This window comes from Girardinichthys multiradiatus, chromosome 6 (genome assembly GCF_021462225.1).
Source record: "Girardinichthys multiradiatus isolate DD_20200921_A chromosome 6, DD_fGirMul_XY1, whole genome shotgun sequence".
NCBI classification, from domain to species: Eukaryota; Metazoa; Chordata; class Actinopteri; order Cyprinodontiformes; family Goodeidae; genus Girardinichthys; species Girardinichthys multiradiatus.
In genome coordinates, this window is record NC_061799.1 from 11,280,553 (window position 1) to 11,424,731 (window position 144,179).

At 40.9% G+C, this 144,179-nt stretch overlaps 5 protein-coding genes and 1 long non-coding RNA gene across 10 annotated transcripts; 3 read left to right on the forward strand and 3 right to left on the reverse strand.

Moving 5' to 3' along the window:
* Positions 1 to 592: 592 nt before the first annotated feature.
* LOC124870673 lies at positions 593 to 13,457 on the reverse strand. The gene is made up of 3 exons (XR_007038859.1): positions 13,328 to 13,457; positions 1,508 to 1,640; positions 593 to 999 (listed from the first exon to the last, which is right to left on the reverse strand). It is a non-coding gene; the product is annotated as an uncharacterized LOC124870673 (long non-coding RNA).
* Positions 4,820 to 15,776, forward strand: ednrba (endothelin receptor Ba). The gene is made up of 8 exons (XM_047369494.1): positions 4,820 to 5,063; positions 6,806 to 7,274; positions 8,020 to 8,132; positions 10,573 to 10,777; positions 11,302 to 11,451; positions 11,741 to 11,874; positions 11,987 to 12,095; positions 13,303 to 15,776. The coding sequence occupies exons 2-8, from the start codon at positions 6,870 to 6,872 to the stop codon at positions 13,435 to 13,437; spliced, it is 1,251 nt and encodes a 416-aa protein (XP_047225450.1). The 5' UTR covers positions 4,820 to 5,063; positions 6,806 to 6,869; the 3' UTR covers positions 13,438 to 15,776.
* Positions 15,777 to 23,881: 8,105 nt separating this feature from the next.
* LOC124869996 (ETS-related transcription factor Elf-1-like) lies at positions 23,882 to 44,223 on the forward strand. 3 transcript variants are annotated; one of them, XM_047368336.1, is made up of 8 exons: positions 23,882 to 24,055; positions 32,167 to 32,531; positions 32,622 to 32,742; positions 36,878 to 36,985; positions 37,106 to 37,261; positions 37,356 to 37,430; positions 40,386 to 40,581; positions 42,306 to 44,223. In XM_047368336.1, the coding sequence occupies exons 2-8, from the start codon at positions 32,472 to 32,474 to the stop codon at positions 42,922 to 42,924; spliced, it is 1,335 nt and encodes a 444-aa protein (XP_047224292.1). In that variant the 5' UTR covers positions 23,882 to 24,055; positions 32,167 to 32,471; the 3' UTR covers positions 42,925 to 44,223. The 3 variants fall into 3 exon arrangements, with proteins under 3 accessions (XP_047224292.1, XP_047224290.1, XP_047224293.1); XM_047368334.1 differs by having other exon boundaries at positions 32,407 to 32,531; XM_047368337.1 differs by lacking the exons at positions 23,882 to 24,055; positions 32,167 to 32,531; positions 32,622 to 32,742 and adding an exon at positions 34,106 to 34,274.
* An 8,518-nt stretch (positions 44,224 to 52,741) lies between these two features.
* Positions 52,742 to 97,103, forward strand: sugt1 (SGT1 homolog, MIS12 kinetochore complex assembly cochaperone). Of its 3 annotated transcripts, none has more exons than XM_047367852.1 (13): positions 52,742 to 52,885; positions 52,982 to 53,030; positions 54,394 to 54,484; positions 55,927 to 55,996; positions 58,239 to 58,309; positions 63,523 to 63,576; positions 64,572 to 64,600; positions 64,805 to 64,830; positions 66,462 to 66,558; positions 67,870 to 67,977; positions 87,326 to 87,416; positions 90,948 to 91,120; positions 96,385 to 97,103. In XM_047367852.1, the coding sequence occupies exons 1-13, from the start codon at positions 52,872 to 52,874 to the stop codon at positions 96,484 to 96,486; spliced, it is 975 nt and encodes a 324-aa protein (XP_047223808.1). In that variant the 5' UTR covers positions 52,742 to 52,871; the 3' UTR covers positions 96,487 to 97,103. The 3 variants fall into 3 exon arrangements, with proteins under 3 accessions (XP_047223808.1, XP_047223809.1, XP_047223810.1); XM_047367853.1 differs by having other exon boundaries at positions 52,743 to 52,885; positions 64,808 to 64,830; XM_047367854.1 differs by having other exon boundaries at positions 52,779 to 52,885; positions 52,985 to 53,030.
* A 920-nt stretch (positions 97,104 to 98,023) lies between these two features.
* LOC124869761 (leukocyte cell-derived chemotaxin 1-like) lies at positions 98,024 to 110,791 on the reverse strand. The gene is made up of 7 exons (XM_047367855.1): positions 110,664 to 110,791; positions 110,336 to 110,476; positions 107,553 to 107,693; positions 106,993 to 107,106; positions 100,698 to 100,848; positions 100,204 to 100,310; positions 98,024 to 99,657 (listed from the first exon to the last, which is right to left on the reverse strand). The coding sequence occupies exons 1-7, from the start codon at positions 110,733 to 110,735 to the stop codon at positions 99,433 to 99,435; spliced, it is 951 nt and encodes a 316-aa protein (XP_047223811.1). The 5' UTR covers positions 110,736 to 110,791; the 3' UTR covers positions 98,024 to 99,432.
* Positions 110,792 to 113,036: 2,245 nt separating this feature from the next.
* Positions 113,037 to 117,424, reverse strand: LOC124869292 (protocadherin-8-like). The gene is made up of 3 exons (XM_047367065.1): positions 114,714 to 117,424; positions 114,390 to 114,615; positions 113,037 to 114,302 (listed from the first exon to the last, which is right to left on the reverse strand). The coding sequence occupies exons 1-3, from the start codon at positions 117,186 to 117,188 to the stop codon at positions 113,950 to 113,952; spliced, it is 3,054 nt and encodes a 1,017-aa protein (XP_047223021.1). The 5' UTR covers positions 117,189 to 117,424; the 3' UTR covers positions 113,037 to 113,949.
* Between the last annotated feature and the right edge of the window lie 26,755 nt (positions 117,425 to 144,179).

Sequence of the window (144,179 nt, forward strand, 5' to 3'; positions counted from 1 at the left end):
ACATATTATATCATTACATCCTGTTTTTTTTTTTATATATGAATGAAAGGTTTCTTTGAGGGACAAAGCAGCAGATTGTTGTTCCATCCCCCTGGTGCATCATGACTAACCTCCTGGCCAAATCCTGTACCCTCTCCTGTAACTTTCATAAAACTTCTACTTTCCTGAAATTTAATGGAACATTTATGGAACTTCCCTTGTACTTATGTGAATCTCTCACCTGGTAACTTCAATGAAACTTTCAATAAAATAACCTCTAGGTTCCTAAAAAGTAAGCTCAGAGAAAGTCCAGGTGTACGTTTACTTCTTCTCATCCAAAATCACCTAATTGTTGTAATATATATATATATATATATTATGCTCAAGAACTGTACTTACAGAATCAGTTGTTGACAAACCTACCTTTTATCATATTTGTAATAAATTATGGATGAAGCAACCATCAAAAAACGCAGTGATGATTTGCAGATTTAAAGCTTTGACTTCTGCTTTTGCCTGTTGAAATATTTTTCTCCTTCCCTTTCTCATTTATTTACCCTTTTTCAGAGATGGAAGTTACTGTCTTTCGAAAGGAAGGACTGCAGGAAATGAAAGTAGCTGCTAAATGTTGTTGTTCTAGTGCAACAAAATTTATTGACTTAGTCTTTATGACAGTGCTTCAGGAAAATGAAAAGGGAGCCATGGACATTTTTCAAACTAACACCAAAAGACTGTATATAGCGCTGTAACAGCTCCAGGTCCAACACATAATTCTGTCAAATCAAGCTAAAACACAGACAAGTCATTACAGAAAATCAATAAAAATATTAAAATCCTGTTTTCTTTACCTCTTACTTGCAACAGATATTCATCTGAAAAGCTAGATTTTTACAGCTCCAGAATAATGCTGCTCTGTCAACAGAGAAACACATCTGGTGATCATCAACATCGACGAGTAATGCTTCTCAGAGACAGTGATCCTCCCAGGCAGGAGCAACAGCAGGCCAATACAGCCATGGTCTATAGAGACGAGAAGAGAGCAATACACTAAAGCTGTATACAGTGATTTAAAAAGTGTCAGCATACTGTCAACGGTCTAAAAGGTTAAAAAGGTAAAAGAGTGACAGAAAAAATATGCTCCTCCTTGTCAGGAAGTTCAAAGACAAATTTGCCTTGGGTGATACTGGGGTGAGGAGGGAGCTGGCTAGGTAAAATGACAGTTGACATGACGTTTGCGTCTCAATAAATGTGCTTTGAATTTGATCTTTAAAGAAGGAGCTACCACAAACACTCCAAGCGTGAAGCATCTTTATGGTTTTCTGTTTCAGTATAATAGAAATATCTTAAACATGTTTTCGCTCAGCGAAATACTAGGAAATACTAAAACAAAGTTGAAGAATTACACATTTGTTCTCCATTTTCACCAAAAAAAAAAATCAGAAATGTGTTACGTGCATATGTATTTATTTTCCTTTACTTTGACATCCCTAAATAAAACCTAGTGCAACCATCTGCCTTTAAAACTAACCTTATTAGTAGAAAGTGTCCTCTTGCGTGGGATCTAATGTTAGTATAAATCCAGCTGTTCTGTGAAGGGCTCAGAGGTCTGGTGGAGATTATTGGTAAACATGGACCAAGACCAAGGAACACAGCAGACAGGTCTGGAAGAAAATTAACTTTATACAATTTATTTGAAAAAAAATGTTCTGGTGAATAAATAAGGACAACCCCACATTTATTACCACTTAAAATGTCAAAAAGTACAAAGGTGCATATGATGACAACATAGTTATTCTGCATCTAAACCTTTAGTCTGGTGTGCCCCTGACTGTTGAATTAAGAGTGAACACCATGGTGAGATCCAAAGAGCAGTCTGAGGCCTTAAAAAAAAACATTACAGCAGCTTATGAATTTGGTAAGGGATTTAAAGAGGTCTTCACAGATCTGGAAACTAGCCATTTCACTGTGTAGAAAAAAGATCCACAAGTGGAGGGCATTTAACTGCCAACATGCCCAGGTCAAGCCGTCTAAGCAAGTTCACCATAAATGACAACCACAAGACAAAAGAAGTCTCCAAATACTGTACAGGAGGTTTTGCTGCTGTTATAAAAGTGCAGGTCAGTACAACCAGAAAGAGACTGCACAAGTTTAACTTTCATGGCGGTTATCAAAGGAAGAAACCTTTGTTATCTGAGAAAATTCTCTGTTTGCCACACAGAATATGGACAAACACAAGGACCAAGACTGGAGTAATGTTCTTCAGACAGATGAGTGAAAACTGAATTATTTAGACACCAAACCAGGGGACATGTATGCATCCACCTATGCATGATGGTGTATGTATTATGGTTTCGGGATGCATTGCTGCAGTAGGAACTGACCAGCTCACCATCATAGGATCCATCATAAATTCTACCATGTATCAGGGTGTGCTGGAGGAAAATGTGAGAAGAGTTCTGATGAGAATTAAAAAGCGAGATCATATTTCTCCTATTTTAGCTTCCCTTCATTGGCTTCAAAGTTTAAAATTCTCCTTCTCACACATAAAGCCCTTAATGATCGAGCTCCATCATACATCAGAGATCTGATTGTTCCATATATTCCTAACAGAGCACTTCCTTCTCAGACTGCAGGTTTACTGGAGGTTCCTATAGTCTCTAAAAGTAAAACCTTAAGTTATCAGGCTTCCCTCCTGTGGAACCAGCTCCTAGTTTTAGTTTGATGCAGACACCCTGTCTACTTTTAAGGCTAGGCTTAAAACTTTCCTTTTTCATAAAGCTTATAGTCAGAGTGGCTTAGGTTATCCTGATCTATCTCTGTAGTTATGCTGCTATAGGATATAATGAGGACATAATGACCATTTTTCCTCACTCTGCTACATTGTCTTGCTATTTTGAATTATTTGCCCTTATCTCAGCTTTCAACTTTATGTTCTCTCTGCTTTTTTTCTCTTCCTAGAAGCTACACCTAGCCTGGCTCTGTGTTTAGCTGTGACACCTTCCTGGAGGAGGGCATCGGCTGAGCTGCTGCTGCCAACGGCTTTATGTTCTCCTTCTATAGAGGATCCACTTGGCCCTGTCTTTCAGTGTTTAACCCCGTCTCTCCTAGACATAGCTACAGGCTGAGCTTCTACTGTGACTAACTGTATGTGCTCTCGTTCATCCTGTAGACTTGAAAACTGGCTCAGAGCTTATCTGCCTAGCTGTGTTTCTCTTCTAGATGAAGCCACTCAATGATCTGTTACTGCCATTACCTGTTTACTTTTCTTTCACATAGAAGGTACTCCTGGATCAGTGTTTCTGTATGTTCTCTCAAATCCCCAGTCAGTCTTGGCAGATGGCCGCTCACACTGAGCCTGGTTCTGCTGGAGGTTTCTTCCTGTTAAAAGGGAGTTTTTCCTCTCCACTGTCGCTACATGCATGCTCAGTATGAGGGATTGCTGCAAAGTCAACGCCAGTGACTGTCCACTGTCTCTGCAGTCTGCTGGGTTTCCTTAGATAGAAAACCTTTTAACCAACTTGAATACTACACTGAACTTGAATGCATTGTTTAATATATCGGAAAAAGTTGGAGTGTATGGACTTGACTTGAAATCTGTCTGTATGATTCGACAGATTTTTTTTTTAAATGCACTTGAGAAGACATGGTTTGAATTGACATAAATTGGCGATATAAATAAGCCGAATTGAATTGACTCAAAGCCTAGATCTTGATCTCACTGAGATGCAGTGCAGTGACTTGAAACATGCTGCACTCGCTAAAAACCCCTCAAACATCTGAGCTGAAAGTGAGAAATGGAGGAAACTTTCCTCAGGCTGATGTCAAAGACTAATAGATGTTGACAAGGAGAGTCTCACTAAAATTATTGCAACAGAAGGGTGTCACCCTAGCTGGGGTAGGATGTTTGGTGTTTACCTGTAACAACTGAATATTCAATAGGGTGTCCAGATTTTTTCACATGCCTGTATTAATCAGGCACTCCACAAATCTATAGTCTTTATTATGGGGTGCCAAATGTAAAAATTCAGTAAAAAAAAAATCACTGTCACATTTCTGTTATTTAGTGCACTTTCTTCACATTTAGCGAATTTTTCTCATGTTTATTGGGCAATGCTAAATCTAAATCTTAAATCTAAATCTAAATCTAAATCTTAAATCTAAATCTAAATCTAAATCTTAAATCTAAATCTAAATCTTAAATCTATATCAAAATCTTAAAATCTATATCTAAATATATATCTTAAATCTAAATCTTAACTAAATCTAAATGTAAATCTTAAATCTAAGTTTTAAATTTAAATCTTAAATCTATATCTAAATCTTAAATCTATATCTAAATATGTATCTTAAATCTATATCTAAATATGTATCTTAAATCTAAACCTTAAATCTAAATCTAAATATATATCCTAAATCTAAATCTTAAATCTAAATCTATTTCTAGATTTCTAGAAATAGATTTCTAGATATAGATTTTTAGATATAGATTTAAGATTTATATTTAGCATTTCCCAATAAATGTGAGAAAAATTCACTAAATGTGAAGAAAGTGCGCTAAATAAAAGAAATGTGACACAAAATTTGTTTTGCTGAATTTTTACATTCAGCACCCCATACTTTATGGACGAGTGGTTAGAACAAAGCCAGCGTTGAAAGAAGCCATAAAACACAACACAAAACCCTCACAGAAGAACTTTATTTAGGCCAATTTTTCATTAAAACGTGTTCAGTTTGTGAGAACATTGACTAACTCATGCCTCCATGGTCCTCCGCCCCTTCCTCTACATAAGAATAGGAGGGCAGGGATCAAGTCAGGCCCATAAGACTGTGCGTGCTCTGAGGCTCACCCACCAGAAGTAAAGGGGAGAGAGAAGGCAGAGGGTAACTTGTGCAACACGTAATTGGAGCTTGTTCTGTTGACACGGTTTGCATAGAGGACTACTTCTGTTAGAGATGAGTGGACTGACACTGCTGGAACCATGTCCCTTTGATTCAGGAATCTTTCTCAGTTCTGAGACATAGTTGGGAAATTTTGATTTGAGAGGAGGCGCTTTTGGAGAGCTCCTGCCTCTGTTTGAGGTTAGGTAAGTACAGTCTTGAAGAGCAATAACTGGAAAACATCAGGGAAGTAATATAGTGGCATTATACCATATCCAGTGTTTGAACTATAATTTACGTTTTTCTATTACAAAAACAGCATCTCTGTGCTCTTCTTTTTAAATCATGAAGATTTGGGTAATTTGTTCTGCCAAGATCATGATAAACTCATTTAAATCATAAATAATAAATACAAAAATGAACCAGAGTTAGGAATCAAAGTGATCACATGTTAAAACTCTTCTCTCTAGAGTTTTTATGCAAAAAGGCAACTCCTAGTGCAAACTGATTGACAGCTTTTTAAAATAAACACTACTTAGATACCCTACTGAGTGAACAAACAGAACAGCTTCAGATTTTTTAATAGATCAGTTTTTATCCATAGTGTTTATCATGTATTTAAAGATTTTCAGTGGCTAAGTGGGGGTTTTTTCATCATCCGTCACAAATATTTTTAATATATATTTTTAAATAAGTTTAAAATTAATTTTGCTGTTTGGGTTGGGGTTCGAGTCTTGGGGGTTGTCTGGTGCTGGTGTTGAATGGGATGTGGCTTCGCTTTGGTGGAGGGGCTGGGTGGCCTGTTTGGTGCGGCGGGGTGTATCGTGCCGGACTGTGGGTGGCCGGCATGCTGGGGCCCCTCCGAGGTTTGGGTGGGTTAGGGTTGTCTTGTGCCTGGGCGGCTGGCGGGTTGTGCTAGCTTTGTGTCGGGGCGGGGGGGGGGGAAACGCCAGCCCCGGGTGCTTGCCGCTGGCCCGGGGACCTCTTGCCGGGTGAGTTTGTCCCATCTTGGTGTGGGGTCAGTTCTCAGTGGTGCTCAGTGGTTGGGGTGTGCTGTGCGGTGGGGGGCAGGATGTACTTAAGAATATATATTTTTTTACAAATATATTATTCAATTAATTATTAGGGTTTATTTATTAATTTTATATATATTTTTAAATAAGTTTGAAAATAATTTTGCTGTTTTGTTTACATTTTATTAAAAAAATGTCAGAAATAATTTCTACCTTTCATAATAAACAATGGAAAATTATTTAATGGTTATGCAGCAATAAACCCTTCTTAGAATTTCTGTCTTGTGGAAGGCCTCCCTGCCATCACCCTAATCTTAGCTCCCTCCACAGATTCTCTAATAAAATCCAGAGTCCAGATTCTGGCGAGGCCAATCCTAAATGTTTAATATTACTTCCAGAAACATATCAGTAAAATTAAAAGATTACTTTATAACTAAATCTGACAGGGGTATGAATGATTTTGGACTAAACTGTATATTTATACACATTTGGCAACAAGCATTCACTAAAACAAGTTTTGCATTCAATGTGGAAGTGTTAGTAATAGCTGCAGCAGCTGATATCTTCATAATAGAATGAGATGTGTTAGAGAATATGAAATAAATGTTCAGGTTTCAAAATAAGACATTTGTTGTTTTATTCATTCTACTTAGTGTCCAAATTATTTTAACAATCCATAAACAGACTAAATAACTCAGAGTTTTGTTTATTTTTACACAGTAAGTTTGATTTAGCTTGTTTTGAGCGAGCTGAACTCAGTGCTCCTTGTTTCACAATTCTCAAGAAATTCCAGACTTGCCTCAAAATGTTCTACCTCTCCCCAACATTTTACAAAATGCAGATTGGTATTTCTTCTGGCAGGCACACGGTTCCCCTGCCTTCAAGATCATCTTGGCAAACACCCACACAACATTTTCTTCTACTCTGTGTTCCAGGAGCACTGAGGAGGACCATCAGTAGGAGTGTTTCCTGGATAAAAGCCATCTTTAAAACGGCAACATGACAACTCATCTCTGCCTTCTCCTGTTGGCTGTTCACATGCTTGTTGCGAACGGGCAGCCAGAGCCGAAGACCCAAATCCCTCAGTCTCCTCTGTCTGTGACCCAGAGACCCGGGCTGGTGCAGAGGAAAGTGCAGGATCCGGTGAGGCCCAACATCACCAAGCCCAGCCGCCACCTGCCACCCATGTGCACAGGACCCACGGAAATCCGGGACACTTTCAAGTACATCAACACGGTGGTGTCCTGCCTGGTGTTTGTGGTCGGCATTATCGGCAACTCCACCCTCCTGAGGATCATCTACAAGAACAAGTGCATGCGGAACGGGCCGAACATACTCATTGGCAGCCTGGCGCTTGGAGATCTGCTGCACATTATCATCGGCATCCCCATTAATGTCTACAAGGTAAGTCAAATCATCTTATTCACCAAATAGATTTAATGTCCATCTATCACACAGATAAATATTTTTGCTTCCCTCTAAACACCGAGGCCTTCAGCCACACCCCTCGTCCCAATGTTCACATAATCAAGCACACACCAGTGAAAGGGGAGATGGGGTGGGGTTAGGGGTCTCCCTAGTGCTTCTGAAATGTTATTTCTCTGGACTCTGAGCCTCTTCATATCCCTCTCACGTCTGCATGTTATTATGTCTTGGACTAATTTTGTGAGAGTGAGCGGCAGAGACAGCCAGAGTATCCGTATATTTGGGTAAGAGGGCAGGCGTGTTAAAACAACCGGTGGTTGCAGTTACATACCAGAGTGGAGACGAGGACCAGACAGGGTGGTACAAAAAGATGGAGGGTCACATATGATGTCAATTGATTTCCACTCACATTCTTGTCCCCCATCCAAGACAAGCTTGAAAGGCATCATGTTGTACACGATCTACTGGGTTTTCTTGGACTCCAGAAGTTCAAATATCTCATTTTGTTACAAGACCCAGGTGCGAACCTCACTGTGTTTTTTTGAAAGACTAGAGTGCACTGTTTTACCTGACCAAAAGAAAACTGTGAGTTCAGGTTCAAGCACTCCCATTCTTTGCTGAATTCCTGTAGCAGGGAGCGACGTTGTGAAGAAATACTTTTTGCATCACTCCTTGTCTCGGCTTAACTTGCTGACCTTCTCTTTGTGTTGCAATTTGTCTGCAGCTCCTGGCAGAGGACTGGCCATTTGGTGTGACTCTGTGCAAGCTTGTGCCGTTTGTCCAGAAAGCATGCGTTGGGATTACGGTGTTGAGCCTGTGCGCTTTGAGTATTGACAGGTATGCAGCCCAAAACACCATGCATTTCCAAAACACACACTTCCTTACATGTGTTTCTTTCTCTCCTTTTTCATTTTAGTTACTGAAAATTTCACCTTATTAAAACAGAGCTGGGGATTATTTTCGGACCCTTTGAATTTATTTTAATTGTGACACACTTTTGGATTGTATATGATAGACCAACACAAAGTAGTGTATAATTGTGAAATCGGTAATTGGTATTCAGCCCCTAGTCTGATACCTTTAAATAAAATTTACTGTAAAACAGCTGCTTTTAAAAGTTACCTAATTAGTAAATACTAGAATCCGTCTGTATGTAATTCAATCTCTGTAGAATTCCAGCGGTTCTGTAAAGGCAGCAGAGGTTTGTTAGACAACCAAACAGTTTCATGAACACAGCAGACAGGTCAGAGATAAAGTAGTTAAGATGTTTAAAGCTGGGTTAACATATCATCTATAATCTAAAAATGTTTCACACACCTGCAACCCTACCAAGACATGACTGTCCACCTAAACTTACAGGTCAGGGAATGAGAGCATTGTTGTAAATTTGATTATATTATTTAATACTCATATTTCTTTACATAAAAAGTCAGTCTGTTGAGTGTTGTCCTGTGATTACCAGCCCAACAAGGTGGTGGTATTAGGACAATAATGAAAAGTGTGAAACGAGCTCTAACATTACTTAACAGCAAAACTCTGTATACACATGGATTAAATTCAAACAATTTCTTAAAGAGAATTTATTAACAAAAATAAATCAACTCAAAGTCTAACATATTTCAATCAGACTTTTTTCTATACTAAAACAACCCAACTAAAACTACCAAAATGAAAGAATAAGGAAGACCAACCAAATACATTTTGAATGAATGAATCAAAGATGGTGAAAAACCATGACCAATAAAGTGATGCAACATTACCATTCAAGGTTATTTATGTTTGAGAACCAAGGATTATCTTGAATAATCTGGAAATTAATTTAAGTTAGACTTTGACCTAACTTAGGCAATAAATGGCATATCTTCAAACCACTATTTACAATGCAAGATCAGATAAAACATTGTTTTAATAAAATGATATTTTAAAGAATGATTTGCTGAGTAAAACCACTTCATTTAGAGGTGCTGTGGGGAGCTCTGGAGGGCACAAGTCGCTCCTGTAGACTTCAGAAGAGAATATCAAGCCTGTCTCAATTACCCTCTTTTTATGAATGAATGCCAGGTACTCGAACAGCAAAGCATTACTTAACTTTGTTGCATACTTTTGGTGTGATCGTAGTTACTTTTGGATTCAAGTATTCTTTACAGTAAAAGCCTTATTGGCCCACAAGTTTCAAGGCCTTCAGCTGAGGCGTGATCTTGTCCCTCCATTACACGCTGTCCGCAGCCGGAATGAAACGGGAATGTGCCCTTGGGTTAGAGATTCCAGCTCTGACTCCTTCTGTTTCTGGGCTGTATTAGGAAGGTTAGTATGATGGTGAAAGGTCCAGACGTTTATTCAGGTCTTTGTGTACAGTTCAGAATCCAGGTTCATCTATGTTTCACTTCATGGCTGGGGTCCCAACAGCATTAACAGGAGACGACTGATAGTAACTGTGGAGGAACTTTAGAAATTCACAGCTCAGGTGGGAAAATTTATTGAAATGAATTTGTTGACAGAACAGCTTTTAGTTGTGCACTCTACAAATATGTCCATTATAGATGAATGGCAAGAAGAAAGAAAATAGGTCCCATTTGCAGTTTGCCACAAGCCATGTGGAAGACACAGCCGACATGTGGAAGATAATGTCAGATGAGATCAAAATTGAACTTTTTAGCCTACATGCAAATGTCAGGTGGCAATCTAACAGTACACATCACTCTGACCACACTATCCCAACAGTGAAACATGGTGATGGCAGTGTCATGTTGTGAGGATGTGTTAGAGTTAGCAAGAGAGAGGCTGGCACAATGGAATGGTTTAGATCACCGCATCATTGGTTAGGATGGTGCAGTTAAACTTTAGACCTAACTCCAATTGAAATGTTTAAAAATGTTTGAAAAATGTATGTTCCCGGATGCACTCCATCTAGTCTGACCGAACTTAAACTATTTGGTAAAGAAGAATGGGTAAATCTTTCTGTGTCTAGATGTGCAAAACTGATAGAGATACACCCCAAAAGACTTGCAGCTGTAACCAAGTGTTCCTTTGTGTTCATGTATGACATAAAATCCTTACAGAATGCATTGAAATGTCTGGCTGTAACATGACAAAAGCAGAAAACGTTTAAAGAGTATAAACATGTTTGCAAAGGGCTGTACTGTAAGCAAACTGCATGCCTTTATTTGTTTTATCCAAACCAAACACTAGATCACATTGTGTATTTCTTTAAAGAATTAAACCATTTATTTGCCTGAATCTAGTTTGTTTAAGGATCGCATGCTGGTGTGTATTGCAGGTATCGTGCCGTGGCCTCCTGGAGTCGAATAAAAGGCATTGGAGTTCCAAAGTGGATGGCTATTGAGATTACTGTCATCTGGATATTATCCATCATCTTGGCCGTGCCAGAGGCAATAGCCTTCAACATGATCGCAATGGACTACAAAGGAGATCACCTGAGGATCTGTCTGCTGCACCCCATGCAGCAGACAGATTTTATGAGGGTGAGCTGAGACACGCTGACCCTCTGAGGCCTTTTTTGGTCTGAAAGAGAAATGGTTTGTGTTGACTCAGCTATGCACACTGCAAACATGCAAATAATACACAGAGAGACGAAGGTGCAGATGTGCATGCTGTGTGCAAATATGAAAGCTTTCTTAACATAACATAACAGCACACACACTTAGAGTCACAGCGTGACACCTAGATGAGGGTTAGAAAGAGTTCATAGATAATGAAAATATACATTACAGAAGTTAGATTGCTTTTTTTAGTTTGCAGAGGTTGTTCCACTTTCTTTCACGAATGCTAAAAAGTAACATCTTAACCTCCACCATGTACTGCTGATAAATCAGCATTTAATAAAAGAATGTCCTAAACAACTGGAAACACACCCTTGTGTTCCCCCACTCCAGCGAAGGTCAGGCAGCAGTAAATTTGCTTCACACATGCTTTATCTTCAACACAGAGCTCTCCTGCAAAGATGTCTGAGCATAATCCAATCTGGTTCATCTGTTCTTTTGTGCAGTTTTATAAATCAGCAAAGGATTGGTGGCTGTTCAGCGCATATTTCTGCTTGCCGTTGGCCTGCACGGCCATTTTCTACACACTGATGACCTGCGAGATGCTGAGGAAGAAGAACGGGGTGCAGATTGCTCTTAGCGACCACATTAAACAGGTCAGATAACTGCAATCCCAGTTTCAGATATATTAGTTAATGATAACCGATTAAGATGTTAACAAACCCATTAGTACTAAAATTAATCAAAGCCTTAAGAAGCTCCAGAATTATGCTTTGTAAGTAACAGCATTAAATCAGCCTAATTTTTTGTAAGAACTTTTTTGCAAGTAACTTGGTTTGAAAGAGCAAATCTTATTAAAACAATATGTTTTAAGTGATGTATAACTCCAAAGAGGCGTGGTTATGTCCATGCCAAATCATGATTTATGTGTGTTTTTGTAATCAGCGGAGGGAGGTGGCCAAGACGGTGTTTTGTTTGGTTCTGGTGTTTGCTCTGTGCTGGCTCCCTCTCCACCTCAGCCGTATCCTGAAGATCACCATCTACGATGAGAGGGATCCTAACCGCTGCGAGCTGCTCAGGTATGGAAAAGGGAAGACATGTGGCATCTCCTCATGTTAATTGTAATTTAGGAGCTTCCCTAAGAAAAAACATCGAAACAGTGATGTGTTGCTTTTTTAAAAACCTTTACAGTTTCTTTTTGGTGTTGGACTACATCGGCATCAACATGGCCTCTATCAACTCCTGCATTAACCCCATCGCCCTCTACATGGTCAGCAAGCGCTTCAAGAACTGCTTCAGGGTGAGGCGCGTCAGTCTTAACAGAACAGCTTATACATTATATTTTCTTGCCTTGTTGTAAATAATATGATAGATTTCATCTGGGATTTTACTTGTGATAGAACAACACAACATAGCAGTGTGTAGAACCACCTTTTTACTGCCGTTACAGCTGGATGTCATTGCTCCTTTGGACTGTGTCTCTACCAGCTTTGAACATATAAAGTCTAAAATTTGCCAATTCTTCTTAGAATGGGCAAAATAGCTCAAGCTCAGTCAGAGTGAATGGAGCACCAACTTTTCAAGTCTGGTAACAGATTCTCGGTTGGATAAGAACTGCTCTTTGACTAGCCCATTTTAACACAGAATTAGGATTTGATCTAATCTATTCCATCGTAGTTCTGGCTGTATGTTTATTGTACTTCTGGAAGATGAACCCAGGGTGTGGAGTAATGGTTTTTAGGGTTTCACATGTAGACTAAAAGTTTAACTTTGATCTCATTGACCAGACCTTCTTCCTTGTTTGCTATCTCTCCTACATAGATTCTGGGGAAATGCAAACATAACTTTTTATCACTTTCTTTTAACAATGGCTTTCATCTTGTCAGTCTTCCATATAAACCATGTCTGTGTGGTGCCAATTTTCAATCCACAGGTTTGGAGCCCCATAGCTCCTCCAGAGTTACCATGGTCCTCTTGGATGCTTCTCAGATTAATTTTCTCCATGTCTAGAGTGTCAAGTTATGGAGACAGCCATGTCTTGGTAGGTTTGTAGTTGGTCCATCCTCTTCCCATGTTCAGATGATGGATTGAACAGAGCACTGTGAGATGTTCAAAGCTTGGGGTATTGTTTGATTATCTAACCCTGCTTTAAACGTCTCCACAACTTTCACCATGACCTGTCTGCTATGTTCCACGGTCTTTATGGTGCTTTTTGTTCACTAATGTTTTCTAACAAACTTCTGAGGCGTATGCAAGCCACAATTCTCAGAATGTTTTTTTGTAAACAAACCATTATTTTCCTTCCACTTCAGAATTTAGCACTGCTTTGTGTTGGTGTGTAACATAAAACCAAAATGAAATACATTGAAGTTTGTCATTCAAACATGACAAAAACCTAACTACAGAAACATCTGTTGTTTAAAAACATAAGGTGTTTTTTTCAAAGAAGGTGATGAAAATGTGATAATTTTCTTTTAATTCATGAGTCTCCCCTTCTTCTGTTCTAGTCCTGTCTGTGCTGCTGGTGCCTACCTGCTGAAATGTTGATGGACGAAAAGCAGTCATGTATGAAGCTCAAAGTCACTGACAGAGCCTCTGAACAGAGCCACTCCCGCATCACCAACAAGTCCAGCACAGCCTGAAAAGGCTCACCCACCTAGAGGTGGAACAAGAGGCAGTATACAAGAACCTTAAAAAAAAGAAAGAGACAGAGACGGAGAGAGGGAAAAGAAAATAACTAATTTGATGTATGACTGAGTGAATGGGGCCACATACCTTTCTCATCGAAGATGTCATATAAGCTGTCCAGATGTGCCTTTTGGAAATCAACCTACACAGAAACTTACTTATGCACCTTCTTTATCCAAAGAGAGATTGGAGCATCCATGTACTCCAAAAACTAAAATGGAGCAAATCTAAAAAAAAGAGAGGGTAAAGTTGAGGAGTGTTGCTTACAAAGGGGTTAAGGGTCAGTCAGCTGAAACAGCAAATCAGATCCTCCAGAGAGAGGCTGCTCTTGTTCATGTAATGTATATTCAATTAAGTTAATGTATGTGTTATCTTCCATGTTTTGCATACTTGCCGCTAGGGGTACAACGAGATCACACCACGAGACCTTTGCTATAATAAAACACCTTAATATTTCTTGTCAAAGTGATGTCGGTCTTGCTCAGTCCATCTAGCTGCTGTTTATATCTGAATTTGTCTGATAAAATAAGGGTAAGCCATGAGCTTTAGATATAAAGGTGAGAGCTTTTAACCTGATTCCCTGTTTCTATGATTGACTCTCTTATTTAGAAATAGGAAAAGAAGTAGTTCTTAATTTGTGTTGACAGAATTGACTAATAAATACCGCTTGTTGGCATGGCTGATAACACTCGGTTACGTTAGGTTTGAAGAGGCCTGTACCACTTTTAAACCTTAATAATTCGATTTTATACAATCAGTTTACTCACCATATCTAAGCACTACCATGTCATGCTGACAATGACAATCTTCAGTATAGATGCTGTTAATGAGTAAAGAAGACTCAAATCTAGCTATTTTCACCATCAGTAACATCTTCAAAAGAGAAGGAAAAAGTAAAATGTATTTTTTTGACAACATGTCCAAATGTCTGTGGTTCATTCAGGCAGCGAGAGAGAGCAAGATTTTCAGCCAACACCAGGAAGGCTGGACATTCTGCTGGTCTGTATTTAGTAAGTCTCAGAGTTAAGGTAACGTATACACTCGGAGACTAATGTTTATGAAGTGCTACCTGCACTAACTGCGCCAGTTACTAATAAAACCCCGACAGTGAGTGTCTGCTTTAGAGTTTCCCATCATCACTAAACAAAAGGGCTTATTCACATTTCTAGATCTGAAACACTTTGGTCAAACCTGAACTGGATAATACTACCCTGAACAGGGATTTTTAAAACACAGTTTAAGATTCATTAAACGTTTAATTTAATATTTTCAATATTTTATTTTTGGCTTCAGGACCACCAAATATAAAAACACACACCGTACTATATATGGACATCAGTCAAACAAGACAGAATTATTTTATAAAGGTTTCCAGAGTCTGTGTTGCCAAAATGCCCCGAGACAGAATGGATCGCTGGATTCCAGATGTGGATAATTATATCGAAAGCGTCAATGTTTCAGAATCAAACAGGTTGGAAAAGGATCACTGAGCATCACGCCTTGAAGCGTGTGGTTTGTTCAAAACAAAATGATACGAACAAATGTATTTACATGTGTCTTGCAGCAGCAATATTTGGTGTCCCTTACTCTGAACTTAAACTAAGCTTTCTTAGTTATCCTAAGACTATGAAAAAATATAAATCAGAAAGGTTGGATGTAGATTGTAGCTTTGTTATTTTACAAAAGATTTATTCTTTTGGAGATTTTCTTCCTCATTTTCAAACTGAAAACATTACTTATTTTTATGATTTTCAAGCCAGTTTGAATGATGTGCCATGATTGTAGGATTTCCGCTGTCACTTCTTGGTTTTTTTTTTCCTGATTTTTAACCATGGCCACAAATGAGTTATTTACAAGTGGGAGCAGCCCATCAACATCTCAAAAGCTGAAATATTACTTAGATTGCCACCCAAAATTTTAAATCTAATTGCTTTTTAGAATAATATTGTATTTTTGAATATGAAAATTGCTAAAATCTCGTCTCTTTCTCATGGACAGGATATAGCATATTGGTTTCTGTCTAAAGCTGAATGTATCACTACACGTCTACTTGCTACATTAATGCTTTAAAGGTGTGTATTTTCTCACTAGTTCTTAAACTACTGATGTTATGTTATGTTATGTTATGTTATCCTGTACAGTTATTGGGCTGTTTGTGTGGCTTTAGTTGATCCATGACTGACCTTGCTCTCTACTATCTTAATCTGACTCATTATCTTGGCTGTTATGTAGTGATGTACAGTTTTTCCTTCAACACAGAAAATTAAAAAATAAAACACTGTTATGAAAAAGAGACTGTGTTGGTTTTTTTTATCCAATGTGTGATGACATATATGGTGATGATGACTCCCAGCATTACAGTGGAAGTTTGTCTGTCACTGTCCCTGACTGTACTGTGTAACGATGTTGGTGTGTATGAATGTGTGTGAGTGTGTGCTAATAGCTGAGGTTGTGTGCTTGTTGGCTTGACTAAAGTGTGACAGCAGGCAGCATCATGTGATGGTGGACGCCAGCACAGAACATTACTGTGATCTTTCTCATTTTTTTTACCCCACTTTTCATCTCCAAACACACACCCCCACACACACACAGACAAAGCGAGTTCTGACCTGGAATCTCGCTCTGAGCTAACCAGTGTCATGCATGTCACATTAACTGTCAAAGAAGCTCTCTGTCCTGTGATCTCGCACCACCCCTCATCTTATTTCTTCATCCACCCTCCTCGTCTTCACTCTGCCTTCTTTTTTTTGTCAGCTTTTTTCTCTCCTTTTTCTTTCTCATTGCATTCCTGCCTCAGCCCCTCCCTGTAACCTCTCTCTGTCTCAGCTGCTGTTCTTCCAACAAGCCTTCATTCCCTGCACTGTGTTCCTATGTTAAATCAAACCCACTGCTGCTCTAAGCAGGTCTAATTGAACCAAATCACATTCAGTACATTCCTCTCTGAATGTTCTGCTCCATGCAGAGGCTTAAATAATGTGTCTGGGTCTGGTTACAGTTGGCTCTCTAAAAATTTGATGGATCTTCTGCAAGAAAAAAAAAGACTGGCTCATAAAGTGAAAGCTAAAAGTCGTCCAGGTAGATGTCTGTTTAAAAGCCTTTGAATTGGGGTTCAACAGGGTGTGGGTGGAATGGTAATTGTATGTTTTATCAACAAAACTACAGCAGAATTGAAAATAGTTTTTATGTTTAAACAATTTGCAAAAGTATTTAACCTTTCTGCATTTTGTCGCATTCTAACTATGAATCACAGTGCATATTGCTTGGATTTCTTAGTGTAGAACAACACCAAGTTGTGCATAATCCTGAAGTGGAAGGAAAGTGATAGGTGGTTTCCATTTTTTTTTAATAAAGATCTGAAAAGTGTGTTTGGAATGTATTGGTGTTTCTATTCTGCCTCTTTTACTCTGTAAGCCCTAAATAAAATGTAGATCAACCAACTACCTTCATGTATGTAATTTTATTTTAGTATAATTTCAGTTCTGTGAAGCTCTCAGAGGCTTTAAGAGAACATTACAGAACCAACAGCATCATGAAGAACACAGAGCACAGCAGACAGGTCAGGGAGAATGATGTGAAGAAATCTAGAGCAGAATTAGGTCATAAAACAATATTCCAAACTTAGAAATATACAAAAGATCTCTGTTCAATCCACTGTCCGAAAATCGAGCATACAAGCATAGCACAAATGCAAGCCTTCCAAGGAATGGCCCTCTGCCTAAACTCTAGGCTGGGCAAAAGAGGATTAATCATAGAAGCAGCCAAGAGGCAATGAGTAAAACTGGAGAAGCTGCTGAGATCCGCAGCTCGGGTGGCAGAAGCTGCTAACACAGCAAATATTACTCCACAAATCTGGCCTTTATGAGAGTGGCAAAAAGAAAGCCACTGCTGAAATAAGTCCCATTAAAGATCTGCCACAGGCCATGTAGGGGACACAGCAAATGTGTGGAAGAGGTGCTCTGGTCAGATGAGACCACAACTAAACTTTTATGAAGCCTTCTGGTAGTCAACACTTCAGATCACCCTGAACACTATTCCAACTTTGAAACTTGGTGGTGGCAGGATCAAGCTCTGGGAATGCTTTTCTTCAGCAGACACAGGGAAGCTACGCAGAGTTTATAGGAAGATAGATGGAGCTAGTTTGTGGTACAGTAATACAGCTGGCAGTATTACAGAGTCACAGCATGACGCTACTACCACCATGCTTGACAGTTTACACAGTCTTCTGACTCCACTGTGACTCCTCCAAAGTCAAAATATCTCAATTTTGGTCTCCTCTGACCATAAAACATTTTTCTGGAGGGTATTTGGCATGCCCATGTGAGCAGCTGTTAATTTAATTGGAGCTCGTACCAGCGGCTTCTTTCTTTGTAGGTTGTAACTGGACAAAGTTTGGATTAGTTATGTCAGACACTGTAAGCAGTAAGAAGTTTTTTACTGATTCAGTTAAATAAAATTTCAGCTGAGGAAATAAAATGACTTTTTTGGAAAACATCTTTATTTACTCCCAGCTGCAGGCAATGAAAACACATTAAGTTTACAATTAAATATGACTAATTCTCACCTTTATTTTTAAATAATAACATCATATTGTTGCAGATATATCAAGGCAAAATGTCAAAACTAGACCAGAAAAAAAGTACTAAAAGGACTGGCATTGAGATGGTTCCATTACTACATTTTATTACATCTATTAACATTTTGTGACATAATCTTTAGTTATTCATTCAACACTTAAACAGAGAAAAACTCTGGAGATTATTCAAAGAGAAACATTTGCATTTGGAACCTGGTACTGTTACTCCACCGGTTTGAAGAGCTCTCAGCACAGGGAATCAGTCCATATGGGGGGCGAAATGGACTCAAGGACTTTTCAAATCAGCCCTTCAGAGTTTTCAAACCAACTATTTCTGTGGGTACACCATGTAGTGGGGAACTGCCAAAAGAAACTTTGGTCTTTATAAGCATTGCAAATCTGAAAACTGAACCAAACACAAACTAGATGGTGTTGAATAATTGAAAGTAACTGCTGTAGTGCATGTAGGCTCCTAAGGCTTCATCTTTGAAAATTACAACGTATTCTTTGTGTAGATTTCTACTTTATGCAATGTACCGGTTTCACTGACAGCATAACAGACCCTAGGCATGATGCTACCACCACCATGCTTAACAGTTGGTACAGTTTTCATGTGGTCATGTGCTCATTTCAGTTAATGTAAGTATTGATCACTTGGTTGGCTCCCTTCTGTGCTGATGACAATGGTGTCCCAACCTTGGTGGTTCCCAACCACTGTTTACTGTGCCGTAATTTAGAAACAGCTTCATGTGTCATTGTGTTTTACTTTTCCTTTTGAAACATTGAATACAGTAAGGAGCTGAATGGCTAACCCCATCCCCCTGAAAGCAAATGCAACAAAAAGAGCTGTAAATTTGGGATCAAAGGCAAGTTGTCATGCTCTGTCTCAGGGGTGTTTATTGAAGGTTTTCAAAAGGACCTTTGTAAACATGCCAATAAGGAAGCTATAAAAGAAATATCCCCCAAACTCTGCAACAAAGTAACAATTTTAAAAGCACTTCTGGGTTTACATGAGACTGTAGACATCCAGCTAGTTCAAAATGCCACAGCAGAAAAAGCAAACAGTGGATGCAGCACAATCCTGCATCAAATACACAAAAAACAGTTGGTAAACACACCGGTAAAAACAGCCTGTCCTCTCTTCTCCTTGGATGGGTCTGGAGGTTCAGAGTGGAAGTCAAGCCAATCTGACCCTTTTTTTTTCCTTTCTCCAAACTTTCCTTTCAAACCAATGCTTTGCGCCTTTGTGCTTAACAGCAGACTGTGCCAGCAAACTGCATTCAAAAAAAATATCTGCATTTGAACATAAAAGACATTGGTTTCTAAATGTGCAAGAGGCGACAGTTCTGGAATCAGCACTGCTTAGCGTGAACCCTTTTAGCTACTTAAATCGACATATTGATTCTGGACATTCACATATTTTCTTTAGATCATATATAAATCATAGCATCTGATAAACATAATAATTTAAGTTTAAGAATATATCTGTTGTGGATGGATAACAGAAGGAGAGGTTTCAGTTTGGCACAGCATGTGTTAACATTTGAAAAATATGCTTTTTTATTAGTGTGTGTGTTGCTTTGTGTAGATGGAGCCATGGAAATAACTTCAAGGGAAAAACCTTATGTGAACACACACACACACAAAGGTGTTAGGCTGCTGTTGAGTGTGCATGCACAGAAACCTGCTTTTTTCTTAAATATGATGTGCTGTGTATGATCACACACAACTGATTTTCACACGTAAAGTAATGCTTGATAAATGACACAAACTGCCCCTCATCACTTGCTTCCACAGATGCACAAATGGCGCTGACTTCAGGATGTGCAGTGAAAACACACTCTCACACACACGCATGCAGCAGCAGCAGAAGGTGAGCAGACGTGGCCAGCAGGAGTAATTCATCAGCTTGAAGTAGCATGGACTTTGGGGTTTTTCTTCCATCTATCCTCTCTTTAGATCTACATCAGGGGATGGTGAAATTTGTGTCTCAGTCCCTCTCTGTTAACACACTTGGCCTTTATTGCTTGTCTGAACAATAAGATGACAAATCCCTAGATGCAGGAATAAAAGATAAAGAGTCACTAAAAGGCCAGAAGCCTACATATGTGTTTAAAAGAAAATTCTGCAAAACAAGTGTGACAGTTCTCACAGAAAACAAACCATTTCTATCCCAAAGACATCAGATAACTGTAAACATTTAGCAAATAAACCTTCTAAAGCTCAGTTGGAGTGCCTTAAAAAAATATTTAATGGCCTTTTTGGCTCTACAAAACTACACATTTAAGTTTAGTTTATGGAGATTTAGAGCATTAGAAAGAGGTGCATAAGTTTGAACTGGAAGGAAAATGATTTCTGGTTTTCAGGGGGTTTTTTTCTGATAAAAATGTGTGAGAAGTACCACCTCAATAAAACACAAAAACCAGTTCTTATCCACTGACACTTCTTGATTGATTAAAAAAGGTGGTTTAATTATCCATCTATCCATTAGCTATACCCGGCAGATCCGTGTAGGGTCATGGGCCGACTGGTGTCTACCTCTAGAGGTCACTTGTCGAGAGGCAAGTTATACCCTGGACAGGTTGCCAGTCCATCACAGGGCAACACTGAGACACACAGAACAAACAATGACGCATGCACACCCTCATACCTAACATGCATGTTTCTGGACTCTAGGAGGAAGCTGGAGTACTTGAGGGAAACTCATGCTTGCACAGGGAGAACATGCAAACTCTGCAGATGGGCCTTCACTGTGCTGTTTTTTTTTTTTTTTTGCTCATTACTGATATGTGTCAACAATATTTGCATTGATAAAACCCTGAGGAGAAGGAGGAAGTAGGATTGGTATGCTCCTGCACACAGAAACAAGCAGCTTAATCAAACATGGCATGGATCATAGCTGATACAGCGATGGCTACACTGAAGCTGAAAAAGACATTACTTTGTTTTATTTCCCCATAGATCCATCCGCCCAAACACAAAATGTAATAACACCCCTATTTATTCCCTTTCCTGCGTCCTATTAACAGTTCACCTTCCCAGTGTGTATGCAGTCTCTTAAGCTTAGCAGCAGTCTTTCATGTTTCTTAATTTTGATTAGGAATATAAAACATTTTAGTTTTTTCTAAATGACGTGTTCTGCCCCTCATTGACAGAGAAGCAAATGCAAACCCATGTTGCAACAATCCAATCCTGCTTTCTACTGCTTTACGAGAAGGGGCGAAACCTTATGTTTTTTGGGTCAAACCAGCACATTCTTGAATCTGTTGCTGCTGCAGAGGCTTGATTGATTCTGATTCATCACCCTGACTCCAACCAACGATGAGGATATGGATCAAGTGAGAGGTGTAAAACAATATAAAACTGTAATGTTTTTACAATAGTTTTGGCAGAAACTATAATGCGAAACTTAATCCTGGAATAAATGATGTTCTTAAATTCAAGATGTGGCCAAAAACACAGTAGATATAAAAACCTCATCCAGGTTTTTGTGATGTAAAAATGAAAACATTATAAATTGCTACAAAACTTTTCCCTTTTATAATTTGCTATTTATCCTGCTCCATTCAACTGAAAAACAAACAGATGTTAGAGGGAAAAATATTAAGGTTGTGTAACTTTGTTGAGCCACCGTTTGATTCAGTTTCAGCATTCATTCTTCCTTGCTAGGAGTCTGCTAGCACCCTACTTCTTGACTTGATATTTGCCAGCTCTGCCTTGTAAAAGGCCTCAAAATCTGCCAGACTGTGAGGACAGTTCTTCTCCACAGGCCTTTTCAGGTGACCGTACAGATTCTCTCAGATTTAGTTTGGCACTCTGGCTAACCCATTCCAAAACTTTCCCTTCTGTCATTGCAAATCTATTGTTGAGTTTGACGTATGCTTGGACTCGCGTAATTTTGGGTCAAAACTGAGTAGAATTTAGAACTTCTCATGATTTTATCCTCCTATAAAAAGGGTTTAGTCCCATGCTGACACCAACATATTCCACCTTAGGTATAGTGTCGTTGTGGTGATGTCCACAGTTCTTTTAGTGCCATTCATACGTTTTGGAGCTGTGGCAAAGTCTTCATGTTTGGTTCCATCAGCCTATAACAGATTCTTCCGGAACGTTTGTGAAGATTTTAGCCAGGCCTGGATGTTTTCTTTGGAAGAAAAGACTTCTGTTTTGCAACCCTACTTCTTGGTCCAGACATATGGAGAATACATAATACTGTAGTATCAGTATAAGGGTGTGTGCACTTTGGAATTAGGTTGTTACAGATTTTATATTTGTTACATTTTTCCCTTTAACAGATTTATTTATTCACTGACTTGTAAAGGTGGAAAATGTTCTGAAAGGGCATTTTTTTTTGTATTATATCACACCTCATTAGCCATGACATGAGGTCAGTCATTTGAGAATATTTTGAGAATTGGTTTGTTTTTGGTCAGGACTACAACTTAGAATGATCAAGATGATTTTTTTAAATGCCTTTGATCAAGAAGCATAGAAAATAGATGATGTTTGAGACAAATGGTTTATCATTTGAGAGGTTTTCTTCTGACAAATGATGACATTTCTGGCGAATGTCAATATCAATACTTAACATTTTATTATTTATTCACTTTATTTTTTGTTAGAGGTATATAAAGCCTTTAGGCTACTTTTTTCACTATCAGGGTTTTTCAATATTATTTTTCATTCACTTTTCGGGGATCTGTTCTGACATTACCGTTCTGTTTCTAAAATGGGGATTTAAAGCAATATAAAACTTACATTTCTTTTATGCTTTTACAGTAGGGGAAATTCAAGGCCAATCTACAATGTTGACTGGAGGCAGTGATGTTTGCCACTGTGATGCGGCATGGGGGTGTAGGAACATGCGAGCAAAATAAGAAGAACGTGTACAGGTCTGGATTAGCTAAAGAGAGCTTGGACCCCCTATCATAACTGCAGTTCTAGGTCAAATCTCTGTAACCAATGCCATGGTCCAGTATAATAAAACTGAATTTCTATTGGTGTGCACAGCTGACACCCCTTTAAAAATTTTCTTATTAGAAATTTTCAGCAAGCCTACCCAAGGCTTTATTTCTAGGTGAAGGAGTTAAGAGGTCACACATATATCCTGTGATGTTCAGATTATGCAGTCATTGCCACAGTGAAGGTTTCAGAGAGATAGAGCCTGTTTACATGAAAAAGCTGATGAGTTGCAATTATAACAACCTGTAGACCTTTAAAGATCTCAAAACCCTACTCTGGGATGGATAGGTGTGTAGGGGTTTCTGCTCTGCTTCCTGCGCTTTGTGGAGAATGCTCAGATGGATTTCGTTTCTAAAGAGCAGATGCAAGATGTTGCCACTAGGGTGCGTCAGGGCCTAATGTAAAGTCCAATCTGCTCTGTGACTTTTTGGAGGCTTTTTATAAAAAAAAAACACATTTGACAGAATTTTCATTCATTCTCATTATGTTTGCATGAAAAACACTGTTGCATTTAAAATGTTTATTTTTTGTTAACTAAAATATTTAGGGAGTTCATCATTACCCTAATTAGCCTATTTTTATATAAACTCCACATGTGTTTGCAGAAGGCCTGCTTGCTGCTTTACATTGCAAATAAACCTGTGTTTACACTTGCCTCACAGTGACAATGGTCTCTAGGGTTTACCTTCGCTAACAACACAGGTAACCAATCAGACCTCACAAGACAGGGCAAAGGGGTTGGGCTGGCCTGGGGAAGAGGTGTGTGTGTGGGTGGAGGAGGAGGAGGAGGGGGGTGTTCACACATTAGTTCCCTGGAATTAAAAAAAGAGGAAGCAACAACTGACAACTGTGATCTTAACTTTGTGCGTCACTCCCTCTCTGGTTCCTGAGAATTCACAAAAAAGAAACTGATCCCAGGTCTGCTAGCAGAAGAGGGCTCTCAGTTTGTCAGATGTAATGAGAACTATTTCCACTCCTCTCTCAGATCCTCCAGGCAACTGGTGCTCGGTCACACAGAAACAAGCTGTATAGATAAGGTAAGCATGCTTCTTCCTCTGTCTTCTAGTCTTAAAGTGCTTTGTTCTGAAAAACTGAAAATAAGAAGTGTAAGAAAATAATTCATAGACTGAGTGTCTGTGCTGTGGGTGACATGTGCTGAAGAGAAAGTGAAACTACTTTCCAGTGAGTGAAGGTCTCCAAGCGTGGCGGTTTGTAGTATGTTTAAAGAGAATGTTTGTTTAAAACATGATTTTCCTTTCAGAAGCTGGTCACCCACTTACACAAGCACACAGACAGGGGCATACTTTAAAACCAGTGTTCCAAACACCTCCACTGTGCTCCAGTTCTCCATCTCCTGCAAACACACGGACACAATATTTCACTGTGCTCCCTTAACAAGGACGGTTACCCAAAGCAACAAGAGGGGCTTATCATCTGCACCCGCTCTTGCCATACAGTTATCAGACTGGCCTAGTTTACACACACACACACACACACACACACACACACACACACACACACACACACACACACACACACACACACGGCGGCACAAACTAGGGAATGAAAGTTATGTGTGTGTGTGTGTAGGGGGGGTGGGGGGGTGGGGTGGCTTATCAGTGTCCTTGGGGGCATGGCAGCCTTTTCACAGACTCAGATCCCAGCGCTGGGGCCACAGGGACAAACCTATGTGACCAGACTGCTGATGAACAAAGGACTCTACAGTTGGAGTGCCCTCTATAGAAGCAGCCAGCTGCAGGGTTCACTAACAATGAACATATATGAGCAGTGCACAGAGCTGAACAGCAGTAGATCATGTTCACAGGAGGAAAAATGACACTTTTCTACTGCTGGGTGACAGAATCACTACTTACTGTTGTTCTCCCATATATTAAATTGTTGATTCGCTCAACAAAAACCAATAGTGCTTTAACCTGAACTATGCTGTTCCCAAAAAGCACTGAGATGCAATGCAAACCTTTAGTCACAATACGAATAAAGCAATTAGCTATAAATCTAACAACTTTTTTTGATTAAAAAGACAACAGATCAAAGGTTTAACCTGACATTCATCCTTGTTTTAAATATGATGCCAGAGGTACGGTGCATTCCAGACGTATTCATACCACTCAAACATTTTTGTCCCATTTAAAAGTGCAAACTTTAATGTATTTTAGTGGGAATTCTTGTGTTAGAGCAACACAGAAATCTGAATGGTGAGGCTTTTGATCTGATACTCTTAAATAAAATCCAGTGCAACCAATTGCCTTAAGAAGTCATCTAAATAGGAAAGAGAGTCCATCGGGGTGTGATTTAAGCTCAGCATAAATTTAACTGGTAAATTTACTATTTACCATTTATATAACTGTTCTGAGAAGACTTCATAGGTTTCCTACAGAACATTAGTGAACAAGCAGCAATATGAAGACCAAGGAACCCAGCAGACAGGTCAGGGAGAAAGTTGATCAGAAGTTGGAAGCAGGGTTTGGTTATAAAATAATAGCTCAAAATTTAAACACCTGAATTTCAGCTGTTCTATACATAAATGGAAAACAGAAATCTACAACCCTACTGAGACATGACCTAAACTGACAGGCTGAACAATGAGACTATTAATATGCAGCCAGAAGGTCAAAAAGTCGAGCACTTCAGAAACTTGGCCGTTGTGGAAGAGTGGTAAGAAGAAACCTGTGAAAGAAGATCCGATGAGACCAAAATTTTACTTTTTGTTTCCACATTGCTAAAATTCTTCATTGCTTCAATGAGATGTCAAAGTATTAGAGTTACAGGAGTTTTCAAAATGCAATTTGTTGAAAAAAAAAATAAGCACTGCACATCATCCTGAACACACAATCGTCGCACAGGGTAGTGGCAGCATGATGCTGTGGGGATGCTTTTCTTTATCGGGGACAGTGAAGGTCATCGGTGTTTATGGTAAAACAATCTTGGAGACTCCAAAATATTTGAGTCTGGGTTGGAGGTTTAAAAACTTTTACAATCTGCTTTGAGTTGGTCCATGACAAAACCCCATAAGACATTGTAGTTTGTGGAAGCATTGTAACAAATGGTAAAATTGCTTTTGATAAGTGTGCATGTTTACTATGTCCTCTACAAAATCTTTTAACAATCATTTAATCATGTAATTGTTATGGAAAAAAAAAATATCTCAAACACATATTTTTTCACATTTTTGATTGTAGGCAGCATGGTTGTTACATGAATGGATTCCAGGTGAAAGTGGCTCTTTCTGGGGCCCCCACCCCAACAACCCCAAACCACATGCACACACTTCACTGACAAAGCCCTATATTTAAAAACCAGGCTCAACACATTTGCATCTCTAATGCCATCAGTCACTTTGCTTAAAAATATTTACAATTCTATAGAAAACCAATCTATAGACTCACACATGTGCAATCTATATTTGCACAGTCGGTTAATTACTTCTATAAAGTGCTGTTTTCAGCATTGATTCCACTGATCTACTCTTGTTAGAGTGAGCCGGTGTGTCACTTAAAGTGTAGATAGGCTACAGGGTGGAACCGTTGTTAGCGTTGGAGCTTTGGTTCTCACCAGGGGTCTTTCTGTGTGGAGACTGCATGTTCTTATGAAGTAGGTTTTTTTCACGTACTTCACAATCCAAAAACATGGACGTCATGGCTAACTAGGCACTTTGAACTGCCCTTGGATGTAAGAAGCCTTGGGTGGTTTTCTGTTCTCAAGGCATTTCATGTTTTTAAAAAGTTACCGTTTCAAAACCACTAAAACTTTCAATGATATTTATGCTTTTTTTTCATGTTAAGTGTTAAGCAGCAGATTGGGGGCTAGCTATTTAAATAGCCTGGCAAATTAACCAACTACTGCTAGCCTGTTAGGCACTCAGTGTAAAGAGCAGGATTGCAGGAAGTGACAACATTTAGCGTTATACATGTTTTTATTCAAAAACGTCTAGTAGCTGTAGAGTGCGCGACCCATATAAGGAAACATTAGACCACAATGCAACTGTCCCGGGTTCAAGTCCCGACCCTCGGAGAACTGAGCTGCATGTTCTCTACTTTCTATCTGTCTACTTACCAAACATTTATGAAAAAATAAAGGCCTAGTACCACAAAAAATATTTATAAAGATAGTTTGACATTAATTGGCCTATGCAGTTCTTTGCACCCAATAAAATATATCTTAAAAAACCACTCCAACACAAGTTTTACTTTTAATAACTGATTAAACAGCTTTATTTGCTTTAAACTGGCTTGATTTGTTTTATTAGTTATACTTTTGGATATAGTCCATTGAGACTTCTAAACTATCTGACATGGCTATAAAGAAGCAAAGCAACCTGCTGATGTAGTTTGTCACTTACCTAAATGGTTTGTGGCTGCCAGCTTGTGGTTTAAAGTATTTATCTGTATTTAAAATGTTATTGCATTTGAACATATATCAGCCCATCCAGTTCCCTCACAAATGTACAAAGGAGTATTTCAACAATACTCTTTGTAAAAAACAAACACAAAAATGACACACAAAAAAAGAAAAACACCATTACTGCTCCATTATGACAGTAAAAGTCTGGTCCAGATTGTTGACATGCAAGTTAATTGGTTGAAAAGCTCTTGCTCTTCAGTCCATCGCTCTAACTGGGGAAATAAAGTGTTGTATTTATATGTGGACAGATATTTTAACTTTTAAGGATAAAAATAGCTGTGGGGTATCTGTTATATTCCACACATTTCATACTTCAGGGTGAGTGGAATAATGGAGGCTTCAGCTTTTAGACAGAAACCGTTTCTCAGTCTGGTTGTCTTTTCTACGTTGAGACATCGGGTGGCCATGGTGTGTGGTGTCCTTGAGGGTGCTGTGGGCTTTCTTTTGAAGTCTATTGGTGTACAGAGTGTCCAGTACAGGAAGCTCCGACCTGTTGCTGCACTGTTGCGCCTTCACCACCAAACTGAGGCTGTAGCGTTCTGTGGCTGTGCAGCTGGCATAACAGAATGTGGAAGTGTTGGTCAGGATGGACTCTATGGTGCTTCTGTAGAAGTTCAGGAGTAGTTTTGGTGGTAGGTTGGTCCGTTTCAGTTTCCTCAGGAAAAAAAGGTCTTAGCTGGGCTTTCTTGACCAGTTGTTCTGTGTTGCTGGTCCAGGTCAGCTGGTTTGCCAAAGTAACTCCCAGAAATCTCAGGTTATCCACCTCTTCCATGATCTTCTCGAGAATGGGGGGTGACTCAACCTTAGTCCTTCAGAAGTTGATCCTCCTTAGTTTCAGAGGTGTTAAGGACATTGTTAGCACACCACTGGGTGACGTGACGCATTTCGCTTCTGTAGGCCATCTCATTTTCACCTGAAATCACACCGATGACTATATTATCATTTAATTGTGGTATTTGATGAGGGGTGGATGGGATGAAGTCATGTGTGAATAGTGTGAAAAGCATTGGACTCGGCATACAGCCCCGAGGAGTACTGGTCCCGAAAGTGAGGGTGAAGGAGATGCACTTTCTCACTCTCACCTGCTGTATGAAGTCTTTGAGGAAGTCCATGGTCCATGAACTCAGTGAAAACCTGAAACCCAGTCCGTGGATTTTGGAGACCAGTATGTGAGGGATGACGGTGTTAAATGCGAGGCTGAAGTCCACAAATAAGATCCTCACATAGGTGTTAAGTGTCTCTGTGTGTGTCAAGGTGAGATGAAGGGTTGTTGAGATAGCATCCTCTGTGGAGTGTTTGGTCTGGTAAGAAAACTGATGTTTATCCAGGTCAGGTGGGATGATGGTTTTCGTGTATGCAAGCACGAGCCTCTCAAAACATTTTGTCACACTTGGTACCAGAGCTACGGGGCTCACTAAATACTGACTGACCAGCTTAATTTTAGCTTTAATTGACTCAGTTTTGGCTTAAAATATAAAAGGTGTCTAAAATGGAAACATTTATCATGATCTTGCTATATCATGACATTCAAACATTGTGTAGACATTGTAAGTTGTTTATGCAATGTGCAAGCCGGATGGGCAATAGTTGAAAAAAAGACCAGAGAACTTGTAGCTCCACTGGACATTAACAAAGTCACACGTCCACACCTTAAGTTTGGCTTTAAACTGTGGGCTAAGAATTCAACAAACCAGTTGGACCCCCAACTTAAGATGGTAGTCCACGACAAAAATGCATCAGGGTGTCTGATTTCTGACACAAAAATTTGAATTTCTTAACTGTGAAATGAGCACAAAATGTTCCAATCATCTTCTCATTGCTGCGGTTTTAAATGACGTTTATGAGTGCAGTACAAAACTCTTTACTGACAAATGCATCCAATTAAATGCTGAATATGATATTAACTAATGTCTCCTGAGAGCCCTGAAGTCAAAAGTACACAAATGAATGGATTTTTGCTGTCCGTATACATTGCTTTTGTGATGTGTTGCTGATCTCTGCTCCAAAAATAAGGAAAAAAGCTTTTCAGAAATAAAATGCTTTATCTACACTTTACCAAAAAGTACAGATTGAGTCTTAGACCCTGAGTGGGACCTGCAGATTTAGGAAGTTTTAAAATTATATTGAACAACTGATTCAACAGAAAGAAAGAAATCTAAACATAAATGAACAGAGTTTTTTAAGATTTTCAATAATTTTGCCCATTTTTGTCATTTAAAATCAAATCTCTAATACTCAGCTGTGTTTTTATAGTCAGTTTACCTCTGTTAGTGAAATAAAAAAACTACACGGTATCTTTAAAGCTAATTTGAACAGTTTCCTCATATTGGCTGCATATGCTTTAGTCTCTTCTAAAATAAAGTTTTGAACCCAGTGTACGATCAGATAACAAATACAGCTTCACACTGACAGCAGTTATCTGTTCTTTACATTTCTCAGGTCGTATTAATATCACAGAGGCTCAACACAACATTAGAAACTGAGAAAGAAAATGCTGCTGCTGGCAGAGATATTGGCAGCGGTTTAGCCCAGAAACTCAGGAAGTGGTTCCTCCTAACTGAGCTGTGCTTCCTGTGTGATAACTGACCCAATCATGATGTGCTTCTGTCTCACACGCACACATAAAAAGACAAAAAAAAAAATTATTTTCACATTCCCTGGCAGTGTAAATAAGAAAAAAAAAACCCCTCAAATGAGGGTAGGTTTAAATTTTAGTTACAACTAAAGAAGATTTGAATTCAGTCCTTGGATGAAATGTGTTCACAGAGCAGGACCCAGTACAAACAAAATCTAAATGCAGGTGTAAGCAAAGGGGTTGATGGGAGGGGAATGTGTGGGAGGAATGTTTACAGCTTAAATTTGAAACTCCTGAGCTCGAGATGGCTAAACAGCGCCTGGCAACAGCATTTATTCCCCTTTGAACTTTCTCACATTTTGTCACATTAAGGGTTAAGGGTGCACATCTGAAGGGTTAAACGTTTGCCCATTCTTCTTTGCAAAACAGCTCAAGGTCTGTCAGATTGGACAGATAGAAAAACATTACCTTTTCAGGTTTTGTCACGGATTCTCGGTTGGACTCAGTTCTGGACTTTGACTGGGCCATTTTAATGCATGTATAAGCTTTGATATACACCAAGCCATTGAAGCTCTGGCTGTGTGTTTGGGGTCATTGTCCTGCTGGAAGGTGAAGCCCCACTGCAGTCTCAAGTCTTTTGCATCAACAGATTTTCTTCCATGGTTCCTCTTATTGTTGCTTCAATTATCTTCTAATCAACTCTAAGCATCTTTCCTGTTCCTGCAGAAGAAAAGCATCCCCACAGCTGCCACCACCAAGTGTCACCATGGGGATGATGTATTTAGGGTGATGTGCCGTGTGGTTTTTTTCCACCACAAAAGAGTGAAAACGTTTTGGTCTCATTTGACTTTAGCTCCTTCCCACTTACTCCCTGCATCCCCTACGAGGTTCCAAACTGCAAACTGCATACGGGACTGATTTTGACTTTCTTTCAACAACGGCTTTATTCTTGTCAATCGTTTTCATTAGGCCAAATTTGTGGAGTGCTCATTTTCATACCTGAGCAGAGAACTTCTGCAGCTCCTACAGAGTTACTTCAGACCTACTGGCTGCTTGTTAGCTTAACACCTTCCTGGCCTGTCAGTTTAGGTGGACAGCCATTTGGAGCTTTTACAATAGTTTTTCCATTTCTGAATGATGGATTGAACATTGTTCTGTGAGACATTCAAAGCTTAAATATGGTTTAAAAGGCTGACTCTGGTTTTAACAAAAAATCTGGCAAGAAAATGTATTCAAAATATTCCAATGATTCCTGGTTCCACAGTTGTTTATAGGTTTTATATCTAAAACATCTAAAGATTTAAAACACTCAACACATTTTTGTAGATTATTATAGAGGCTACAGAGTACAGACAGAACAACAGAATAACATTAGAAGCCCAAGAACAAGTAGAAGGCTTTGTGAACAGCTGGATTCATACTGAGGTTAAATTACGTAAATTAAACTTTGTGATTGTAAAGAGACAAAACATGAATAAGCTGAAGAGATGTAGATGTTTTCGGAGCATAGTGAGAATAATTTTCCCTCAGAACATAGAGAGCAGAGGATTGAAGCTGCTTGGTGGTAGGACATGTATCCTGCACAGAAGGCAAAAAGGGAGGAAAAGACAACAAGTAATGAAGAGTGAATAAGGAGTGACGAAGAGGAGCTGGGCTCCTTGTGTTTTTCTTAATGCTTCCTTCATGGCCATGTTGTGGGGAATGTGTACCAAGCGACCCTGAAACCATGAACATTGTGCAAAGATGTGATGTTACAAGTCCAACACCAGCTGCCTCCCCTCGACCCATAACACCCACCCTCCCCACAGATGCTGACGCACACACTCACACACACCCTGCAGTGCAAAAGCTTCCTTCCTGTTGCTGGTTTGGCCCAGTTTAGCTGGCTGATAAGAACGAAAGAATGAGATATGTAAAACAGAGAGACTTGAGCTCAGATGCACACGTTGTTTTCTCTTTTCACTTGAGGTAGAATACACTAATTTCTTTATCTGGTGCATATAAATATATATATTTGGCTATATCCTGAAGACAATTCTGTTTGCTCCCTTGGTGGCTTTCTGCAGGTGTAGTTGTGCTTCGTCTACTTCTAACGGTTCCCCTCACCTCACTTACATTTGTTCCCAGTGCCTCTTTGTTGTTCTGTGGCAGGTTCAGTCAGACCAGAGGACAGTTCAGCCGCAACCCCGCGGCTGAATCCCCCCCCCCCCATCACTTCCTCATCAAGAATCGAAGTGGAGCAACATGAGTTTCCTGTGACGCCACTCTGTCTCTGGTCAATTAGCGTAGCTGTTCGCATCACTCCTCCACACACAGGCTCCTGAATGCATCTGCTGTTCAGCGAAGAATTTCTCTGCAGGAAGATTAAAATAACACCTTCTGCTTGTTCAGATCCTGATTGGAGAGATCTGTGATGTTGTTTTCATGACACTGGAGTTGTTTCAGAACATACAGCCATGCTACAGCAGCCGGAGCTCATCTTTGACTTTGCCAGTGACCACTTCAGCTCATCACAGGTGAGATCTTCCTTCTTTTTTTTTTTTTTTAAGTTGTTTTTGATTTAATGAGAATCTCACAGACGGCAACCTTTACTTGTCTGAATTCAGATGGGGGTTTATCCAGAGTACCCTGCAGTGGTTGTGGAACAGGTTCCCCAACACCTGCTGACATACACCGGTCTGACGGGCGAACAGTCACAGACAGAGGATCACCACGAGCTGCTTAAAGGTCAGCACACACACACACACACACACACACACACACACACACACACACACACACACACGGGTTGGAGACTTTCTCCACCTGCCCAACCACATTCAGCTACTGAGAGAACCTTTACAGCTATCTGCCACTCAGCGTCTCAATTAATCTGAATGTCATCAAAAATATCATTTATTTCAGTAGTTCTATTCACAAACTGAAAAATTTTAATTATATGGATTCATCACCCACAGATTATTATATTTCAAGTGTTTACTTCTGTTAACTATGACTTACGGTAGTGAAAATTCAGTGTCTTAAAATTGTAGAATATTACATAAGATCAATTTTAAAAAAGGCCTGGGGCTCTGCTGAGGTGTTCAGGGAGACCCGGTTGCTTTAATAGAGGCCTTTAGCTCATCTGCATTAGGTCCAGTGTCATTCATCATCCTCTAGACAATAGTCCCCAGATTTTCTATAGATTTGTAGGATTTCCAGTCTGCTGGCCAATCAAGCACTGTGTTACCATGGCCATTAAAGCAGGTATTGGTACTTTTGACAGTTTGGGCAGAAGCAGAGTCCTTCTGGAGAATAAAATCAGCTTCTCAAATTCAATTCAAAACACTTTATTAATCCCAAAAAGCTTGTCAGCAGAGGAAAGGATAAAGTGCTTTTAAATTCCTGATAGACTGCTGAGCTGACTTTGGACTAGATAAACCACAGTGGACCAACACCAGCAGATGCCATGGCTCCTCCAATTATGACTGGCTATGGAAACTTTATACTGGACCTGAAGCAACTTGGATTCTGTCCCTCTCCACTTTCGCCCCAGACTCTGGGACCTTCATTTCCAAATGAAATGCAAACATTACTTTAATCTAAAAATGATTATGGACCACTGAGCATCAGTCCAGTCCTTTTTCTCCTTCACCCAGATTACCCATTTCTGATTTTGTCTCTTGGTCAGGAGTAGCTTAAAAACTTGTGGCAGTAATAGCCCATCTCCTGGACACTTTTGTGTGTGGTAGTCCTTGAAGCCCAGTCCTCGTGAATCTACCCCAAACTCTTGAAATAAATTTAATTCACAATGCTTGCAAGGATGAGGTTATCCCTGTTGCTTGTACTGCTTTATCTACCACTTTTGTCCTTCCACATAACTTTCCAGTTATGCTTGGGACCACCAGCTTCCTTACCAACTTTGTGCTAGAGTCAAGTCAGTAGTGTTTCCCATGATTGTGAAGATCATAACAAAGCACTTATGTTTTACAAATGTTTTTGGTTATTGGTCTTTTGTAATGGTCACATTTTTCAAAATAACTGAATTGTGTGTTTTCGCTGTAAACCACAATAAGAAAAACAACTTAGTATGCACATGCGCACTCGCGTTCACAGCACATGGACCACCCTCTGCAAAAAAAAAAAAAAAAAAAGTTCAGGAAGTGAAAGAAAACATTCCTAGCGTGCTCCTGTTAGACAGTTACGGAGTCCCGACAGGATGCGGTGGACGCCGTAAAACCAGCCTGCGGCTCTCATCATGCTATCATCGGAATGAAAAAGTAGGACATCCCACTGGGGTCGCGTTTATGTGTGGGAGCAGCAGCTGTTAAAGCTCGGAGAGGTTCGGCTGTGTTGGCCCACGGTTACAGCTGGTTTTCAAAAGAGCTCCTAGACAAATGTTGCCTTTAAAGTTCTAACAACATGGCGATCAGAACCGAACACCTTGTGTTTGTTTTTACCTGTTCGGTGGGTTTGGTCGAGTTGTCCCCGAAGCAGAAAGTGTTGGAGTTCAGACAGGTAGCGGCTAGCTAGCAGATGTCTGTTTAGCTACTTCTCAACCTCATCACGTCATGAATAAATGCGCGCAAAACAATAGATCCCGTTGTTGTTGACTTTTATCTCCAAGGGAGGTGAATATATATGTAAAATATGACATGACAGGCGTTACATGTAAAAAGGAAAGAAAGGACCGAGTTGTACAAGAACGTTTCTGTTGAGAGAACAGCAGATATACAGTTTAATGCAGTCTGGTATTTATTAACAGACTAAAAATACGTATTGTAAATGAAGCGTTAGGTATGAATCTGATTGGTTTTAAGTTAAAACAACCAATATGGCGCCAGATGGTTGAAAGAAAATTGTCTGATCATGTCAGTATACTCTTTAATATAAAGTAGCACGTGTTATGGCGAGAGATATTATGGAAGATAAAAAGATAGTTAAACTTATAATAATGGTCTCGAGTTGTCAATTTTTAGATATTTTGCCTCCAAGGAGATGGTCTTTCCTGTCCATATCTTCTTATATTTTAGAGTGTTTTGGGTCAATATTTTTCCAGAGACCTACCATGGTTCTTTTAAGATTGGTTACTTGTTATCATGTAATTTTTTTTTTTTGTAATTCAAGGCCTTTGAGACCATTTGTGTGAAGCCTTTAACTCCAACCTGTTAATGATGCTGGCCTTATTTTTGATCCTGGACATTTTGTTTCTAGCAGCCTGTGTCTAAAAAAAAAAGAATTCTCTTGTCATCTGTTAAATTTGAAATAATCGCCAGTACAATTAGCAGCAAGAAAGGCCCACAGCATGATACCCCCACCACCATGCTTGGCAATTAATATGGTATCGATGACATGAAGGCCTCATGTCAAATCCTCTAACATTTGGCTTATCCTTGTGGCCAAACAGCTCAGTCTCATCATAACACTTTTCACCAGAAGACACTTGGCTTTTACATGTGAGCAGCTGCAAGTTTCTGTCCAGCTTCAAGGTGTCCAATTCGGAGCAGGGTCTTTTTTGTTTTGGGTCAGCCCCCTCTCATTCCATACCAATGTAAAATTCACCTCCCTGAGGACAGTGACACTGGTGTTCCAGCATCTTCCAGTTTATTATAGGCTTGGGCTTCTGCAGTTTCATCAGGGTGACAGGTTGGGTCAGATGGTTGATAACTTGGACACAGTTGGATGTTCCGAGAGAACAATGATCCCTTCCGCTCCTCCAAACTGGTTTTGCAATGAAAAATGCTGGGTTACATTATGGCCCTCGACCTTCTATTAAAAATGTGTGGGCTGGGATTAAAAACCAGGTCCGTGGCTGGAAAGCAACTAATTAAAATGAGCTCCTCCATTTCTTGTTAGAAAAGTGGTCAAAAATCCAGTTCGAGTTATGACAGAACCTCAGTAATGGCTATAAATAAACTGTGTAGTTTATCTGCAACTTGCTAAGGGACATTTGTTCAAATATCAGTGAGGGTGTATGTAAATACCTAACCCTGTGTGTTTAGTTTGGATCTGGTGAATTAAAAATCAGTTTTGTGGAATCAATCCACCCTGGTAGAAAAGCAGTTAAATGCCATTAACGGATATGACATTTCTGCTCATGATGAGCGTATGTAAACGTCTGAGCTGTAGATGCATAGATTATCAACAGAAGGAGGATGCATCACGCTGGACTTTTGTTTTTCTTCAAGGTATGACTTTCAGACACTACTCATCTGCTGTAGATGCTTCTTTTTTTTTTTTTTTAGTTCTGACAATTACCCTTCACTAATTTATTTTTTTAAGCACAAAACAGCAAATTGTGCCGTCATAGTCAGATTTAAGAACCGGACAGAAAAAAAAACAAAAAAAAAACAGCCATTATCCAGAGAAAAAGTTCCAATAGATCTACAGAAAGCCAAGAGAAAAACCGATCAAAGGCACATTAAATGTGTACAAGAAAAGGCTTGTAAGCAAAATGAATGGAAATAAAGGTGGTTAAAAAAAAAAAAATTCACACTCGATGTTAAATATAGCAGCAGGCTTACAAGAACCTCTGGCTGAATGCAGCTGCAGTGTTTCCATTCTTGTTGTGCTACGAAAATAGACCAACAAAAACCATCTACATGAATAAAATCTCTCTAATCAGTTTGGCAGCTAAATCTGCCTTCGTAAAGTGACACTTTAACCTGTGTTGTTGTTGTCTGATTATAAGACTAGAGCAGACGAAGGAATCTAGTATTAAATTATTATGTGTCTGTGCCTGTATTAATATAACGGATGTCTTTTCTGACTTTGTGGTGGAGTCTAGATCACAAGAAGTGATCTGCTGTTCCTCTCCTACAGTGTGAATCCTCTCCTCACTTGTCTTAAAGTGTTTTTGCACTCACTCTTCTTTGGTTTGTAGTGGAGCCATGTGAGAGCGGAGAGGAGGAGACCATGGAGAACCTCATTGCTGCTGACTCGCTCCTTAACATGGACTGCGTTGACACTCTCTCGCTGGAACAGCATTACTGTAAGCCCACACACCCCGGCTTTCTGATATACAAGCGGTCTGGCTGTGAGACGTTATTTTTAGATATGATGTTCACCGTGCTGTTCTCTTTCATTAAATCTGTTTATGTCCCCCTTGCAGCCCAGGGTTTCTTACCGTCACTGAACGATGTCATCACTGCTCCCGTTACCCAGGTGACCGTGTCCGCCGAGGGGGTTATAGGAACTGTTGACCAGTCGCAGTGGCACTCGCTGCACAAAGAGAGGCCTGCAGCACAGTTGCAGTCTAAAAAGAGGGGTGAGTTGTTTTTTTCTGGACGGGGAAGAGTCCGTCTGGGAAGATGTGGCATTGTGGATTAGAAAGAAGATTTGATTTGTTTTTGTGTGAGCAGGTAAAAAGCCTCGACATCGGAGGGCAGAGTCTCCTACACCAGATATCAAAGTAAAGAAGGACAAATACAACAAAGGTATTGGAAAACATCATTAGTTTTCATTTACATATATCACTGGTGCAGCATAAGCTTTCCTCCCCTTTGTTCATTTTAATTTCTTATTAAAACCATTTCAAGTGAAATTGGAGTGATTTAAGACAGGGTTTAGAAAGCATAACTTCTTATTTTATCTTCCATTACAGGTAAGCTGTAGACAGTGACTAAAGTCTGAAATGGGTCTCCTCCTGTTTGATTCTTTGCCTGGCCTGATTTGTGTCTGTCTGTAGCTGTTCTTCGTTTTTGGCTCTTTGCCTTCAGCTTAAAAAAAATCATTAAATACATCATTAATTAAAATAAAAATTTGAATTAGCTTCTTCTCTGCTGTGGCAACTCATCAGTAGCAACTTACAGTTTCATGCACATTCTTGCCCCCTTCAAATGTCCTGTGTTGATCAACCAACACAGTGGAGGAAAAACTATACATAGTTCTCAGTTGTTCAAATAAATATCTGAAACTGACAGGTCTGGAAAGTAAAGCATTATTCAGAGAAGCAGTCCATGCCCATGGTAGCTCAGCTGTAAAAATTTACAGCTCAGGTGGAGGAATCTGTTGACAGGACAATTAGTCATGGACCCCACAAACCTGGATCTTATGGAAGAGTGGCAAAAGGGAAGCCATTGTTGAAAGGAGCCCCACTTGCAGTTTGCTTCATACCATGTAGGGGACACAGCAAACCTGTGGAAGAAAGTGTTCAAAAATGGATTTTTCTTTTTGGCTTGCGTGTTAAACGCTGTCTGTGGCAGAAAACAAACACTCCACATTACCCCGAGCATACCATCCCCACAGTGAAACATGGTGGTGGCAGCATCATGCTGTGGGGATGATTTTCCTCAAACAGGACAGGGCAGCTGCTCAGGGTTGATGGGGAGATGAATGAAAGAAAGTAATGCAAAACATTTGAGACTGGGGCAGGCCGACGAGCTTAAACATGCAGCCAGAGCGACAATACGACAGTTTTGATCAAAGCGTATCCAAGTGTTACAGTGGCTCAGTCAAGGTCTACACCTAAATTCATTTGAGAATCTGTGGCAAGACTTTCAAATAGCTGTTTTCCATCCAGTCTGACTGATGTTCCTTCTTTCCACTCCCCAATTAGGCACTACTATCACTCAACATTTTAATAAAAGACGCTGAAGCTTGTGGTTGGAACGTGACAAAATGTTTAAAGGTTGAGGGATCATAAATGCCCAACCATGCCGCTGTAACACTTCAAACCCTTGGAGGTACACCATTTCCTATACTATGTTGTTTTCATGTTGCTTTAGATCTTAAGCTGGTCCTATCTCCTCTGTCAGCGTTTTGGTACAGATTGGTCATTTTAATGGAGAGCTGTGCTTATTTTGGCGGTTATTGTGTCATCTGGTTTGTGTCTTTGAACCTTTTCCTGTCGTTAGGCCCTCTCCTGTTTTACATTTAATGCATAAATTTGGGGCGTGGCAGTGGTAAAATGCCCAACCCATGTTCAAAGGCCTTAGTCCTCATGCAAGCTGTCACGGGTTCGAGGCCTGGCCCGTTGACCTTTGCTGCATGTCTTGCCCCTTTCTCCAACCGTTTTCTGTCACCTCACTGCCAGAAAATGAGGAAATAAAGGCCAGTAGTGCCGCAAAACGTTTCCTCTTTTGCTAATTCTTACCTCCTTTAATACCCACACAGTTCTTCTTTCCATTTCCATTTCATACCCGTGTACTTATGTAGGTATAAATGTTTTGTTCTAATTAAGTATTTTCATGAATTATGGTGACATATTATCAAGAAAAATGGATCTTGATTTAAAGAAGTAAATCTCACTGAGACAGTGGTACCTGTAATCTCACATCTAATCCAATTCTGATTTGTCTAAAAATGTTGTATTACACTAGAGCCACATAATGTAATCGCAATCGTCATCACAATATCAGTGTTTGCAAGATCATAATTGCAAAAAAAGTCCTGGATGCAATATTTGGGTGAATTTCACATTTTCAAAACCATGCATTTACACTCTGCATACCAGTAATATATTTGGCCAGTTGGATGTTCTCTAACTGCTCTTGATGCACACCATATGCATATGTTCAGTGGCTAAGATGCCAAAGCTCACAGAAAATGAACTGGCTGTGAATTTCTAACAATGGAAAGAAAAGAGGTCGGGAAAATGTCTTAATTGTAATCAGTGAGTGGCTCTATATTACATCCTATTCCCATTTTTGTTCTGATCTTTATACATACTAGTTGGCTGTTTCAAAATATGACCCCTTATCATATCAAAATACCTCCAAGTCACTTCCTCTCAGCAGATATTTTTACTGCAGTCATTTAAGCACTTTTTCCTACGGCGGCTTGTCAGTCGTCAAAGCGGGTCCGAAACATCCAACTGGCAGGCGTGAATTGTTGCATGGCTGGTACCAAACGTCCTGCAGTAGACGACAACGTCACATACCTGAAAAAGTCAGGTATGAACCGGTCCAAAGTGATGAAGGGATGAAATAAACAGAACCAGAATGTATTAAAGTGTTTTGTTCGCTCATGATCTTCTACCTACAGTGACTCCAAAAAGTATTTATATGCCTGTAAACCTTTAGGCATTAAAACCACAAACCTCAGTGTATTTTATTGGGATCTTAGGAGATATATCAACATAAAGTCTTTTTTTAAACCAACAATCTATACTGTCACACCTTTTAATAAAATCTAGGAAATGTAAATCTCTTTTTCACCTAGATGCTGCCTATTGTTCAGAGTAACAGGTTCTAGTAGATCAGCAGATTTGAGCTACTTCTCTTTTTAAAGAACAAAGGAGTAGGAGCATTAGGGTCAGTTAACCATTTACATTTGAGCGAACTATAAATTATTTCCTTAGTACTTCTAAGTCCTCACCAGTTATTTCCCCTTAGGTTTTTTTTCTCTTTGTCTCTTCCGTTATAGTTATGTTTTCTGTGTTTTTCCTTCAGGAGGGAACACCCTCTACCTGTGGCAGTTTCTAATGGAGCTGCTGCAGGACAGACAAGTCTGTCCTCGTTACATCAAATGGACCGATCCGCAGGCGGGCATCTTCAAGCTGGTCAACTCCAAAGCAGTGGCCAGGCTGTGGGGCAAGCACAAGAACAAACCAGACATGAATTATGAGACCATGGGGAGAGCACTCAGGTATGGCTGGTTTAGAAAGGTTTCGGTGAAGTTTTGGACTTTGCTCCGGTTTTCTTGCATCTCAAGAGTGTTTGCATTGAGCATTTACTCCAGACTCCCAGGTTCTTGATGCTTTCACAACGCTGGACTCCATCACAAGTGGAGATAAATACTGTCTGATATTCTAAATATGAGTTTTGTCAAACTTATTTAGGATATTTACAGGATCTTGCAAAAGTAATAATTAGATTTATTTAAGTAAAAGCACAAAGTTGTGCATAATTGTGCAGCTGTACGTCTTTTTGGGTATGTCTCAATCAGCTCTGCACATCTAGTGACTGAAATGTATGCGGATTTTTCTTTACAAGACAATTTAGTCTCAGAATGTTTGTGGACAGAATTTTTCAAGTCTTACTACAGGTCCTCAATTGAATTTAGGTCTGGACTTTGACTAGGCCATTCTTACACATGAATGTGCTTTGATCTAAACTATTTTATTTCAGCCAGATGAACGTTACTTTATCTTCCCATCAGCTCTGCAGCTTCCCTTGACCTCCAGAAGGAAGGTATTGCAACAGCATGATGCTGCCACTTCCATGTTTCACAGTGGGGATGCTGCGTTCAGGTGCTCTGCGTGTTAAGGCCCTTCTGTGTTCATGTACACGAGCCGCGTGGACCCCTGATTATTCATGTCTATTTATACTATTTTCATCTAAGCTGAACCCTGTTCCACTCAGAGATGTAGTTTTCATGGCAGCCTCTTGAGGGCGATAATGCTTTGGTTATAAACTGGGGAGAAGAAGAAGAAACTAAGCAAAAGAAAGAACAAAGAGATTTCTCACCAGAATATCGATACTGTTTTTACATCCTTGTTGTCCTTGAGAGATAAATTATCCAAACTGGGAAAACGGCACATCTCTCCTCACTGTATTTCTTAAAAACATGCCTCATTTGTTTCTTCTGCTCTTGAGCTGACCTGTCGTTTTCTTTATCGACTGTTTGGTGGCGCCACCCTCTGGCTGAGTGTATTATTGTCCCTGTTGGTGTGCACAGCCAATGAGGTTCCAAAAATGTGGACTGGACATGAATGTCTGCAGATACCCTTAGCCATAGTGGTACCTAGTGGGTGGGTGCAGATGACCAGATTTATGTCACACAGGCTTCAGGGTCGAGGGAAGAGTAGAGCGGACTAGGAGGTATGAATCAGGTCTAGTGTGTTTGCTGTTCTGTGTGAGCACCATCTTTCACATTAAACAAGACTTCTTATGGCTTTCATTCAACAATAACTGTTTGCCCTGCTACTGTCTCATAAAATCTTGATTTTTGGAGAACCCAGTTATTAGTTACACTACCAACAGATTCTTCCACATGAGCAGCACATGTCAGCAGCTCCTCCAGAGTCCCATTGTCCCTCTCCAGCTTGTCAGATTAATGCTCGCCTTACTCAGCCTGGCAGCTTGCGCTGTACTCTTTACATTTCCAGATAACGGACTGAACACTTCTCCTTGATCTTCTTCCACTTTACAATTCTGCCCTACCTAAAATCCCTATAAAATAAATGCAAGTTTGTGACAAAAAATTAAATTCAGTGGAAAAATTTAATAATAAAAATTCTAAAGAATCAAAAAAAATCAGCATTCCCCTATGTTCAGCTTTAAGATGCATTTTGAAAACAGTGCCTCAGAATGTCCCCCTCCAGTTTTAAGTTGAGACTGATAGGATGTTTTTCACCTGTGTTTTTGAAGGTACTACTACCAGAGGGGCATCCTGAACAAGGTTGAGGGTCAGCGCCTTGTTTACCAGTTCACCTCCCTTCCCGAAAACATGGTTTACATCACAGATGGAGACTGCAGCAAAGAGGAAGAAGATGACGATCTTGACAAAAGTGGAAGCGATGAAGCCCTGAGTGACAGTACCGTCTCCAGCGAACAGTCTGCCGAGGAAGAAGCGGACGAGGAAGATGATGTGGAGGATTTCCAGCCGCCGCTGAAGAAAACGTTGTTAGTCTCTTCACAAGCAGTGGCCGCACAGCGGCCCAGATCAACTCCCACACAGTCAGCTCATCGCAGCACCGTCTTGCGGCCAGCCAGCACCAGCCTGATCCAGGAGCAACACCTGCCTATTGTGTCCGCCGAGATGCTGAGAACGCTGCAGAACCTGCAGAAGGTCCGCTCCCTGCAGCCTGCCGGGCAAGCATCCGTCTTCAAAACGGCTCAGCTGCTGGGGAGTCTGTGCGAGAGGCAGGCTGCTTCTGAGACGGCCGTGGGTGGTAAAGTGGTGCAGAACACACGCAGGGCAGAACGCTCCACACCTGGTGCCTCCTACAAGCTCCAACCAGTAAATACAGATACAACCTCTGCTTAATATTAAACACACGGACACCCGTTCACTCCACTGACTCAGGAACACTTCCACAGTCGTACTGTGCTGCAACACCTTAATGCCAGTTAAAATTAATTGCGTTTTTTCATTTAAACGAGGCAAGAATTGGATGTGTTGTAGCCTCTCTATTTGGACGATATTTGCAGAACCCACAATCGAACTCCAGATTTATTCCAAGTTAATACAGCCTTAGACGATGTCCATTAATTGGTATACTCTGTTGTATTTTGTATCTCCAAGTTACTCAAGACACCAAAGACAGACATGCACTGGAATCCCTAGTCTCTGCAGCTTCTGCAGATGCATTCTTTGCTTGCACTTCCACTTCAGGTTTTCTGGAGTCATTTATCATGCCATCACTCTTTGCCACCGCTTTTCTGCCTTTTTTAAATTTCTATTTAATGTACAATCACATCCTGAATCATTCCTTTGCCTTTAAAGCAGCTTGTTTGCACTATGATCTTCACTCTGCTGTATGTTTCTTCTCCAAGTGCCTAAAAGTCTAGACCCTAGCCCTGCTTTCTCTCTTTCTGATAATCATGAGAATTGTGAGGGAAAAACATTCCATATTATTATTATTATTATTAAGAATACTGTTGTTGTTTTTAAGATATCTGAATCTGTTTGTATTGTGGGATGTTAAAACAAGGGATGGCTTTTTGCTGCTGTTAAATGTTTGGCCTTTCTTTGAATTGTAACTGTAAAGCCTTTCTGTTTGGACACTGTGCATATATAAGCCTTGGTATCTACACAGGTTGTATATTATATACTGTATGTGTGAATGTGCTTCTGCTTTGTTGCCATATTCCCCCTCAGGTTCATTTATTTTTCTACTCTGCAGAGACCGTGTACTCTATGTAAAGAGTATAATGGCCGACTGTTAATAATGAAGTAATTAGTCCAGTGTTTCCTCCTGCCTTGGCTTTAATGTGGCCTCACAAAGCCAGCCTGCAGCATTCGCCTCACTTTGCATTTAAATTGTACTCTGCAGGAGCAAGGCTGGTGTTTGTCAGGTGAAACTTAGTTAGGAGATGCTTACGCAGTGACTGTGCCTTTGCCTGTAGGGAGCCGCTATGCAAAACTACTTCTCACTTTATTAAGTAATTTGTCTCAGAATCCCCTCACCTGTGCTGTCTCTGTGTTTCCTGATGCTGTTTATACAGTGTAGGATGAGCTTTAAGCAGACGACAAGGGAGAAATTCTGTTGCCTTATTTCTTTTGTACGTTTCCTTTCATGCTGTCCAAAGATGATGGATGAAATAAATAATAATTTGTGCGAAATCTGTGCTCTTGTCTATTTTCCTGTTGTTCAATAACACCAACTATGAAACGCTGCAGGTAATTAAGTTATAGTTCCTTTCAGAAGTTTACATCCACTCATCATTGGCATGAAAGCAAGAGCTCGGCATAGCCAGATGATGATTATTCTATTGGAACAGCCCATTTCTTCCAGGTTTCAACGATCAGACCCAAACTGCCACCCTCAGATTAACTGAAAATGGGTGATGATTTTTGGAAACAATTTAAGGTCAAAGCTTGTGAAACTGGTAGCTGTTGCGTCATTGTCCACAGTCAAGAGTGGTAGCCAACTAGGGAAGATCTTCCTACTCCAAAACTGACAAAGCTTAGTAGAAATCTGCATCTGCCTTCAGGGACAAACAAATCCCTTGTGGAGAAAGGCTTAAAGCAGGGGTCTCCAACTCCAGTACTCAGCTGCTTTCCTGGAACTTTTTTGGGTGTATTGGAGCAGGGATGCATCTAAAAGTTGCAGGGCAGTAGCTCTTGAAGACTAGAGTTCAAGACCCCTGGTTTAATGGTCAGATGACATAAGGTTTAGCTATTTGAACACAATGACAAGAAGTGTGTTTAGAGTTGTAAACATGAAGCCTAGAAATCAAATGACAATACATCAACTGTCCAGCATGGTGGTAGCAGCATCATGCTATGGGTCGGTTTTGCAGCCAGTGCATTACACAAAGTGAAGGACTAGTAAAGGAGTGGGACTACCTCTAACATAGTCAACTTCACCTTAGATAAGTAGCTAGATAACTGGGGGATTCAAACAGACCAATGATTACATCCATAAAGGTTTTGAAATGGATAAAGCAGCCCAACATTAAGTTTCTAGAATGTACCACAGAGTACAGGTCCTTCTCAAAATATTAGCATATTGTGATAAAGTTCATTATTTTCCATAATGTCATGATGAAAATTTAACATTTATATATTTTAGATTCATTGCACAATAACTGAAATATTTCAGGTCTTTTATTGTCTTAATACAGATGATTTTGGCATACAGCTCATGAAAACCCAAAATTCCTATCTCACAAAATTAGCATATTTCATCCGACCAATAAAAGAAAAGTGTTTTTAATACAAAAAACGTCAACCTTCAAATAATCATGTACAGTTATGCACTCAATACTTGGTCGGGAATCCTTTGGCAGAAATGACTGCTTCAATGCGGCGTGGCATGGAGGCAATCAGCCTGTGGCACTGCTGAGGTCTTATGGAGGCCCAGGATGCTTCGATAGCGGCCTTTAGCTCATCCAGAGTGTTGGGTCTTGAGTCTCTCAACGTTCTCTTCACAATATCCCACAGATTCTCTATGGGGTTCAGGTCATGAGAGTTGGCAGGCCAATTGAGTACAGTGATACCATGGTCAGTAAACCATTTACCAGTGGTTTTGGCACTGTGAGCAGGTGCCAGGTCGTGCTGAAAAATGAAATCTTCATCTCCATAAAGCTTTTCAGCAGATGGAAGCATGAAGTGCTCCAAAATCTCCTGATAGCTAGCTGCATTGACCCTGCCCTTGATAAAACACAGTGGACCAACACCAGCAGCTGACACGTCACCCCAGACCATCACTGACTGTGGGTACTTGACACTGGACTTCTGGCACTTTGGCATTTCCTTCTCCCCAGTCTTCCTCCAGACTCTGGCACCTTGATTTCCGAATGACATGCAGAATTTGCTTTCATCCGAAAAAAGTACTTTGGACCACTGAGCAACAGTCCAGTGCTGCTTCTCTGTAGCCCAGGTCAGGCGCTTCTGCCGCGGTTTCTGGTTCAAAAGTGGCTTGACCTGGGGAATGCGGCACCTGTAGCCCATTTCCTGCACACGCCTGTGCACGGTGGCTCTGGATGTTTCTACTCCAGACTCAGTCCACTGCTTCCGCAGGTCCCCCAAGGTCTGGAATCGGCCCTTCTCCACAATCTTCCTCAGGGTCCGGTCACCTCTTCTCGTTGTGCAGCGTTTTCTGCCACACCTTTTCCTTCCCACAGACTTCCCACTGAGGTGCCTTGATACAGCACTCTGGGAACAGCCTATTCGTACAGAAATTTCTTTCTGTGTCTTACCCTCTTGCTTGAGGGTGTCAATAGTGGCCTTCTGGACAGCAGTCAGGTCGGCAGTCTTACCCATGATTGGGGTTTTGAGTGATGAACCAGGCTGGGAGTTTTAAAGGCCTCAGGAATCTTTTGCAGGTGTTTAGAGTTAACTCGTTGATTCAGATGATTAGGTTCATAGCTCGTTTAGAGACCCTTTTAATGATATGCTAATTTTGTGAGATAGGCATTTTGGGTTTTCATGAGCTGTATGCCAAAATCATCCGTATTAAGACAATAAAAGACCTGAAATATTTCAGTTAGTGTGCAATGAATCTAAAATATATGAATGTTAAATTTTCATCATTACATTATGGAAAATAATGAATTTTATCACAATATGCTAATATTTTGAGAAGGACCTGTATTAGGATCACTTGGCGAAAAGGAAATCAGGAGGAAGTATTTTTGTTCCTTAATTGTTTTAAGATTGATGTTATAATGATGGAAAAAGTAAAAAAAAAAAAATCTGTAAAAATGATATCAAGAATTAAGTTGAAATGTTATTGTATCATTTTCCACCCAGAAAAACAAGTAATTCAAATAAATCAAAAAAGCCCAAAATTCTTACCTTGATGCTGATGGGTACATGCATAGTCCTGACCATAACTATGCTTATGTGCTTTGTTTTGTAATTGTAAAACACATCCCTATTAAGTATGCAAACTAAAGTATTTTTTTATTGATCTGCATTATTATTTAAAGAGAAATCCTTCTTTATGTCCACATATGAAACTCTAACCCATAGTACTTCCTGCACAGCTCATGCTAAAAACAGATCAGACACTTGCCCCCTTTTAGAAACAAATTACCCCAACCTTCATTGTGTTGACCACATACCCCTGTGAAGACACAGAGGAAAAGAAGCAGGTCCTGAAAGCATCAATTCCCTGGTCTACAAGTCTTGTTTGTCCCAGCTGTCCTGGAAGAGAACTAGGGTTTTGGAAAACATCCTGCCAAGTCCAAGCCCCCAGCCGCATCTGGCCCCTGACGTTTAGACCCCTGATGCTGCTTGTCATGAATGTTCCAAAGAACTAGTTCTGCCTAACTCAGTTCATAAGTGAAAACTGCTCTTGACCCTCTTCAGTTTGCCTACCAGCTGCATGTGGGGGTGGATGGTGCTGTCATCTATCTGCTGCAGCACGCTTACTGAATGTCACCTGAAAGGTAGTGGAGGCACAGTGAGGATCACGGATCATGGTGTGTGTGACAAGCTGCTCAGGATGGGTGACGGTGCTTCCACTGACTCCTGGGTTGCTGATTACCTGTCAGACAGGCCTGAGAGTGTTTGGCTGAGAAACACCATGTCTGATGCGGTGCTCAGTAACATGAGTGCCACGGGGAGCTGTTCTCTCCCTGTTTCTGTTCCGTCTTTACACCTCTAACTTTCTTTACAACTCTGAGTCATACCACCAGCAGCAGTTCTCTGTTGACTCTGCAAAAGTGGGTGCAATTAGTGATGGACTTGAGTCATTGTACAGATAGATGGGTGGACAAAACTATGGCCTGATTCTTCAGGAGTCTTCTGCTCTTCAATGTGGACAAAACTAAGGAGATGGTACTTGATTTGGGGAGGAAAACTAACTGACTAACTTAATCATTACCTCAATCAGAGAGGTCAGGATGGCAAACTGGAGGAAAAGCACTCATATTATTTACAAGAACAAAGTGAGCAGACTCTTTCTCCTGTAAAAGCACAGGTTTTTGACATGTTCAGCAAATATCTTCTATCAGTCTGTAGCATCGGCACTGATCTCCTATGTAGTGGTCTGCATGGTGGTAAGAGCAGAAGTGTCTGGTTTGCCAGCAGATGCAACAAACTCAAGCACTAAGTCTGGATAAATCATTGGACAGAACTTGGAGACATTTCAGTAAATCTGGGACAAGATGTCATAAGAGGACGTTGCTTAAAAAACTGCTCATAAAGAGTAATTCTGAGAAGCATTACTACGGACAGAAGTTATACTGGGTTCACTGCAGAGTTGGCTCTGGGAGCCCATTTAAATATTGGACCAACACCCACCACAGCACCACTAACATCTCTTCTAAATGGTCTAATGGTTCGATAAAATGTCCCAACTGACTGAAGTAAACAGCAATTTGGATTAAGTGTTAAAAACGAGATATGAAGTTCAATTGCCGTTGCCATCAAATACCACATAAAATCATGGATTACTTGTTAAGATTTATTAGCAGTAAATACAACATGACCCAGGCATAGAGATGAATAAGCTTAGATGAATAAATTATAGTCACCCTTACTTTGTTTGAACTCAGGTAGTACATTGGTCATCTATTTTAAATTGGTCATTTATTTTTTATAGGGTGAAATTCATTGGAGTTCTCCCGTTGAGTACCATGGCAAGTTCACGCCTTTGCTATGAGGGACCCGGGTTTGATTCCCAGTTGCGTAGGAAGGGCATTCAGTGTAAAAACTGTGCTAGCTCCACTGAATAAGAGAGCGGCCAAAAAGATTCCTCCTACAGAGTGAACTTGCTTGGACTAGTAGACCCATATTTATAGGCATGTTGGCATTTGATTTGATTGCTGCCCACTTATAGACTACTTTCCATACAGTGGAGAGGCTGATTTCAGATTCATCCGAGACCTTCTCTTTCTGTAGAACACAGACCGCTCCATATCCATATGTCCAAACACAAAGGGTGGTACCAACAGCTATAAGCATTATAAGATGATAACAAAGTTCTCTCCATTTTATGAGTTAAAACACTGATGGAACATATTCACAAATATAGGTTCTCCAGTACTATGTGTACTGCTGGTTTACAAAGTGTCAGAATCGATGATAAATAGGTTATTCCTGCAACCTTCACTATTCTTAGCTATAGTGCCTTGCGAAAGTACTCGGCCCCCTTGAGCTGGTCAGCCTCTTGCCACATTTCAGGCTTCAAACATAAAGATATAAAATTCTAATTTTTTGTGAAGAATCAACAACAAGTGGGACACAATCGTGAAGTGGAATGAAATTTATTGGATGTATCAAACTTTTTTAACAAATAAAAAACTAAAAAGTGGGTCGTGCAATATTATTTGGCCCCTTTGCGTTAATACTTTGTAGCGCCACCCTTTGCTGCAATTACAGCTGCAAGTCGCTTGGGGTATGTCTCTATCAGTTTTGCACACCGAGAGACTGAAATTCTTGCCCATTCTTCCTTGCAAAACAGCTCGAGCTCAGTGAGGTTGGATGGAGAGCGTTCGTGAACAGCAGTCTTCAGCTCTTTCCACAGATTCTCGATTGGATTCAGGTCTGGACTTTGACTTGGCCATTCCAACACCTGGATACGTTTATTTGTGAACCATTCCATTGTAGATTTGGCTTTATGTTTTGGATCATTGTCTTGTTGGAAGATAAATCTCCGTCCCAGTCTCAGGTCTCTTGCAGACTCCAACAGGTTTTCTTGCAGAATGGTCCTGTATTTGGACCCACCCATCTTCCCATCAATTTTGACCATCTTCCCTGTCCCTGCTGACGAAAAGCAGGCCCAAACCATGATGCTGCCACCACCATGTTTGACAGTGGGGATGGTGTGTTCAGGGTAATGAGCTGTGTTGCTTTTACGCCAAACATATCGTTTTGCATTGTGGCCAAACAGTTTGATTTTGGTTTCATCTGACCAGAGCACCTTCTACCACATGTTTGGTGCATCTCCCAAGTGGGTTGTGGCAAACTTTAAATGAGACTTTATGGATATCTTTGAGAAATGGCTTTCTTCTTGCCACTCTTCCATAAAGGCCAGATTTGTGCAGTGTACGACTGATTGTTGTCCTATGGACAGACTCTCCCACCTCAGCTGTAGATCTCTGCAGTTCATCCAGAGTGATCATGGGCCTCTTGCCTGCATCTCTGATCAGTCTTCTCCTTATTCGAGATGAAAGTTTAGAAGGACGGCCGGGTCTTGGTAGATTTGCAGTAGTCTGATACTCCTTCCATTTCAATATGATTGCTTGCACAGTGCTCCTTGGGATGTTTAAAGCTTGGGAAATCATTTTGTATCCAAATCCAGCTTTAAACGTCTCCACAACAGTATCTCGGACCTGCCTGGTGTGTTCCTTGGTCTTCATGATGTTCTCTGCGCTTTGAACAGAACCCTGAGACTATCACAGAGCAGGTGCATTTATACGGAGACTTGATTACACACAGGTGGATTCTATTTATCATCATCAGTCATTTGGGACAACATTGGATCATTCAGAGATCCTCACTGAACTTCTGGAGTGAGTTTGCTGCACTGAAAGTAAAGGGGCTGAATAATATTGCACGCCCCTCTTTTCAGTTTTTTATTTGTTAAAAACGTTTGACACATCCAATAAATGTCATTCCACTTCACGATTGTGTCCCACTTGTTGTTGATTCTTCACAAAAAATTAGAATTTTATATCTTTATGTTTGAAGCCTGAAATGTGGCAAGAGGTTGAAAAGTTCAAGGGGGCCGAATACTTTCGCAAGGCACTGTATATGTGTAGCTCCCATATTGGATACTGAACTCAGGGTTTATCGGCAGTGTTTTCCCAATCAGAATTCCGACGTCAGGGGTCATCCTTCTTTTTACTTCCAAGGAACAAGTTGGAAAATCCAACTTCCAAATGAAAAGAGAACGCTCTACAAGTAGCAACAAGTGAAGTAATTGGAATGCACCATATAATATGTGTGCGAACTAATGTTTCATCTAATTTGTCAGAACATGGATCTAGGAATGGCAGAATAACCAAGATTTTAGTTAAAAGCTGCAAAACACTTGGGTGATTTGTAAAATAGTATGTTGCGATTTTACGTGTTCAAACACTAAAGGAGCATGTTCAAAGAGACAGGTTGTTCAGTGTTATGTGGTCCTATAGTTTAATTACATACCATCCAAAGTGCTAAGAAATACTTCATAACTGCAACTTTCACTATATTTTATGTGTGTGGCAGCCATATTGGATATTGAACTCTGGGTTGCTTAGGGGACCTCTGACTATCCAAGCTCGATTTCTGACTTTAAGGGAGCAGTCTTGTTGTAGCTCCAACTGGGAACTCAGAAAATCTGACTTTTGAGTACAAATAGAACACATCATAGGCAGATGCCTAATGGTAAATGGCCTGCAGTCATATAGCGCTTTATTTAGCGCTTTATTACCCATTCATACACATATTGACATGGCTCAAAATCGTGGCCTCCACCTGTCAGTGGATCACCAGCTTCCTGAAGGACTGGCAGCAGGTGAGACTGGGGAGCATCTTCTCCTGCACAAGATCAATAAGCATTGGTGCCCTGCAGGGGTGTTTTCTCTCCTCACTCCTCCTGTACTCAAATGACTGCATCTCAGCGGACCCGTGTGTGAAATTACTAAGGTTTGCAGATTGGTCTGATGCAGGACAATGGTGAGTCTGCATACAGACAGGAGGTGGATCGGCTGGTTCACTGGTGTGGTCAGAACCACCTGGAGCTTAATCCAATCAAGACTGTGGAGATGATGGTGGACTTTGGGTGAACACCACCCTGACACCCCCCCTCACCATCCTCAACGACACAGTGTCTGCTGTAGACCACTTCCAGTTCCTAGGAACTACCATTTCTCGAGACCTGAGATGGTTCTCACAGATAGACAATGTTCGGAAGGAGGCCTAGCAGAGACTGTACTTCCTGAGGCAACTCAAAAAGATCAACCTTCCACAGGAGCTGCTGGTCATCTTCTACACTGCCATAATTCAGTCTGTCCTGTCTTCAACCATCTCAGTGTGGTTTGGCTCATCCACAAAACAGGACAGGTCCAGACTGCCAGATGCCCTGGGGCAGACTGACAGAAGTACAGAAGTACAATCGGTGCCACAAGTTCTCTGACCACCATCAGCAGCCAAGGTGGGTGAAGTGTCTTGCCCAAGGACACAACGACTGAGATGGAAAGAGGTTTGTACCGGCAACCCATCTGTTACAGGGCGAAAACCTATTTATACCTATATATACCTTATTGTTTCATGGTTATTCCACAATCTCTCATATCACTTATTAAAAGACCCTTAACTTAAGTTGTAGTATATGACATAATTTTAGTTTGAAAAACGTTGCCATTTGTGATCTGTGGAAGATGCTTCTTAACTTTTTTTCTCAAAAACATTTTACAAACAAATAAAGAACCTGTTGATGAAAATCTGACAGTTACGGAGCCAAAAACAACATGAATGGAGTCAAAATCAACAACAGGACCACCACCTTCCTCATAGCGTTTTACCATGTCATCCTTCGACAATATCGCTTTTTATGCCTCTATCTAACTATTATAAAATATTTTGGAAGAAATAAGACTTACTGAAACCTTTTGGGAACGTCAGATTTAAACACAGAAGCCAGCTATTTTTCTGTCATTCAATTGGGCGCTTTTAGATCGATGGGAGGAGCCACGGCGTCACCGCTCAACGTAACCGGATGTTGTCGAACGTTCTGTTGCGTTCACTGAGATTTGCCGCTATCACGTTTCTAGTACTCTCGACGTCTAGAACTTTCCTGTCATAAACACAGTCCACATCTGCTGGCAAAACCCATGGCAGCCGAACGGTAAGTTAAACTGACTTATTATTGTGCTTTAGGTTCGGTTTATGTATTAATTCCCATTTAGTTAATTTAAGTCCTGGTGTCTAATTTTTGCTTTAGCAGCTTCTCCGATAGCTTCATTGACGAAGATCCACAGAAAGCTCTAGAGGTAAACATTAACATTGCTTTCCATCTATAGTTTGATTAGCCTGGTGATAGTTGTTGGTTTAAATTGAGATCTGACTACCTAACTCATAACTGAGACACTGAATGTTTATGCATTTTATGTTAGCTTTGGTTTAAGTTTGCTAAGTTAGCTAATGTTTCCTGCTAGCACCACTTTAGAAAGTAGTATAGGGCGTTTTTGGTTGGATTTTAATTCGCCTCCAGTTCGTATAGTGACATTTGTTATCCATGAGACGTTGATAATACTTAAAGTTAGCATGTTAATTAGCTGTGCACTCGCATAGAGTTGAGTTTAACTGAAAGTGAAAGCCAAGAAACGTGTTTCTGGTTATTTCTGTAGCTATAGCGTTTACAGAACCTCTTTGAGCCTAATGCGACATACAGAAGGTACGCTGGAAACATTTCCAAAACAAACTGAAAGAGCAGTATTTCAGATGATATCAAAACATGTGTGGACGCAGATACATGGTTAGCTACAGTAAAACATTTATTACAAGTAATTAGCGTCCCTCAATTTAGAGTCAAACCTGTAAAATGTTGTTTTCAGACCACGAAACATTCAACAAATGATCTGCCTTTAAATGGTTCATAAAATGTCAGTTAAGGTTTTATTTAGATAACATGTCAGGTTTCGCCACAGTTAAATATGTTTTCACATGTAAAACAGCAACCGAGAATGTTCTGGCTTGATAAAAATACATTCCGCTCACAATATTTGTCATAGTGAACATTATAGTTAAATCATCATAACACGAGATCAGGATCCAGAACTCTCTAGGTCTAATTAAGAAAGTGTTCACATGTCATGTCAGTTGATTTGTGGTATGTTATGGCTTAAAAGCATTAACTAATACCCTATTTGATTCATAAAAAAACAAATCTTCTCATCTTTAGGTAATTCAAACTGTTTTGTTTTACCAAAACGTCAACATTGAGCCCTGTCTATGCTGCTAAAATAAAAACAAAACAAAACAAAACATAGATTTACAAATTATATTTTGGGTATGTTTACCTGCTTAGGATTATTAACGCAAATTCTACAAACCATTGCAACTAAAAATCTGTTTTTTAAAAAGTGTGTAGCGGAAGCAGGTAGTGCAAGTGCCAATTAAGATCAGAGCTAAAATGGCAGTTGCGGACTCTCTAATAAAGGTATACTTAGTCAAGACGACTTCATAGCATTAGGCAAATTGTTGCTTTGCTTTTAAAAGATATCAGAGGCTCAGTGATGCCCGCAGGAATCAAACATTTTTCTTGTCCAATATTGTTTTTCTATTTTTATTACCACGTCTCAAATAGAAAGCACAATAAAAGAAGTTGTCTAATTGCTGTGTTGTTCCTCTCAGGCTCTTAATGAGGCCCTGCAAGAAGGTTGTGACAACGTTGAGTGGTTGTGTCAGCGTGCCTATGCCCAGATACTTCTGAAAAACTACAGCAGTAAGTCAAGTTCATCTTTAACAAGAGCTAGTTAAGCTTCAGTTCACACAGGTTAAATCTTAATTTATTCATGCTCATAGTTCACCACATTTAAAACAAATCTCTTACATTTTTTATTCATCCCATTTGTCTATGAAATAAAATCTTTTAAAGGTAGGTCATGACGTCATGCTCCATTTAGTATGTTGACAATGTTAACATGTAGCTTTTGCAACATTGCAGAGTAGTTTAAGAGAAATAAAATCAGCTAAAACAGCTTCTCTAGACTAGCTGCCATCCATCTCTTCAGGGATTCCTTGACTTTTCTTCCAACTCTGATGTAAAATCTGCCTACTACAAGTAAGGAACTTCCCTTTAAAAAACAAAATACACATTGTCCCTTTAAGTCATAGCTAGTTTGGTATGCCCCTTAATGAAATCCACATTCTCATTAATCCCATAAATTAAAGACCATAACTTTGGCTATACTTATCTGTATGATGTTAAGATGGAAAAGTTTAAAGTGACAGAAAGTGCAGCTTAGTTCAAGTTTGTTATGTAATTTTTATTTGACCCAAACAATGCAGTTTGGGTCAAAGTTCTCCAGAAATGTTAATCTCACTCATGGTTGAGCTCATTTTAATGCATTGGACTCCATACTGAAACTTTGATCACAATAATCCTTTTTTTTTTTTCCTTTTTCTGCCTATCTAATAAATACTCACCGGCCACTTTGTTAGGTACAGCTTGCTAGGGTTGATCCCTCTTTTGCATTATCCTGCTGAAAGTAGGGATCAGAATATATATGGACATGTTCAGCAACAATAATCAGGTGGGCTGTTGTGTTGAAATGATGCTCCAGTTACACTAAGGGTCCCAAAGTGGCCCAAGAAAATGTCCCCCATATCATTACACCACCACCAGCAGCCTGATACAAGGCTGGGTTGATCCATGCTTTCATGTTGTTTACGACAGATTCCAACCATCCGAATGTTGCAGCTGAAAAATCCACTCTTATCAGAGCAGGCAATGATTTTTCAATCGATTCTAGTTTCAGTTTCCTTTACTCATTTGATAGAAATTGCACCAGCTGTGGTTTTCTGCTGCTGTTGCCTCATATTTGTCAATATTGAATGTGTTCTATGAACAGAGATGGTGTTCCGGGTACCTTGGTTGTAATAAGTGGGTATTTGAGCTACAGTCACCTTTCTTTCGTCTGAAACCAGTTAGCTCATTCTCCTCCAACATCATACAATATTCATTCAATATTTTCTCTCTTTTGGTAAACCCAAGAGATGGTTGTGCATTAAACTCAAATGCTGCCATGTGATTGGCTGATTCCCTGTTTATACACATTATTGAACAGGACTACCTACAAAACAAAAAAAACAAAAAAAAAGAAACGGTAATTTTGATCAATGTGTCTACCTTCCCTTGATGATACCTTTTTTTTCCCCTTTCAGATGCCGTTGATGATGCGAAGAAAGCCCAGCAGCTAAATCCCAGCCTACCTTTAGCCTTCATGCGAACAGGGTGCGTAGAGGAAAACAGTGGATCTGTGTGTGATTACTTAATGATACAAATTAAACTGGCACTTTGCAAAGCTGTAAAAGAAACAACAATGGTTAGTTCTTTGAGTAAAGTTTATATTTTCTATGCTTGAAATATTGACGTTAAGCATCAGTGTTAGCCTTCTTAAAAAACAACTCTTAAGGAACAAAACCTAAAAAGTGTTAGTTTATCATATTTTTGCATGTATGTTTTCTGTGCTCTGAATGCACTGTAGTTTGTTGATAATATCATGTAAACAAGTTCTCTGATAAATTTTGATCAAATTAAACCTCTGTAGCGTTTAGAGGTACATGTCAACAAATTAGAATGTTCTGAAAAAGTTCAATATTTTTATGTCACTCATTTCAAAAAGTTAAACTTGTATAGATTCATCACACATAGAGTGAAATATGTCAAGCCTTTATTTCTTGTCAATTTAATGATTATGGCTTACAGAAAATGAAAACTCAAAATTCAGTGTCTCAGAAAATTTAAATATTGTGATAAAGATAAATATTGGGAAGTCATGGTGTTAAACCCTAGTCAGATAATTGATTCAAAACAACTGCAGAGGTTTCCTGTGCCTCTAAATGGTCTCTCAGTCTGGGTCAGTAGGCCTCACAATCATGGGGAAGACTGCTGACTGGACACATGTCCACAAGACTGTCATAAGACACATGATGTCATTGCTAAAGAAGCTGGTTGTTGTATCCAATCATATTCATAGAACGTTGAGTGGAAGGAATTAGTATGGTAGGAACAGGTGCAACTGGGAGAACCACGACTTTGAGAGGGTAAATAGGCTGCATCCGTAAAGCTCTTTTTCAAGTTCCCAGAGACCCTAAAGTGCTTTACAGTACAATCAGTCATCCACCCATACAAACATAAAGAAGCGAGGCTGCCATACACAGGTGCCACAGATCCCTCTGACCACCATCGGGTAAAGTGTCTTGTTGTCTTGCCCAAGGACAGAACGACTGAGTCGGACAGTGCAGGGGTTTGAACCGGGAACCCACCGGTTACAGGACGAACTCCTACAACCTGAGCCACAGGGTTGTGAAACCAAATTTATGCAGAAATGGGTGCATCAAGAGGCACTACGCACAGATGAATACTAGACATGGGCAACAAATGGCGCATTCCTCGTGTCAAGCCACTTCTGAACCAGAGGTGATGCCAGAAGCGTCCTAAGCTAAGGAGAAAAGAAACTGGACTGTTGCTCAGTGGTCCAAAGTCTACCTTTCAAATCAAAGTAAAATTTGAATTTCTTCTGGAAATGAAAAACCCACAGCCTTGAGGAAGAGTAGACAGGCACAGAATCCATGTTGCTTGAAGTTCAGCGTGAAGTTTCCACAGCCAGTGAGGGTTTAGTGTGTCATGTCAACTGCTTGTGTTGGTCCACTGTGTTTTATGAAGTTCAAAGTCAACACATCCATACCAGAGCATTTGCACCTTGGCACCTGCCCACACTGCTAAAAGTACCAAAAGATGGTTCACTTACCAGGGTGTTACTGGGCTTGATTGGTCAGCAAACTGGCCTGACCTGAAACCCATAGAGAATCTGTGGGGTATTGTCAGGAATAAGATGAGACACCAAACCCAACAATGCAGATGACCTGAAGGTCGCCATCAAAGCAACCTGGGCTTCCTTCACACCTCAGCAGAACCACAGACTAATCCTCTTCATGCCGTGCTGCAGTGAAGCAGTAATTCCAGGGTTCTCACCGGGAATTTTTATGAGTGTGTCGGGAGTGGACGATACGATTTTCTGCTGCAGGCTCGTCATATACCCACACTTCGAAGCTGACATTGGCGCTTTACCGTTAGCGGTCGCACAGAATCATAGTGTGAAAGGAAGCGGGAACAGACTCAGCGCATGTGCTATAGCTGACATAAAAACAACACGGTGGGAGCTCAGATGTCAGTCAATACGCTCATATAAAATCAGCCTAATTTCAGCATAGTGGTGACAACTTTCAGCATAGCGGCCCGCTACACTGAAATGCGCTGGCGAGAACCCTGAATTCATGCAAAAGCAGCCCCAACCAGGTCCTGAGCGCATAGAAATGAACATACTTTTCAGAATCCTGAAATTTCTGTATAAAATGTTGTTTTTAATTGATCTCAATTTTTTTTTTTTTTTTTCCACCTGGCATTTGAACATGATAAAGAAGTCAACTCAAAGTTATGATGAAGTATTTATTTTTTTCTTATTCAAATCCAGAATTGCAGAGTACCACCTGAAAAACTACGAGTCAGCACATGCTGCTTTCGCTCAGGGACAGCAGCTGGATGGTGAGTTCGGTCCACGTCTGCTTCCTCCTTATATAGATTCCACCTAAAACCAAAAACTCTTTACTTTCCTCTGATAATTTATGGTTGTTTTGGATTGCTGAATATTTGTTGCTGTCAGGAAATAGAAATCACTCTGGCTTGTTGTTACTAAATTCTCTAGATTCTCTAAACGCATGTCATTGCAAATATTTGTTGATTAATGGTCCTTATCAGTCTGACAAGAACCATCTGTTGCTATGTATCAGACTGGCTCAGTGTCCTGCATTAACAGAAGATGTCACATATTGTTATTGCTCGGATAGCTGGACATCTCTAAGAAACACTTTTCCAGTTTTTGGACAAACTCATCATCTCATAACTTTAAATTACGACTATAAATATATTTATTTTATGGTTTTTGGGTATTTTCCACCAAATCAGCCTCAATGCTAATTCTGGGTCTGTGTTTTTGTAGCCCTTTTTATTTCCCGTGTTTCAATCAGAGATCAGTGGCCCTTTCACTGTAGAATGGGAGCGGGCTTTTTGCTTTACGAAAAGACGCTCAGTCTTTGTTTATTAGTTTGTTTACCCTTCCTGCGTCCCACAGTGCACCTCAAACCTGGCTATAGGAAAGTGTTTGGCTCAAGCTTGCAGCAAACACCTGGTCGCTGTGTCGGATCAAGGCTGGGTTTAACTGAAGCCTCTCGTTCTCACCGTAAACGAACCGCTCTAGAGTTCAGGTGAAACCTTCTCCATACAGTCTCGGTATGGTTGTTGTGGTCCACACCAAAACAGGGAGGGAAACGAACCAGAGTTCGTTTTAAATGCACCAAACACCTCAGGTGTGAAAACCCCCCTAATCAGCAACCGCTCTATGAACCCTAAGCAGTGGTTTGTAGAACTGTGCCCAAAATCTCCTAACATGGTGGATTTTATTTTATTATTAAGTCCTGCATTTCATTAGCACAGTTTCTAAGTACTTTTCAGATAGGGATGCAACAGTGGGAACATTTTGTCATGATTATTGGGTCTGGGTTCATCATGGTTAATGTTGATTGATGCTGTTTTATTCAAATGTGTTGAAATTGGTGAATAATATTACAGGCTGAAGTTATTGAACTAAGAGTGAAGAACACAACTTAAAAGCTATGATCCAAATCAGGACTAGAAGTAGTAATTTTATTATATAAATACAACTGCTCATTGCTAAGTGATGTAGCAGCGAGATTACAGTCTGAACACACTCAGCATTCCCACTGCCGTTTTAAGGAGAAGCTACTGTAAGCTGTTTTAATTGACTTTATGGATGTTTTTGCTTGAGGCACTTATTGTGAAGGATAATTAAAACTGTGTCAGTTCATCTGACTCTAACTATTTACATGCTTACCCAACAGCTTCAGGTAAAAAGCCTTGGGCTACTGTAGCTGTTTACAGTAAAGCAAACCTCCACATACAATGCAACCACTCTAAAAAAAATCTGAGTTGGCAACAGTTTGAACAGACAAACAAACCTTTATGGAAAACCACAAACTTCTTGCTAAAAGTCGCCTACTTTGGTTTGGCCACTAGACCGCTATCGGTAGTTGGGGAAGCAGAACCAACCCAGTAGTTTCCTTCTGAACGTAGTGAGAGTAAATACTTTAACTTCTCAGAAAACCTTCTATGGACAGTTTTAAAATCCAAAATACACCCATGTATATTTACTGTCTGTCTAATTGTTAAAAGCTGAATAACATCGTTTAACAAACATGCAAAAACCCACAATGGTTTTGTTTCAGAACAATAATACTCACCGGCAAGATGTTTTTAGGCTAATTATTAAAACCGCTTCCAACTGTGCTGTAAAAATAAACTGAATGCTTGTTGATTAGCAGAGTATTTATAAACTTTTCTGGACACACTGAGGTGTGTGTTGACAATCTGTCAAAGCAGAGAGGTTGAGGTATCATTGATTCGATTTATATTGATGCATCATTTTCCATTTGATTTAGCTTCATAAACTTCCTAAGTTGTTAAACCTATTACTATACTTTAATTTCTGAGGACTAAAGCACATCAGAGAAAAATGTGCTGCAGGTTCGTTTCATGGAGGCTGTTTTGACATCAAGGGACTTGCAGGATTTGCCCAGTTTATGCACTAAGACATACGGGGTTGGACAATGAAACTGAAACACCTGGTTTTAGACCACAATAATTTATTAGTATGGTGTAGGGCCTCCTTTTGCGGCCAATACAGCGTCAATTCGTCTTGGGAATGACATATACAAGTCCTGCACAGTGGTCAGAGGGATTTTAAGCCATTCTTCTTGCAGGATAGTGGCCAGGTTACTACGTGATACTGGTGGAGGAAAACGTTTCCTGACTCGCTCCTCCAAAACACCCCAAAGTGGCTCAATAATATTTAGATCTGGTGACTGTGCAGGCCATGGAAGATGTTCAACTTCACTTTCATGTTCATCAAACCAATCTTTCACCAGTCTTGCTGTGTGTATTGGTGCATTGTCATCCTGATACACGGCACCGCCTTCAGGATACAATGTTTGAACCATTGGATGCACATGGTCCTCAAGAATGGTTCGGTAGTCCTTGGCAGTGACGCGCCCATCTAGCACAAGTATTGGACCAAGGGAATGATATGGCAGCCCAAACCATCACTGATCCAAACCATCACTCTGGGCATGCAACAGTCTGGGTGGTACGCTTCTTTGGGGCTTCTCAACACCGTAACTCTCCTGGATGTGGGGAAAACAGTAAAGGTGGACTCATCAGAGAACAATACATGTTTCACCTTGTCCACAGCCCAAGATTTGCACTCCTTGCACCATTGAAACCGACGTTTGGCATTGGCATGAGTGACCAAAGGTTTGGCTATAGCAGCCCGGCCGTGTATATTGACCCTGTGGAGCTCCCGACGGACAGTTCTGGTGGAAACAGGAGAGTTGAGGTGCACATTTAATTCTGCTGTGATTTGGGCAGCCGTGGTTTTATGTTTTTAGGATACAATCCGAGTTAGCACCCGAACATCCCTTTCAGACAGCTTCCTCTTGCGTCCACAGTTAATCCTGTTGGACGTGGTTCGTCCTTCTTGGTGGTATGCTGACATTACCCTGGATACCGTGGCTCTTGATACATCACAAAGACTTGCTGTCTTGGTCACAGATGCGCCAGCAAGACGTGCACCAACAATTTGTGCTCTTTTGAACTCTGGTATGTCACCCATAATGTTGTGTGCATTTCAATATTAGAGCAAAACTGTGCTCTTATCCTGCTAATTGAACGTTCACACTCTGCTCTTACTGGTGCAATGTGCAATCAATGAAGACTGGCTACCAGGCTGGTCCAATTTAGCCATGAAACCTCCCACACTAAAATGACAGGCGTTTCAGTTTAATTGTCCAACCCCTGTACATATATATACAGGTCCTTCTCAAAATATTAGCATATTGTGATAAAGTTCATTATTTTCCATAATGTAATGATGAAAATTTAACATTCATATATTTTAGATTCATTGCACACTAACTGAAATATTTCAGGTCTTTTATTGTCTTAATACGGATGATTTTGGCATACAGCTCATGAAAACCCAAAATTCCTATCTCACAAAATTAGCATATCATTAAAAGGGTCTCTAAACGAGCTATGAACCTAATCATCTGAATCAACGAGTTAACTCTAAACACCTGCAAAAGATTCCTGAGGCCTTTAAAACTCCCAGCCTGGTTAATCACTCAAAACCCCAATCATGGGTAAGACTGCCGACCTGACTGCTGTCCAGAAGGCCACTATTGACACCCTCAAGCAAGAGGGTAAGACACAGAAAGACATTTCTGAACGAATAGGCTGTTCCCAGAGTGCTGTATCAAGGCACCTCAGTGGGATGTCTGTGGGAAGGAAAAAGTGTGGCAGAAAACGCTGCACAATGAGAAGAGGTGACCGGACCCTGAGGAAGATTGTGGAGAAGGGCCGATTCCAGACCTTGGGGGACCTGCGGAAGCAGTGGACTGAGTCTGGAGTAGAAACATCCAGAGCCACCGTGCACAGGCGTGTGCAGGAAATGGGCTACAGGTGCCGCATTCCCCAGGTCAAGCCACTTTTGAACCAGAAACAGCGGCAGAAGTGCCTGACCTGGGCTACAGAGAAGCAGCACTGGACTGTTGCTCAGTGGTCCAAAGTACTTTTTTCGGATGAAAGCAAATTCTGCATGTCATTCAGAAATCAAGGTGCCAGAGTCTGGAGGAAGACTGGGGAGAAAGAAATGCCAAAATGCCAGAAGTCCAGTGTCAAGTACCCACAGTCAGTGATGGTCTGGGGTGCCGTGTCAGCTGCTGGTGTTGGTCCACTGTGTTTTATCAAGGGCAGGGTCAATGCAGCTAGCTATCAGGAGATTTTGGAGCACTTCATGCTTCCATCTGCTGAAAAGATTTATGGAGATGAAGATTTCATTTTTCAGCACGACCTGGCACCTGCTCACAGTGCCAAAACCACTGGTAAATGGTTTACTGACCATGGTATCACTGTGCTCAATTGGCCTGCCAACTCTCCTGACCTGAACCCCATAGAGAATCTGTGGGATATTGTGAAGAGAACGTTGAGAGACTCAAGACCCAACACTCTGGATGAGCTAAAGGCCGCTATCGAAGCATCCTGGGCCTCCATAAGACCTCAGCAGTGCCACAGGCTGATTGCCTCCATGCCACGCCGCATTGAAGCAGTCATTTCTGCAAAAGGATTCCCGACCAAGTATTGAGTGCATAACTGTACATGATTATTTGAAGGTTGACGTTTTTTGTATTAAAAACACTTTTCTTTTATTGGTCGGATGAAATATGCTAATTTTGTGAGATAGGAATTTTGGGTTTTCATGAGCTGTATGCCAAAATCATCTGTATTAAGACAATAAAAGACCTGAAATATTTCAGTTAGTGTGCAATGAATCTAAAATATATGAATGTTAAATTTTCATCATGACATTATGGAAAATAATTAACTTTATCACAATATGCTAATATTTTGAGAAGGACCTGTATATGGTCCGCTATGGGACTTGTGAAACATTTTTATGTAAAAAGAAAAAAGTCCCCCTTCTCTGGAAACATTGGTAAAATCTTGTCTCACCTCATTCTTGGAAGCTCAGTGTCATGGATCATACTGTGGAGAATATTGAATGACTATATTATTTAAGAAATATAGAAAGGGGGAGATCATTTAGATCAATTTATGCTGTTTTGCAGATTCTGACAAATTGTTTGAGGTCTGGATAAAGCGCTGTGAAGAGATGATGGGGTGTAAGTAGCTCACACATTTATCTACATTTGATTCAACCTATATTAGGATTACATTTGACATGACATTAGCGTTGATTTTAATGTACGATATTGAACTGTACCGGGATGCATGGCTGACAGCAATAAAATGTAAAATGTTCTGCCATATCATGTATTTGTAAGCAGGATTCTACTGAGGCTTACTTATTGTAAATTCGGCCATGTTGTGTTCACTGCTGCAGTCAAACATGAAACTAAACAGTGTAGTCAGGAAGCAGATCAATGAAAGATGCATGGCTCGTCTGGGCTCTGCGCTTCTGTTTGCTGGTGATGCTGTGGCCCTGTGGATTGCCTCGAGTAAACAGGAGCATGAGTTTTGACAAACACGCTTCACACCAGCGTGCACACTTACCCCCGAGAGCGCTATGATTCATCACAGTTAACGTTACTGATGTTTGAAAGCCCAAGGTGATCCCCAATTCTTACGCACACACAGAGGCCAGCAGATCCACAGTTACTCATGCACACACCACAAGTAGTTATTTCTTCAAGTGACGGCGTGTTTACCACAAGCGAACACATAAGGCACATGGTTTTTCTGTCACATGTGGCACAGAGAGCGCCAGAGTTCACACAACTTTTCCACTGCTCCCCCTAACAGCGCCTCCACAGACCCGCTTATTTTTCATTTGAAGCTCGACCTCATTAAGACAACATTACCATGCCGCCTATCCTCGCGTCCCTCTCTGAGCGCGTGTTATGAGAAGAAGTGGGTGAATTATGCATGATAGCCTGCTGGTAAACGGTGCTCAGGCTTGCTTGGGCTCACGGGGCTTTTAATGGGCGTGGATGGACCAGTAAACAAACTGGTGGAAAGGATCTGCGAGTGTGGAGTCGTGTCTGTTTGGCATCACTGATCCATGGAGTCAGAACTCTTAGGAACATGTTTTAGATACTGTGTTGCATGGAAGTGGTTAAAGAGGATTTAGATGTTCCTATTGTTTTTCTCTCCACAGCTCAGACACAAAACAGCAGCGTTACCTCGGTGAGTTTCTGTGTTTAGCCACTTGGGGGCAGTGTTGCTCTCAGCATCAGATTTCAGTTTGGTTTAGCAGAAGGAATAAAGAAAGAAGCTTGTTTTTCTTCGTGCTTTCTTTGTTCTTACTTGTCAGTTTATTGTTTCATGTTTGTGTTTTTCCAATGTCTTTCTCTCTAATTATCATCCTGACTCCGGGGCTGATCGACCCAGCAGACACCAGCTGCTCCACCTATGAAGTAAGTGCAGTGTCAGTAAACCTTATCTAGGTATTGTTTGATGTGTTTTTACTGTTTATCTCTTATTTTGCAAACCTTCTGCTCTCCATTACATACTTATCATGTTATAATGATGTAGGCTTGTGGTGTGTCCTATTTTATAGATGTTGTTGAATGTTAAAGTAACAAAGATCAAATGATGAGAATCAAATAAGTCCCTACTTTGACAAATATGTTGATACTTCTTGTGAAGATTTGTAAAAATAATTAAAATAAATTGGTCTTTTATTGCAGAAGGATATCATCGCTCTTGAGGTTTTAGAAAAATCCAACCTTTGAGTACGTTTTTGTTATGAACTGACAACTTTTTCAACAAAACTCCTGGTGGGAGAATTATTGGCATCCCTGCTGGCGGTACACTGCACAACCCCGTTGTATCAGCAGGACAGTGCTTTGTCTTGATTCACAAAATGTCTAAGGTTGGAGCATACAGAGAGAACTGTAACTTCTTGTCCAACTTCCAACATGACTGCAATTAGATCTGACCAGATTTCATCAGCCTCCAATAATCTAGTCTCTTTTTATTTGTTTATTTAAGAAAATCTCAGTGATTTTGGCCATCGTTCTGGTCATCTCCCAGTAGTTTTCATTTGGTTTCTCTCTTGTTTTCATCTGAGCAACTGAGAAACAAATATTGGTCAGGTCTGCTTTTTTGCAGCTCACCTCACAGGCTTTCTTTTAGGTTCAGGGCTGGGGGTGACCATGGGCGATGGATGATTTTTGGATCAATGACAACCCAGTTTCAGTGTTCTGTCATAGTCCACCACATGTTTATTTAAAACCTCCTAGGATTTCAGTGGTCTTGATGCCATGCACCATAACAAGGTTAAAGGGCCTTTGGAAGAGAAACAGACCCACAACATGACAGGTCCTCCACCATACCTAATAGTGGGCAAGAGGTACTTTTCCCACACCCTTAGCCTTTGAATCATGCCAGACCCACCTGGAGAATTTCTTGCTGATCTGACTGTGTTCCACTTAAAGTCCCAACAGAGTTTTGCAAACCCCCCATGTTTATTTTTGTGATTGTAGGATAAAAAAAGGGTTTTCCTGGCATGCCTGCCAAACACCCAGTTGGCTTGTAGGTAATGTGTAATGGTTGCTATGGAAATGTGTTAACCACAACATGGCTGTTTTTGCTACAGTTCTCCAACAGTGAGCTTTGGAGATTCTGTACCATCCTGTGTGGTCTCGGCATTAATACGGGTCCTCCTATAGTCCAGTAGCAGCCAGAGGCTTAAAAATTGACTTCTTTGCCATGGATTATGTATTAAAAGTTTCTACAAATCTTAACAAATAAAAGTAAAATATAAATAAGCAATGCTTCTTTTGCATTTATTTTAAATTGATTGTTAGGGGTGTCAATAATTCTGCCAGTTGTCATTTTGTTGACATCCATTATTTCTTAAAGTAAGATTTTTACCTTCTCTGAATCAATGCGCTCAAATTAAAAGTTGGATTTTTCTAATATTTTCAGTTTAAGATAAACAAGGAGCTTATTTTAAGTTTTTTTTGCATGTTTGTGCCAGAGGTGCTAACAAAGTAGTCTTGGTGTGTAAATAAGGAGTTCGTGTGTCGTCCATCTCCTTCAGGCATGACTGGTACCAAACAGAATCACAAGTCATCGTCACGGTCATGGCCAAAAACGTTCCCAAGGACGGCGTGTGTGTCAACTTCACGGAAAGAGAGGTATGAAAACTCCCCAGAATGCTGGGAGGTGAAGACGGTCTGTTTTTTCTCTGTATGCGTGGAACAAAGACAGGTTAGCTCTCGAAGGCCCTCAAGGGGGCCCATTAGATGGGTCTCATACACACATATACACTCACATACACACAATCTCCTCCCCACAGGCCCAAACATGCATCCAGTGGTGCCTTGTTAACATTGCCCCCAAAGTACAGATCTAAGAACAATTTACCCTCCCTAGCTTCTCCAACCTCCTAATTGTCTGTAGATGGGAGGCATAACTGATCTAGGATCAGCTGCAGAGCCCTTCAGGGATGACGCTCCTTTCTCTGACTTTTTCTCTTTCCATTTGAGTCTTTCCACTTGCCTCTCTCTTTCTCTTCGAGGGGTATCTGCAGGGCACCCCAGGGAGCAGCTTTGTCTTTTATAATAGAATAACAAACTGAGTTTACCCCATTTCAAAAGAAATCGTTCACTTGCTCCGAATAACAGTCACCCGTTAAGCTCCCTTTGTGGTGCAGAGTAGAGATAAGTTCATATATTTTTTACTAGGTCAGTATATACAAAAGAAATGAAAGATGAAAGGAGGTGGTTCCACTTATTCTCCGCTTGCCACTAAGCATGCAGCAGCTGTGTACCTACAGACGGCCCAGAAATCCAACTAGAAATGAATATTAAAGCTGTGGTAGTTTTGTGGAATTGCCCAAAAGCAACTTTTATCTCACTTTCTAAGCTCTTATTTCCATTGAAGTGCTTCTTATGTTCTTTTGGTTTCAGATCAGAACAAGAGACTTTTGGGGAAACGTTAGTTATGGACTGAGAGTTGGGTACATAATGACACAATGTGGGTATTAATGCAGAAATGAAAAGTAGGTGCATTGTTAAGTGTGCACTATAGCTAAAGTCATGTCCCTCTGAACGGGCAGTAAACCCACAGTGTCAGTGAATGACAGGCTACACCCCCACCCCCCGCCCTCTGCCCACTCATTGGTCATCAGAGTGTGGCTGCAGGGGACAGGACGAGGTCTCCAGACGATCACAGCGGCCACATCACATGAAAATTCTCACAGTCCTGCCTGACGCCTTCTTTGTTGCTTTACATATTCTCTGAGAATTGCAGTCAAATCAAATCAAAGTATTTCTCCATAACAGTTTTTGCACAGAAAGTATTTATTAGCTGTTTCATTTCTCCTGTTGTTTTGGCATCACCTCAGATATTTTCACACTTGAGTGGTTTACTAATACTTTGTTGACAAATGCTCCCAGAGTTAACATTTAAAATCTGCTGGTTTTTTCTTTTCTTCTTTTCTCCAGCTTTCTGCAAAGATACAAATGGCTTCAGGTGAAGACTGCAACCTCCACTTTCACCTTCTGCATCCCATCGTCCCACAGCAGAGCAGCTTCAAGATCCTCACCACCAAGGTAGAGCTTTCAGGGTAGTAAAAGCGTGTGTGTATGTGCTGATTAAAGCTTAATGTAGAGAAAATACAGTACTTTGTGAAAATGGTTCTATCCTTTGGACTTTTTCATATTTTTTCACCTTAAACCACACATTTTAGTATGTTTTTGAGGATTTGCAGTAGAAGGAAAAGGGTGCATGGTTTACATGACTAAAATCTGAAAAAGTTGTTTGGGGACTGACTTTTTATTTTTTGGATGTTCTTCTTTGCAAAATACTCAGATGGGGAGCGTCTGTGAACATCAATTTTCAGTTCTTGCTACAGATTTATGATTGGATTTGAGTCTGGACTTTGACTGAGCCATTTTAACATGAATATGCTTTGATAAAAGCCATTGCACTGTATCTCTGGCTGTATATTTTAGGGCCATTGCTCTGCTGGAACGTGAACATCTGTCCCAGGCTTAGGTCTTTTGCAGCCTCAAACTGGCTTTCTTCCAGGAATGCCTGGGATTGTGCAATTAATCCGATATATTGTTCAATTTCGCTTTTCGCTCCAAACGATCACAAACAAAAGATCTTTTTTTCTTCTTCTTTGCATTGACCGACCCTTACACCTTATTTAAAGGCAGAGCTCATGAAGGGGGCAGGTGGAGCGTAATGTCTCACTGGCAGGTGTCAGTTTAGACATGGCTGGTACAGAACATCCCAAGGTAGACTGCACCATATTCCCTACCTGGAGAAAAAGAGATGACCAAAAACTGTAGATGTCCAAAATTACAAAGAGGCGAAGCGACATGAAGTCACAGCGTTTAGCGCACAAAAAAGATTGTGTGGGAAGACTTTGGCTTCTAACACACAGATGCAGATCAGAAACGCATGTTGTGCAAGACGTGCAGCTCTTTGGTGTCTGAACCACTCAGCAAAACAATAGCTCTGTGAAACCACCTGACCCAATTGGAAGTTATTACCAAAATGTACAATAAATGCTCAGTAGCTGCACTAAAAGTTCAACATATTTAGTTTTAGTTATGACAAATATTAATTGTCTTATTATCATTAATATCTATTATTATTTTGACATTTTAGTATCTTTTTCTTATTTGTTTACAATTTAGGATTTTGATTCCAGAGAGTGTGATTACTGTGATTACTGATTACTAAGTTTTGTGTTTTCTTTTCTTTACAATATCCTATATTTTCATAAATACTATGTTGGTTTTTTTAAGGGAAGCTTCAACAATAAGATAATAACTAAAAGTTTCATGTTGAAGGCTACAATAATAATATAATAATAAATGCATTTTTTTATCCCGTAATCGAGCAGCCTTAGGACTGTTCTGTATTTAGCTCCATCCATTTTCCCCATCAACTCTGACCAGCTTCTCTGTCCCTGCTCAAAAAAAGCACCCCCATAGCATAATGCTTCCACCACCATGTTTTACCTTGGAGATGGTCCGACGTTAAATTACACCCAGGTGAATTCTAATTAGACATCTGTAAGACCTGTTGGTTGCACTTCATTATATTTAGGAGTATCAAAGGTAAAGGGGGAGGAACAAACGTGCAGCAAACGTTAACATGTTTTATGCGTATATAGTTTAGAAGGTCATGTATACATTCCCTTCATAATTATGCAGTACCATGTGTTGGTTTGTCACATACAGTCCCAATGAAATGCATCCCAGTATACGGTTGAAATATGTCAAAGTTCAAGGGGTCTTAATACTTTTGCAAGGCGCTGTATATCTTCTGCATGTTCGACATTAGGATGCCGTTTTTTGAAGCGTGCATGACATGTGTAATTGAGAAAAATACCATGTTCATAAAACAGAAACAAAGCACTCACAGCAGAGCCGTATGCTGTTCTACTAAGCTGTTCACCCAACTCAAAGGCACATCCAGGTTTTGCAGTGTGCCGGAGCACAAAGAAGACAATAACAGCTCACCTTTGTCATTTGTTGGGTCAGAGTGACTACAGCTGGGCAACGGTCATGTTACTTGACGCGATGAAAAGGCATCAGACTGGGCAAAGTGCAAATTAAATATGTTATGGCTCAGAATAGTGGTTTCAAACCTGCAGTATTTAGAAAAGTGAGTTACTAAACAATGCTCGCTCATATCCATGCAATAAAGAGGATTTGTTTTCCAGATTAATGGGAGGTTTATGTTTTTGGGGCCTTTTATTTTATTTGCTGCGTCGTGCTTTAATTCCTTTGTTCATTAAAAAACATTAAAGCAAGAAAAGAGCATGCTGATTTGAGTTTAAGCAGCTTACTGCAGCCGTGGCTGATAATTACTGGGGCTACTGCACTGAGATCAACATCTTAATCTTGTCAATGAATTAAAGTAGAATAAAGTAGGCTCTTCCTACCTTCAATTCCTTAATGCCAGTAAAGCTTTCTGTGGAAATAGGAAAATCCACTCTTACTGTAAACAGTGCAGCTCCTGTGGAGACCTCTGCTCGATTCTTCAAACATTAGATAGAAATTCTTACTCCCTCACATCCATACACAAGTACAGAGACACACACTAGTATAATTTACCTGCTGAAAGTTCCTTTGCTCTATTTAAGGTGATTACTGACCTAATGAGTAGGACGGGTAGTTTTTCTTTAGCTGTGCATTCATTAGTGTGTGTTACAGATGTGGCTAATGAATGTGCAGGCTGAGAGTGTGCTGATTCAGGATTTATACCACTGTCAGGTTTTAGCCCACAGATCAAGAGGCAGATTTTATTAAACTTTTTCCTTTAATCATCAAGGCTGTGAATGTGGACTTTGTTCCCTCCTCTACCAGGGCATTGATCTGCCCAGCCTCGTTAATACCCAGCTGCATGAAGCTCTTCCCTCGTCTTCAGAATTTTTCTTAGCTGCATCTGTTTAAAGACATTATGAGTGAGGCAAAAATACCAGCACATTTGGCATGATAGTTTCTAAGCAATATACATTTATGTGTCAATGTATTTCCCCCTTCTTTGCTTCTTTGTTCATGTTTTTTAAATGGCAATATCAGTAAAAAATAACCCGAGTAAATACAAAAAGCAGTTTTCAATGACGATTTTATTTATTAAGTGGAAAACGCCAACCAATCGATATTACTGTCTCACACTTGCTAAATAATGAATTAACTGTAATGAACTACGTGTTTAGTTCAATTTCACCAGACACACCAAAACTGACTATTGCACGACATGTAGAGTCAAGCAATCACTAAAATATGACCTGTGTGGCAACATGAAGTAGGCTAAAATATCCCATAAAGCAACAAATCCTGCCCTGATCTAAAGAATTCAAGAACAGAAGACAGTCATTGACATCTATTTGCCTGAACAGGTTAAGAACCATTTCAAAGCGAGTCGCAGAAATAGACATTTCCCACATATAAATAAAGCAAAGCATGGGCCAGTATAGAACCTTCCAATGAATGACCAGCCTACCAAAACTACTTGAAGATGTCATCAGTGACTCATCCAGGAGGACACAAAAAATCTGAGTAACATCGAAAGCCCTTCTGGCATCACTTGCCTTAGTTAAGGTCAGTGTTTATGATTCAACAAGAAAGAGGCTGGGTGGAAATCTCATCCAAGGAGAAAACTACTGCTGACTTAAAAAAAAGACTCATCTCATATTTACTAAAAAATATCTCTAATACCCCCAAGACTTTAAGCAAAATATTCTTTGGTGTGAAGAGACTAAAAAATATTAGGAACGGTGTGTCCTGTTACATCTGGCAAAACTCAACTTTGATGGTGTGGGCTGCCTGTGCTGAGTTGCATCAATTCTGCAAAGAAGAGGGGGCCACAATTCCTCCGCAGAGATGTGAAAGACTGCCAGTTATCATAGCACAACCGCCTAATAACTTTATGGGGTAATTACTTTTATAGGGCACATATTGCGCTTTTAAATCCTTCCTTTTCACACTTAAATCCTCAGTTGTAGTCTATATAATGTGGAACTGCAGTGCTTTGGCCTGAATTCCTTGTTATTGTAGCTCCACAGGAGACGCTCCACCCCTGTTCCGAGGTGCGTCTGAGAGGAACTCGTTTTGTTGCGGTCTCTTTAAATGCTGTTGAGGCATTTCACACCCGCCCCCCTCGAAGTCAAAGAGCGTTCCACTCCACCACGTTCAACCAATTTTGTAGTTTGATAACAATTATCTAGTGGAGTAGAAACAAGACAAAAAATGCAAAATTATCAATGTAATAATACTACTCAAAACACGCAGCAAGGTTCTGTGCTCAAGGAGCTAAAAGCAGCACTAACATAAGCAGAAGATACAATGCTACTGCTATCAAAACAATGGCCTGGATGAATTGTGATGAATTGGCGACAGGGTTATTTTTTTTACAACTGGGAGCAGCAAATTAATATCAAAAGCTAAAATAATACTTCAACTACAACCCCAAATCCCTGATGAATTGAAAAGGAGACGCCGTGGATGCAGAGCAGGATCAAAGCGAAGAGAGAGGAGGAAGTTCAAACCGTCTCTTCCATCGATTATGATGGGCAGTTTGAGATCGTTGGGAAACAAGTTGGGATACAACCTGTATGAAGATGGTCACAGGAAGCTGAAGAAGCCCTGCGAGCTTGCTTTGCGGCTATAGACTGGGTCGCACTGTGCCAGCCGCATGGAGAGGACATCAATGCCATGACTGAGTGTGTAACCGACTATATAAACTTCTGTGTGGATAACATCATCCCCACCAGAACCGTGAGATGCTTCCCCAATATCAAAGCTTGGCTCACCAGTGACCTGAAGGACCTGCTTAACAAGAAAAAAGGAGTCTTCAGAGAGAGAGACGGAATTATTGAGGAGTTTACAGAAGCAACTTAAAGTCAAGATAAGAGACTACAAGGAGGTGTACAAGAAGAAGCTGGAGAGCGAGGTCCAGCAAAACAATATCAGAGATGTGTGGACAGGGATGAAGAAGATCACAGGTTTTGAGCAGAAAGAAGATCGGACCGATGGATGTCTGGACAGAGCCAATGAACTAAACACATTCTTCAATAGGTTCAGCTCAGTATCCTCTGCTCCTGCTCACACCCAAACAGACATCCCACTCTCCTTTGACCCACAGCTGTCTAGTAACACCTCAGATGTTTTATCGTCCACCTAAGCCATTCTGCTTCTGCATGTTTGCCTTCAACCAAATCAGAAGATGTTGATGCTCCCTTTACCTCTCCCTTCCACCTGAGTGTCTCTAGAAGTCAGGTGAAGAGACAACTGGAGAGACTGAATAGGAATAAGGCTGCAGGTCCAGATCGTGTCAGCCTTAGAGTCCTGAAGGCCTGTGCAGAGCAGTTCTGTGGGATTCTGCAGCATCTCTTCAACCTTAGCCTGGCCCAGAAGAAGGTTCCGGTGTTGTGGAAGACCTCCTGTCTTGTTCCGGTACCAAAGAAACTCACCCATTAATCTTCAATGACAATAGACCTGTTGCCCTGACATCTCACATCATGAAGGTCCTAGAGAGACTCCTGTTGGCCCACCTGAGTAAGCAAACAGTAAACCATCAGGACCCTCTTCAGTTTGCTTATCGCTGTGGAGTTGGAGTTGAAGATGCCATCATAAACCCACTGTCATCTGGCCAAAACCAGCAGCACTGTGAGGATCATGTTCTTTGATTTCTCCAGTGCATTTAACACAATCCAACCTGATTTGCTTTGTCAGAAACTCCAGAAGACTCAGGTGCAGGCCTCAACAATCTCCTGGATCAAAGACTACCTGACAAACAGACCACAGTTTGTGAGACTGAAGGGTTGTGAGTCTAACCAGGTAGTCAGCAGCACAAGAGCACCACAGGGGACTGTACTCTCACCATTCCTTTTCACTCTGTACACCTCAGACTTCCAGTACAAGACAGACTCCTGTCATCTGCAGAAATACTGTGACCTGCAGTCGTGGGGTGGATCAGAGATGGACAAGAAGCTGAGTACAGGAAGGTGGTGGACCGCTTTGTGGCATGGTGTGGAAACAATCATCTCATTTTGAACGTGACTAAAACACGATTTCCATCATTGAAGAAGAAGTGGAGGTGGTGAAGGAGTATAAATACCTCGGTGTTCACCTGGACAACAGCCTGGAGTGGAGATGCAACTTTGAAGTCAACAAGAAGGGACAGAGCAGACTGACCAAGCTTAGGTCCTTCACTGTTTGCAGCAAGATGCTGCACATCTTCTATAAGTCTGTTGTGGAGAGTGTGATCTCTTCTGCCATCATCTGATGGGGAAGTAGCTTCAGAGCCAGAGACTTAAAAAAGCTCAACAAGCTGATAAAGAAGGCTGGCTCTGTTCTGGGGACTCCTCTGGAACCTCTGGATATCATTGTGCAAACAAGGATGCTTCATAAAATGAAGAACATTATGGAGAACCCTGAGCATCCTCTTCATCAGACTGTCGTAGAACAATAGTGTCTTCACTCAGAGGCTTCTTCAGATCTGCTGTAAGACGGAGCGCTACAGGAGATCCTTCCTGCCCACAGCCATCAGCATCTACAACAGCTCTTTGAAGAAACCTGCATAATATGAGCTCTACAACAAGGTTTAATTTCTCTTTGGGGTTAATAAAGTATTTTTGAATTTTAATTTTAATTGAATGTCATATCAACACAATAAATTAATATCTAAAATAAAGTTTGTTGTCATTTCAGCATTATTAGCAGCTTTGCTGTGTCCGTCGTTTCCATAAACAAAGAGGACTGACCCCTTAATCTGGTGTTGGGGGACGGTGTAATAAATTGTGTAGGTTAATACACCCACCAACCGAACCGAATCTATCCTCTTTCAGCGTAGGCATATTGAGCTTGGACTATAACATTGCAACAAAAAATAAATATGGCGGATACGTGAATTGGCCAGCCGGAAGTCCATGACCTTGTTTAGCTGTTCCACAGCAAATACTGTGGCATTACACTTCAAAATATGTAATAGAGGATAGAGAAAACTGAACAAACTGAAAAATATGACCCAAAACAAGATGAAAAGGTATTTACGCAGCACCTGGAGGGACCTAATTTAACTTTTCTGCACTCCTACAGACTCCAAGTACACAACAAAATGTATTTAAGGGCTAGAAAAGTGGATTTTGCATATATATAACTGTTGTTGATGATCTGAAACATGTGACAGTGTAACAAAAAGCAAAAACTGAAAAATCCGGAAGGGCGCACATTTTTTTTGCAACAATGTATCTACTCTAAAATAAGCTCTTAGCAAGTTAAAAGTTCACTAAGTTGTTAAATAATATTGTAGTAATTTTGAACCTAACTAAAATCCCACAAGGAGTTACAAAGAGGAAGAAAAAGTTAATTCCTGATGAAATCAGAATGTTATGGGCTATATTAAGACAGGCAACCTTTATGAGAAATGAAAAAGGGATTTGTCTGAGATGCACAAGCCACCTACAGAAAGGCAGGAGAGCAGAACTTTTTTGAGATGCCTGAATGACAAAAATGGTAAATTAAATAATCTGTTTTAAATAATTGTCGAAGCACTGCTGGTGAAGGCTGGTGTGACTTTCCATGTCTAATGTCGTTATATATCCAAGCAATATAACCACCAGCTACAAAAACGTTTGCTTTGCAGATCACAACCCTGTAAGGCCCTTGTTTCACAGTGAATTTACAGCAAGTGAATGCACTTTATTACTGACACTAAAAGACAGAAAACATCAGTCCCAGTAGGTCCATAATATTTTTAGAGATCAAATTTATTCAAGTAATTTTTATTTATCAAGTCTCTTAATGGCTGAAATAAAATGAGTAAATGCCGTCTACTGTACCTTCAGCACTGCCTTGCTTTACATTATGAATTCAGATCATTTGCGGTTTTATCCCTGGGCCTAATTTAGCACATGAAGATCCAACTTGTCATTTTCAGAACATATAATTCAATATCTAATAAATGTCTATGGACTACTTTAAATAATTTAAAATAATGTGTGATATTTACTCCATTAGAAATAAATTTGCATTTATGTTCAAAGAGTAGTTGTGGTAATGGGTAAACATCATGTTATCACCTGCTTATGTGAAATTTCTGACTGTCAGACAGAAAATGCTTTTATTTTGAAGATCCAGATGTCTCATTTTAATAACATAATTAAAGCCTGTTAATCCCCCTATTCACAATGTCCATGCCCTTACAGTGCACGATGTTGGAGTTGAAGGATTAGCAAGATTAACAGTAAACATGTTCCAAGGGGCGATGTAGTTGAATTTAAGACTGACTGTAGTATAAGAGCTTTCATTTTGATTAACCAGAAGAGTATTTGTATGGATTCTTGTTTGACAATGAGAGAAGCAGATGCAAGTTTAAAAGCCATTTAATACAAAACCTAGTTTATATTAAATCTATGGTCATTATGACGTTACAGACAACAAGAACATATTGATTAAAACTAATAATAGCTTACTTTCCACAAATGTCCCTGGCGTATAAATCAAACACACCTTTGTCATAAGAATATGCACATGCCTGTGATCTATGGCTTGCATAGCAGTGTACCCTCGACTAATTCCACATTACAGATCACTTTGTCAGGGACCTTGTGTGGTTTCAGATCATGCAGCTGGGGTTTAGGAACCGAAGGGGCGTGGCCTATAAATCGCAGCATTCGCCTGCGTAAGACCTGTGTAGGAATGTTTCCTAGAGAACAAACAGCACTAAGCTTAGAGTCACAATGTGCAAACAGTAAGCCTCCCAAAAAGGTTGTGTGATTTAAATGCATAATTGTTTGCCATCTTCAGCATGGTAATAACTCCATCAGATTCTGATGACCAACATTCCTCTCGGATCAGAAGGACGCTGGACGATGGCATAATATCTCAGCTCTGCGTGCAATGGCAGATTAGTGCTGCTACAGCTGCAGCCCTTCTTGCTTTGCACTTCACATTTGGTCTGAAATCCTTGTTTTGCCCTTACAGTTCAAAGGAGTTAGGGGTTTACCTGAGGTGGATAAGGGGTGCAATATTGGTGGTTTGACTTCAACCCCACATTCCTTGTAGGGTGGTCACAAGGAATCAGAAACGTGTGTAGGTCACGGAACAAATGGATGATCTGAAGTGGCTTCGGACTGGATTCCCCCATCTCTGGTACAGGTCCATGTGAAAGAGGGCTGAATGCAGAAAAATAAGCCTGTCTAATGAGCGTTTTCATATGTATGCGTTAAAACAGACCAAGAGATTTTTCATAGAAACTATAGTGGGAAAAGAAAACATGTTTAGAAACTAAACGGGGTATTGGTAAAATGTTCGTATTTTCTGATGTAGAGTGAATCTTCATGTTAATAGAGGGCTTGAACTAATGTGATGCTTTATGTCGTTAAATGCACCGTCGGGAAGCCAGGTCTGCCTCTAACTTGTCTTTTGCTTGATTGGAGTGGTACTTACTGTGTTGCCCAGCAGACAGGAAACAGCGGCTGAGACTCTGTGAACGATGGGGCACACCACTGACCTGTAAACATCAAATCACTTGGCAGTGAATAGATCCTCCAATGTAAAGCCGTGGAGCAGTCATAAACTGCTCGCTGAAGGCAGACAGCTGTGGATGGTAGAACCGTCTGCAAATGTAAGGGCAAATCATAAATCATGCTCTGGATAAATCTATCAGAGAAAAGCAAAGGCTGATTATTTAGTGTTTTCTGAAGGTTCTCCGTATCAGAGAGAGCTTCACCTAATGTGTTCTTTTCAATTCAATTCAGTTTTATTTATATAGCGCCAATTCACAACACATGTTGTCTCAAGGCACTTCACAACAGTCAGGTACATACATTCCTATTAATCCTAACAATTGAACAGTGCAGTCGGAGTTAGCTTTTTATTCAAATTGGATAAAAAGTTTTTCTATCTAGAAAGAAGGAACAGATAAACTCTGAGCCAGTTTTCAAGGTTAGAGTCTGAAAGAGAGCACATATAATTAGTTACAGTAAAAGCTCAGTCAATTTCCATGTCTAGGAGAGAGAAAGTGTTAAACACTGAAAGACAGGGCTATGTGGATCATCGGTAGAGGGTGAGCATTAAGTTGTTGCCAGCAGAAGCTCGGACGATTCCCCTCTCCAGAAAGGTGTCACAGGTAGACACAGAGCCAGGCCAGGTGTAGCTTCTAGGAAGAGAAAAGAGAGAACAAGGTTAAAAACTGAAATAACAGCAAATAATGCAAAATTGGAGAGTAGTGTGAGAATGTAGCGAAGAGGGTGAAAGTGGTCATTATGTCCTCCAGCAGCCTAAGCCTATAGCAGCATAACTACACAGATAGTTTCAGTTCAGATTATTTAGTTAAACGGCGCTCATTTACAACAATGTCGTCTCAAGGCACCCCACAAAGGGTCCCACTGATGGTCATTGTTATACTAAAAACCACAAGGATTGGGATACCTCCCTCTGTCAGACTGATTATAACCATTGGAAAAGAGAAGGGATCACACAGGTAGCAGAAATGGAGGGTGTGTTTGCACTTCAACCATAACTGAGCTGGTTTAGGCTCAGTTATGGTTCAGTACAGGTTCTTGTCTTCATTTAAGCCAATGAACTCTGCCAAGGTTTACACTCTTGGTCTAAGAGTACTGTTCAAAATCTGTGATCTAATTAAGCGGTTTGCTTCCAAGTCACTAGATTTACGGAGTTCTCTAAGGTTTCTAATTTTTTCTCTCTTTATTTGGGTGGAGTTTCCATTCCACACACTTTCTTTCCAGTCCTAATAAAAAACAATCCCAACATGTAACACAGTTTAATAGCAAAGTGGATAACAAGAAAATGTTCTGCTCTGAAAAAATTATCAAGAGCAGTTGAGTTGTTAAGAAATAGGAAAGACTTTGCTGAGTCAAAATGAATATTCATCCTATTTTTTTATTTCAGGTATCTTTTTATCCCCAAATCTTTCAATTTGTTGGCCTAGATTCCCTTTTCTCTGCTTACATTTGAACAGACATACACACTTTTGTATCTAAAGCTGAAAACACACAATTTAAAAGTTGAATTCGAACAGCTTTTTGTATGACGACTGAAAGATTGCGCAGAGGAGACAAGGAAATCGCACCCCTGCAGAATTTCACACATGGGTGACAGTTTTAACGATAAGAACAGGAAGAAAAAGAAGCTTGTCACTGAACAGGCGAACAGTGTACAGAAGCACAATAAAATTGGGACACCTTACTCCTCATTGCAAAGAAAACAAAAAGTAAAAAAAAAAACACTATACAAATTAAAAAACGACAGACAAGACTATAAACAGAAGTATTGGGATATTAAAAGCAATAAATATTAACACTGCACATCTATAAACCTAGCAGTTGGTGGCTGTAATGCACCAAATTATTTGTTTTACTTTCACCAACTGAACTTTAAGAAGAGCAGAAGGAAACCAGCTGGGTTTTGATGTTGTCTGTTCAACCATCTGTGTCTCGCCCTTTGTTTTCCATTGGCTGTTGACAACATGTGTTAGCAGTTTGGTTGGTTTGATTGACTGCGACTGAGGTTGGGTCCAGTCCAGTCCAGACCTTTCAAACACCAATAGATTTTTGTGCCAACTAATCCACTCTGACCATCTTACTGTACATCTAAAATGTTTTTTTTGCACTACAGGTCACAATCCAGAGAGGATAGAAGTCCTTATACTTAGTTCTGATAGATAAATGGTCTTTTCCGGTAGAAATTTATATGTATTATCAGAAATTAGAATAAGTTGGTTGTGTGTTATATGCCGAATTTACTTCCATCTTTTGAGCTATGGAGCTTTTTTATTCCTGTTAAATAGGTCAGAGTTAAGTGGCTCAACAACTGAAGCATCCTTCAGAAACTAATCAGGTCGTGGACAGAAATGAAAAATCAGCCAGTGTTTGAAGAAAAGATTGAAACGTCTGATCAAAGTCTGGGTCCTTGGAACCTAACAATTAGAACTCATTCCTCGATGCATTTATATGTATTTAAGGTATGGCATTGTCATAAAGAGATGGCATCAAATATAGTTACTCAATGCATTTTGTATAGTTGTTCCTCTTTTTAATTAAGGATTAATCAAAAGTATCAGACCGTCTCTGTACGACAACTTGAGGAAAAATACACACAAGGACTTCAGATAAAATATTCCCTTATCAGATGGCTTATATTGAAAACAGAAATGCAACAATTATTCATGTTGCTGCCAACACATTGGTTTTTTCAGTTGTACTGTTATCTATTACATGTATGTAGTGTTATTTTGATAGATTTGAGCAAAAATATGGAATAAACATTTAGTGGTATTTCTTTTGCAGAATAAGAAACCCTTTTTTTCATTCTACTCTTTATAGAGTAACACAAATATAGTAATCTGCTATTACCTGATTTATTAGCTGGGCTTCTGCTCAGGGTTTCCTGTCAGCTACTCAAACAACTTGCTAATGTAACAACTGCACTTAGAAAACAGTGTTACCTTGATGTGAAATTGTAGAAAACTGCAGAAACTCCTGGACAATCTCTGGCCTTTCGCTTAAATGATTTTAAATCTTGACAATAAGATCAATTGTAGGTGGTTTGAAACTGAAGCTATTAAAATATTTGCTTGCATTGATACCAGAGACCACTCCATGAATAACTCAGACCACAAGGAAAATCTTGACTTGTGGAACTTGTTTTTTTCTTTTTGTGAAAACTGGTCCTTGGTTCTCTCTACTCACCAAATGGACCTCAACAGGACACCTGTAAGAGCACCAGGCTGTGCTGACATTTTGCTGAAATGGCTTTTTGCTCACAATAATTACTACAAACTCTGCTGAGAGTTCAAAGTTGCAGAGGTGGGTGAACAGCTGTGATTCTCAGATATTCCAAAACTTTTTTTTTTTTTTTGTTTGTCTTTATACTAGGTTTGAACTGGTATTCTCATGAAACAACAACCTTCTGTAAAAATATCTGAAAAAACAAATGGGTATGCCATGATCTAATCACCTGTATTTAATAGAGAAAGCAACAGTTAATCTTGCATTCATTATAGTTTGCTAACAGTAGTTTTAAAGCATCACTATAAGAGTAATGATCATGCTTATTTAATTTCCACAGGCATAGAAAATGCCTCACTCTTGCAAAATAACTTTTTGCATGATTTTAAAACCTTAAAGGTCCTCTCCCATTGGTCATCTCCATCCACATCTGGCCTGGCTAACGGTTGCTATTTTGTGAATTTGTTTACAATCACGTCATTCAGTCTTTTTATTAATTGTTATAAACGAAAAAGGACAATAATCATTCTCAGCCGCTTGCTGTTATTTCTGTCTTCATAAAAGACAGAGTTTAGGAGCATTCTGTAATTCAGCTACTGCTCCGGTAGACCCCATGCTGTTTGTTTACATCATCGTGGGTCTGAACAAAATGACCAATTCAAATAATAATTTAGTCTCAAAACATAAACACAAAGAAAATGAATTTCTCAGCTAAACAACTGCAAAGCGCTTGTTTTATCTCGCATAATAACCAAAAGGACTAGAATTGACAACATGTCAACCTGGGTTGTTCAGGGTTTTGGCTGCTCAGTCAGCTCAATCTTCTTGTTATTGTGGCTCATACATGTACTGCTGCACTCACTCATGTATCCTGACAACAGTAAGAACATTCTCTTAACTGTTCTCGGTCTGTCTCTGGAAAAAAATCCTTGCGTTGTCCTGGCTATACTTATCATTTCTATCTTTATGGCAGAAAGCCATTATGCTACAGTTTTCCGGCTAGGCTGTCTTCCCCGAGCTACGCTGTCTCCCCTCTTTGAGATTAGGCGAGTGTTTGTCTATTACCATTTCTGTGTCATACATGTTTACTGTGTTAATGTCTTAAGCAGGTAGTGAGATAAGTACGTTAACTTTTTTTGCAACCTTGGTTTTTCAATGTTCATGTCCTTGGTTACCTTATACTTCCCATGCAGACATATTGTTACAGTTAGCTTGTAAGAAATTACTTCTTTTTTATAGACCTGTGATTGTGTAACATTATTAGACAGTTGGGAATAATTAACTAATGTTAAGGGAACGCTACACCACTGTATGGACAGTACAGTCAGAGTCCTAATATACAAGCTGAGCCACTGAAAGCCTTCCTGATAGTTTAGTTTATTTCACAGCAATCCCACCGGAGGAGCGAAAGGGCGAGGCAGGACTATATGTGCTAGAAAGTACACACCGTATGTGTTGATGTAGCAAAAAGCTGTAAAGAACTGTGGACCAGAGCATTGCATAACCTGACGTCTATACTGTGTGCTCTCTATCTGCTGCGGCTGAGTGGAGGCTGACCTGCACAGAAGCTGCCCCTTCTCAAAAAGCATTTCCTTTCACTCATTTCCTCACTTTTCCATGGCAACATCAGACACTGCATACCAGAGGTGCACGTGGGTTGCAGCTTAAACAAGGGCTCAGTCTTAGAGAGGCTGCAGCTGAGGATGGACTTAGACTCCTTGTATTTAGTTTTTTTCCTCATCGTCTTTGTCATTCACCTTTGGTATTTGGTGAATCTCTGCACACCCACGGACATAAAAGCACATCTTCCGTCACTCTTTATGTTTGGTCTTATTCAATCACCTAAATCTTTGGTAAGAAGACTCAGCGTCAAAGCCATTTCTCCCTGGAAGCATTGTTTCTTCACAGGTCCAGTGGGCTCCTCAGGCACACGTGGCCACTACACAGAGAACACTAAACCCCTTGCAGGTAGTTGCAGCATTCAAACTTTTCAGCTACTGCTAGACTTCCTTCACCTTGTGCAGGTGAAATGTGTAGGCATTTGCACTCGTCACCCAGAGACCCTAACTAACTACGTAGCTTTCTTGGTTCGTGTCTCATTTAAATGTTTTGGAGCCCTTCCGAAGCCACTGGGGGATGAAAACATTCAAAAGAACAACAGCATCAGCAAATCAAGTTCCCCTAGATTGGCATGCATCCCTAATGAGCTTATAAAAAAAAAAAGCATAGGCCTCGGAGCTGCTGATTCTCAACCGGTGTCTGACTGTAACAGGCTGCCCTGGACTCTCTGCCTCGCTGTGTTTACGCTTCATCTCCTCGCTGTCTTTAAAAACAACTTAGCAGGGGGAAACTAAGCTGGGCTTCAGAGTGCAGGCATGCACACAGTAATGCACACATACAAACACATGAAAGCATAGGCAGAGCTGTAATCTTTCAACACACTTGTGCTATTTAAACTATTTTCTGTGTGTCCGTGTCGTCTGTGGCACATTATCGTCAGTGCAACCTCCTCCCTTCCTCCATCACAACAAACATTCCAACCACAGGGGTCACCGCAGCGACGGGGAGCCAATTACACACCAGTGTGTTTGATCAGAACAGACGGCTGATGCACTCTCACACACGCAGATAAATAGATGCATGTGCACACGCTGAACATAATTTCGAATCCGTTCTCCCTCCCTCATTCCCCTTCAAAATCATCTCCTTTCTGCAAATAACTGAAGTGGCGTCTCCCCGCTTTAATTTGCACGCTTGTCAGTGTCTAAGAATGTTGACGTGTTTCATTTCTGTGTCTTTTTAGAGAAATTATTTGAAATCCACCCAGATCTGGAAAAATAGAGGGTAAAGATGTTGGATAAAGAGTCATGTTAGGAACTCCGTAGGGAAGATGCTTAAAAACACATGACAAGTGACACGGACCCTTCTGTAAAAAGTCTGTGTGTGTGTGTGTGTGTGTTTGTGTGTGTGTGTGTGTGTGTGTGTGTGTGTTTGTGTGTGTGTGTGTGTGTGTGTGTGCATAGTCCTTCCTCTGGGGTCCTGTGGGTGGTGGCCCCTGATTGTGGCTCTGCTGTCACATCCCTTTAAGGAGCATCGCCTCGCCTGTCATACACACAGAGGAGCACACATGCCCGATGCTTGGCCTGCCACGTCCCTTGAAAGCCAGGAAAGTCAGATGTGGCAGCAGATTAATGTTGTATGGCCCAGGAGCGTGCATGGAAGTGCTCTCGCTTTGACTCAGTTGGAGCCTCGGCTTGACTTCTGTCAAACTTAAAGCGTCCTAAATATTTAGGAAGAGAAATAGCCCCGGCACCACTGGCAGGTAATTTCAATGTGAAAAGTTTTTAGTTTGCACAACGAGCAATATCAATAGACAGCTAAATATTCAGTGGTTGGCAGGAGTTGGTAACACAAGAAATTCAAGCACTGTTAAAATAATCACAATAATGGTATGTGAGATGCAAAAACCAGATTTTCCTACATAGTAAAGTTCTTAAAGCAAGATGAGATGTGATGGAAACAAAAGCGGCTTGTCAGAATGAAGCTACATCTGTCGGAAGCTTCAATGAATGGTTGACATCCTGTTTGAAGCTGCTTCAATACCCCAAATTAGTTGAAATTAGCTTCTCAAACACATGTTGCTTTGAACAGAGATGGGACCTGCCAGATTAGTCCTGGATTGATTACAAGTTGTTGGTTTATTGGTTTCATTTTTATTTTTTTATTTTTCATCTTGGTGACACCAATGTTTCATTCAAGCAATTCAAAAACAAAACAGCACTGCTGTTTAGTGGAAAATTACTCAAAGTTTATTCAGTTTGTAAAGTCACCCAGCAAGCTCTGTTCTTAGTCTGTGTTTATTCATTTTAATAAAATCATGTAATGTTTTCTTAGATAATGGAAAATAGGTGTTTTCTAATCACTTTGCAGCTTTGGCCACTCCCATTCCAACATTTGCGAGTATTGGGACTAATATAAGCACAAACTGATGTTTAATGTGAACAGTTTATCATTGCTTTGTAATGAGATGACAAAGATGACAAAATAAACCTTTGACAACATGATTGTAAGCATCTTGTTGGGGGAACTAATAACCTGACTTATAATAGATATTGTTTTTGAATTTTGAACAGGTTACCAGTTCATCACAAGGCGTAACAGCTGCCAGTCAATCCATGTGTTAAATAGAGTTAAACCAATCTGAATATTTTGGGTGATTTCTCATTTTTATTTTTCATGACCCTATTTAAATTCAGATTGTTTTAATTCAACCAAGAAGTTTGTTTCTGACTGGAAATGACACCTTTAAAAGCTAATAAAACATAAAGAAATTCTATTTTTGTTTACATTATATTGTTAAATGACATGTTGAAAGTTATGTATGCTCTTCTCAAAAACCAATGTTAAATTATTTATTGACATTACAGCAATAAACTTGTTCTTATAATATCTGACCAGCTTTTTGCATGTTTTCACTGGTATTTTGATGATTTATCTTTGGTGATAAGCTCCAAGTCTTTGAGTTTGGAGGCCCCCCTTGCCATCACCCTAATCTTTAGCTCTCTCGACAGATCCAAGGTGGGAGTAGGGTTTCCCCACTCCGGTGCTTTTTACTGGTTATTTAAACAAGACGATTTGTGCTGCTGACTCTTTTGAATCCAACGGCTCACCAGCAGTGGTTATTTTCTACCCCGTTTTATAAGCAGAAAGCATTTGCGTATGTTGTTGAGTTTTAAAGAACATACTGCCTACTAGTGGCGTCGCTGGGAAATTATACCGTTTCACCTTTCTACTAGTGTCATGGGAATGAAGATCATAATTAAAACATTGTTAGGTAGATGTGTTAATGGAAACGAAAAAAACAATCACGGTTTCAATAGGTCATGTAAACAGGGCCAGAAGCACTTTGTTTCAAGCTTGGTTTATAAACATAATCTGTTGATATTAAATGACTTAGCAGCCTTTATAAATACAGCTGAAAACCACAATTGCGAAAGTAGCTTCACGAGGTTCAATGACCAGCATTTATTACGTGACGAGCCACACTGAAACGCTGCAGGCGAATGAGACCGTAACCTGGGGTTTTTTCAATACTAAATTCATAATAATGTTGAAGCCCAGTGTTTCATTTCTCAGTTCCAAATTATTCATGCTAGAAGCTAAACTAATTTATGGGATTTAATTGGTTGTTGGTTTATGTAAACCCACTTCTAGCTCCTTAAATGGATCAACAAGTGGATTTAGTTTTGTAGTCTAAACGCTAAATGAATGCACATTTAATGCACAGACCCCTGGGGCTCCACTGCCCCAGCCTCAGGTTTTTTTTTTTCCCCACATCAGCAATTAAAGTTGTGAATCTGTCATTTATTCGTAAAAGGTGCTGGTGAGATCTTGACGCGATCTAGTTGCGCTCGCTGCTAAAAATACTTCTTGGTGAGCTCAAAGGTTTCAAACCAAGTTGTTTCAAGGCTCTGTGTGTTTGCCAGAGTTATGAACAATATTTCGATGCATTAGAGTTGTGTGGGATGACAGCAATCATTTTATGTTCCAGTCAAGCCCTCCAGTGTTACCAGGGAAACCAGGATATGTATGGCTTGTGAAGAAGTTGAGACATTAATTGAGAAAGGCATTAGAACTCGATGCTGAAATTGTTACTCGAAATTATTTTTCTCATCCATGTTAATGTTGCAAAAGGCATTTTTAATTAAATATGTCTTATTTGCATTAAACCTTTTAATGAAATATTCTATTTAACAATTTATAATACAAATACCCTCATTACGGTCTATGTAAAGTCATTACTTGAGCAGATCCAGTATTGTGAGCAGAGATGTTCTGTTTTTAGCCCCTGTGTGGAGAAGAAAGTGATGACACGTGCCAAAGCAGTCTATCAGTATACAGCCACATGCACTAGCTCATCACCTCTAACAGCGATCACACCGCCTGGTTTGTCTCGATCTGCTCCCTTCCTTCAGCCCGCTCGTCCCCAACCTCGTCTGCCTCTCCTCTCTGCTGCCGCCCTCATAAATGAATCATCACGTCGCCCAGCAGAGCAGAAATGTTCCTTAATTGCATCGACATCACCAGATCTGTCTTACGCATGCACACATATCAAATGCACACAGTATTAATAGCTGTTGAGGAGGGGTGGTGGCATTGATGTTTGTGGCAGGGCTGCAGCTCACGTGTCTCCTGTTCACCCTGTCAATGCAGCTCAGTGTTAAAAGCATGTGTCTATGTCCTGTCCATGTCCTTTCCCGCATTGTTTTCCTCCTCTCCTATGTTCTCCTGGTGTAATGATTTGGATCAGATGCTGCCGTGTGGAATTAGGATCCCCCTCCTCTCTCTCTTTCGTGCCCCGTCTCTCACACTGGCCCTCTGGCTGACAAGCATCTCGTTAGTGCGGTATGTCTGACAGTGAGGTTTGTGATTGAGCTGTGCCCCCGCATATCCCTGATGTCTCTCCCTTTTCTCTCTCTCTCTTCGTACGAATGCACAGACAGACGCACTCATTCGTGGCCTAAGTTGTCCACAGTTCCATGAACCAGTCGGACTTTCAGGCCTCAGTAATGATCCGACGTTCTGCGCTTTAATGGAAATGTTATTTTCGTCCGAAGATTCCAATTTTATCTAACATTGTTGTCTCACTTTTCCGTTTTTTTCCCCCCTTTGTTTTCTGTCAGGTGGAAATCAAGATGAAAAAGACAGATGCCATCAGATGGGAGAAGCTGGAGGGAGAAGGACAGGAGTCCAACATCAAACACTTCAATCCAAGTCTGTCCTTAGCTTCTACATTTACGCTCTATTTTCTTTCTCTCCTCTAATCTCCTATCTATATCTGTTCTCCTGTCTCAACTGCCGTCAGTCTGTCTCCCTGTCTTCCGCCTAAACCACTTCTTGTTTCTTTCTCCATGTGGAGATCAATATAAGCTCCTGTTTGTCTGTTCTTCACTAAAATGAGAGTGGGCAGTCGAGCCTTGCTGCAGTCATTCATTAGTGTGATGGTGAGGGAAAGGTATGGCAGCACCATTCGACTCTGTATTTGAGCCCACGCGTTCCTTTACCTGACAGGATTAAATACTTATGTAATTGTGTTTGTGTGGAAGGTAAAGTCATAGTTAAGTGGGCAGCCAAACAATTTTTCCTCAGCTCACTTTTCTGCCCTGTTTCTTAGTGCCCGCCTTTAACTTGGGCTTGTGATACATATGAACATATTTGAGGATTTTAGATTTTTTATGGTGTCACATTGCAATATGTCCACACTTGGCCTGAATCTGTCTGCTGCTGCATTTACGTAAATCTGCATCTGGATTACACGTCCCGCTCTCCCTGTCCATCTTTTGTTAGGATTATAGTGGATGTTTTACATTCAGATAAAAACGGAAATCATATCTCCGTGTGATTGTTTGCCAGTTGAGTTTTAATGAAAAAAGGGAGATTTATTCAGCCTTGCTAATCATGTTTTAATGAAATAATTAATCATTAATAGTATGGGTACTGCAATGAAAATCAGCATGTTTTTCTCTTTCTTCTGCTTTTATCTACAGCACCTTGCATTCCCTCTGAACTTTATCTCTTAACTACAAGCTTCAAACTAATGTATTGGGTTTTCATTTGATAGACCAACAAAAACTAATGCATAATTGAGAGATGCATGGTTTTTAACATTTCTTACCCTGATGCCCCAATTAGGTCTACTTGTGTGCACGTCAGTCAGGCATGCACTTCACAAATCTGAACTTTATGCAAGCATGGCAAGAAGAAACCCTTTCTTGGGAAAACATTTAAAGACATGGCAAACATGTGGAAGAAGGTCTACACATAATGTGCTGTATGGTGTAACGCTGCACATTGCCATGGTGAAACTTGGTGGTGGCATTGTCATGCTGTGGCGAAGCTTTTGTTCAGCAGTGACTTGAAAGTGGATCATAGTAGATGGCAACACAGGGCAATCCTAGAAGAAAACCTGTCAGAGGCTGCAAAAAGTTAAAAACTGGGGCAGAGGTTGAAAGCACATTCATGCCTTAGAACGGCCCAGTCAAAGTCCAACCCTATATCCATTTCAGAATCTGGGACAAGATGTTTGGACGCTCTCCAATCTGACTGAGCTTAAGCTATTTTGTAAAGCGAAACTAAATTATAGAGACTAACCGCAAAATGCCTGAATCTGTAATTGCATTAAGATGTGCTTCTACAACGTATTGATTTAGGGAATGTTGTGATTATGAATATGATATTTAATATTTAATATTAATACTTTAATATTTTATTAAATAATATTTCGGTCTGTTAAGGGTTGTCTTATGAATACCAGCCTAATAAGGCAAAGGTATTAGGACAAAATTGAAAGGGATGAGCCAAGCTCTGACATTATTGAACAGCATAAACTCTGCACACACATGGAATGAATTCACACAATTTCTTAAAATACAAGAATTTATTAACAAAAATAAGTCAACTCAAAGTCAAATATATTTCAATCAACAAACTCTTTCCTATGCTAAAACAATCCAACTAAACTACCAAGCAGAATTAAAGAATAAGGAAGACTAATGGGCTATGTACAATATAAACAAGTTGATCAAAGATGATTGAAAACCATGACTGAAAGAGTGATGCAACATTACCATGCAATATTTATGTTTGAGAACCAAGGATTATCTTGAAGAATCTGGAAATGAAGTTAAAATCAGATCAAATATTATTTTAATAAAATATTTTAAAGAATGATCTGCTGAATAAAACCAATTTTCTGGATGACTAATTCTCAACGGTGTTTAATTAGCTGCCTTTATTTATTAAAATATTTAAAGAAATATTATTTTGAAAAAGAACCAAATCTTTCTGGAGAAATGGGCTTAATGGTGTTTACTTAGTTTACAAGTTTGGTAAAATAATATTTAGGGAAATATTATTTTACTAAATTGAAAACCAACAACCTTTTTGAGTAAATGATCTTTAGCAGGCAAGCACCTATTCTTAGCTGTTAGTGGTTGAAGCTAACAAAAGAAACTCGTAGCTTATCATCAGAATCAAACACATACCTTTAAAATACCATTAATAAAAGGGTTAAAATGCATAAGCGTGGACGGCACATTATGGCCGATCTTCTGTGTTTAAAATCACCCTTTAAATAAAGTTTCTCTTAACTTTTAAAACAAAAACAAACATAGAACACAAACTGAGCACATGTGCTTACCGCTAATCTGCTAGCACTAAGATAACTGAGTTTCAACACAAACAAAACCAAACTTAATAAAACAAAAATAATGTTTAGATTATTTCATCCTAAATTACTTCTCTCTGCCCAAACCTAACCTTTTAGGTGAACCGTGCTGAGGAAAAGTTATCCAGGCTGACGAAGTTTGAAGAAAGCATCCAGAGTGAACAAAGGGTTAACTGCAGCTAACCTCTGTAGCTGTTGGGTGGGGCGGCTCGTTCTGTCGGCCGGCCAAACTGCACGTTACTGCTGTAACCATGGTGATGCCGTCCCGTTGTCCTTCCTTCAGACCGGGAAAACTGCTCCACTTGGCATCGTAGAGACAGGAACTTTGCTGGGAACTCTCTATAACACAGTTTGCTTCTGTAGACCTCAGAGAGAAAGTCAAGCCACGCTTGTACCTTAATTACCCCGTTCATGAATGAATACCTGATACACAAACAGCAATTCATTCCTACTTAACTTAGTGCATATGATGGCGTGATCGTATGACACTCTTGGATCCAGTTTGAAGAGTTATGTCTGTTTGCCAGCAAAGAAACATTAGCGCGTGGTGTCTCTCTGTCCAGACCCCGGGGGGACCTGCGTGGAAGAGGTCAGTTTGTTGCAAAAGCGGGGTTTTTATTTGGACAGTGATGTCACGGGAAGTCCGCTGTTACCCTCGTGTCTGCCTGTGCTGGAAGTGGGTTAATGCGATTTATTTTGAAATTTCCAGAAAAATTCTAATCATGTTGTACCCATGGCTGTGGTCCCAACAGGAAACTGAACACAAGTAAACTCCACACTTTTCAGATTTTTATTTGTAAAAACAAAAATTAATAATGAAAACAAAGTATCCTTCTTTTTCTCTTCACACGGATGCATTACTTTGTGTTGGTCTGTCACATAAAAAACCAATAAAAGACACTGAGGCTTCTAGGTATAACAAAATGTGAAAAAGTTAAAATGGTTTGAATACTTTTGAGTTGTAGAAGGATTATGCCTCTTCTGTCTAGTAGCTCTTAGGATTGTGCCAACTTTCCATTCTTGGTCTTAAATAAGTGAACAGAGTGCGTTCTCTAACACCTCTTCATTCTTTCTATCAGATCAGTATCCCACATCTTCCCACTACACCTGTAAGTGGGACAAGATGGCGCTGGACATAAGTGAGGAGGAGAAGAACGAGAAACTGGAGGGAGACGCGGCGCTCAACAAGCTCTTCCAGCAGATCTACTCTGACGGCACAGACGACATCAGACGGGCCATGAACAAGTCCTTTGTGAGTATTCACTTTGAGGTGACGTGTGACTTCTAGGCTCATATTCACACTCGTTTGCTCACTACTAGGAGCTAAGATGAAACTACAGAGTGGTGCGAGTGCAACAGGTTGCTTATTAAGTTTAGGAAAAGGAAGCCCTGGTCTTTTGTCATCATTCTTTTATTGGTTTTTCTAACTTACCAGAAAACATTTAGATAGCTCCACTTTATAAAAATGTAATAAATCTTGTGATCGTCATCCAAGGCAGGTCTTATTGTAGTTCAGAGGTAGGGTGAGAATGATACGTTTCCAGGTGGGAGAAGTCTGGCGACGACAAAAACAACAGTGTTCTGTGAAGGAATCGAGACAAAGTGCTCTAAATGTCTGCATTCCCTCTCCTGTGTACAGAGGGAGAGCAACTGTGAGGAGTTTTCTGCTGCCGACATTGTGAGGAATAGTAGAAATAAAGAAATATCTTCAGAGCAGGATGTCTTCTTATATAGAAAGGTGGTTTCCAGATTGTACACATGGTAGAGATGATGGTTTGGACTGAAAATCAGAAGCTTTTGTCAGTTGTTGTTGGGTATTAATTAACAAAACCCCAATAAAAAGGGCTCGCAAACATCAGTAATGAGATAGATTTATATCTGATAGTACTGAATGTTAACATCATTGTTTAATGGCCAGCATTTCTCTGCGTTTTACTTTTAAACTACATTTAAATTCTCTTCAGATAAAAACACTATTGAAAAAAAGATTCCACGTCAACTAAATGACATTGATGGTACTTGTGATGAACTAATTGAATTCATTGAATTTTTCAGGCTTTATAATTTAGCTGCATTAAGCAAACCATGAGAAAGTGTTTGGCATTGAATGAAACTAAAGGTTAATTCATTGCTCAACCTGAGGAACAAATACAGCGAAAGCCTAACTACCTCCATTATTAAGGCACCAAAGAAGTTGACCCAACCGTCATCAAGACTTGTATGCCTCAATAGGCAGTTGCTATATCAATTGACTTTACTGCAGACAAGTACTTCGGCTCAATTTAAAAGAAAGGATCTTGTTCATAACATTGGGATTTTCTGTTGGTATCTGTCTCTTGCAGCTATGTTGCCATGTTAAACCTGTCGATTTTTAACCCGGTCTATTGTTGCGTGCACAGTCTGCAAAACTCTGTTAGGTGATGTTGTTGATAGACTAAATCTGGATTCATCCAAACATTCGAAGGATTATTCATCATTTACAAGGACATTCACAATGAAAGATTTAGTGTATTGGCTGCTGCATCTCCCTGTCTGTGACATCACCTGCTCTGCGCTCCATCCTCAGATATCCAGACAGCTCCCTGTGAAGGACGGAGCATTATTCTCACCACCTGGCAATGTTAAAACACAAGACCGTCTCTAAGAAATGAGTCGGAAATGACTGACGGATTTAGCTGGAAGCACAGCTCCATGTAACACATTGATCATCCCAGATTCCACATCCTCCGCTCCGGTACGTGTCCGTTCCGTTCAAGCCCGCCTCCGTCAGTCCGTGAAGAGCTAGGCCTACCGCATCCGCGGTAACTCCGTTGAGCTCCGCTCCAAGTTCCTTGGAGCCCATAGAGAGCATGCGCGAGCGGTACAAGCTACGAAATTTAAGCCTTTCAGAATAAAACATCAAATAAACATATTGATCTATATATATATAATTAGACATTGTGTTTTTCCGGCTACCACCAAAATATAGACCATAAAAAAGCTAATGCAGTTTAAGTTTAGCCATTGTTTATTTAGCATCGCAATTACAAGCAGGATATAAATCTATTTGTAGAGGATTTATACCTTTCAAATTGAATGTTTAAATGGCAAATCTGCTTCCTTTTTTGGTGCAAAAAGAGGGGTTTGCATCCAATATTTAAATTAAACAGTTAACCTTATTGTGAATATTAAAAAAATGTATTTAATATGTGGTTAAAGCTCTCATTAATTAACATAAGAATTGAGTTGCTCTGTCGGTTGGACGTGAACGGAGCAGGAACGAAGGATGTGGAATTTGGGGGTTAGGGTGACCTGTGATATCAAAACAAACGGAAGAATAACACACTGATGCTTATCCACCTTTTTCTGAATGTTACCCTGCTCTACCCACTGCATGCCCCAGTGGGTAGAGCAGGTGCCCCATGACTGCAGGCTAGTCCTCAAGGCAGTTGTCCCTGGGTGCAATTCCTGGCCTGGGCCATTTACTGAATGTCTTGCCCTTCTCCTGTAGAAATGTCAAAGTCCATTCATGCCACAGGAAACCTCAAAAAAACTCATTTCTGGACTTTTAAATAAGGGCTCAACTTGATTGGTTGTTTCCTCCATAAGCATGCCCCTAGCTCCTAACAAAAGCGATACATTCATCTGACCCTGAACAGAGTAGCTGCTAAGAACCAGTGCATCAGTATGATGGAAACACAAAGGACTGGTTTTAAGCCAGCTCTGGTACCAGTGTGCAGAGTTTAGGGAATGTGATGTTGCAGCATGTAGAAAGTCAGTGGTGAGTGACTTCTTCTACTGCTGCTACTGACTTTTCAAGCATACTTCATTGGTTTGATGAAGTGTTGGACTGAGACTCATCACCAAATCCCTCACCTAGGTGCCTATGGGCCGTCATTCCCAATCTAACTAAGATGTTATTCTTTACTGGTTAGTTCATTTAGCTCTCCACGTCATGCCCTTTACCTGCCATTTGCACATCAGTAGAATCACTTTTAAAACAGACTTTACTCTCACAGATATGCTAGACCTGATTTTATTTGTAATTGCAGCTGTAAAAGAACTCTTCTGTTGTTCAGGGCCAAGACTGGTTTTCCTGCTGAAAACTCAGCAAAGCAATGTAAAATTTCAACAATTTGCAGAAATTTAACAAGTCCAAATACTCTCTGAGCTTCTGCAGAAAAGAACCCATTCCATTCATTTGAAATGAACAGCAAATTAAATCTCTAATGTCAGCCTCTGCGTATTTTGTGGAGAGTTGACCTTTTGATGGCGGCAGCTTTGGTCTTTTCACTCTGTAGTAATCTAAGTAAAGTTGATGCGAGCGGCAGATTGACCGTCGCAAAATGAGCATTAATGACAGAGACCCAGGCTAATTTGGATTCTGAACTCATTTGTCTTTTTTAGAAAAAAAGGCTTTCTTGCTGGCTCTGTAACACGCTCACACCCTGAACTGACAGCAACCCAAAACCTCTTAAAAGAACATCCATCTGCACTTATCCACAGGCATCGATTTGTCACTGCTACGTTGGAAGAATTGCTATAAGAGGGGAGCTGAGTGCAAAGTTTGCATGACCCAAAGTCAAAATGACAAAAAATAGAGCGGGAAAAGATTATTTTATCTATTTACGCCTTTCATGATTAAAAAAGCAAATCTGTGTTCTCATTTAGGGAGCTGCAGGTGGGAGGAAAGCTGCACGCGTTTCTGCTATCCAGATTCGAACGCAGTGTAAGGTCTTAACCTTAAAGAATTAGTTGCTGCCTTTTCCCAGCAGAATTAACCTGAGGCAGTTTTAACGTTCATGCTAAGTAGCTATTTGCTCAAACATCCACCAGCAGCAGACATTGAGCTTAGTAAGCATCGGTTTACATGGATGTGAGCATCTGCAATCAATGACATGGCAGGAAAGGGAAGACATGTGGTAATAAACGTGCTTCACTGGTAATAGGTGTTGTGTAAGTCCTGGTGAATTAATCAGAATCAGCTTTATTGCCAAGTTCGTACAAACAAGGATTTGACTCCGGTACACTTTGCTCTCTGGTTTTTGTTTTTTGCATTACAGAATATACATATTTACAATGTACAATATACACATATTTAAATAAAAAGGTTCATTTGCAACATCTGTATGCTGTTTTTTTGTACTCTATTGAATGTTCATCAGAGAAACAGCCTGGGGGTAGAAACTGTCTCTGTGGCGGCTAGTTTTAGTGAACAGTGCTCTGTAGCGGCGGCCTGAAGGTAAAACTCTGAACAGTTTATGTGCAGGGTGTGTGGGGTCTGCAGAGAATTTAGCAGCTCTTTTCCTGACCCTAGACCTGTATAAGTCCTGGATGGAGGGAAGGTCAGCTCTGATTATTCTCTCTGCATTCCTGATTATTCGTTGCAGTCTGGACATGTCCTGTTTTGTGGATGACCCAAACCACACTGAGATGGTTGAAGACAGGACAGACTGAATGATGGCAGTGTAGAAGATGACCAGCAGCTCCTGTGGAAGGTTGAACTTCTTGAGTTGCCTCAGGAAGTACAGTCTCTGCTGGGCCTTCTTTCGAACAGTGTCTATGTGTGAAGACCATCTCAGGTCCTCAGAGATGGTGGTTCCTAGGAACCTGAAGTGGTCCACAGCTGCTACGGCGTTGGTGAGGGGGGTGTATGGGGGTGGTGTTCTCCGAAAGTCCACCACCATTTCCACAGTCTTGAGTGGGTTGAGTAAATTAAAGCACCTCTGTCGGAATGAAACGATTACCAGCTTTAATGATTGCAAAGACGACATTTCATGCTTGATAACTGTGCTTGGCAGACTTTTTGAAGATGTTTGGTCCACACTATCTGCAGAAGGAAAATACTCTAGTAGTCCTCTGGGTCCAGCAGGTAGGCCTTATGCAGAGTGTGGATGCTTTGCTATCTTCAGCAGTGGCTTTATAACTTGTTGATAAATTATCTGATTTCTCTGAAAACCTCTTTTCTTGCTGAGGGTCCTCTAATACTTACAAAACAGCCAAAATAATCAAACCTTTTTGCTTGAAGCAGTATGAAAATCTTCTACTTTGTAAAAAGCCTCAATACACAAAGACAGAAGCACAACTTCCTACAAACGTTCACAATAAGAGCTCTACACAAAATAACTGCTCCTTAAATTCCAAATATGAGTATTTTAAAGCCCGTAGAGCTGGATGTGGGCTGCAGTTAGTTGTCTATGACATCATTTATTAAAGGAATTTGTTAATTTTTTTACTTTTAGTGAGAAACCATCTTCATGCTGGGAGCACCATGAGTACTGTTATTAAAATAGGCACTGACATGTACATGTTAATGTTTATGTAATCACTAATTGGACTCATTGTAATATAAAATCGTCATCTGCAAAAATCACTTGTTTATTTCACTGGAATTTCTATCAGTCCTGAAACGTTTATAAACATTTATAAATCTAGAAATGATTTTGTTGATTTGAAGTTTGTCCTTTTCAAAATGTTAATGTTGTTACATCCCTGCTGCACTGTTGTGATGTTTTCCTGTTTCTCCTCCCTGGGCAGATGGAGTCTGGTGGAACAGTGCTAAGCACCAACTGGGGCGATGTAGGCATGAGGAAGGTGGATATGAAGCCACCAGATGACGTGGAGTTCAAGAAGTACTGAACATCTCTCTCGGTCCTTCATTCCAGCCTTTTTTTTATTTTTATTTTATATCGTCTGTCTTCACATTTACTCACGTGAGCTCCTTTGGGATTCCTCGCAGCTTGGCAGTCTGCACAGCTGCCTACTTCGCCTCTTTCCTCCAGGAAGTCTGGCATTCCCCTTTCACTCCACCAAAACAATAAGGGCCTACTTACCACAGAAACGTATCACTGGATCGGGATTGGGCGGGGGGGGGGTGAATAATCTGTTGAATGGATTGATTAGCTTTGTTTGGGTTTTTTTAAAGGCTGATGGACTCAAAAAGGGAAACAATTGTGTTCGGTAGACCTGAAATACATCGATTCAGCCTTCAGATGTGTTTTCTCAAAACAACCACAGCCTTTCTGTTTGGAAGCCTTTTTTACAGTTTGCCACATCCAGCACTGTGTAAAAATGTACACTTGGTTAGGATATGAACCAGCTCTAAATGAATCTGTTTCTTCTGTAAGGGGTCTGCACCAGTGTTTCTGCACCAGTGCTCGGCTTCTTGACTCGTCTGTCGATGGCTCAGCACCTGTCGTTCCCTCAGTGTGACTCAAGCTTCATTGTAAATAAACCATTTCTTGTTTTGGTTGTAATACCTTGTCTTGTGTTGTCTGTCTGTCTGGAACCTGTTTTGAACCGGATGGGAAGTCTCTGAATGTATCACTCAGACTCAAAGATGGCAGCATATTGGGACGGCGGGTGAGCCATGTGCTGCGATTATGTGCCGGCAGCGGTGAAATGTGGTATTACTGATATGAGAGCAGGCAGTTGAGATACGGCCGACACCTTGAGGACAGTGTTTACTTATTGCAGTGTGATTGGTATCGGGAAGGAAGAGCTACCCCCACACCCCCCAGGTTGTTTGGCCAAGGACGAGGATACAGCTGAAGATGTGGGAAGCTTTCTGTCCCACCACACACTGTATATGCAGCAGCTGTAACTGAGGGGGGTGTCCTACCAAGCCAGGAGAGCATTAATATGGATCAGCTTCCCTAACCACATCATCAAGCCTCTCACACTGAGTTAAGTGTTAAATTCATCACACAACGTTTCATCTCTCCTGATGATCAAACAGCCATTTGTGACTCTGGATGGAACTCTTAGCTCCGTGACACTTGCTTTTCTCTCTCTCTCTCACACACACACTCCTCCAGTATCCTTCACACGCACACAAAAACACACCGCCCCCCTCCTTACCCCCTACCCCTGCCCGAGGCAGCTCTGCGACATCAAAAGGAGCTAAGCGCTTTGCATCGTGGGTAAGATCTGGGAGCGTGACGGCTGCAGAGTCTTTAGTCTCATTAAAGAGTTCTAGATCCTCGACTCTCACATTAAAGAACTCTGGAAAACTTTCTGCTCGGGCCTTTGGAGCACCGACCAGATGAGACACTTCTCAGAAAGCGTTTGAGAGAATGAAAGGAGGCGTTGCTGAGAGAACGGCGATGCACGCAAGACGCATAATCAGATATGTATTTTGATCTATAAGAGAAAGAAGAGGCCTGAAACTTGGAAGTTTACCTAAAAAAAAAAAAGGTTTATTTCATGATATTGCACTTTGAGAAGTTCTGAGTGAAGATAAAACATTTAGATGAAAATTTAAAAGAGGAAAGGTACAGTACATTGTTTTCATTAAAGTATCTAATGAGGATGAAATTAAGATTTAAGAAGATTTAAGACATATTTCTTCTGCCCAGTGAAGTGAAGGGCCATTTACAGGGCCTTGCATAGGTAGTCATGTCCCTTGAACCTGTTCACATTTAGGACCTTGGGCAGTTCTAACATGGATATCTGTTGATGTAAGCTAGGGCTGAACAATACTAAGAAACAATGATATTGCAATATTATTCTGATGACTATTTTGTTTGCGATTGAGCCACAGAGGTCCCCTCTTCTCTTTCTGAGTGTTAGCCTCTTGGTCACCGGGATTTAAAGCAGCTGTGGACATAAAACACTGGAGGTCTGTTTGATTGGCCTAATATTTTTTGGCAAGCAAAAGAACCTGAAAGCTTATATTTAGCCAAATCTTGCATCTGTATTTGTTATTTACACGTATTGATATTGCAATGATTGCAAATCAATATATTATGCAATTCTAATCGAAACAATCTCGTGTAGCTCTGGCTGTACGTTTAGTGTCTGCCCTTTAGCTCTCCCCACTAACTATCCAGTTACCCTTTCTCTGCTGGAAAAAAAAGAAACATCCCCACAGCATGATGCTGCCACCACCATGTTAGGAGATTTCTAATTGCAAAGTCTTGCACTGGATTTTATTTCAGGGTATCAGAGTAAAAGGTGCCACTTTTTCTTGTAGCTGTGAAAAAAATGCGAAAGCCATATGTCATCCTTCCACTAATTTATGCGGTAATTTGTGCTGGTCTATCACATAAAAACCCAATGTAATACATTGGGTTTTTGATTGTATGGTGACAAAACTTCTCTAGATGTATATATCCTATTGTAAGGTTCTGTAAATTCCCTGACCACTACTGGAGTTCTTCATAGATGTTTATGTACAGAACTTTGGACGATGTAAGGACAATCAGCTCTAACAATACAAGCAATTCTATGCGTTTACTTGAAGGGATACCACCACCTCTGTTTCTTTGGTAGCATGTTTTGCTTTAGTTTAGAAGACCCCAGATTAGTAACTGGTGGATGTGTTTTATAAGGATAAAAAGATTTGCAGCCGCTGTGTTGCCTTTCAATGTTAGATCAGCTTTATATGCACTGAGAATTCACAAACGCAGCTACTAATGCAGTTCCTTTTGTACAAATATGCTTAGACTCATCTACCTATGGTAATTATTAACTCTCCCTCCTTTTTTATTATTTTTCCTTTGGTCTCACCACTTTTTGAACCCCATCCCTCACTCATTCCTCTGTCCTGGGCTCTACCATGTCTCAGGAGAATAAAGGGTTTCCTCACACCAGCCCCAGGATGCGGGCCACCCACCACTTGCAGGGCATGATAACTCTGCAGGCCACCCTGCAGCCTCTATAGTGGTACGGCCAAGGATAGTAGCCCCCGAGCGGCTCGCAGATCCTCTGGCAGTAAGTGTAGCTGCGACGGCACTCGTTGCAGCACACGCCCTGGTGGTCCAGTATGGGGTCGATGTCCATGGTGCCCTGCTCGCCCTCGAGTCCTCGCTGCAGAGAGTGAGAGGGAAGCAGTCAGACAGAGTGACTCGTTTCCCTAGTGGGCATGTTTAGCAGGGAAGAGATCTCATTTCAGCCCTGTTAAATACAGACTTTCAGATGGCAGGATTGGGAGGCAGGGAGATCACATGTGGGTTTTTCCAGTTTCAGTTCAGTCTGCCTGCAGTTGTCAGGGGTGGGATGAATGGGTAGAGGCTGCACTCTAAGCAGCTGTAAAGGAGGGGTATGTGTATGTGTATGTATGGGACTGTTTAGCAGGGCAGAGGGGCCGCAGAAGAGAAGTGAGGGGGGAGGTGTGGAATTATTCATACAGCTTCATTCCTGAAAGGAAAGCTTTAGACAACCGCGCAGAGAAAATGCAAACACTCAGATGTGCTGTGACGTGCCGGGCCCCTCCGCTATGACCCCAGCTTCTGCTGCGGCTCCTGCAGCAGCGAGAAAAGGCCTTCTCAGGTGGCCCCTCGTATCCGAACGGACAGCTCGGAACGCTCCGGCCGGATGTAAACACTGCGGAGGGAGCGGGAACTTGTGACTCACCTGATAGGGGTTGTCCGGGTTGAGCTCTGCCTCCACGTCCGTGTAGTCCTTCGTAGCAGCCGCCTGCCTGCGCTGGCGGGGGGCGGCTCTGCTCCCCCTCTGGCCGCCTACACACATCACAGTGTCAGTATCTGACATCGGACCAAATTTAGGAGCGGAGTGGCACTAATGTGGTATGGCTCCTCGTTGCGCAGCCGCTTCTCAGGCAGCGCTTTTGAAATCCTCACACGAAGTAGAATGAAAAATTGTGTTTTTAGAAGTAGGCCTATTGACCTCACTGCATGCTAAACATTCTACATTCAAAAACCGGATTCCTGCTTTTCTCATCAGCCTGTTCAGCCCGTGCTCTGCAGCTCAAACAGCTGCAACGCTAAATAGAAAATACTTCAGACCATTTAATCCATGTTATCCTTGTTCTGTTTAAACACTCTCCTCTTTTGTTTAAATCCTTTCAGTGTCAACTCTGAAATCTTTACAGAGAGCAGTGTGCTTACTGGGTGAGTATGTCGGACGGAGCCAGAAGATTGGTAGGTCTCCACACAGGTCCATGATCTTGCTGCTGAGGAAGGAGGAGTCAGACAGAGGCGGGCCTGCAGCCACCAAGATCAGATCGTCCTCGAATTTGGCTGGCATCACCTCCTCGTCCTGCAGGGAAGAATAAAGTGGAAGAAAACTCAGGCAAAGCTTACAAGAAAACACCCACAGTCTGCTGTAGGGGTAGCATCATATCAGTGTTTGTATGTTGTCCCTCGTCTTTAGATGACCCACACTTCACGTTCTCCAAGCCTACCAAGACACGGCCATCCACCTAAGCTGACAGGCTGAACAAGGAGAGTGTTATTCAGAGACGCAGTCAGGAGGCCTGTGTTAACTCTGGAGGAGCTGCAGAGATCCACAGCTCAAGTGGAAGAATCTGTTCACAGGACAGTTGTTATGTGTTTTCTCCACAAATCTGACCTTTATGGCAAGAAGTTGCAGTTTCCACACGTAGGGGACACCACACACATGTTGCATCTAAAGGCCAACATGCTGGACAAAAGCTGAAACTTTACATGACCCTAAACAGATCATTCCCGCTGTGATACACGGCGGTACCAGGATGACGCTGTGAGGATGTTTTTCTTCAGCAGGGAAAGAGAAGCTGGTCATGGTTAATGGGATAAGATGGATGGAGTTAAACACAGGGAGGACCCCAAGTTAGATGCTGAAAGACTTAAGACCCATCTCAGGTTCATTTTCCAGCAGGATGGTTATCCTAAACATCCAGGCAGAGCTATAATGGAATGGTTCAGATGAAGGCATATGCATGCATTAGAATGGCCCAGTCAAAGTCCGGACCTAAAACCAATAGAGAACTTGCTAAAAGGCTTGAAAATTGATGCTCACGTGTTCTCCATCCAATCTGACAGAGTTGGGCTTCTTTCTTCACATAACAGCTAAATTGAATTTTTGAATTTTTTATTTATTTTAGTTTAGGTGTTCATAGGTAAGCTCTACTTCTAATTAAGGGACATTTGAAGCCAGTTTTTTGCACAGGGTTTATTTAAATGTATCAAGTAAATGGGACTGAATAGAAATGCACACCTTACTTCACATATTTTCTAACACATGTATAATCTTTCCTTCTACTTCGCAGTTATGAACTGCATTTTGTTGGTCTATCACAAAATGTACCGTTAAAACACACTGAATTTTGTTCTTGTAACATAATAAAATGCGTGAAAATTTAAGGTGTATCACTACTTATTTTAAGGCACTCTAAAATAAAATCAAACTCAAGCAAACATGACAAAAAGAAAACAATTGTTCGCTTCTGGGGTTTTCTAAATCTTTTCACTCGCCTTTAAATAACCCACAGTCTCTGCATCCGGTCCAAGTCTAATCCTCATTATTGGTGCCCTATTAACGCTCCTTTTGGGAATATAAAATCAAGCCTGAAGGCAGTCAAGGCTGCAGTATGTAGATTCTCTTTCTACTGACATTTCTTTGCGTACACATAATGTCAGGTCTCATCAGCATCTGATGAGAAGAGGTTTAATGTCCTGAATGGACGAGAATTACTTAAAAAAAGCAAATGAAGTTTCTCTGCATAAATGTACGTGTTTTGAATCCACAGCCTGCAGGGAAGGGGGAAACTCTGTAGGGACGATCTTGCCTACAGGCTGCACTGCACCAGGCAAAGTCACGTTTTTCAGAAATTACTTTTTCTTTCCCAGCTTAAAATCATTTGCTGGAGGGACAAATAAAAGCAGGGGGTCCTTCTTCACTGCTCGTCTGACTGATAAGAGTTTATCTGACCTACTACTACTGGATCAAGCAGGGTGTGTGCGTGTGCTTTTTTTTTAAGCCATATTTGCCATCATTCTAAATTATAGCAAATGACCAGCCTGCAGCAACCATTATAACAACATCTCCATGTCTCCAAACACACAGAGACTCACACACACCCTGATGCTGCCACAAACACATGCAAACAATCATTTCTGAGGCAATAACACAAACACACACACGAGCACAAATGTGAAATAAATGATCGTTTATGAGGCAGACAGAAGCAATAAGAGCAGCCTTGCGTGATAATTAATTGTGTTGTTGTTGTGTTCACATGGGAGTGTTTATGCACATATACGTTGAATAAAAAGCTGTTGTGCTGATGTGGATTTATGTGGATGTGAGGCTTACCCAGAACTAAATGATTTTAATTATCAAACAGCCTCAATTGAGTAATCACATGCTGTGGTGTGTTTTGTGATAACAATCCTCACACATGCCATACATCCTCCTACTGTCTGTGACGAGCATGTGATTGTGTGTGTGTGTGTATTATCCTACCAAGCTGTCACAAGTCACCTGTGTGGTCCTGATACGTCACTTGCTCAAATTTCTGAGCACGCATTAGCAGTGATTAAAAAGTGCCAGTTGTGTAGAGCAATTATGTTAAGTATAGTGTTTTCATAAATACCTGTGAGGAGGTTTAGAATCTGTAATCAACATGGGTTACATTCATTAATCTTTTAAACTTCAATAACTCACACATATTAAGGTTTAAAATGTCCTAGCTGACCAAGTTGTCATTCACGTTTCAGTAAGAAGGCAAGGTCATGCCAACAAAAGACTGACATCATGTTATGTTGGGTTCATTTGGTCTCAGATGTCAGAGGGTCTAAGAGTGATCCATTGTCTGATTTCAGCAAATTCTAGTTGCAAGTCTAAAAAGATAGGTGTGTTGATTGTTTAGGTACTAACGACTATTAGCCATATTAGCCGTTACCAAATACTAGCCCATTTTACAGTCAATCACTAAAGAAAGGTGTCAGAAGGGCTAAATAAACAGTTTCTACCTGCCTTTTTTACTATGTTTAAAAAGTGCAGCAGTCATATAAGATACTAAACTAATGGTTGCCAGGCAACTAATGTCCAAGGGTGGTGTTATTGTTTCTGATTGAGATTTCAGAAAATCCACCTTTTGATGATGCAAGGAAAGCGCAGTTAGTTAGAAAATCACTAGAATTCTCTACTCGTTTTGGTTCTGACTACTATTAGCAAAACAAGCTAATGATGTATTTCTCTCCATTTTCTGCATTCAAGCACTAAAGAAATCCTCAGATTGTAAAGGTTAAAGAAGATACAAATTGTCAGTAGGAATGGTATATAATTTATGTCTGGACCTTCACAACATTTTTGAAGCTAGGTATCCATGTTGGGTGCTGAATTCGGGGTTCAGCACCCAACAGGTCAAAGTTCATATCATCTTAGACCCCTGCTTCATGTCTGTTTTGGCTTTGAAACCATGATAAGTGAGCTTTGGCCCATCACAAAGCATCATATACAGACTACGCTGTATGTAAACCAACAACTCCACATTATAAAATTAAGACCTACTCAGAAATTCTGTACAAAGGTTGCTTGTAGATACTTTAATCAAAACTGAGCTTACCAATGTAGGGAAAGTCTGTTTTTTAAATATTTAATTTTAGTTCAGCTCACTCTTATGACTAAACATGCCCTTGTAGCAGGCTTTAAACTTAAAACCGAAATCAAGTGTGTTTTTGTCCTAACCAGAATCCTTTCCTTAACCTCATCAAGTATTTCTAGAATAAATCTAAGCAGTTTACAGCTACAAAGGGTATAATGTTATATGCTGATTTCAAGGCTACGTCATGGTAGCCTTTTGTTTAACAGCTTTCTCGGGTACACTGCCATACAGATTAAAGTTCCTTTAAAGGAACAATTCAGATGTTAATGAAGGGGGTTCTGTTGAGAAACTATAACCAACAAATATCTTATCCACAGTAAAGAACTCTCTGAATGTGTTCAGGTGAATACAACAGTGATCAGTTTTATAGCTAATGGCTAATCAGGGCATAGACATGACAACAACAGATTTCTTTCTCAGCATTCTCCAAAAATGTTCTTACCATTCAAGAAGACTTTATTTTGTAAACCTTTAAACAACAGTGATGTTTGCATTAGATGGTTATTATTTACACAGCAGTTTATGTCTGTAACAGTTAAATGTAGCTACAGATTGTCTGTCTGGCCACACACACAGTTGGGGGCTTTTTGTTTTCTGAGGGTTCTGTACAGCTATTACCAATAGTATCTCTTTTATTTGTAGTAGACAGATTTTGTGTCAAACTGATGATAATGTTTTATCTGTGGGATACCACTACATGTCATTAGACATTAACCTTCTACACTTTCACAAGAAATACTTAAGTTTGTCATTGTATAAAAGCTGCTATAAAGTGACGTTAGTGGAGGCTGCTGGCTGTTTGAAGCCAGCTCGTCAACTGCGTTTGGTCAGTCTGCTGCGTCTGACTTGGGTAAAGCCAAGGCCACATCCTTCTTGTGCAGCGAACATCTTCACAGAGCTTCACCTGAAAAAATTCAAACTATTTCCTTATACTGCCAAGCTATCACGTCTCCTTTGACCGTTGCAATCAGACTTACCTCCATCCTAGCTTATCTGATACTAAATATGCTTATGAAAATTAATATTGTGTCCACCCAACTCAGAAATGGAATGATTTTGTGAAACCCTGAGCATCATTGGATGCCATTTTATTTTTAGGGCAAATTAAAATCTTTTGAAAATGGAAAATATTTTGTAGAACACATTAATCCTATTCTTTTTCTTTCATTTTCATAAACCTTCAGCAACTTTGCCCCAGGAGCACACCCTTAACTTCATCAAACATGGTTAAAAACAGTAAGCATTTTGGAGAAAAGAAAATATTCCAACCAAGAAAATTAGGAAACAGCGTGTCTTTCTTTTAATTGGACAAAAGTGGGGGACAGTTTTTTATGTTCTCCATACAGTGATTTATAGATCCCTTTCCCACCCCAAAAACTACTACTTTGTTTAACTAAAGTGTAGCTGAAATGAATTTTAATTAGGAATGGCACAGCATTGCATGGAGACAACTATTACTCTCCACCTCAACATTGGACTCTTTATAACTTTATTATTATTCTTCCATCTGCATTACTATGGCCCGAACTGTAAGGTGCACACCCACAATATCTATATCAAAACGTGCGGCTCGGACTCGAGATGGATGATATTACTTTTATTGCCGTTTCGAGTTACCGTGGCGATGTAATTAAGAAAAAAGCATGCCCCAAAAACCCTACAGAAATGAATGGAGTCAGGGAAGGAAGGAATCATCAAAATTTACTGGGGATGGCTGTCACTCACGGTTTGAAAATGTTTCAAATACTATATACGGATTTCATACAGCGCCGATTTGTTCGGACCCTTTTTTCCTGATTCAAACCTATGCAGACTCAGGGGGAGACAATCAAGTGCAGCTGTTCTCTCACACACAGACACACACGCGCGTGCTGACAGCCTGGGAGCCATCTCCATAGCAACAGAACTCTGCCTCTGCTGACAGCCTGGGAGCCATCTCCATAGCAACAGAACTCTGCCTCTGCTGATAGAGGAGAAGGCCTCAGCTTGGCTCTTCAAGGTCAAACTGACAGATACTGTACAGATTAACACACTTCAGTTCACTACATTTCACTACAGTTTTATGCCTCAGCAAAGGATTCATAATGATCCTAACTACCCAAGCAGCTCAAAGCAGCAGTGGAAAACAGGATTTATGAGTCATACTTCAAGCTAAGTGTACCAGCTGCTGTTTAAAATCAGAGCCATCTTCATATACTTGTCAGATACTGAATACATAAGCTCTTTCAAGTGGCTCTACAACAGAGCTCCACCCTTTCAGTCATAAGGACTTTCAAAATAAAAGCTTACAATTGCTGTAGTTACTATATTTAAAGCTGATAAAATGGTACATAGAAAGCAGGTTCTATATAACTAATGGAACTAACCCAGACTGGAAAGGATAACTATGCTGGACTTTCAAAATAAGACCTAAACATACTCTACAAAATAAAAGCCTTCATATTTCACTGGTTGCATTAGTTTAAATAAAAATAGGATTCATAATCAGGTGGAGGAATTACAGAAAGAACTTTCCGTCTCTTGAACAATGGCTGAGAAGCATTTTGTATGTAGAGATCATGCAGAAACTGGGGAGACATTTCAGTAAATATCTCTCCTTAAATAGTTTATTATTACTGCACGATGGATAAAACATGTCAAAAATGGTCAGCACGTAGATGGTGCATCACCTGTTTTTGATGAAGAAAAAATTTTCAAAATCTATTGAAGTGCTTTAGTGTTTGTCAGATTTTAATTAGTTGCAGGATAAAGAGCTACTGCAAGATGCAAGTTAATCTGCAAATGCACAAAAAACATAAAGAAAATCATCTCACCAGTTCAAATGGTGCTGAGTCCTTGTTCAGAGGCTCCACATCAGGGAGCTGGGCTTTAACCTGGGTCTTAATGTAGCACTTGTCTCCTCCTGAAAACCGGATCCCTGTAATTCCCTTAAAAAATTAGAACGCATGGTGTTAAATTAATAAAGCTTTTATTTATATATTTTCACTTCATCTTTGTTGTCTTACTCAAGATCTGATGCATTTGTGCACAACTTCAAATCGAGAGGATCAAAGGGACACTGTGATTAAAGGTCAGAATTTTAATATTCAAAGCCTTCATCTTCTGCTTCACATCTCTGATTAGCCTGATTGGGGCTCTTTAATTAAAGGTCAAAAACCACCATTCTGGATTTGCCGGAAATTAGGGGGACGATGCATCTTGACACTGATTTTTCCCAAGGGGATCCAATGCCTACTTGTTCTTCATTTCTCCACTGGGTTGATGAGCCAATTTGCCCCTCAAGGGGCTTTTATTTTTCCAACCAGTCTCACTGATTCCTCTGACACACCCAACAGCCAAGTGAAATGTTGCAATCACTTCCGATCAAACTCACAATCTCGAAGTCATGGACCTCCAGTGCCTCGTCCGCCCCACTGCCCGTGCTGAACCTCTCCATGTTGTTGGCAGAGTCGATCTCCATCGAGCCCTCCTCCACTTTGCCATTGATGCTCATGGTGTAGTGGACATTGTAGACCTGTGGACACACACACACACACGCAAGCCTTTTCTAGGTTTTGTCACATCGCAAGAGCAAACTTTGATGTGGTTTATTAGGATTGTATGTGATAGACCAGCACAAATTAATGCATAGTGCAGGGAAAGTGATAGAGGCTTGTTGTTTAAATAAAGATTTGTATTGTATGGCATGTTAAATTGAAGGCCTGAGACATGCACTGAAATAGTCTCAGGAGCGGTGGAAAGGATAAGGTTGAAGGAAAAGAACATTCACTTTAAAGAGAGTTAATTCAACGTGTGTTCATGTTTATTTAAATTTTACTAAATGTTATAAACCTAAGAGCTTCGGAATCATAAACATTGTATTTGGAGAATCTCGAGAGTGCAGTCTGTGTAATAGAAGGTTATTTGTTCAGTCTTCAGTCAAAAGTCTTGCTCAAATTATGCACAGGTTTGCAACAAGCAAACATGTGAAAGCAGGTTCTCTGCTCCAATGAGACTGACATATAACATTGCACACCGCCCACAACCACAGGCATCGTCAAACCTGGAGATTCTGGCCCTGCATGTTTTTTTTTAAAGCCTGGGATCTCATAAAGTAAAGAGTCTGTATCAAGCCCCTAAAATATTCCATTGTCTTTCTTTTAAAAAAGAAGCTCAGTTCTCCACTATATCATACAATCAGTGGCATTTTCACCAAATCTGGCACTATGTACTTTGTGGTAATTAGGTTACATGTTGCGCTGTGGTAGTTCAAGTACATCCATACAGTGTGACCGTTCACCATGTTTCTCAGTTCAGTATTCAGTATCCGCCCCCCACCTGCCAGAAACGCACACACACCCCTCATTGTCTCATTATGCTGATCTGAAACATTCGTCAAATTGATGATAATGCTTTTTTTTTTCTTGCATTCATTCAATAGCCCAGCATATAGAAGGATAACTGGTATACCATGTCCTTCATTATTTTAATATGACATTACTTCAAATGTATGTTGCCATCAAAATTTCTGGGCTAGGTTAAACCCCAGTGTTTTAGGACCTTACCAAAGCCACTGCCCTCAACACACCATCCCCAAGGTGAAGCATGGTGAGGGTAGCATCATGCTGTGGGGATGCTTTTATTCAAAAGAAAGAGGATCAGAGTTGATGGAAATATGGAAATATTGATGGAGCTAAAAACAAGGCAGTTCTGGAAAAGAAAACCTGTTAAAACTTGGGACTGGGATGGAGGGTCTCCTTCCAGCAGAACAATGAACCAAAAACATACAAGCAGAACTAACTGAGAATCCGAGGTAAGACTTGAAACTTGATGTTCACAGATGCTCTACATCTGACTGAGCTTGAGCTGGTTTGCAAAAAAAGACTGGGCAAAAATTTGATGTACAAAGATGTACAAAGTTAATAGAGACGTACCCCAAAAAACCACCAGCTGCCCCAGCAGCGAATGTGCTTCTACCTATTCCATTTTTATTTGTAAAACATTTTGGAAATCACTACTTTTTCTCTCACAATGATGTACTATTTTTAAGTTGATCTGTCACAAAAAGCTTTTAAAATATACATTGAATTGTGTCATTGTAACATAACAAAATGTGAAAAAGTTCAAGAAATATGAATACTTTGATGGCTCTGTAGCCTACTTACACAGTTTCAGACTGGCATGTAAGGTATGAGGGTCCTGAGAGGAAACCCAACCAGCTCCAATGTTTGTTTTTGTGCTCTCACCCAGTCTCACCCGAGACTTTTCCAGAAATGTTCCATATTTGTTTTCTTAAATACTCAAAGACACACATTCAAACCTGGTTTAATTTGTCCTTCCAGCTCTCTTGTATCATGTTATTTCCTCTCTACAGACCCTGTCTCATACAGGCAGAAAACGTGCGTGGCAACTCCATTTTACCACTCATGTTTTCCCCCTCTTGCCCCCGGAGCATCAGCTGGACCAGTGAGGGTGAGGGGGCCCCTTGTCCCATTCCTTTCCACCTCATTGCACCCTTTCAGCACAACGGCTCCATTCACCAAGCTTTGCCTCGCACTCTTCCACAGATAGGAGGCGGTTGATTTACACTTCACTGTTTGCTTACACAGCAAAAAATAAATCTACAAAATAATAATAATAATAATAATAATAAAAAACCCTCCATCTGCTTTGGTCTGCTAGGATTTTAATTCAAACTTGTCACAAATTCTAACACTGATGACTAATGCTCTTTTTTCCTTCTTCATTTTGAGTGCATTCAACAAACAACTTTTTAAACTGACATTTTCTTCAAAGAGAGCAGTTTTTCTTTTATTTTTAATAACATATGTAACAAAGTGAGGGGTTTGGTGAATTTGAGCTCTGTTAAACTGGTACTAGCTGATTAGTCATATCTCTCCTTTTTAGTCTGCACTTTAATGAAGCCACAGCAACCAAAGTACACTTGGATAAAATCCTGAAACAGAGACACAACGCATAAAAGAGACTGTGCCCTTTAATAATAATGAACAAGTTTGAATATGCATATAATAAAGCTTTTATGCATCAAATAAACCAGAATATCTCATCAGAGGCTCTGTTTTACTGTCTTCTCGCAGTCTCTTGTTGAAGTTCATTTTTTGCAGCAGGTTATGAACTGCTCCTACACCAAGAGGTAGTGTGAAATGTCACTCTTACATGTTTTTCATTGTGGTTCCAAAAGTAGAAAGCCCCAGCGGCTCCCAGCAGCAGCAGGACAGCTCCGGTTATGAGCACAGCGATCCCGGCCTTCAGGAAGCGTCCGGTGGAGGCTGGTTTCACCACCACGGCGGAGTGAGCCTGAACGGTTCAACACAGCAACCCCCCAAAAAAATATGAGAACATGGCTGCAGACTGGTTTTATGTTCAATTAACAGGTAAACTAGTCATCTTTTTGCTTTTGCCCCTGACTGGTCCCCAAGGATGCATATGCTGCTTCTAGCAGCCTGGACCTGAAGGTGCACCCCGTTGGTCTGAAGCAACTCACCAGAGGCATGAACTGATGTAGGTCCTCTGGTTCTGCCGTTGCGATGGGTACTTTCTCTAAGCTCCTGGCCATGACTGGAGCCAAACAGACAAATACCTTTTTAAGCCCCAGTTCACCAACTCCCCCCACTCTTTCTCTCTCTCACTTTTCTCACTTTCCCAGAAAAGGAGGAGGAGGAGGAGGAAGGGCACTTCTCAGTCACACTTTACTTCTAAGCCCAAACTGAGTGTTTTCAGCTCTTATAACTTTTAATAAAAAAGGTAAAGTTTAGGTTGTAACTTCAAGCTGATTATCAGTCAGAGAAGGCACTAATGTGACTCAGAGGTTTTATGCTTTCTTCCAGAAAAATCATTAACCATTTCTCCCTTTGAAGATTCCATAGGCTGCTCATGCAACTTACATGAGTTTGATCCTGCTCGGATCCTCAGGATTTCATATCATTAGGCTTTATGACAACCTTAGCAGAGCCAACTTGGACCTGTTCAGTAATGAGTGGTGTATATTCCATCCTTATCCCACCTTTGCACAGCCCTTCCTCTTGCTCTTTTCCCCAGAGTCTTTACTGTTTCAGGTCAAATGTTACTCCTGCGGAATGTCGCAGGTTTTTTCCCCCTCCCTCTTGGACATGGTGCTGTGCCAACGTTATCCTTTCGCTGGGCCACATTCCTACACCCTCTCCTGTGTCCACAGCATTTACTGTTAGTAAAAATGCCCTGAATCCATGAATGATAATGATGGGATTACGTGTGCATTTGGCACTTGGACAGACAAGAAGTTCTGGAAGCATACATTGTTTTACAAAAGTATTCATACCTAAATATTGTGAAAAAGTTCAGACTTGAATTCTACACCCTTTGCTCTGTTACCTCTAAATAACATTCGATTAACTCAGTTACCTTTAAGTGACCAAATTATTACATGGAGTCCCTCTATATGTTATTTGATCTCAGTATAAATCCAGCTGTTCTGCGAAAGCCTCAGAGCTTTGTTTGAGAACATTAGTGGACAAACAGCAACACGAAGTCCAAGGAACACATCTAGAACAAAGGATAGAGTTGTGGACAAGCTTGAAGCAGAATTAGTTTGTAAAACTATATGCCAAGCTTTGAACATCTCGCACAGCATGACCCAGCTGGAGACCTCAAGCTATGGCCTTAACGGACAAGAAAATACATGTTTAATCAGCAAAGCAGCCCAAAGGTCTATTGTAACTCTGGGGGAGCTGCAGAGTTCCACAGCTTAGAAGGATTAGAATCTGTTGACAGGACAACTATTAGTCTTGCACTCGACAAATATAAAAGAATTTTAGGAATAAGGTAGTTGTGAACAATAAGAAGTCATTTTTACAGGTTGCTAAAAGCCATTCAGGGAACACAGCAAATATGTGGAATAAGGTCCTTCAGGTGAAAAACTTAACTTTTTGTCCTGCAGGCAAAATGCTATGAGCGGTGGGAAAACTAAAACTGCACATTACCTTGAATACTTCATCTCCTCAGTAAAACATGGTAGTGGCAGCATCATGCTGTGGGAGGCTTTTCTTCAGGAGGAGAACAGAAACTTGTCAGAGAAGATGGACACAACTAAATACTGAAAACAAAGCTGTTGGAGCTCTCAAATGACTTAATAATGGGACGTAGGTTCACCTTCCAGCTGGACAAAAACCCTGAACATACAGCCAGAGCCACATTGGAGTGGTTTATATCAAAGCCTATTCATGTGGTAGAATGCCCCAGTCAATGTCCAGACCTAAATCAAATTCAGGGTCTGAGGTAAGACTTGATGCTCTTGATCAAATGTTGCTGAGCTTGAGCTGTTTTGCAAAGGATCTGTCCCATAAAATTCAAATAAAATACATTGATGTTTGTGAATGTAAGTTGAGAAAATTGAAAAAATTTTCAAGGGTGTGAATACTTTACAAGGCACTCTGTGTCCCCTGTCACACTTTTTATCCATCTCCTTAGGCTCTAAGTTTTTGAAAACATAACAACAGATAATGTGTCTTTTGCATATTTTGATGTATTTAATGACTTTGGGTGTTAAAACCCAAACACATGATCCAGTTCTTCATGCAAATGAATGCAGTGAAGTCAGTAATAAAGAACAGAATTACTGAGGTAGGCTTTGGCCGACTTGTGAAATGGTTTGATGGTCGTGTGTGTGTGGGGGGGGTGTTGCTGGAAAGCGCCTGTATTTGGCATCTTACCAGGAAAATCATGTATTCACAGAGGGGAGAAAACTTAAGTGACCTTCCTCGGCCGGCTGCAAGGACACAGGCTCAGTCATGCTGCAATAACAGCGAAGCCTGTTGGCTTCTGCTACTGACTGGCCTGAATGATAGTCCATCATCCTTTGGAACAAACTTCAGCGGTCATGTTCACAACAGTATCTCAAAGTTTATTTATTTTCAGAATATTGTGATGATTAAAAAAGTCTGTACAATTAATTATTATTGCATTCAAATGATTTCGTACATGGTTATCAACTTGATACAATATAGGGTGTCCAACCCTCAAACGGAACATTTCTGAGGGCATTTTAAATAGTAAGCATGCTTAAAGATCTGTATATACATATATTTACATATATTTTTTGCTAAATTATTGTTTTTTGTTTTTTTTAATAGAAAAAATAAAATCTCTCCATGTACAAGTCTTGCATATAATACACTTCATGTCCAACAAATGTCCCAAAGTGACTGACTGGACCTCAAAATTGGCTCTCTACTAAAAGACAAAGATACAGTACATTTGACAGCAGAACCGACCCAAGGCCCAATCTAAACTGTGCAGCTGCTCAGGGCCCTGAGGCCAACAGGGGGCGGCAAAGAGCTCTGGAACCGTTGCACAAGTCAGGTTTTAGGGGTTTTTTGTACTGGTGACAAATCAGCAGTTATTGTGGAAAATAAAACTTGTGATCATATTATATATCATGTTTAAAATCATATTTAGCATTTATGCTGTTTTTTACACTCCGTATTTCTATGCAGTACATCCCCTAACTGCAGAAGTAAGGTTAAACTTTCAGAGTAACGTTTTTGTTACATGTATGATGCATTAAGTTTTGGATATTTGGATTTGACTGATGGTAGCTGGAAGGGTCCCAAATCAAGTTCTGCTCAGGGCCCCGTTCAGTCTTGGACTGGCTCTGTATACCAGGATAAGTTTACAGGCACACACCTCACAACAAATACAGCCACATCTCTCTCAGCTTCAAAGCATCATAAATTAAAACTCTGACAAATCTGTACATTTCATTGAGAGCGTGCGGGTTTGTGCGTCGCTCCATCCTAGACATCGTTGTTGGGACAGTGCGTCGGTGTTGGGGTGTAAACAGGGATGGCCACATCGCTGATTTCCTGTACCCTTACTGGTCTGGGTGGGGTGACCAGGACGTAGTCATATTCGCTGTGCAGAACCTTCTCGTAGACGCTCTGCAGCCCCACTGTTTTGGGGATGTGGGCTTGGTAGTAGTTATCCCTGCGATGGGGGTCCCTGGGCAGCGAGGCTGTTTTAGGCAGGCTGCTGAAGGAAGAGAGGGTCGGCGCCGGGGAGGGGGCCGCGTTTGATCTGGTGGCTGAGGGACTCCAGCATCGATCTGAGTGGCCCAGGACTTTACACTCGCTGGTGCATGCCCACAGAGCTGACAGGTGAACAAGGTTAGGTTAGATATATCATATATGGTGCAACTCATCTCTTAATTTAATTTTCTGTTGTATTCTTTCCTTACCATTTTGACCACCCATGGGAGGAACGATGGCCCCATCCTTCTTTGGACCGGTGTCCCCACTGACATCACTGTCACTGTCATTAAAGTCACTGTCCCCCTTGCCACTGTCTTTTCCACTGAAGGCTGGGTCTCGGGCAGAGATGGTGGTGTAAGAGTTGCCCTTCCAGATGGTGATGGGCCTCACTGCGTCTTTACCATTACCATATCCAGGCAGAGTGGAGTATCCCTGTAGGAGAGAAGAAGAAGAAAGCACATGTTAGAGTCTGCTCAATAAACACATCTCCCCCCTCCATACAATCCCTCTGTCACAAAGGAGCATGTCACCTCGTGTTTATTCCCACGGAGCTTGTTGTTGTTGTCTGAGTCATACACACAGGGCACCTCGCTGCCGTCCTCTGAGGCCGAGCACATGTCGCTGCTCCCGGGGTGAGCCGGGGTGAAAGCACCAGGCTGGCTGCTGTAGGAGTGTCCGTCAAAGACCTCCCCTCCTCCCCCTCCTGCTCCAGCTGCTCCGTGAAGGGGCAGAAGCGGGTTGTCCCCCGCGTGGTTCCTGCCCCGCTCTAGCGTGCCCTTCTCCCCGTAGGAGTCGCTGTCCTCTCCGCTTTTGTCCCGCCGGCGCCTGTTGCAGGTGGTCGCGATGAGGATGATGGCGAGCAGCAGGAGCGTGCAGCTTCCCGCGAGCACGACGATGATCACCACCGACAGGTCCCACTGGGCGCGCGTCTCGTCCCCGCCGCCCGCCTGGTACACCGTCCTGTCGCTGGGCGGGGAGCCCGCGATGATGAGGAAGTGGAGCGTGGCGGTGGAGGTGAGCGCGGGCCTCCCGTTGTCGCTTACTGTCACGGTCACGCTCAGGGTCTCGTCCACGTCGTGGCTTAGCACCTGATTCAGGTAGATCTCTCCAGTGGCTTTATTGACGGAGAACACGGACGGCTCCCCGGTGGCGAGCCCGTATGACAGCTCTGAGTTCACTCCCTCATCAGCGTCCCGCGCCTCCACTCGGGTCACGATGTAGCCCGTGGGCGAGTCCCGGGGCAGAAGAACCTCAGCGGAGCCGTTGTTGAGTGGCGGCTGTGTGATGACCGGCGCGTTATCGTTCTGGTCGCTGATCCGCACATAGACGCTGGCGCTGCCGAACAGAGGCGGGGAGCCGCCGTCGCTGGCTGTGATACGGAGCTCCAGCTGCTTCATCACCTCATAGTTGAAGCTCCTGAGCGCGTAAAGCGAACCGCTGGCAGGATCCAGAGACACGAAGGTGGAGATCGGGGAGCCCATGAAATAGGTGTCCGCTAGCTTGTAAGTGACCTTCCCGTTTGACCCCATGTCCATGTCCCGCGCCGACACCGTGGTGATGTATGCGCCGGGTGCGTTGTTCTCCACCACCGCCACCTCATACGTAGGCTTACTGAACACTGGTGCGTTATCGTTCTCATCAGTCAGCCTGATGGTGTACTGGGTGATGGTCCTGAAAGGAGGGGAGCCCAGATCCTCCGCCACCACCGTCAGGTTATATTCAGGAATCTTCTCCCGGTCCAGCGGACTGGTGCTCACGATCATGAAGCTGTCCTCATATGCCTGCTGCAGTCTGAAGTGATCGTGTCCGTAGAGCGTGCAGTGCACCTGCCCATTTGCGCCAGAGTCTCTGTCCGAGGTGCTGACCAGAGCCACGAAGCTCTCTCTGGCTGCAGCCTCGGTGATGTATGCTATCCCCGCTGTGATAGAGGTCATTGGGGTGATGGAGATCTCCGGCGCGTTGTCGTTCACGTCCTGCACCTGAACTACGATTTTACAAATAGCCGGACTCGGGTTCGGACCCAGGTCGCTTGCCTGAACGTCAAACTCGTACGTGTTCTTGCTCTCAAAGTCAACCGGGCTCTCCAGAGTGAGCCTCCCGGTCTTCCTGTCCACCTTGAAGAGTTGCCGTATCTCAGGGGGCACCTGATGGCCGAACCCGTATATCACCTCACCGTTCAGCCCCTCATCCGGGTCCTCGGCGTTCAAGTCCAGCAAGAGGGAGCCCACAGGCGCGTCCTCGGGCAGGTCCACTGAGAAACTGCTCCTGTCGAACACTGGGCTGTTGTCATTGTAGTCTTTCACCTTGACATTTATGCGCGTTGTCCCGCTGCGGGACGGGTTGCCTCCGTCCGTGGCCACCAGCTCCAGCGCGTAAGAGGCTTGCGTCTCCCGGTCCAGCTCCTTCATGAGCACCAGCTCCGCATATTTAACCCCGTCGGCCCTGCTGAGCACATCGATGGAAAAGTGACTATTGACGGAGATCTGGTAGCTCTGGATGTAGTTCACCCCGACGTCCTCATCCACGGCAAAGTCCAGCGGGATCCGGGTTCCCACCGCCGTGTTCTCGGAGATCTCCAGACTCGACTCTTTTCGGGAGAACTCGGGGGAGTTGTCATTGATGTCCTTGACCTCCACCTCTACGTGGATGAGTTTGAACTGCTCTTTGGAGAAGCTGACCACGTCGAAGGCGATGAGACAGTGCAGGGTGTGTTTGCAGATCCGCTCCCTGTCTATCCTCTCCCCTATTGTCAGCTGCCCGTCGCTCTCCCTGAGACGGATGAAAGACGAGTTGAACTGTTTCATCATCCTGAAACTGTTTCTGGAGCCTCCTGATGAAGACGAAGTAGAGTAGATGTCCTTAGCTAAGTTTCCAATCACTGTACCCGGTGCGTCCTCCTCAAATGTCTGATATTTCACAGTTTTTCCTTGCGTAAAAGCAGCCATAATCAGAACGGAGGCGCACAAAAACACCAGCAGCCCGTTCCACCCTGTTTCTCCCATCATAATACTCTGCAAACTGTCCTCACTGAGTCCAACCTGAGAGTTCAAACAAAACCCACTGCTAAAAAGTGTTCTCCTTTCCTATCGGTCCACTCTCCTGTGTTGTTTTTCAGAACAAAGCCTGTGATAAATATTCCATATCTCTGTTAATGCGCACTCTGGATGCGCTCCGCTCTCTCACTCACTCACTGGAGGTGTGCTGCTCTGTCAGCGCAAGCGGGCTGCAGTGTCTGCAGGAGGGTTTATATGGCGAGGCATGCAAATGAGCCGCACTGTGACCAATCCGGGCTTTGATACGGGGAGGTAAAAAAAAAAAAAGAGGGGGGTCTTCTGTGAGACCTCTAAACCCTGTTTAGAGATTCCTGGGCTGTCCGGAGCAACTTGGCACCCAATTTGTGGGATAAATGCAGAGCTTGATTTAATGTTGCTATAGTTTCCGTTGCTTGTTTATGTTCCTCGGACTGTTAAACGAGGCTGCGCACCGATACATGGGTGGAGGGGGAGGCACGGAGATGCGCAGTGTCCCTGAGCTAGAGGACAAAGCATTTGAATAGGAGTGTCTGATGGGACTGCTTTACCTCTTCATTGTGAAGAGATTTATACTAAAATACTGTTTGGATCCCCACACGTGTGTCCTGTGTAGCCCACTAAAGAAAAACAGAGGCTGAGATGTCCCACTGACCTCTCCACCTCTAAAAGCAGGAGGAGACTTAAACTTTAAGCCTGCAGGACACAATTTATAATTTTTCCCTATCAGTGCGGCCTCATCCACTCAGCCGAGCAGATTGGAGTTTATACATACAGATTTAATGCCTTCCGCAGCTCAGCATGCTGAATAATGGAAAGACTGTGCTTTGCAAAACTATTCAAGCTCCTGGAACTTTTTTATATTGTCTCACATTACAATTTATTGGGATTTTATGGGATAGCTCCACACAAAGTAGTGCAATACTGTGAAGTAGGAGGAAAATAATATATTGTTTTAAAAACATTTACAAAAGTGGATCTGAAAAGTGTGGTGTGCATTTATATTGACCCCCCTTGAGTCAATGCTTAGTAGAAGAGCCCTTTGCTGCAGTTACTGTGGGAAGTCTTCTTGAGGTGTGTCTCTGTGATTTTGTACATCTACCGACTAAACTTACTTCTTTTTTGCTAAATAGCTTAAGCCCAGTCCAATTAGATGGAGAGCATCTGAGAACATACATTTTTCAAGTCTTCCCACAGATTCTCAGTTGGGTTTAGGTCTTGGCTTTGACTAGTCCATTCTGACACATTATTATGCGTTGGTGTAAATCATTCCAGTGTAGCTCTGGCTGTACGTTTAAGGTTGTTGTCTTGCTGGAAAGTCTTTCGGGCCTCTAACAGGTTTTCTTCCAGAATTCTTCATTATACTCAATAACTCAAAACAGCTTCATTTTCCCTTCTGAAGAAATGCATCCCTAACACCATGCTGCCACCACCATCTTTCCCAAAGGGGATGGTGTATTTTGGGTGTTATGCTGTGTTAGTTTTTCCCCACAGAGCATTTGCCGTTTTTTGTTTTGTCTTATCTGACTAAAGCATCTTTCTCCACATGTTTGTTGTGTCCATGCCTTTTGGCAAACTGCATATGAGAATTCATATGGCTTTTGTTAATTGCTGGCTTTCTTTTCGCAACTCTTCCTTAAATGCCAGATTTGTTGGAGTGCATGACTAACACTTCTCCAGTCTATAAAGTTACCATGGGTCTTTTGGGTGCTTCTCTGATTAATGCTGCTCTTACCTGGCTTATTGGTTTAGGTGGACGGCCATGTCTTTTCATTTCATACCCGTTTCATTTTTGAATTATTGTGCACAGTGAAATATTCAAAGTTTGGGATATTGTTTTATAACCTGACTCTGCTTTCAATATCTCCTCAACATTCTCCCATGCCTGTCTGCTGGGTTCTTTAATCTTTAGTATGTTCAGAAGTACATATTTATTTATAAGGTAGTTTTCTATTAGACAGTTTGTTGAATTTGATTTTATTTAGGGGTAAAAGAGTAAATAGGGTTAAATAAAAATGAACCTACCATTTTTCTCATTTTTATTGGTGAAAAACGTTGAAAACCCTGTATTTGTTTCCTTCCACTTCTCAATGATGTGCTGCTGTGTGTTGGTCTATCACATAAGGTCCCAATATAATACTCTGAAGTTGGTAGTTGTAATGTTACAATGTGGAAAAAGTTCAACGGATGTCAAATCATTTCGCGGGTCACTGCGTACGTTCAGAAGAATGTGGTGTAACTGGTGTTCATAGCATCATTTCATAAACTCCATAAATTTACTCATCCCACTCCTTCACTGTGCTCTAATCTAGTAATTGTTTGTCTTTTAGATCATATCTTCAGCTACACAGGGACTAAATGCACTTAAACATTTATTTTATTCTAATTCAGCCACAGCTCAGATTGGCTCATGAGATGTCTTGTGCAGGAGAGAGATATAGAGGAGATTTTTTAATTAAAGCCTATGTAACGGCTCCGTTTAACATGCAGTTTTCAGTGGCCTCGGCTGCCAGAACAGAGAGGCACAGGTGGATACGCACAAATACTCCCAGCTTTTACCCGTTACAAATGGGATTTGGCTGTAAACGCAGGGAGGATTTATCAGGATTTCAATGGTGAGATTATATCAAAGGCATATGAAGCCCTTGTTAGCAGTGGTGGGATAATGGCATGGCGGGGTCTCCCTTTGCAGCCGTCCTCGCTGGCATTGTGGCCCCTCTGAATCTGTCTGTTGGGACCCTCACCCTCTCTGGCCCCACACAACCCCCCCAGCCTAACTGTGGCATAATGAGGCAAAGCCACATGTAGCCTTTGTAGAACCATTCCCTTCCTCCCCCTCTTCTCTAGATCCCGAAACAGTCCCGGCTATGACTCCTTTCATTACTTGGAGATGGGAGATGAATTGCCCCGGACACCAGGGTCCCCCCCATCAAAATACATTTAGAGACAGACGAGGGCCCCGTCACGGCTCTTTAGGAGATTTTCTCATTCTTCCTATAGGGCTCACTCGCTCTTTCCTGACCCCTCCTCATGCTACACCCCCAGCCTTTTTCAGGGGCAACACTTGCCTTGCAGTGGAAGCTAATACAGGTTGGCATGTTCTATAAAGAACCCATCTGCCACTGAAAGTCAAATAGAAGGCACCTGAATGAACAAGCCCAGCTTAGTTGGACCTGTCTTAAAGAAGCAGACATGAGACTTTGATTGATTAATGACATCACTTTCCAATTACCCCTGAAGAATGAGATCACCTTATGACTTTATGCTTTAAGTGAGCCAGACTTGAGGTCCTTAGGCTTTTTGAAGTCTTTTTCGTTCTTTCTTTGAATTTGCCTTCTTATTCACTCATTTTCTGTTCAGGCTTTATACCTGACTAGAATACCATATTATGCAGTATGTACACGCTATGACTGGTTGACAAAAAGAAGAAATGGTATTCTTTTATTCATTGGCACTGCTTGATTAGTTGAATGATACAATTTAAATACCGGGTTCAATTTCACTCAGAACACGTCCAAGTTTAAACTTGGAAACATAAACAGAAAAGTTCCCAAAATTTGGAACTTTAAGTGTTTAGTCAGAAATGTCTCTCATCCTGAACCTTAAAATCCAATGTGGCTGCTTTTCATGTAAAACAGAGAGATAGACACAATAAAACAACAGTTTGTGCACTTGGGATGATTTGCTTTTCATTAAATACACAGTGGCGCAGTTGGTAGCACTGTTGCCTTGCAGCAAGAAGGTCCTGGGTTCGATTCCCAGCCTGGGGTCTTTCTGCATGGAGTTTGCATGTTCTCCCCGTGCATGTGTGGGTTCTCACCGGGTACTCCGGCTTCCTCCCACAGTCCAAAGACATGCCTGTTAGGTTAATTGGTCACTCTAAATTGACCTTAGGTGTATGAATGAATGAGTGTGTGCATGGTTGTTTGTGTGTTGCCCTGCGATGGACTGGCGATCAGTCCAGGGTGTACCCTGCCTCTCGCCCATAGACTGCTGGAGATAGGCACCAGCTCCCCTGCGACCCACTATGGAATAAGCGGTAGAAAATGACTGACTGACTAAATACACAGTACCAAATTCCTATTGAGTGGACTTGCAAACCAAAAAAATAGATGTTTTAAGGCAGGAGAGATGGACAACATTTTTCCATCTGTTATAGATTAATAAATTACATAAAAAGATATCCAGAAACAATTATCCTAGACTCCAGAGTTTTCACCAGAGTTTGAATTCATTCAGGGATATGTTTTGCAGATATTGGTCAGACTACAGATTTCAGTTTTCATCGAGTCACTGGGATTAAGTACTGAAACCCTAAAGCTTTATTTCCATGTTCAAAGCTTACTTTTGATGCCAGCATTTTCACAGTGTCCACTGAATGAAGATAGCAATTTCCTTGTTTCCATATTAAAAGGCAAGATAATGAGAGAGAAGAATGGCTTTGTATATGAGTACATACCAGTCACTGAGGCGAAAATAGTGCATGGATGACCAGTTTACATTAGTGTTGACAATGCTGAATTAAAAAAAAAGCATGGTAATAATTCTCATTGCCCTGTGATATTCAACGTGGAAATTCAATAAGCAAATGTACTGATTTAAGTTATATTTCTATAGTCAACAAAAGGCAAAAAAAGACTGATTCACCCAATTTTAGTTGTACAGTAAAAATAAGCATTTATTTAAAAAATCCTAATAGCAGCTTATGATGAACATGTTCATTATAATAGTTGTCATAATATTTAGAAATTGACAGCAACTTTTTGTTGACTATTCCCCATGAAAATTGCCTCAGACAGCACTATCCATGCTTTTCAAGAAGCAAAAAACATAAGTTTTGTTTTTTTTGACATTTAAATCAAGATGTAGGCGGCAGAGCTGTTCTTGTACTCTGTTGAAGGCATGTTGGAGATGATTTCAATCCTTTGCAGGAGTAGGTGTGGAGCAGGGAATTACAGATTCATTAGCATAGAAGAGAAAATTTGAGTGATGTAATGCAAAAATAAAGGGCCAAGAATTGAACCTTGTGGAACTCCTTTATTTAATTTTGTTTAATCGTGTGACAGGAACATTTTATATTAATAAGCATTTCTGCAAATATACCAAAGATACCAGTCCCAGGACAGAGAAAGACAACAAGATAAAATATCAGATATGCACAAGCAACACTGAAAACAAACAAAGTAACAAAATGTTCTACCTATGATTTCCAAACCATTCAACTGCGTGGAAAAACAGTATCTTCAATATGTCCATTGGAATCGATCAACAGTATTAAAGACTTTGAAGAGATCCAAAATCAAAGAGACGGTGATGCTTTTATTTTATAAAACAAATATTTATTTATTTACAAACACTTTTTTTGCCCCTTACAAACTACATGGTCAAGTTTTGGCAACAGCAGCAAATAACCCCACCCAAAAAAAACCTACAAACCTCAGAGCATTTTTCAAAAAAGAAAAAGAAACCCATTAGAACTTGGGTGGTACGCCCTACAAAAGAGCAACAAACACAGCAATGGTATTCATAGGATAAGGTAGTAGTTTGCTTTGCTGCTGCAACATTAACCCAGGTGCAAAAAGATCTGTCATTCAGGCGACACGGTGAAGAGCTCTTTCAGCTGAAGACAGAGAGGCTGTTTTTCTGAGCCCACAGCAGCAACATGCTCCAAGTGTACACCGGATTCCCGCGTTTTCCAACAGCGCTCAGCGTTTTCTCACACCCAGAGGTACAGAGCAATCAAAAGCAAATAACGCTGCTGTTTGTCGCGCCTCGCCTGGCGGATTAAAAAAACGTGCACGTGCACGCGCACCACACAGACACTTTTTTCTTTTAAAACAGTTGTTGGACAGACTCTTGCATCCTCCTCCCTCCAACACACACACACACACACACACACACACACACACACACACACACACACACACACACACACACACACACACACACACAGAGTCACGTCTATGCTGTCAAGAAAAGCTCTGATTTGAAGACGCAAAAAACTTCTGTCACGTGATCACCGTGTCAATCGCGCCCATCTACACGCGAGTGCAACAAAAGCAGAATTAGGGAGTCTATGAAATCCTCTCTATTCTTCACGAGACGTATTAGCATTTTCTTTAACATATATAAATATGTCTTTAGAGCGCCCTCACCCCCCTCTCCTATTCTTGCTCTCATCCCTCTCTTTTCTTTCATTCTTCTGCATTGTGGCTCCATTTGCTCAAGTGATCGCAGGATATTTGGGGTCTGAAGCTGCTCGCCCGATCCGTGCTTCTTGTTGGGGCTTAACTCTTTCACATGGAAATGGACGATTTGGTCGCTTTTGTGTCCAGCAGATAAGCGCTGGAAGGGGGAGGGAGAGCTGTGGTCCAGGGGAGCAGGAGGTTGAGGAAGGAGATCTAGGGCCTGTGTGTGAGTGTGACCCTAAGGAGCGGTGTCTACAGGATAATCGATCAGTGTGGTGACGCACTCAGAACCCACACCCCATCTTACTTGCTCTTGCAGCCATCCTTTGCTGAACTCGCGTGCCATCACATGCCCTGAGCTCTAATTGGTTTCCAGCACTAATTATCCAATTACCACCTCTCCAGCAGAGAGCCACTCTGCGCGCAGAGCTCGCCCGGATAATGGCCTCACCCCTCTGCACTATTGATGGAAATCATTAGGAGTGAATGTGCCCATCGGCTCCAGAGTGCAACACTTGAGAAACTTGTGTCACTTCTTCTCCTATATAGAAGCCGTATATTGAGGGAACCACTTCACATACAGACTAGTCAACCTTCATTATTCCCAAACTCTTATCGAAATTAAATTCAAGATAAAGTGGTTGGCGGGTTAATGTGGCCCCTTTGTGTGGCCATTAGGAGGTAAATGTTGTCAGCCTGGCATTTAAAGGGTAGCAAAATTTCCTCTTTGTCTTCTCACTGAGGATTGATTGAATCCTAAAAAGTTTTGGTCTTTTTATTTAAAACACAAAAGCTACAACATTCAGCACAAGAGGTGGCCAGATTCTGGACGCTAATAATCTTGGGGTTGCAAACCAAAACAAAAAGCCAAAACAGAATATCAGGAATATTATGATGCTGTATTCATATATACGAGCCAGAAGTGAGTGTCCCACTGTGAAAGACAATAATTAACTTAAGCATAAAGAAACAAGTAATCAAACAGATAAATAAATTGCAAATCGTTGACACGTCCTCTCTAATCTTCCATTTCTATTACTTCAAAAATGCATAAAAGACTCTCTGGACCGGAGGGCCAATGGGGGTCAACAAATGTAATGGGGTGGCCACTGCAGTCCTCCCCCATCAGTCCTCTCCTAGTGGCCCCATTGGCATCATAAAAATAATGCTTCAAGTTATAGTTCCTTGTATGATTTCCTAACCATGGAAGTATCCTTTAAAGATGCTCATGACCACATTCTGCATCAGCCTTTATTAAAAATGAAGTTGATATTTCAGTGCCTAAATCCAAGATGTGTTGAAAGACTTTTGTATTTTTTAAAATTAATTGTGCTTGCTTAGGTTTGGCGCACGAGTTGCCTAGTAAAGGTTTAACTAAACAGGACTACACATATGCATGTTGTTATTTGTATGCTGCCAAAACGAAGAGGGCAACCATAAAATGTCATGGTAATATTTCGGTGCCCATGCACTGTATCAAAGAATTTTGGAGCAAATTAAATATTAGGAACGATAACTATTTGCATTTCAACTAAGCATTGGTTTTTAGATGTATTGTACAAGGTTAAATTCTAACAATGTGGTTTTTTGTTTTGGTAAAAAATAGCAAAACATTTTTATTAGAATTTAACTAAAGATGTTGGTTCACCTCCTCACCATCACCCTAATCATAGCTCTCCCTAAAGATTCTCTGTCAGATTCAAGTCGGGACTCTGGGTGGGTCACTTCAAAACACTAATATTGCTTTCAGTCAGAAGAAACATAAAACATTTTGCCAGGTGTATGAATAATTTTGGGCTTAACTGTACATGTTGGTGTTGGTGGTTTTTAGTGAATTTGCAAACAAAGTTTTTACATTGTTGGTTATTACGTGATTTTGAATCCAATTTGGAATAAGCCAAAATGCACAAATATAATTTTTTCAAATATTAAACTTCCATAATGTCTACTTACAAACATAAAGCTGCTTCAGTAAAATGTCCGCGTCTAACAGTTTGTTTTATCAGTGTACGTTCTATTGTGGACAAATGATGCTGATGTTATACGTTTTCCAGTTAAACTTGTTATCATTTCCTCTTTGCTTTATGTTTTAAGTTGCAACGCACCAATTTACACTACAAATATGTCTTGAGAACCATATTAAAAAGTTGAATTTATAGAGTTTTACATTCACTCGGTCAGTAAACGTGCAGTAAAGAGCAATGAGACTGAGCTGAGCACAGCAGCAGGCTTAGGCTGGCACTACAAAACCTGCAGATTGATAACGTCCAGTTTACACCCCAACATTCCTTCTCTGCTTTCTCCACCTCTCCTTCTCTCAGTTAACTCCTACTCCAATCCATCACCTTCCAGCCCATCTGTCGCTGATAGCCGCAACACTTTGAATAAATTCCGCGCCCCGACAAACAAAACGGTTAACACCTCATGAATACAGCTTTTACACCCTGCACACAGATTGTGGGGAAACTTTAGGGCTCCTGGAATAAGTAGAGCAAAGAAATCGGTCCGCGGACACTCCCCTCCTGCTTCCACTTCATTACCAGTATTGTCCTCGGGAGCGCGCAATCTGTGCGGCCATCTATGTCCAGCCCCGCCAGCTTTCTAATGACTTTCCAATGATGATTTAAAGTCTTGCACGGTCCTGTCCCGTTTCACACCCCACCCCACTTCCCCATTTCATTCTTTCTTTCTCATTTTTTTCAGTTTCAGGCGCTTTTGTCTGGAGCAGATTCACACATAAACCTTGAATAAAGGAGTTCCAAAGGACAAACTGTGGCCCCTGTTTCAGTTCAGCGCATTGGCAAGATTTAAAAGGGGGTTAGGGGCTTGCATTTACTTTGAAGAAGTTTTATAAATGCACACTTCTCTAAATGCCCTATTTCCCTCATTTTAAAACAACAAGGAACTTAAAGGTAGTATGTGAGCATAATGGGAAGCTTGGGGGCTTTGTGTGTTGCACAGCTGAGGTGTTGCACGGTGCCAGATTGCGCTGCGCCTTGCATGAACAGATGGGAGTGGATGAGTTAAAAAGGGAATGAGGAAGGGAATGGCAGACGTCTGGATATCACTCATGTGAAGTTATGCCTTGTTGCCTCTATGAATGGGCCATATCCTTTTAGACATGCAGCTGTATATGATGTTTGGCGCTGATGTGGTCTATAGTAGGTTGGTAAACAGTGATGCAGCCTGGGATGAACCATCTGTCAAGGCTCACTCTAAATGTGTGTAAACTGGCAGAGTCAAGTTTTTAATTTTAAATATGTCATGTTGCAACTTGGGACTGCAGAACAAAGCAGTGTGTAAAGTGGAGATGCATGTATGTTACGTGGTTTTAAAATTTCAAAATGTGAAAAGTTCGGGGGTGTTTGTATTCTGCACCCCCCCCCCCCCCCCCCCCCCCCACACACACACACACACACACACTCTAAGTTAGCCCTTTGTGGAACTACATTTTATGTTTGTACCTGCTTTCCACATTCTGAACAATAGATACTGACATTTTTGCTTATTCTTCTTAAGCAATAAATAACAAAATCCCCCCCAAAAAAACAAAAATTGGATGGAGTACATTGGTGACCATACACTTTCAAACCTTGCCTAGGATTCTCAATTGGAATTCAGTCTGTACTTTGACTAGGCTGTTGTGATTAAAATCATTCATTTGTAGCTCTGACTGCTAGGGTTTTTGTCCTGCTGGAAGGTGAACCTCTGCTCCAGGCTCAAGTCGTTTGCAGCTTTTAACAGGTTTTCTTTCAGGGTTATCCTATATTTTGCTCTATCCATCTTCCCATCAACTCTGACCAGCTTCCCCATCCTTGATGGAGAAAACCATCTTCACAACAAAATGCTGAAACCATGTTCCACTGTTTGTATGTTCAGTGAGGGCCACTCCAACACAAAAATCAGTGTTTTTTTTTGCCATACATGCAGTGTTGTATGCAAGGCAAAAGTTCCTTTTTGACCTCATCTGACCTGAGCACCTTTTTTTCACATGCTTACTGTGTCTGGTATGATGTCTAGCAAACTGCATACAGGACAATTTTCTTTCAACACTGGCTTTTCTTCTCACCTTCCAAAAAGGTCCCATTAGCTGTAGATCTCTGCAGCTCCTCCAGATTTACTATGGGTCCCTTGGCTGCTGCTCTGATCAATGCCTGATACCCAGCCTGTCAGTTTAGGTGGACAGCCACGCCTTGTTAGGTGTGCACCTTGTGACTTACTACTTTCTATTAAAAAGATGGAGCAGAGGTCCACGATATATTCCAAGCTTGGAATATTGTTTTATAACCTAACCATCCCAAACCTGTCTGCTGTGTTCCTTGGTCTTTGTGATGAACATGTTTCTTTACTAATGTTCTCTGACAAACCTCTGAGGCAGTGACAGAACAGCCAGATGTATACTGAGATCAGATTTTACACAGCTGGATTTACTATATCAGCTAACCTCTAAAGCAACTGGTTGCCCTGGATTTTATTATTAATAGGAATGAGCAAAATCTCTGAGCAGAGCTTCTACAGACATGCCACAAAAGTCTTGTGTCCTCCCAGCTTGATGCTGCCACGATGATTTTAGGTGACCTGAATTCAGATGGTTGCACTGGATTTTCTTTAGAGGAATCAGATAAATTTTCCATGCACTTCTCAATTATACACTAATCTGTGTTGGTTAACATTTTAAATTATTTACATGTTACTCTATATTTCTTTTTATTTTTGTGGACTACATAAGGTGACATGTTAAAATATGAGTCAAGAAGGTGGCCTAGACTGAAAACAAGTACATGACAACGGAACAGACCGGCAGCCAGTCACAAATATGAGTGTTGTCTCTTGTTTAGAACCCTCAGCATCATGTTGTGACCTTGTAGCATCAATTTGTAATGTACAGCCTTCATCCATCCAAACTGAATGAAGCACAGCCTCCTTATTCTCCCATTCAGACATGAAGTATGGTATGTAAGAGCAAAACACAGAGCTAGGCTGGACTATGCTCTGATTAAGTATACCTAAAGCATTAACTTGAAGACAGAAGACAGCACAATGTCAGCAGAACTGTGTGAATCTTCTAAATGTGCAGAAACGGGCGGTAGTAGTCACACTTTCGGGGCACGGGTAGGATTAAACAGGCCTGTGCAGGGCTCCAGGTTTGACCTTGGTTTGAAAGCAATTGTCTCAGTCTGAACTCAAAACAGCATCAAATCACGGCTTGCGAGTTAGATCTAAGTGACACAACATTTATTTTTCATGGGAATCCATGAAGACTTTCCACAATGTCAACCCATGATCAAACCCCAGGTACAGTGCCCTCCACCATTATTGGTAGTCCTGGCAAAGACCCACAAAGCATTCAAAAGCCTTTTATTGCATTGTCACATTCCCAATTGAAAAACAACTTTTAGTTTCAGTATGTGAACAGGGGATGCAAAACACTTGTGGGCACCTAACAATGATTATACTTACTTTAGTAATCCCTGACTTTTTGTATCCCTGAGGTATAAATATGATGTGGTCTATTAACAGCTCTTCAAAATGAGAAAGACAAGAGAACATGGCGTTCTTTAGGCCAACTTGTATCATGTGAAATGACAAACTGATCTGTGAATGAGGTTTGCTGGTTGGGCACTCATTGCAAAGCTATGATCTGAAAAGGGCTAAGATCGAGCTTTTCAAAAACACTTCAGGATGGTTTGGCCTGAAGCAAAGGATGATATGTGTGAAACCACCTTATTCCTGTTGTGATGTTTAGGACTTTGTGTTTTTTCATGTATTTTAAATCTGTGACGCCTTCAAAGCCAGATTATGCCAGAAATTAGCAGAAATGAGCCCCAGCCCTCTTCTGCCTGTCTTGCATGGCACCTGACCTCAATGTTCCCTCCAGTTGGAGGGACCTTACTGTAGGTTCTTCAGGCCACACTCAAGGACCCAAAACTTGATCGCCACACTTAGCAGCTTAAAACAACTCAGACTAAAAATGTTCATATCAGTGGGATAGAACACTATGTTAGTAGATTTTAAGTCTACTATTTTACAAAAGACTATTGTTATATTTATTGCTGCTCTACAAAGTCCGTGGTCCTATGTAGAGTTACCTTAGCTGAGCTGGGTGGCTGTATCAACGCTGCTCATGAGCTCATTTGACAGATCAGCTGACCTTAAGTCTGTTGGGTAATTTTTAAACAAACTACAAGACCTAGGAAGAAAAGTGTCACACTATTATCAATGCTGCTGCTTAACTGAGACAAAATCTGAAGGTTTTTTCCATTCTTGGTGCAGCTAGAGAGGACTGACAAGTTGTAGCTGATCTGGTGGACTGATACAGCCAGCAGGCTCAAACATTTTCACTTCACATAAACACAGACACTGTTCAACTGATAAAAACGGATAACAGACTAATAAAATAGAACAGAATAGAATAGAAATATCCTTAATTGTCCCACAGTGGGGAAATCCGGGTGTATCAGCAGCAAAGTAAATATATAATATACATTATTTGCTAACATGGCGTCCTATCACACTAATATGTACATTTTCAGTTTGAGTTGTTTACAATTTCTGAGATCAGCTAAAACTCACAGCACGTCTGGATGGATGGATGGATGGATATTATTATACACTGTGGAGCCATGGATGACGTGGCTAAGAAAAAATCAGAAAGACTGAAGGAGGATTTCACTCGTCTTCTGAATATTGTTGGAGGTCTCAATATCAAGGTGTTTCTCAGCAGACCCTTTGCACTGATTTCCTGTGGAGATGAGATTTTTTCGGGACTTCTGATGATTAATAAGTGGTTGAAAAAAACATGTGCTACCACACCTGTGAACTTCATCGACAACTTCAATATTTTTTGGGAAAAAAGACAACTCTTCAAGCAAGAAGGTTTCTGTTTGAACAAGCCAGGAGCCAGACGTCTCACATTTTATCTCTTCTATTCAGTAAATAATCCACCAGCAGCTTCGACCTTCAGCAGAGAACATGGAGTATCAACAACAATGATAACGCTGCCTCCAACAGCTCCAGCAGAAACAATCAGCCAGTTGGCTGAGAAAGAGAGGTCATCAAAAAAGGTCTCACCGTCGAAATCCACAGGAGAGATGGGCCCCCCAGTTATACCTCCCTCCCCCAAAACCCAGACACAGAGCGACACCCCTGGTAAACCCCCCTCACCCCAGACCCCGACCCAGACTGCACAGAACTCTCCCATCTCCCCACTGAGCCCGCTTTTTGCTTTACTGGATTCTGATAACATGAAAGGAGCTCTTAAGATTGGGACCCAAATGGCTCTGACCTCTTCTCCATTCAACACCCCCCGTGGCCGAGGCCCTGCTACTAAACCAACATCTTCCAAATGCTGCAGACCTCCACCACCTCCTAATCTATCTCCTCCTAATCAGGACCGTAAAATCACTTCTCTGTGATACAGTCTGGGCCCCAGTGATAACTCTATCAGAAATGAGCATGTCCAGGAAAAACTTGGGCCCCTAATAGGAGAAAGTTGTAAAATCTCTGAACTTATACGTGACAGAAAGAACAAAGCCAAAAGGATAAGAAACAGTAATAAACAATCAACAAAAGCCATAAACTGTCAGGTACAACCAGACACAGAGTTATCAGCAACTAAGTCATATAAACTGGCTTTACTGAACATTAGATCTCTGTCCGGAAAATAATTTTTAATCAATGACTTCATTACTGACCACGATCTTGATGTTATGTTTTTAACAGAAACATGGTTACATGAATTTAATGAAGCTCCCATTCTGATAGAGGCGACGCCTCCGAACTACAATTTTCTTTGTGAGAGCAGACAGCAAAGAAATGGTGGAGGGGTGGCCACTTTGTTTAAAGATTTATTAGAGTGTAAAAAAGTATTTCTGGGCAAATTTGACTCGTTTGAATATTTGGCTCTCCAGGTAAAGAGCCCGGTCCGAACCATGTTTTTGAATATTTACAGGCCTCCTAAGTCCAAAACAAACTTTTTCAGTGATTTTAATGAGCTTTTATCTGTGATATGTGTTGATTATGACTGTTTAATTATTGTGGGAGACTTCAACATTCACATGGACAATCCTGAAGACAGAAGTACAATAGATCTATGTGACACTCTTAGAAATGTTGGTTTGACTCAACATGTTAAACAGCAAACGCACAAACAGGGACATATTTTGGACTTGATCATCACTAAGAGTCTAAACATTTCCAAGGTGTCTGTAACTGATGTTGCTCTATCTGACCACTTTTCTGTTATTTTTGAAAGCATCATATCCAATAGTTCAGTTTGCCAAAGAGACATGATCAGAAAACGCATCTTTAAGGACGGTGCTGCTGAAACCTTTAACCAGATTTACTCTTCTACCTCCACTTTGCCCTGTAACACTGTAGATGAGCTGGTAGAAAACTTTCTTTCTAAAATCTCGGACATTATTGATTCAATTGCTCCAATTAAAGTGAAAGTCGTTTCTGGGAAGAAAATGTCTCCATGGAGAAGGGCTCCACCAGTCAGAAGTGAAAAAAAGGAGTGTTGAAAAGCTGAACGCAGGTGGAGAAAGACTGGACTCCAGGTTCACTATATTATCTATAAAGAGAGACTATACAGGTATAACCTACAACTGAAAAATGCAAGGGAATCTTTCTTTTCTGAGATCATAAGCAAAAACATTAACAATGCTCGTGCATTATTTGCCACGGTCGACAGGCTAACAAACCCTCCTGTAACTGTAACATCTGAACTCCACTCTACCAAGGCCTGCAATGAATTTGCTAAATTCTTTACTGAAAAAACCCAAAAGATCAGAGGGGCAGTCAGCACATCCACATCAACTCCAGTACCAAAGTTGTCTCCAACTAGAACTGATTTTGACAAAATTTCCCAATTTCACCAAATAAACTACAAAAATCTAGAAGAAATCGTATAGCAACTAAGCTCTTCTTCCTGCTGTCTCGATCTTTTACCCACAGCTTTCCTTAAGAAAGCTTTGCCTGCAATAACATCTGATTTAACACAAATAATAAACACGTCCCTTTTGTCAGGTGTTTTCCCCCAGGCCCTAAAAACAGCAATTATCAAACCTCTATTGAAAAACAGCAACTTGGACAAGCTGCTACTACAGAACTACAGGCTTATATCAAACCTCTCCTTCATCAGTAAGATTATTGAAAAAGCTGTGTTTCAGTAGTTAAACAACTTCCTAACAACGACCAACCGCTTCAATGTCTTCCAGTCAGGCTTCCTGCTCACCACAGTACAGAGACTGCTCTTGTCAAGGTGTTCAGTGACATCCGTATAAATGCAGACTGTGGAAGAACCACAGTGCTGGTATTATTGGACCTTAGTGCAGCATTCGACACTGTTGATCACTCCATTTTATTAGAGCACCTGGAAAACTGGGTCAGCCTTTCTGGTACAGCACTCAACTGGTTTAAATCCTACTTGAAGGACAGGGACTTTTTTGTGTTAGTAGGTAACTTTACATCAGAGAGCACAAAAATCACATGTGGAGTTCCCCAAGGGTCCATCTTAGGGCCCCTCCTATTCAATATCTACATGCTCCCCCTAACTCAGATTTTAATGAACAACAACGTAAGTTATCATAACCATGCAGACGACACACAGCTATACGTTACGATGTCACCAGGTGACTATGAACCCATTCAAGCGCTGGGTAAATGCATAGAAGCAATCAATGCTTGGATGTGCCAAAATTTTCTTTGCTCAATCAAAACAAAACTGAAGTAATAATCTTTGGACCAAAGGAAGAGCGTTTAAAAGTTAGCACACAGCTTAAGGTAATACAGCTAGAAACCACCAGTCAGGCTTGAAACCTGGGTGTAGTGATGGACTCAGACCTGGACCTTCAGAGGCACATAAAGGTAGTAACAAGGTCAGCCTTCTATCACCTAAAGAACATCTCCAGGATTAAAGGACTAATGTCTCAACAGGACCTTGAAAAACTAATTCATGCGTTCATCTTTAGTAGAATTAATTACTGCAACAGTGTCTTCACAGGTCTGCCTAAAAAGTCGATCAGACAGCTGTAGTTGATCCAGAACGCTGCTGCCCGCATCCTCACTAGAAATAAGAAAGTGGAGCACATCACCCCGGTTCTAAAGTCCCTACACTGGCTTCCTGTAGGTCAGAGAATAGAGTTTAAAATACTTCTGTTAGTCTTTAAATCACTGAATGGCTTAGGACCAAAATACATTACAGACTTGTTGTCAGTGTATCAACCACCCAGACCTCTCAGGTCTTCTGGCTCAAATCTACTCTGCACACCCAGAACCAGAACCAAACATGGAGAAGTAGCTTTTAGTTCTTATGCTCCACTAATCTGGAATAAACTCCCAGAAAACTGTAGAAGCGCTAAAACCCTAAGTTGCTTTAAATCAAGATTAAAAACTTAAAAAGTTGTTTAGAGTGGCCTTTAAATGTGTTATCTAAACATTATTCGTTTTCTGTCCAACTTTCCTTTCGTTTTCTTATCCATCATTCTATTCTCTATATTTTTTTTTAATTACCTCTGTTGTTGGATTTCCTGTATCACTGTAATGGTTTTCCTCATGTAGAGCGCCTTGAGTGACTTGTGGCTGAAAAGCACTATATAAATAAACTTGACTTGACTTGACTTGACTTGACTTGACGTTAATGGATGGATGGATGGATGGATGTATGGATGGTTGGATGGATGGATGGATGGATGGATGGATGGATGGATGGATGAATAGATGGATGGATGGATGGATGAATGGATGGATGGATGAATGGATGGATGGATGGGGATGGATGGACGGATGGATGGATGGATGGATAGATGGTCTCTAATGTGTTGTATAGGCTGTAGACATCAGTTTGTCTTTGTAGATAAACTTGTTTTACTTTTTTAGTCTTGTTCCTTTTGTGCATGCTATTCCAATTTACTTACAATTCACTTCCTGTTTTGCTTGTCAGCCCGATCTGAGTTTCTTTGTCTCCTTGTAGTTTGGTACTTTGAGTCATTGTTGTGCTGGATAATGTTTTGCGTTACTTTTGTTTTCTAGCTTCTGTTCAAGCCATTCCCTCTCATAAGATTCTCTTAGTTGTCTCAATCACTTGTTCCATCTGGTCCCTATCTCAGTAAAAGTCCTCATTTTACATAATCCTCCTTCTTCACTTCATTGCAATATCCAACTGTTGTATGTTTCTGTTGGCCCCAGTGTTTTTGGTTGTGATTCTGTACTCTGTTTACTCGTCTTCTGTTTCTAATATTAAACTCTTTGCTTTACATTCTACATGCCTGACCTTCCTACCTACATATAGGTCCTCCATTCACTGCACTTTAACAATGTCCACTGTCAGGCATTGTTAGTATAGTGGAGGATCTCTTATACTGTGGGCCATTTTCTTTTCCCAAGGCCCTGGAAAACTTGTTAAAGTGCATGCCATCATGAAACCCTTGAAACACCAGAAACCGTTTTGTAAAAATCTGGATATGGGTCATTATTAGGTCTTTCAAAAGGATATTGATCCAAAAAATTTGCCAATCAACAGAGAAATTGTTCATCAGACATACAATCAAGCTTCTTATTCTGTAGACCTCAATCCTTAGCTCTGTTTCTTGACTTGCTTTAAGTGTTAAACATCACTGCAGCTGAATCAGAGACATAAAATGTTTCAATTATCAAAATCTCTGAGATCAGACATTATATCTACAGTGCAACGCATGTTTTGACGTTGTGAGCTTCATGCATTTTCATGAGACATTTTATATATCCAAACTTCACTGCGGTAACTTTCACTTTATAAATAAAGCACATATTAGTTGTTTAACTTTAAGCAACAACCCACTGACCTACTTTATAGACTTTATGAGTCACATAAGACAATCAGTGTGCATTGCAGCCAAGGTAGAAACGCTTCTTAAACTTACTTATTTGATAGGCAACAGAACGCCCACTCTCACTTACTTTGCTGTTTCTCACATTTATCTCCTCCCCCACTTATCTCCCATCTCACCCATTCCCACTTCCTCTCTGCAGTTCTCTACCTTTTCTTGCTGTTTCAAATCCCCGCAGTGCTATTTAGAGCGTGGCACAGAACTATATTAATGGGAGTAAAGAAGATTGCACAGGTAACACAAGTCCAGTTGGTGCTGCACTCAGCAGTGCGGCTGCACACCGAGCAACAGGGACCTCCTGTTTACTGAGTCACCCTCCCTGAACGGCGCTATATAATTCTCTTTGAACGCCACGGCATATGCAAGCTACAAAAAAGCACAAAATAAGAGGGGACACCATGCACACCCAAGCATAAAGCTGCAGGCGCTCTTTACAAACACACACTAACGGCAGGGCACACACAAGCACAGCGTTATGTGATAAGTGTGTCCTCTCTGCGTGTGCCAGCAAGACTTTGAAGGGGAGGCAGTTTTCCCTCAGGAGTAAACACCCACAGAAGACAAATAACTGTATTCAACAAATAGTCCAAATGCGCTAAAAGACCAACACACACACATAACTTTTTGTCCATCATGGCTGTAATCAATATTTCCGCAACCCAGCCTTAAATTGTTCATGCAGGCCAGAAGAGGGCTAATGAGGCAAAGCTGTGAAGACAATGTGGACCATAAAATTAGGCTGTTCTCTAAAAGACAGTGATCCCTACTATCTGCAAGTTTACTGACGCTCTTCTCAGAATGAGAACTTACTAAAGTGAAGCCCCTGAGACCCCCTCCTGCATGACAGTTAATGAGGGGGCATGTCTCTCTGAGAGAGCGCAGATGTGGTTTCCCTCTGATCTGCTTTGTCAAAGCCCTCCTGCCTTATCGTTGTCGACGCTCTCTGAATTGTAGTTCATGTATGAAACGTAAATGGCCTGTGAATCTTGCTTGTTGGAGTCACCCTTAAATGACAGCTTGCTAAATATTTATCAATGCATTATGTAACATAAAGTTGTGCTGTGGGAGAAAGTGTGAAGAAGAACAGAGGTTGTTCTTTAGAGGATGGGATGATCTATCTTGTTCTTCTGCTGTCTTAAAACTCTGCATGAAATTCTGCTTTTTTTATGGTTTTAGTGGTCTGAAAAATTATCCTGAAAATAATTCTTGTTGTTTTAATGCAGCATGTGTGTCCATTGCAGCAAAGTCTGCTGAATTCCTTCATTCAGGTGAAGGATATACACCCTAACACTTTAACTAAATCTCTGAAGAAGATGCTTACTGCAAACAGTAAATATGTGTTAATGGGTATATTTAAATAAGAAGATACAGGTCCTTCTCAAAATATTAGCATATTGTGATGAAGTTCATTATTTTCCATAATGTAATGATGAAAATTTAACATTCATATATTTTAGATTCATTGCACACTAACTGACATATTTCAGGTCTTTTATTGTCTTAATACAGATGATTGTGGCATACAGCTCATGAAAACCCAAAATTCCTATCTCACAAAATTAGCATATTTCATCCGACCAAAAAAAGAAAAGTGTTTTTAATACAAAAAACGTCAACCTTCAAATAATCATGTACAGTTATGCACTCAATACTTGGTCGGGAATCCTTTTGCAGAAATGACTGCTTCAATGCGGCGTGGCATGGAGGCAATCAGCCTGTGGCACTGCTGAGGTCTTATGGAGGCCCAGGATGCTTCGATAGCGGCCTTTAGCTCATCCAGAATGTTGGGTCTTGAGTCTCTCAACGTTCTCTTCACAATATCCCACAAATTCTCTATGGGGTTCAGGTCAGGAGAGTTGGCAGGCCAATTGAGCACAGTGATACCATGGTCAGTAAACCATTTACCAGTGGTTCTGGCACTGTGAGCAGGTGCCAGGTCGTGCTGAAAAATGAAATCTTCATCTCCATAAAGCTTTTCAGCAGATGGAAGCATGAAGTGCTCCAAAATCTCCTGATAGCTAGCTGCATTGACCCTGCCCTTGATAAAACACAGTGGACCAACACCAGCAGCTGACACGGCACCCCAGACCATCACTGACTGTGGGTACTTGACACTGGACTTCTGGCATTTTGGCATTTCCTTCTCCCCAGTCTTCCTCCAGACTCTGGCACCTTGATTTCTGAATGACATGCAGAATTTGCTTTCATCCGAAAAAAGTACTTTGGACCACTGAGCAACAGTCCAGTGCTGCTTCTCTGTAGCCCAGGTCAGGCGCTTCTGCCGCTGTTTCTGGTTCAAAAGTGGCTTGACCAGGGGAATGCGGCACCTGTAGCCCATTTCCTGCACACGCCTGTGCACAGTGGCTCTGGATGTTTCTACTCCAGACTCAGTCCACTGCTTCCGCAGGTCCCCCAAGGTCTGGAATCGGCCCTTCTCCACAATCTTCCTCAGGGTCCGGTCACCTCTTCTCATTGTGCAGCGTTTTCTGCCACACTTTTTCCTTCCCACAGACTTCCCACTGAGGTGCCTTGATACAGCACTCTGGGAACAGCCTATTCGTTCAGAAATGTCTTTCTGTGTCTTACCCTCTTGCTTGAGGGTGTCAATAGTGGCCTTCTGGACAGTAGTCAGGTCGGCAGTCTTACCCATGATTGGGGTTTTGAGTGATGAACCAGGCTGGGAGTTTTAAAGGCCTCAGGAATCTTTTGCAGGTCTTTAGAGTTAACTCGTTGATTCAGATGATTAGGTTCATAGCTCGTTTAGAGACCCTTTTAATGATATGCTAATTTTGTGAGATAGGAATTTTGGGTTTTCATGAGCTGTATGCCAAAATCATCCGTATTAAGACAATAAAAGACCTGAAATATTTCAGTTAGTGTGCAATGAATCTAAAATATATGAATGTTAAATTTTCGTCATGACATTATGGAAAATAATGAACTTTATCACAATATGCTAATATTTTGAGAAGGACCTGTATAAGAATTTTTTTCCCTTAACCGACTGTTAATTTGAGAAGGAAAAGTCTCGATTTTTCCAGGTCTGGGTAGGTTTGGAAAAGACAATGGATAATGAAAAAACATTTGTATTCTGTAAAAGATCCATGCTTCTATTTATCGATCCATCCATCGATCCATCCATCCATCCATCCATCCATCCATCCATCCATCCATCCATCCATCCATCCATCCATCCATCTATTTTTGAGTGGTCAGAGAAATCCCAAGAGAACTCTTGCATGCATGGGGTGAAAATGCTAACTCCATGCCCAAAAAGTAACAAATGTGCAACATGGTTGTAGAGTTTCAACCATAAATTTAAAGAGAACTTTTACATTTCTATATAAAGGAAGTAAGAACGAATGAGAACTCTACAAATTCGGGTTTGGAAAACATAAAATTCTACATACAAGACGTTTGCAGAAACCCTGCAATTAGACTCTTAACTCCATGTTATGATTATTTTCTGCAACCAACTCAGCTTTTAAATGCTAGCACTTTAAAATTAAACTTTCATCCATGGTTAGACAGGGTTAAAACTCACTTTGCTTTGAGCATTGCTGTCCCTGACTGAGCAGTGCTCAGCACTTGAAATGCTTTCAACCTCATGTATTCAAACACTGGTATCAGCTCCTGAACAGCCACAATGCTCCAGACACACTCGCTGGCTGCTGAAGAATATCAAGAGTTTGTTGTTTTGAAGTTTGGGGGCTCATTAGGTTGGCTCACGTACAAGAGTCACAGTACACTGCACTGTTAGATGACTGTATGCCCGGGAGATGCTTTCACAGCTTTTATGTTGGGTACTATAAACCATCCATAGATATCTCGGCTTTATAGTATGTTTAATTTAAAATACTGCGAAACAACAAATTTTATGTAAAAAAACAAAACCCTTGGTCAGGAACATTCGATGTAAATTTTCATAGGTACATGAAGACCTTAAGGCAAACTTTTTAATTCTAGTTTGATAGGATGTGCAATACAAGAAAGTGTTTATTTTTATAGTATTTTTCTTAGCTGGATCCTACTACTTGTCATGCTCAGTCTGCTCATGTTTGTGTTTTGTGTTCCTACTTCTCCATGCAAGTTACCAGTTTTAGTTATTAAAAAACTACTCTACTCACCATGCACCTCCCTCAGAGGTGACAGTGGCTCAGGTGGTGGGAGTTTGTCCTGTAACTGGTGGACTCCTGCTTGTTGTGTCCTTGGGCGAGATTCTTCACCCACCTTGACTGCTGATGGTGGTCAGACGGCTCGGGGGCCCTACTTCAGCCCCACTTCTGTCAGTCTGCCCCAGGCCTACATTGCAGCTGTGGCTACAATGTAGCCTACCACTGTCAGTATGTGAATGTGTGTATGAATGGGGGGTGACTGATTGTAGTGTAAAGCAAGTGGAGGCCATTTACCATTTACCATGCTCTGTTCTGCACATCGGTCGGTCAAACCAACAAACCCTTTAAAACCGCTGTGGGTCCAAATGTGAAAAACAATTAAGTTCCCATTCTGAAACATCAAGTCCTATAACATACATAAAATCTGTGTATCATTTATGATGCATCTGGTAACAGATATTGCATGTGTATTTTGGAAAAGTGTGTAAAATTTACAGTGAGGAACCGCATAAAGATTAAGTTAGTTATGTTTTCCATGAGATCACCATGTTTTTTTTTCCTTCTCCCATCATCCCATGATACCAAGTGGTCAAATATGTTTTAGCTGAATTTCTAAAGAGTTAGGAAGAACTCCTATCATGTCAGCCACTGTTAAAGATTTGGCATGTTGAAGTAACTGTATCTTCATCAGTGCAAACAGAGTGTCAGACTAGTGTAGCATGAGATTAAGTGATGATGTTATTGGGTCACTGCTGGTACATTTGTGTAGCAGTTATTCAAGTTTCATAGCAATGGCACCTGGTTTGACTGGAGTTCAAATGAAGTCTGCTGCGATTTCAGATGCACATGGAATGCTTGAACATTTTTTACTTACAACCATGTCTCTTCACAAGCCACTGAAACTCAAGGTAGACATATAATAGTTTAGGATACTGCTTAGCTCTCACCTCAAACTGGTTTGGTTTAAAAATTGGAATTAAGGGTTAGATTTACAATAAAGGGTATTAGTATGTATTAGATGTGAATAAATGTATGATGAGGCTTAGAAAAGAAGACAATATTAAAGGCTGAAAGTCAGTGGTCATGGCTGCTGTCACATGTTGTGGATGTCCAAAGGACAAGCCCCATGGAGCATAATACTATCAGTGTGTTCCATTTGAACCCTAAAGACTGTATTTCTTAGTACCAGGTTGAGAAATTATAGTCTGAACGCTGCTGAGGTCGAAATTCCAAATGTATAATCCAACATGGCTGCCACTTTACATAGTGATAAATGCAGTAATTAAGTATAATTGTACTTTGCAGTATTTGTACTACCTCTATTTGTGAAGTCTTTGATTTGCTGGACTACAGTATACGTGCAAATGATAGACAGGAAGCCATGTTCGTGCTCTACATTTTGTTTCTCCATTGCTTTCAGCAACACTCTAAAAAAGAAAAAGCCTTATAAACAGAGATCTTTGCACGCATGCAGACACACACAGCAGGCAGCACCCAATTATCTTTGCTCATAGTAAATGAGAAATAGGCAAATTAGTACAGGTTGTGCATGTCTTCAGAGAGTACAGTAGAATATAATAAGCAGGGGAAAACGTCCTCACTCACAGTTCTTCTCAACCCTCAGCACAAAGCGAAATGTAGGCTATTTCATAAAACTACAACCACATGTCATCAAAGCTCTCCCTGCGGAGGCGTTATTCTTTAGCGCTCCTCCCATCTAAGCGCTCTATTGCTTCTCTCTGCCATCTTTGTTTGCAACACTTGTCCCGTGTCACATAGAGGAAAAAGCCTGCACCCGACTCATCTCAACAGCTTGTGTGTCGATAGGAAAAGAAATAGATGAATCTTTAAAACAAATTCAGCCTCCGTTTCCAGAGAACAGAAGGCTGACAAAGTTTTAGGGAGGCAGCCATGAAGTTCTCCCTCATTAAATGGAATAGCTGTTCTATATTCAGGGTCTCAATGGGGCTAACAAACGCAATCAATGGGCCAAACGCAGTTCGTTCCACCAGAGCATGGGCCTTTTTGTCTAGGCTTGGTGGGTGGAGTTGGTTGGGATACTGGGGACAGGCCAGCCCTTCAAAACAGGTACTTCTTCCCAGCTGAGAGGACTGGTTCACTGCACATCATTATTTTCTCTCAGTGTATCACAGAGGACTGGGTGATTTCAAACAGCTGAGCTCATTTTTTCTCAGAGGCTGTGTCTTTGAGGAACAACCACCCTGAACATCCAGCCAGAAATACAACAGATCAAAGCATATTTCTGTGTTAAAATGGCCTTGTTAACAACTCGAACTAAAACCAATTAAGGATTTCTAGGTAAGACTTGAAAACTGATGCTTACAGATGCTCTCCATCCAATCTGACTTATGTTTAGCTAGTTTGAATTGACAGAAATATCAGTTTCTAGATATGTAAAGCAGATAGTTCCAAATATTTACACCGTTTGCACAGTGTTGTAAATATTCTGATTATTTAATATTTATATTTTATTAAATACTTCAGGCTTATCAGTCATTGGTATTAGGACAATGGAGAAAAGGGTGAGCCAAGCTCTGACATTACTGAACCGCAAAACTCTGCACACACGTAATAAATTAACACAATTTCTTAAAATACAAGAATTAGTAAAAATAAGTCAATTCTATGTCAAACATATTTCAATCAAACTGTTTACTATACTAGAACAATTCAACTAAACTACCAAGCAGAATGAGTAATATTTAAGGAAATATTACTTTGAAATAAAAACCTTCCTGGAAAAATTATTTTTAACTGGTGTTTAATTAGCTATCACATTTAGTAAAATAATATTTAGGGGAATGTTATTTTCCTAGATTGGAAACTAACAGCATTTCTGGATAAAGGATTCTTAACAGACTCGTAACATGGCGGTCATAAGGTACGTGTTACCTTAGCTGTTGGAGCTAACAAAAGAGAAGCCCATACCTTCCTTAAAAATCAAACACGTCATTGTTTTTCTAGCTGCTTTGACCCATATGCAAAAATACACTGAGAAAAACAGGAAAAGTGTTAACAACTTTATTAAGAAATATTTTGTTTGCTGGAGAAACAGGAACTCGCCACTGTATGGAGAAAAGATTCAATGGTAAGTGACAGGTAATATTCTGGGTTGTTGATCTTGATATATTTTTGCTTACAGAGGGTGATTAGGAGATCCGCCAGGGGGGAGGAGAAGTGAGATGATGGAAAACTCCGGGAGCGTGTTGGGTAAGTGAAAGGTCCAGGTAATTCGGTTTTATTTGCACTTGAGATGGAGGTGGCACCAGGTGGATGATCTTGGAAGGTAGCATGGTGGAGGATGAGCCAGGTTTGTTCACAGGAAGCCTGAGGAGACTTGAAACCCAAATGCAGCCAGCTGAGAAGATAATCCGTGAAGTTATCTTGCGGAAAGAGAGTCTGGATCTTCTGCATACGCAGACTGGATACAGAAGCTCGGAACTGGAGGTAACCTGGGAAGGAGGACACGAGAAGATAAGTACTCAGAAAATAATCGCAAGGCGACTTGACTTGGCCAGCTAGAGTTACCACTGCAGGTTAACACTCAGGCGCCGGAGTGTTGGCAATGTTGGGTTCTTAAGCTCCTCTTCTGATGAGGCTGATGGAGAAGACCTGTGGACTCAGCTCCTACCGTGCGTCTGGTGTCATCTAGAGGTTGGATGGGCTTAGTAGCAAGTAAACAGGTGAACAGAAAGAAACTCCCAAAACTCAGACACATGTACTTTTAAAATACCATTAATAAAAGGATTAAAATGCATAAGCATTGATGACACGTTATGGACGATCTGTGTTTAAAAACCACCTTCAAATAAAATTTGTCTTAACTTTAAAAACAGCGTTTTTTTAAAAAGTGAAACTGTCCACATGATCGCATTAACAAAGGCACCACCATGGCAGCTACTGTCAGTAGTTGTATGTGTGTATGTGTGTGTGGGGAGGGGTGTTTCAAGGCCTTCGGCTGACGCGTTGAAAACAACGTTTTTGTTCAGCTCTGACTCCTCCTCTTCCTGGGCTGAGCAGGAAGGAGATTAATGTGATTTTAAAAGTTCCATAAAAGTTAATACTAGCTTTTGATTATGTACAGTTCAGAGTCCACATTCATCCATGTTATAATCAGGGGTGAAAGTGAGCCGGTACAGTCCGGTACCGCGTACCACTAAAAGATTCAGCGCCGGTACGCAGTACCGGGAAGAGGGAAGAACGGCTGTCTGCTATGAAGCCGTCATCCAGAACCAGTTATGGCTGCAAAAACCGACGAGCACACAAAGATCAGATCCGCTACCAATAGGCAGTCTAAAACACGACTTAATCTGTTTATAAATATAGCTTTTTCCTCCTCATTCCAAATTGTTTCTGAACTGTTCTGCTATGATGGAGCCTCAATGCTCCTGCTTTGCTTCTCTCCCCTCGGAGTTCGAGGCTTTTATGAACGGCTAGCCTTTAAAACGAGCACCGCTACATTTAATGTCTGTCTGCTCGCTGCTAAATACCCCAGTTAAAAGCAAAGGGAGAGAAACTAGTTGTGTTTCATGTTATTTTGCTGAATTACAACAACACAGTACAGCTCGAAAACACCGTTACGACCAGAGAGTTCACATACGCTACACGAGAGCGCATGCGCGCTTACCTCCGAAACAGAACGGTTGCCAAGGAGATCGGTGCCTTCGATTAAATGGACTGGGATATTTTACACAGGTGGTGCACAGACATAAAAAAGTTTGCATTAGGACAGGATGAACTATAGATCACTTAGCATCTACAGACTTAAAAAAAAAA

Bases quoted from the DNA above. Each gene is read 5' to 3' on its own strand.
- LOC124869292 (XM_047367065.1), bottom strand. From the start codon at position 117,188: ATGATGGGAGAAACAGGGTGGAACGGGCTGCTGGTGTTTTTGTGCGCC. The intron at 114,616-114,713 runs GTGACATGCTCC...TCTCTCCTACAG, and splicing joins TCCGTGGGAATAAACACGAG to GGATACTCCACTCTGCCTGG. The intron at 114,303-114,389 runs GTAAGGAAAGAA...TTCACCTGTCAG, and splicing joins TCCCATGGGTGGTCAAAATG to CTCTGTGGGCATGCACCAGC.
- LOC124869761 (XM_047367855.1), bottom strand. From the start codon at position 110,735: ATGGCCAGGAGCTTAGAGAAAGTACCCATCGCAACGGCAGAACCAGAG. The intron at 107,694-110,335 runs GTAAGAGTGACA...GTGTGTCCACAG, and splicing joins GGAACCACAATGAAAAACAT to GTCTACAATGTCCACTACAC. The intron at 99,658-100,203 runs GTGAGTCACAAG...CACTCTCTGCAG, and splicing joins ACCCGGACAACCCCTATCAG to CGAGGACTCGAGGGCGAGCA.
- sugt1 (XM_047367852.1), top strand. The intron at 55,997-58,238 runs GTGCGTAGAGGA...ATTCAAATCCAG, and splicing joins TTAGCCTTCATGCGAACAGG to AATTGCAGAGTACCACCTGA. The intron at 63,577-64,571 runs GTAAGTAGCTCA...TTCTCTCCACAG, and splicing joins CTGTGAAGAGATGATGGGGT to CTCAGACACAAAACAGCAGC.
- ednrba (XM_047369494.1), top strand. From the start codon at position 6,870: ATGACAACTCATCTCTGCCTTCTCCTGTTGGCTGTTCACATGCTTGTT. The intron at 8,133-10,572 runs GTATGCAGCCCA...TGTGTATTGCAG, and splicing joins TGCGCTTTGAGTATTGACAG to GTATCGTGCCGTGGCCTCCT. The intron at 11,452-11,740 runs GTCAGATAACTG...TTTTGTAATCAG, and splicing joins TTAGCGACCACATTAAACAG to CGGAGGGAGGTGGCCAAGAC.
- LOC124869996 (XM_047368336.1), top strand. From the start codon at position 32,472: ATGCTACAGCAGCCGGAGCTCATCTTTGACTTTGCCAGTGACCACTTC. The intron at 36,986-37,105 runs GTAAGCCCACAC...TCCCCCTTGCAG, and splicing joins CTCGCTGGAACAGCATTACT to CCCAGGGTTTCTTACCGTCA. The intron at 37,431-40,385 runs GTATTGGAAAAC...TTTTTCCTTCAG, and splicing joins GAAGGACAAATACAACAAAG to GAGGGAACACCCTCTACCTG.